At 40.1% G+C, this 144,179-nt stretch overlaps 3 protein-coding genes and 2 long non-coding RNA genes across 7 annotated transcripts; 3 read left to right on the plus strand and 2 right to left on the minus strand.

The window, feature by feature from the left end:
* Nucleotides 1-52,175: 52,175 nt before the first annotated feature.
* On the plus strand, nt 52,176-56,402 carry LOC115371768 (heart- and neural crest derivatives-expressed protein 1-like). The gene is made up of 2 exons (XM_030069280.1): nt 52,176-52,953; nt 54,538-56,402. The coding sequence occupies exons 1-2, from the start codon at nt 52,471-52,473 to the stop codon at nt 54,631-54,633; spliced, it is 579 nt and encodes a 192-aa protein (XP_029925140.1). The 5' UTR covers nt 52,176-52,470; the 3' UTR covers nt 54,634-56,402.
* Nucleotides 56,403-57,643: 1,241 nt separating this feature from the next.
* sap30l (sap30-like) lies at nt 57,644-71,249 on the minus strand. Of its 2 annotated transcripts, none has more exons than XM_030069281.1 (5): nt 71,065-71,249; nt 70,454-70,678; nt 64,547-64,669; nt 62,845-62,943; nt 57,644-60,474 (listed from the first exon to the last, which is right to left on the minus strand). In XM_030069281.1, exons 2-5 carry the CDS (start codon nt 70,637-70,639, stop codon nt 60,346-60,348), a joined length of 537 nt encoding a protein of 178 aa, XP_029925141.1. In that variant the 5' UTR covers nt 70,640-70,678; nt 71,065-71,249; the 3' UTR covers nt 57,644-60,345. The 2 variants fall into 2 exon arrangements, with proteins under 2 accessions (XP_029925141.1, XP_029925142.1); XM_030069282.1 differs by having other exon boundaries at nt 71,085-71,247.
* An 11,411-nt stretch (nt 71,250-82,660) lies between these two features.
* LOC115372097 (uncharacterized) lies at nt 82,661-84,817 on the minus strand. The gene is made up of 2 exons (XM_030069822.1): nt 82,890-84,817; nt 82,661-82,763 (listed from the first exon to the last, which is right to left on the minus strand). The coding sequence occupies exons 1-2, from the start codon at nt 84,809-84,811 to the stop codon at nt 82,661-82,663; spliced, it is 2,025 nt and encodes a 674-aa protein (XP_029925682.1). The 5' UTR covers nt 84,812-84,817.
* An 8,493-nt stretch (nt 84,818-93,310) lies between these two features.
* Nucleotides 93,311-94,556, plus strand: LOC115371716 (uncharacterized). Of its 2 annotated transcripts, XR_003929383.1 has the most exons (4): nt 93,311-93,404; nt 93,480-93,556; nt 93,637-93,697; nt 93,790-94,556. It is a non-coding gene; the product is annotated as an uncharacterized LOC115371716 (long non-coding RNA). The 2 variants fall into 2 exon arrangements; XR_003929382.1 differs by having other exon boundaries at nt 93,637-94,556.
* Nucleotides 94,557-133,342: 38,786 nt separating this feature from the next.
* LOC115372054 (uncharacterized) lies at nt 133,343-133,770 on the plus strand. Its single transcript, XR_003929413.1, has 3 exons — nt 133,343-133,450; nt 133,545-133,653; nt 133,746-133,770. It is a non-coding gene; the product is annotated as an uncharacterized LOC115372054 (long non-coding RNA).
* Nucleotides 133,771-144,179: the final 10,409 nt, after the last annotated feature.

Below are 144,179 nucleotides of genomic sequence, written 5' to 3' on the forward strand. Positions count from 1 at the left end.
TTCTTTTTATTGTTATTATTTGTAGTAGTAGTAGTAATAGTAGTAATGGTTGTAGATCAGTGGTTTTCAAAGCGGGACCCTCAGCAAAACAAAAAATTTTACCATAATTTAAATTGCTAGAAATTGTTACAGTCCAACAAAATGAATGAGCAATGATCATGTCTTAATCACGCCACTCTGAATCTGTTTCTGTTCATATATGAAATCTAAACAGTTTAGTACTGAACACAACCTAAAATAACGTTTCATATCAGCATCCTTGAAATCACTGCAGAAGGAGGTTAGAGGAGGTTTCTCTCTTTTGTGTGAAAGTCAGCCCCTGTCTGACAGGGAGCTCATCCCTGATCCAAACTCGAAAACTCCTCTCCTGACTGAAATGTCAGAAATGGCAATGAGGGCTGATTTTATATGCACATGAACAATGTTCACTTTATTATGTCGAATGAATGAATGAATGAATATGTTTATTTTTCGATCACAGCAGCACAACAAATTAAACATAATTAAAGAATTAAAGAGAATGAATATGGCTGGTCGAATGTCGATGTCCTTCTGTACAATCTAATACAATCCAATGCAACTGCTCTGCCATCAAGCCTCCCTTTCTGCTGCCTATAATAATCAGCTTGTCTTGTTGTCACAGTAACAGAGGTGTTCATTCACTTCTATGTTTGGCACTGAGCTCATAGTTAGTGGCATGGGACTGCATTATATTGAGAGCTGTTTCTAATATTCTGTCCCCCTCATGTATATATAAATAGGGAGGACAAAAAATCAGAAACATCTCTCAATTTAATGTAGTCCAGTACAAGACCTACAACCTCAATAATAAACAGAGAATTAAAGTGACACATTCTCCACAATGTCAACAAAAACTGAACATTATAAACTTTGTTAAAAGGTAGAATTTATGGCAGAGCTGCTGCACTGGACTGCATTAGACTGTACAGGTGGAGCTGATCAAGTGGACACAGTTTATTTTCTGAAATCTCTGTTATGGCCTGCTTCATTCTAATTGTTTCGAACACTTCCTGCCACTAGGTGGCAGCACTGAGAGTCACCCTCCTGTCAGGGGAGCCCCAGTGTTGTTAGCCTTGATATACGGCTGCTGCAAACAACCTCTAAGTGCATCTCAAGGTTCATTGAAGGGGTGAATAAGATCTATAACTCTTGTGTGGATGTCTCCTGGTGTACTGGGCACCTGCCTAGCAAATTTGTTTCTATCTTTTGTTTTTTATATGATATTTAAATGCAAGTGACTTGCTATCAGAGTTTAAATATTTGTCTGTTTTATATACCCTGTGCTTAATGTGCACAGGGAATGGTACCCCTAACGCCAACAGTGCTAGTGCCTTGCTCATTGATTTATGCAAGGCTGCAGCTTTTATGTCTCAAAATAATCTAAATAATTGTGTGATTGTAGCCAAATATGGGACTGTTTAGGTTTGTAAGGCTGTCAGCGGTCAAAAGTTATTGGGAAATATTCAAGGAAATACACTTCTGACACTCAGTTGGCCCACTTCTGAAAGGAGCTAAACACTTGCACTGGTCATTATTTCCATATTTTTTTCACATTTCTGTTATTCCGACAATGCAAATAACTAACTAACTAAATAAAGAATAATAATAACAATAAAATACATAAATAAATATATAAATAAATAAAGAAAAGAAAAAAGAAAAGGTATCTGGATGTGGACGAACACGTGTATCTTAATTCACTGGTAAATGGTGGCTAATCATCTGAGATACTATTTGGAAGAGCTTCATCTACACATGTTGCGTGTCTTTTGTGGTTCAGGTCCCCAGGACCATTTTCATGTTTACTCTCTACGCGATGCAAATGTTTGATGCAATTCAGGGACAGCCTAATCAAGCAAAAGCTGAGCTTTTGTACGTCCCAAGTGATTACTTGAATGCGTTCAGCGTAATACATCCCACATTGTCTCAAACATTTGCAGAAAGCTGAGTGAGCGTGAGTATAGCCTCGGTGTGTCAAGAATTACCTTTCAAAGTCAGCAGGGCTTTAAACTATCCAGAGCTGCCTCTTGTGTGTGTGTGTGTGTGTGTGTGTGTGTGTGTGTGTGTGTGTGTGTGTGTGTGTGTGTGTGTGTGTGTGTGTGTGTTTGGGGCGTGGGGCTGGCAGAGCCTTAAGGACTGGTGGCGCTGTGCGTTGACTGTGGTCCACGTTCATAACAGCCCGCACTGCATTAAACCAAAACTAAACTACATTTGCTACATTTAGTTCACATTTACTACATGTTGTCGCTGTAAACAGTGCAAGAAATCCATCTTAACAAATCATTTAGTCTCATATTATGTGTTAAAATTTTGTTTTTCATCAAACATGGTAAACCCGCCAGTGGGATTGAGATTGTGAGACTGATTGAAATTGAGTGCGACTGATTGAAATTGCACGTGCATTTTCTTGAATGAAGTGTAATTTTCTTCATCTTCTTGATCTTGATTCTACTGGGCTGATTTTTTTTTTTTTTTTTTTTTTTTTTTTTTGGGGTGGGCGTGTTTGTAGTGTAGTGCATGATCGAATATACAAATGTAATATACGTGTCTTGAGTCAGAAGAAAACAACAAATTTTAAATAACTTTATTAATTGATTTTCTATTAATTCAAGAAAGTCTGATGCATTAAGAAGTGACATTAACTCATCCCACAGGCAGAGAGCGTTTAAACCCAGTTAAGAGAGGCAAAACTTTACAGTATAGCTACACCAGGCAGATTCACACACCAGCAGCCCCATATGACAGCAAACTGTCATTCTTTTAAAAAATAAATACATAAATAAATAAATAAATACACTGAGCTTCAGTAATTACAAATCCTGTAACATGCCATCAGTAGTCTACACACAGCTCGATCGTGTTTACCAACCTGGCCAATTTGCAATGTTGAAGGCCAAAACAAACCAAAGATGCAAGAAAGGAAAAAAAGATTGAACACTGGTGAGCACAGATTTGTGTGCACAGAGCTGTTCACCGCTGTTTAGGAGACAGTTTTCATCTCACCCTTAAGTTTCAATTTGTCACTTCCTGTGGGCGGAGAAGTGAACAAACACTAGAGTCACATTTGGACAAATAGGGTCAATGCATGGCTCCTTAATTAGAGGAGATGAGACGCTCCTCTCTGCTGCACGTTGTGGTATCGGCTGGTCACACAGCTGCGTCTTTGCATTAAAATGTTGCCTGGTGCAGCTTTAAGTAATTTAATGCTCGACTAAATGACTTGTTAAGACGTTTGTGTAGCCCTCCCTGACCTGCACCGCCAACCCCCAACCCCCATATCCCACCTCGCCCCTCCCATCCCAGACTCTTTGTCACCACGGTGATTGGTAGACTAAACAGCGCGCAATATTCACCAGATCCACATCCCATTGGATCATTAAAAACATTAAGACGGTGCAAAGGGAAGAAAGCCCCTGACCCCACCCATGTGTCCACTGGCTTCCTTATGCTCTCTGTGTCAAGCGTACAACTCATATGGACATGCATACACACACACACACACACACACACACATACACATTGAAGCCCCTCTATATTCTTAACATTCTTTGGCCAGTAAACAAATGGGCCGGACAGATGCATCACCCGAAGCAGACAGACCTCTTCTGAGAGCTGGGAGTGTTTACATGGCGCTGTCATCTAAAGCCTAAAGGGGTTTCAGAGAGAGGAGAGAAACAGTGGGAAAGATTGTTAATCAAGTCATACGCAGTAATTGGCACAGCTCTTGATAAGCCTTCAAGGAAATGTATATAACTGTGACAACTGCGACACAGGAGTTTATTTTCATTTTTTTTTTTTACATATGAATTACTTGCAGTCTTTATTTTGAGTTGTAATGATGGGAGAGAGTCAGTGATGGTGTACTTTACATTAGAGTGCGGGCCACATATTTTGAGCCACATATTTTTGTCCGAACCTGACCGAAGGCGGGAGCATAGTAACCGAGCCCGACCAAAACCCAACAGGCCTTTTTTTTTCTGTGTCTGAACCTGACCCGAGCCCGAGACTGTGCTTGTCCTCCATCGCCAGGTTCCATTTACCACCTGACATAGCCTACGTGTTGCCTTCAGTGTCATTATGTAAACTCCAGCACAGCACAGAAAGTTGCCCAGAACAGACAGTCGGTCCATCATTTTTCACTAAAATAATGCCGACATGACTGAACCTGACCTGAACCTGAACATAATTTCTAAATTTTTGTCCAAGCCTGGCCTGACCCCCCGGGTTCCAAAGCTCTGGTTGGGTATCCGCACTCTATTTTACATCTCAAAATTCATTCATAGCCAGAGTAGATGAAAGTGCATTGCCTGGTCTCTCTGACAGTCTCTCCTCAAGCTAATGAGGCGTCGGAGCACAGAGAGGGCACTCTGAACTAGTCACAACACATTTTGAAATCAACATGGTGCTAAATTTAAAGGTTCTGACAAACCTGCATTAGATGTCATTTCTAGCACTCGGACAACTAACCAGTTGTTCCGGATAAAACCTGACATAGCTTTACACAGCAACGCAAAGCACAACATACGTGTCATTTATGTGGTCTTGCGTAGTAAAATATGTGGTCCTATGTGTGATATTGCTTTAATACAACATTTTTACAAATGCCACTTATCAGTTACCTATGAGAAGTGACAACAAATCATGACTTATTTATTTGATCAATTGTTGGCTACACTAACACAAATAATTCCATCAGAATTCATTGAACATAAATGATATCCCCACTGCAAGCTAGTTTGCCTGGAGGTTTCCACTACAATATCCACTCATGGTACTTTTATACCCAGAGAGATACTAACCCACATCTTAACCATAGCCATCGCCTCAACCACAGTCTGGGAGTCAGCACTGCCACAAAGGGGCAAAAAACACGCAGGCAGCAGCTGTATGCAGCTGCTGCCTCCTCCTGTACCCTCCTGCTGATATTCATAATTTAAAGCCAATGTTATTTTTAGAAACATGTCCATCTTTGTGCTGTCATGGTGCAACTTTAGTTCTAATGGAGATAATAGCAGTTAATGTAAATGACAGCTATTACAGAGCACTTGTAATGTGTAAAAACTCCACTCGTGCTGTTGCACTGAATATCAGCACACATGGAATGCTTCCAGTCCAACAAAATCATCTGATCTAACTGTTGTATTCACTGGATTATCATTTTCTTTTCAACTTTATTGTTTTGGCAGTGATTGAGAATGTACAACAGTAGACCTTCCTCTAAAATAGATTTTTTTTAAATGGCTTTTATAGGCAAAATTTGCATGGAGTACACTGGGGTGAGGACTATTTAGACACAACTGACAAAAAACATGGAATATGTGTTTATGCTGTGATTTATCAGTGAGTCCAAATCAACCATCAAAATTCACAGTTATTTTTTGTCAGTTGGGTCTGAATCAGAGGTCAGCAACCTTCACTATCGAAAAAAACATTTTATCCACCAAATAAAATTTGTCTGGGGCCACAAAACGTATGTATTAACAGCTTATTAAGTTTTAAATAAAGTTACACTATATATGCAAAAACTATAGTTTGTTGCATTTATGAAATTATAGAACGACAATAGAGAAAACTGTTGACCTGTTATTGCTTTTTTATCTGTTATAAGAAGGAATACATCAAACTCTTATTAAGAGAGGAAAAAATACATTGGTTTGAAATAAATCAATCACAGAACTATGCAGGCCTATTTGAGTCCTCCCCATATTTGTGGAAAATTAATAAAATAAAAAGTAGCACATTTTGAAACAAATAAACATATAGCTGGAAAGAGTAAATATAAAAAAAACAAGACAGGTTGTGTTTAATTATGATGACACATATCAAACATACGGGTGAGCAGCATCATTGGCAGTGAAAGCAAACGAATCTGACCCAGAAACTCAAAATTAGCCACATGTGGGGAAAGGTGCTGGGCCGTAGACATAGTAGGATGTGACACTTATTTTCATAGACGACACTTTAATTTTTTTTTTTTTTTTTTTTTTTTTTCAGTGGTACAGTATCACCTCAAATTCCAAGATAAGAAAATTGCAGAGGGGCTTAAGAGCCACTCTCTCTGCAGTGCATGTATGCAGCTCCAGAGCCACGGGTTGCCAAGCCCCAGTGGTCTTAAATGTTGGGTGGATTAAATCATCACATTTTCCATGTTTGTTTGTCAGTTCAGTCTAAATGATGCTCACTTCATCACACCTTAGGCAATTTTTGACGGTACAACTTTAAATGCACCACCTAGCCCATTAGTGTCTCTGCTGTCCCCTGTGGATAAGCAATTTATGCATGAGGTTGCAGATTTTATGTACCTCTTATTTTAACTTTAATGGATACTGGACATACTGTATGTAGCCTCATGTGTGAGTTACTGTATATTTGCTTGTTATGCCATGCATGTTGATTCACATTCAAGCTTGCTGTACTATGTGAATAAGATTGCTATTGCTGTCTAATATGAGGGACGAAAAATGACAAAACAATAAATAAATGAATAAATAAATAAATACGCATATAAATATATAAATGCATAAATAATTAAATTAATAAATATTTCTACATTTATTTATTTATGTTTTTATTCATGCATTTATTTATTTATTTGTGTATTTATACATTTATGCATGTATTTATTTATTTATTTTTACATTTATTTATTTATTTATTTATTCATTTCTACATTTATTTATTCATTTATTTATTTATATATTTATTTTTACATTTATTTATTTATACTTTTATTTATTTCTACATTTATTCATTTATTTATTCCTTCTTTTATTTCTACATTTATTTATTTATTTCTACATTTATTTATTTATTCCTACATTTATTTCTGTATTTCTACATTTCCACATTTATTTATTTCTGTATTTCTGTGTCGTATGTTAATAAGGTGGGCGGTTCTTACATTAGTCTTAAGCACGATTGGTTTGTGGGTGTGATCCGACCGACCGGGCGACCGGGCGAGGTGAGGAGGCTGCAGTGGAGCGCCAACCGTGTGTGTAGTCGGACTACTGGAAGTAGTCGGTGGGTGCATGATTTACCACATCATTCGCCAGTGACCTTAAATCACTGACGATGGCTCTCAAAACGCTTTCCATTGCGTTTTACACAGTAGCTAGTAGGGCATTAATGTAAACATCGACCCGTCGAAAGTCGAAGAAACACCCACACACACACGGTCGGCGCTCCACTACAGCCTCCTCACCCCCCCCAGTCGCCCGGTCGGCGCTCCACTACAACCCCTCCCTCCCTCCGGTTAGAGCCCCGCTAGCCCCCCAAAAATCTCCCGGTGTTGACGGGTCGACGTAACGTCGACGACGTGGAAAAGTCTGCCGTTGTTAATGCCCTAGTAGCTAGCTAGTCCACTGCTATCCACTGCTACTGCCAGTCCAGGCCATATGTCTATGGTCCAGGTAGTAGCAGTGGATAGGATCACACCCACAAACCAATCGTGCTTAAGACTAATGTAAGAACCGCCCACCTTATTAACATACGACACAGAAATACAGAAATAAATAAATGTGGAAATGTAGAAATACAGAAATAAATGTAGGAATAAATAAATAAATGTAGGAATAAATAAATAAATGTAGAAATAAATAAATAAATGTAGAAATAAATAAATAAATGTAGAAGTAAAAGAAGGAATAAATAAATGAATAAATGTAGAAATAAATAAAAGTATAAATAAATAAATGTAAAAATAAATATATAATAAATAAATGAATAAATAAATGTAGAAATGAATAAATAAATAAATAAATAAATGTAAAAATAAATAAATAAATACATGCATAAATGTATAAATACACAAATAAATAAATAAATGCATGAATAAAAACATAAATAAATAAATAAATAAATGTAGAAATATTTATTAATTTAATTATTTATGCATTTATATATTTATATGCGTATTTATTTATTTATTCATTTATTTATTGTTTTGTCATTTTTCGTCCCTCATAGTCTAAAGGCAACATTGAGGAAATAATTATTAATAATAATAATAATAATAAAAGTGGCATTTAGATGTAATGTTAGAACGAGTTTTTGGGTGGATTTGACCAGTACAGCCTAATCTTAAGTTTAAATTTTCATCACTGAAATCTGAAGGCGCTGACAGATCATACGACTACAGTTAAGGAGTAAATTTTGATTTGTTCCAGTTAGGCTTTAGCTGGTGTTGGTGAGGTTCAGGTCAGGTTCACATTTTCTGGGCCACATTCATGGTCGTGTTCAAAGTATCAGGCCCGAGTCAAGCTCCACCAAAGAGTTTACGTTTGTTGCAAACTTGCATTACCTCATGCGTGCCCTTCATTGCATTTTGCATCGGGCCCGAGAGTGTTAGTTTTGTGCATAAAATGTAGATGTAAGCGTCAGGACCGAGCTAATCCTGAGGTGAGATTTTGAGACTTTTACAGCGTGCAGATGAGTCATGAGACTGAATGAGAAGCAGCCAGCAGACATTTTGGAGTCCCAGACGGACTGCGATGTGAGTGAGCTGACCACATTCTACCGTGACTCAACATCAGTCAAAAAGATATACGCCGCTTCCTCCACACACACACACACACACACACACATCATACTAGGGGAACACACAGAGGAAAAAAAAAAAAAAAAACTCCTTCCCTGTCCCCATCAGTCAGGCCCTGTGGCCGATGAACTTCCATCGTCTCCAGCATTGATAACAAGGCTCTTAAGCTTGGCGGCTAATCAAGCTCAAGGGAGTGAGGGAGGGAAAGAGAGAGAGAGAGAGAGAGATAGTGGAGGAGAACAAGATGTCTGCCTGTGGATGCTGAGGTCTCTCTCTCTTGCTCTCTTTCTCTCTCTCTCTCTTCATTTTCAATTTTCTCTTATCTGGCCCTCTCCACAGGGGGGAGCAGGGGGGGACTAATAGCCTGTGAGGGGGGCTGTGGACTCTCTAGAGTTTCCCTACATACCAGTCATTTACTTTAACTGAAAAAAAGAAAGAAATGTCTTGATAAATCACCCGGGGTCACACAGCTTCTATGTTCCCCAAGTTAGCCGAGATAGAGAGCAAAGAAACGGAAAGAGGGGGAAAAAAGAGAAAACCAACAACAATCTGTCTCAGACAAGCGTCTCCTCTTTGATGTCCGTCCCATCAGACAAACAAGATGGAACTGAAATAAACAGAAACAAGTGGCTGTTCATCTCTGCGGTTTGCACTCTGGTTCAACTCCTTTTTATGAACAGGCTTGCTTACCCAAAATGCACCATGGGACGTTCTCTAATGAGCTCTGCTTTGCAGCCCAACTTGGCACAGACCGAGTATCCGCTACTGTGCTTATCTGGTCGTGGTCATCGGATTTCATGGTGGAGTAAGGATAAAGGTTATTTCACAATCTAAATTTCTGAGGAGCACAGTGTGTAAAATCAGCTTGCTGGAGGTTACATGGCTGTGTGGAAGGGTCATGAACAATACTCATTGTCAGAGATGGGAAGTTCACTTAAGTCCAGTTTTGACATTCTGATGCTTTACTTAAGTATTTCTATTAATGAGACTTTGCGCTTCACTGCACTACATTTCAGAGGGAAATCTTGACCTTTTTAACTGCAATGAGCCAAGCTAGTTCGTTCAGGAGAGTCTCCCGGTAGCACCAGCTGTTTGGTTCCTAACTGGAGCGCCCTCCCAAGCTAACCGAACATCATCTCACTCCATACATTCAAAGCCTTTTCAGATCAGTTTCCTACACTTACAATAAGAAATAAGAGTTGCATTTTCTGCCATATTATCATTTGGTTGAGGCAGATATCAGATATTAGATACAAGTACGATGCATAATTTTGTGCATCAGCAGAACACTTTGCAAATACATTCCCATCTCTGTAAAAACTTTTCATAGTGAATATCTTTAATATTTTAAGCAACCTATATTTTCAGAAGTTGTGCTTCTAGAGTTGCTTTTCTACACGTCTTAATGCTGTGATGCATTCGTGCAAATCTACATTTACATTTTTTCATGCAGTTCTACTTAACATTTCGTCCCCACTTGTTCTCTTCTAGCTTATACTTTGTTTTTCATTGTTGTCTCCTATTATAGTTGCTGTTCCAACAGCTGGGTTTCCCTACAGGCACTGTGAAGCTTCATCTTACCCTGATTGCTAGAGTCCTTTTTAAGAAATACTGTGGTTTGTAGAGATTATATTTTACTGGTTTTGGCTGTTCTACAGAGAAGGTTATGGAATGGGCGGGATATGTGATGATATTTAGTGTTTCATTTAGAGGAAACAATATAAATTTAGTGAGACAGAGATTCTAGAAAATGAAGGAAGAAAGCTGTGAAAGTGACAGAATGATGAGAAGGAACAGGAAGGACAAGATAAACAACAAGATAGACGAGATTCTTGGCAGTTACATTAGCAACATTCATATTTTGGAGCAAAATTATCAGTCAGACAAAAATGATTGCATCTAATGATTGTACTTCAACAGATTGAATTAGGCAATGGCTGAAGAAAATGGGTAGTGGTGGAAAAGGTCCTCAAATCCTTTGCTTAAGTAAAGCATCAATAAAGCATCAATACCACGATAAAGATATACTCCATTACTGTAATAGCATTCAAAATGTTCCTTCAGTAAGTGTTACAAATGTAGTTTTAAGTCTGAAAAGTAAAAGCAGTCACGGTGAAGAATGGGTCCTTTCAGAGTGTTAAATTATCGATGCATTAAAGTTTGTGTAGGTGCAGAATGGGTGGGACTTCACTGAAAATTTGAAATCAAACAGCACCCACTGGAGTTTCAGCCTCTCCTCCAAGCTCCTTCCACCCACATGCACACTCATGACTGTGGTTTCAGTGCCGCCGCAATGGGGAGGGGGGAGTATGAACTGACAAGCCGGGCCCCCTCCCTGCCATTCCGTAAGCCAAGCTAAGATAAAGCACTGTAGGAGGCTGAGTTTGCTTGGGGAAGCAAGCCTGCAAGGCAGCGGTGCACTTTCCATCTGTACACCAATCACATGGTGCGGTGGTAGTGATGCTTCCTTGAGGTGACTGTGGTAGCGGCAGGGCAGTTAGACAAGCAGCCTGTCAAGGTAAGCTGATGTGACATTTAAGGTAAGCCTAAGCCTGTGTAAGATAATATGACCCCTGTTGTAGCATTATTGTCATCTTTTAAATTACAGAATTTTTATAGCACGTTGTACCCATCTTTGCTGTGATTTGTTTTCATTCTTTCTTTTGACTTGATTTTTTTTTTTATTAAAATAGATGTTAAAGGTGAACTATGCAAGACCGCACACTCAGTTGAGTCTAAATGGTCCTCACTTCAATCGACCCTTTGCAGATTTTTTATAGTGTGTGCACTTTGGAACCTATTTTCAGAAACGTGCTAATAAATAAAGTTATCATTATTACTGTTGACATTTTTACTGTCCCACAATTCTATTGTGAAATTGTAACTATTATTTGTGGAAATGACTGGCCACCGTAGCTCAGAGGCATCGGAGGGGCGGGACAAGCCCGTGTTGTTGCTTCAGTTCCTCCGGGGGGCCTACAGAGGTCGCTAGAGGTGGTTAATTTCACTACTTACCGTCTGTCTCTCGCACTCCTTCTAATCACCTTTAGCCTTCCTGTATCACTCTCTCATCCCTTTCCCACGACTCTCTTACCTCATCTCGTCTCCTTTCTTCATCTTCCACCGCCCCCCTCTTCCCTTTTCTCTCCACCCCTTGTCATCTCTCTATCTAAAATCACCTCCTCCAAACCTCCTCTAACCCCTCATCCCATGCGGCGTCTCCACTCAGCTCCCATCGTTACTCAAAGCCTCTCTCTCTCTCTCCCAGTTTTCCTCTGCCCTGTCTTCACTGCAAATAGGTTGCCAATAGCAAGTTTTCAAAACTTAATTTGCTTCAGTGATTACATTTGTTACCAGTACTAATTAACCAGAATTTTATTGAATCAAGTGCCATTTTCTTGATACTAGTGAGCTGATCTTCCTTAATCTGCCTTGTTTCAAAATATTTATTCTTGTTCCCAGAAAAAAAAAAAAAAAATCCTGAATCAGAATCACAAAAACGTTACTGGAAATTGAAAATTGAAATTGAAAATTGGGTAAACAAGTGAAACTGCACTGGCAATAAGTGAGATTATCTCATCCCAGTGGCAGATGTTTTGCCTTATTTGAAGAAAAACAAGATATTAACACTGAAAATGATGCTGAATGATGAAGATGGAGATGGCGACTTCTTTGCAGTGTATATCACTCATTTCGCTTAGTCCTTACCAGTGGGAACCATGTGACCAAAACGAAGGTTAGGACAGAGAGACAGCAGCAGGGAGACTTCACATGGAGCATCTGTGGTTAAAAACAGAGCAACGAGGAAAGTGGAAAAGAACGCACCGCACAGAGGAAAATGCTGAAAATGTTGTTTTAGCTCCTGCATGAGGATGATCGTCTGCCAACTGAGATCCAAAGTCCACATTCTCAGTTTGGGCTTGGTCTCTGAGTTGCAACTGAGCCCCAAAATTGCACAGCTATACAAAACTTGTATTTAGTAAATAAGGACACAATAAGACAGTGACAGACTTTTTAGCTGCTGATATATAAAATCCTTGACTGAAAAGGGAACAAATGAAAATGTTGTATATGTTAAGGTGCTAAGGTACACTCAAATACTTTTGCCTCCTGAAATCCAGGTGAATAATGATAAATCATAAGAAGGATCACACTGTTAAGCTACAATAAATAATTGGGATAATTATTTTCACTATAATCATGTGTCCAAAGAACATTCTGTACTATGGCAGCAATCACAGCCGACATGTCAAAACATAGTTAGACTCACTCCACATATTACGTAGATGAGATACATGCTGCAGTCCGTGGTCTGCACACATGAACATAAACTCAATTTAATATCATTTTTCACAAAAATATGTGTGTCCTGCTGTGGTGAGGGACACCACTGCAAAGAAATCTCCATTTAACACTCTGGCATTCAGTTTTAAAATCTTGTTTTTTCCTGAAACAAGGCAGAATAAGGCAGATTGGGCCACTAGTACCAAGAAAGTGACCCTCTATTCAAGAAAATTCTGGAAACAAATTAATTAACTTTGTCACTCGTAGGAACACAAAATTCTGACAGATAATTATTTAGGATTTGTTCTCTTTTTCATTATGTTTCAGAACAAAGACTGCATTGCAGATGAGATTTATTAGCTATTTTGTGAGCTCTTCTTCCAAAACACCAACCTTTGAAGATGGAAAGATGAAAAGTTATGGAATGAAACCAGACCAAAAGGCCCCCTTTAGTTCATTTCCATTTTTGGCGTTGAGCTGACACTCTTATCCTGTGCAGTTTACAAAAAATGCCGCAGCCACATAAGCTACAGCATCTGAAACACTGACACTGCAAGTAACCAATAGAAAGAGGCACAGAGGTCAGAGGTCACTGTGTTCAGTGACTGTAGAGACTGCTAAGGAAAGGAATAAAAGGAAAGAAAAGCTTATGACAATGTGAAAAGTGTGTTGAAGGAAATAAAAATCAAAATGTCAACTGTCAGTGCATTAATAAACACCCCCTCTCCCCCAGCACACACACACACACACACACACACACACACACACACACACTCTCCAACAGTACAGATAAGGCCAAGGTGGGCTGTCAGCGATACCATCTCTGTCACTGTTCACACCTACAACCCCCCCACCACCACCACTAACACACACACACACACACACACACACACACACACACACACACACCAAAACCACAAAACCTAGATGGGGAAGGGGGTGATTTCGACCGATATCAGTTGTGCTGATACATGGAGCCATGTGGGCCTTCTGTTACATGTCTGATATCAGGCATTCATGTCAACCACAGCCACAGAGAATCAGTCTGAAAAAACCGACATGACATTTGATTATCAGTGTAAATATAATCATTCAGTGTTCCGTGTGTATTAATCGCTCGTTTAAAGAGAGCAATTCATCCCAGATTTCCCCTCCCATTCCATCACACTCTCTCTCCTCACAGCGTGGCCACCCCTCCGTGTCTCTTTAGCGTCTGATACTGATGCGTCAGGGTGACATGCATCAGGCTTTCTTACTTTTATCACACGTGGGTCTGTCATGTGGTCAGGTGAAGGCATGAAAAGCACTCGGCTCAGGGCTCAGGATAGGGAAAAGTTAGGTTAAGGCAACAAATGTGACCCTGGAGACGGTCTCAGTCGCACACATGACAGGTCTCCATGGAAACGGGAATTGAACACCAAAACTCGGTCTTGTGCACTTTCTTTCTCTAAACGACAGGACCTCTTACAAAAACGGTAAGAATCATATACCAACATGCTAACAAGCTAGCAGTGTGCCTAACAATCTGCTGCTCACTTTCACTTTAACAGCTGCTGCCGTTGCTTTAGCTCTGCTGTTGTGCCATTTAAGTAGCTTTTGATTGACAGATGGTTGATCCAATGACCTGCTATGTAGCGTATTTTTGGAAAAGGCCATTGCTGCCTCCTCTTTTCCAAATGTTTTTGTTTGTTTGTTTGTTTGTTTGTTTGTTTTGTTTTGTTTTTTGTTTCGCTTAGTGAGCAACATCAGGCTAGAACCACCAGTGATGCATCCCACACGTGTGTGTGCACACAAAAGGCCTGCAGGCACAGACACAGGTACTACATATACACACACAGTCCCACACACCAAAATACACAAACACACACACACAGACACACACACATTGAACACACACTCCCTTCCTCTGTTTCTGCCCAGGTCCTAAAATAGAGGCAGCATTATGCCATTAAGGCAGTCACTAATCATGCTCAGCCATTTGCCCTCCACTAGCCCTAATGTGTCTCAGCTAAATCCCACACACACACACACACACACACACACACACACACACACACACACACACACACACATCAAGTAAACCCACTTCTTTGGCCAAACAGTTCTTGAGACCCATTTAGGACATAACACTGAAAAAAAAAAAAATCTCTACATTAAAAAAATCATTCAGTGTCATATACAGTGTTAAAACAAGATTTAAAAAATGCCAGTATGAGATAATCACACTTTCCAATTGTACACAGTTTGTTTCCAAAATGTCCTTGAGTAACGTGTGATTTTCTGGACACTAGTTATTCTGCCTTGTTTCAAAACATGTACACTTGTTTCCAGGGAAAATCCTGAAGATAGATAGATAGATAGATAGATAGATAGATAGATAGATAGATAGATAGATAGATAGATAGATAGGTATACTTTATTGATCCCAAACTGGGAAATTCCCCCAAAAAACTGGGAAATTCCCAACAACAAGTGAAGCTTCATTGGAAACAAGAAGGGTTTTTATTTTGCAGATTTTTTTTTCCTTGTCTGAAGAAAAACATTAGTATTACAGTCCCTCTAGTTTTATATCTTGTGCATTTTGCCTTTATTGGACAGTGAGCCGTAGAGACAGACAGGAAAAAAAACACTGAAGAGAAGGACATGGCAGTTTGAAGTTCATTTAGCTGGCTTTTCTGTGAATGAAGACTTCTGGCACGATCTGAGCTCTGCTACTGTAAACCTCCCCGTCTGATGCGCCGACTGGCCTAAAACAAACACAGAGAATTAATTACAAGTACCATTTGACCCCGATCTGGCCCTAAATAGGACACCCCCACCCCCACCCCCTCTCTTTGTGCCCCAGGCCTAAATGGAGTCGAGGAGAGCCGGGGGTCCCGTCGTCCTGAAACAGACCGCCCCACTTAACTTCCAGAAGCCTCTCTGCACTTACTCTCTGAAATTGCAGCCTCTTAAAGAGCTCAAGGTGTTGCATATTATCAAGGCTTAACACAGGAGGTGAGCGAGAGGGAAAGAACGAGTGGAGGGGAGAGAAAGAGAGGAAGAAAGAGATGGAGAGACAGAGAGAGCGAGGGTGAGGAAAGGGAAGGGGGTGCATATTTAAAACAGACCAAGAAGAGATAAAGGTCCCCGAGGTGGACGAGCGCGAGTGAGGAATCTCTAAGGCGAACATAAAAAAGTGCTGAGAAATGTTCATTTATTTACTCTGCATCGCGGAGTGTAAACTGATAATAAGTCACCCAGCGGGGGCCTTTGGATCTCCTTCCAGCCGTTTTACAGTGAAGGATTATGGGTCATTAAAAAGAGGAACTGGATCAAAACAATGTGTTGCGTTGAGAAATGGAGACGACTCCTCAACTACAAGCAGAAATCAAACTGTAACGCCATGTACTTCCATGAGTGCCGGAATAAACCACACACACACACACACACACACACACAGCCAGTCCCGAACACATATCCCATGATGCCTTGGGTCGAATCAGAGATGAGTTGTCTAGTAAATGTCAGCAGGGAGACACACGAGCGTGGCGTTACAGCCTGCGGAGGTCAGCGCTGAGCCTCGCGGCGAGACGTCTTCCTTCTCGGCTTCACGTTGTGCTGGAAAGTAAATGTTTAAGCGAGCGGCGGTAAACACCTCTAAATCATCCGCGGCATCCACCGTGCACGCACCTTATGGGGGAATGGAGGAATTCTGGGAAATAAAAGTTGTCCCTTGGCTGGATCTCTATGTATCAGAAGTGTGACAGAGCGGAGGTGTGCGTGTGCGTGGTGGAGGATTTATATTTCACGTACGCACACATACACGTACACAGACACAGACACAAACACAAGTGCAGACAGGAACACTCACACACACACACACACACACACACACACACACACACACACACACACAAAGGGGAAGCTGCCGAACTGTTAACCGGTTTTGTTTAAGCTTGTGGCTGCCAGCGCTCCTGATTGTGCCAAGATACAGAAGCGGGGCAAGGAATCGTTTTATTCACCATTTTAATCCCTTTAATCCAGGAAGCACTAAAAAATGAGCAGAAATTTCCAAACATTTCCATGTAATTTAAAAAAAAAAAAAAATCGGAAGGAAACACTATCTTGCTCTTGTCAGCATCTGGGTCCTAACTCGGGTAATGAAAACAAATGCTTGCCTTTGCTTAGGATGTAAACACGGATTAGCCCTTTTTATTTAATAATGCATTTGTTCAAATTTGCCCTGTCTTTCTGAAACCCAAACAAATCATTAACGTAATCACAGCAGGACCGCGCGGCCGGGAGGAACGGCGATAGTGCAAAACCCGCCAGCCAAGAATGTCATCTGACAATCTCAGAATGGATTTGAGCAATTTGACTTGGTGCACTTGATAAACATAAAACATCACCGAATGATTAAAAAAGTAGTCAGTTAGAAAATACCTATTATATAAAAACTAAAAGAAACAGTTTTTTTTTATTTTTTTTATCTATACAGACTGCATGTTCTCTGGAAGTCAGTAACAGACTTTTAGAAATGATATAAAGTATGAATATCAAAATTTTTGTTTTTTGGATGGGGTGGAGAAATGCTAGTGTTTTCCTCAGAAAGTAACATAATGTATAAGGTTTCATCAAATTCATGAAACAAGCTGATTGCATTGAAACTGAAAGCTAAACTTACATTTTTCGCTTATCTTAAAATCTTCTGAACGTTATTCTGCCTTCAGGTCACAGTGAAGACCAACAGGACACTGCAGACTTATATTGAATTTAACAAAGAGAGAGAGAGGGGGAAACAGAAATGGCCAGATTCAGTGTGATAAAGTCACGTGGATATTTTTTGCAGCGTGGGGAGGAAGGGTGCTGGCGAGAAAAAAGTAATGATGGGAAGTCAGAGAAAGAGGAAACAGAAAGGCATACGAATTCAGAAAACATGACATATTACAGTCTGTTTTTAATAACAAGATGAAATCATAGCAACTTTGCTGGGATCATTTCTTTCATTTCAGTTCAACTTAATGGAGGAAATGTGCAAACCCTGTGCCTCCAGGTTTACCGAGTGTGTTGTTATCACTTTAAATTAAGAACCAAGTTTATCCTGCTATCCTTAGTCTCACTGGATGAAGTCAGAAATACAAATCAAGGCTGTTTTTTCACCATTTTTAGCTCTTGAAGCGATGACATTTTTGCAGATGTGAGGTTTAGAAACACATGGGCTCAAATGCCTCATTTATTTCTCTTTATGTATTACTCACGCATTGCAAATTGCATGTTTAGCAGACTTTTTTTGCAGTGTGGCGAGCAAGGGTGTTGGCAAGCACCCCCACCCCCAACGCGCATGCACACACACACACACACACACACACACACATACATCACCCCCCTCTAGCCCCAGTATCTCTCAGCTCCCAGGAAGCTGCTGGGCTTGACTGGAGCCAGAGTTCTGCCCCATCCATCATCCTTATCAGGAGGAGTCTGGCAAGAGAGGAGAGGAGAGGAGAGGAGAGGAGAGGAGAGGAGAGGAGAGGAGAGGAGAGGAGAGGAGAGGAGAAGGAAGGAGAGGAGAAGAGAAGAGAGGAGAGAGGAGATCAGATTTGACAGTAAAGGATAAATTCTGTATTCAGTTGTTTTTAAACTGCAAAAAAAAAGTGCCAAAGCATTGCCTAACACCCTGTTATGAATGGTGTGTGTGTGTGTGTGTGTGTGTGTGAGTGATAGAGGAGTGGGGCAGTAGGGTGGGGAGGTGGGGGGTGGAGAGGGGGGGTCATTGATAAGTCCTGATACAAACAATAACAACAGGCACCGTCCAGCCACATCAAAGCCCCCCATTTAGATTTGGGAGTCACGTTGTGTGTGCGTGCGTATGTGTGTGTGTGTGTGTGTGTGTGTGTGTGTTGGAAGGGAAGGCGGCGCAGGGGGGAGGGAGGGTTGCAATAGCAGTTGCTCATCAAAGCCTAAGGAGCAGTCTGACCCTGCATCAGGAGGTTTAGGACGTCTTTTTACAACTCACATTCAAATAAACAAAACACAGTAAAAACCACAAAGACACACAGAGGAATGTCCGAGGCGGCTGCCTCTGGCCTGATAGTGTGTTTACGGTCAGGACCAGAGGACCAAACAGATCAGTGCAGGGAATTTAAATATCTCTTCAGATGTCCACGCGACATTTAGGGAAACGGCTCAGACAGAAACACTTTCACTGTCAAATCACAGATGTCTTTCTTTTACCAGCCAAAGGATGAACAAGGAGGAGAAAACAGACTTCTGTCTTTAATATTCCACTGTGTAGGTTAACATTGCAAATGAGTGTTTTTGCACTGACTTGAGCCAGGGCTACAGTGTCGTTAACTTCAGTTTGCTGTTGAATCGCTTTGTGCAATGTCTTTGTTCTGCACATGATAGTCACAGCTTTGTAAAACAGCATTATGTTTTCACCCAGTGCTGTCTGTCTGTTTGTTTGTTTGTCTGTTCACTTGTAAGCAGGAGATCTCAAAAAAGTCACAAATCAAATGCATGAAACTTGGTAGAAAGGTTGATCATAGGCAAAGGAAGAACAGATTACTTTTTCACAGTGGCCACGGTCGGGCATGGCTTCACATGAAAATACATGCAACTTTCAAATGGATTCACACAACATCATGAAACTGTGGGAAGTTTGGTCATTTGGCAAGGAAACACAGGTTAACTTTTCACTCTGACTGGACACAGGGGGTGTGGTGGTAGGCATGATTAACTTTTGGAGAACATCCAACATGTGGAACTGGCATATCTTGACATTTGCATAGTGCTGGCAGAGGAGTACATTCTACTAGGTGCTTTTTTCTAGTTCCATGTCCTTTTGTCAGTTGAGTGTAAACGGTCCTAAATTGTGCACCTTTGAATAACAAATATAAGACTTTTTTTTTTTTTTTTTTTTTAAATATATATATATATATACATATAAGGCTCACAGAGTGGAAGAGAAAGGGCCTGTCCAAGAGCTCAGTTTAAACCAAAGGTCTCAGTGAGACAAAAAAAAAAGCCTTCCAAAACCACTGATGCAAAAGCAACAGAACTTACCAGCAGAACACACAAACACAGGTAAGTCAATCTCCTTGACACAAATAGGATAAATTAATTTTCGACCATCATTTTCTAACAAATAAAGAAGCCGATCTGTGTGTTCTCCAGAGTCTCTGCTTTAGCCGACATGCAGCCACCGTCTCCACAGAGCCACTGGAAACCATATACTCATTTATCTTGATGATCACAAAAAACAAGAGCAATCCATCTCTGTGGAGATGAATGGGCTTCTCTCAGGCTGGAAACGTAATAAAAGAGGCTCTCTAATGGTGTGTAGTTGTATTAAGGCCCGCTTATAAAAGCCATAAGGCCATTGTCGGACAGGCAGGGAAATATAGCATCATTACGGCACTGTACGGACGTACATCACTTTCTGATAACATTAAAGCAAAGCTTCCTTTGTGTGGCGGTGGTCTGCTATCCACCACTGTAATGCGCTGTGGCATGAGCCAGACGAGCAGCTGCTTTGAAGCTGCAGCGTGTCGCGCAGGCTGAAGCTCAGCTGATGCTAGGAGGCGTGGAGCTGACAGGGTGAGTGTGGACTGTTTCAATCAGAGGTGCAGCTCGCCATGTGATGCAATTAAAAGGTAGCAGAGTGGGGGAGTAATGACTTACATGTAATGGCATTACTAATTCAATTATGAAATAAATGTAACTGTAACCCATTACAGTTATGGAGAAGCATGCTCCATTCATTTGACTATATGGTTTTTATGTTTGAGTTTGCATCAGCGCTCACCTGCCAGTCTCCTGCCTCAAAAGGGGACGTGGGGTTGAATGAATGGCACTATCCCTTCCTTCTACGTTTGCCCTTGTGCAAGGCACTTAAACCCAAACTGCTCCAGTGAAGCAGCTCAGTCAGGTGTGCTGTGAAGTGAGACAGTAGTTGTAGTGGGCAGGTGTGAATGTGTGGAACTTTGTGAGTGTGCAGCAGGGCCTTGCTGAAAAACAGCATGTGTCCCCAGTTAAACTACCCTGGATAAATTAATGTAGAAAAAAAAAAAGAAAGGTAAGAAAGAAAGAAAGAAAGAAAGAAAGCATATTGTCTCTCAACCTGCCGTTCATCAGAGGTTGGTGTTTGCCAGGCTAACAAGGTGGTTGGCAGCTGACAGTGTCCTCGGCTCAGAAAACAGAACGCCTTTCTTTGACAGCGCAACAGGGTCACTGTAGGGAGAAAAAATCTGCAGCCCTGGGGGCGGGGGGTGGGGGGTGGGGCTACTATTCAGAGAAACATAAACTCAGAATCACAATATGGTTTTCCTCTGAATAGCCCCAAGTCATGGACTGTCTCCTCAAAGTCCACATGCTGATGAGAAAATTATGATTCTAGGCTCAAATCACCAGGATTTCCGTCTTATTAAATCCCATAGTAGAAGAAAAACAATTATTCTGATTTTTTTTTTTTTTTTTTTTTTAATTTTTGAGTTCTTGTTTTCATAAATTTGTTTCTCATAAATCTCATAAATGTATGACTATGATCTCAAAAGGTCTGAGTTTTTTTCTTGGAATATTACCAAGAAAAATATTCTAGCCTTACCTTTCACTGCTCAAAGTTCAGCTATATTTTCTTTTGTCAAATCAGAAAGGGCTGCAATATTACTTTGCTGAGCTGAGGAGACACTGGCACATGAGGGCTTTGGCAGAATCACAGATACATACGCAACTCCTGATGCCATATGATACAATTCACCTCCTAATCACCATGCTGTGCAATTGAACAGTTTGACTTAACACAATGTGACTCAATATGATTCATTGCAATATGACGATGCAAAGTGGTAATGATGCTATGCAATTCAATGAGTTTGATTATTTGTTTATCAAATAAAATGATGATCTTCCACAAACAGGCCGTGTTTCACAAGTCATGTACAAGTGTTCTCTGTCTTTTTCAAGTTGACAGTACAGTACACATTTATAGCATCTCTTATTGTCTTTGAATGAGTGGAGCTCTTAGTGAAGGGGCTAACAGCTCCGAAGTTAGCGAGAAAGTTGCAATACTTTGCTCACCGCTCTTGGGGCTGTTAGCCTGAGATGAATCTGAACACGAGGCGGGGGAGGCCGGGACTCTGGCAGACGTCTCCGTGTTCACACCATGTCGCCATTTCAAGTGTGTAATAAGGATAGTTGTGCTGCTTGTGTACTTTATAGCAGCACAGCACTTGATTGCATTTGATTTGTCAAGATGTGTGTCTGTCTTGTAAAATTTGCAGTGTTTCTACACTTTCGATTTGTAGTTTGCTGGAGTGTGTATTTGTTCCGCCTCAGTTTGTTGTGACGCCCCTAACCCGTGCTGCTCACCAGCAGTCGGCATCCGCTTCGTAACGTAAGGTGATGTAGTAAAAATAGTCCATAATATTAAATTATTAGATGGGTCATGTTTCTAAACAATCAAATCAATGCAAAGACGCAAAAAGTGATGCGTCTCAATTTCATCCCAGAATTGTATCTATTCACAGCTGCCCTACCGGTGCACTGGTACGTGCCAGCCCGTGTCTGTGTATCGATACAAACTGGTTAATCTTGCTATCCTTGGACTGGGCACAATGACAAAAGACCTGCAAGGCGTCCTGAGCACTCTGTGCAAAACCTAGTATTTTCAACTTTTCTGCCTGGAGCACACCTAAAATACACCGAATGAGTGAGCTGTTAAGTAGCCGAGTTCTCACTGAGATCAATGAAAAGCAGCATGCACATGCACAGTAAAGAAACAAACAAACAACTGTGTCATATTAAATCACATTGTTCCACCATCTGGTGCACTGATACATATTTACACTGTTTTATCATATAATATGGTGATTTTTAACATGTGTCTGAAAAGTAATGAAAAGTCCACAACTCTAATGTTACATCACTTTGATGAGGTCAATGAAACAGTTACATGACTTATCAAATTTTTAAAAAGAGTGAGTGGTATTTAATTGATTACATTTGTGGTAGGAAGTGTTCACTTTGACAGTTTGTGTTCCTCTGGCTAAGCAAAGTTCAATTAGTAGATCAATTTCTCCTCCAATGTATGATTTAAAACATTGAGTGAAGACATTGTTAAAATTTGATTTTGTTTTTGAAAGTCCAAGCTGTTGCAGACCGCAGTAAACAGATCCCAACTGGGACTTGTTCTTGGACTTACTCTCACCTCACCCTCCAGTACACACACACACACACACACACACACACACACACACACACACACACAAAGAGAGGGAGTACTGTAAGGACTTCATATTCATATTAATTTGATAAAAATGCTTTCAGTTAAACTCTATTTATTTGCAAAATATCATAAACAGCATTATGGTTATCCTGGGCCACAGTGAGTATAACTACCATAAATAAATGAATATGGAACACGTACTATTGGTGAATACTAACAGCTTTGTCCCAGTTCTGCACAATAGTGAGCCAAGACTCATTTGATTTTATGAAGATAAATTCTGGAGCCGCTTCATTATCTTTGAGCTGCAGCACCTTTCTGCATTTTTTTTTTTTCTTGCAGATTAAAGTAGGACCTGAATGCACTCATGTACCCACGACAGTGAACAGCACACAGTCATCTTCATTAAATTATAGTGCCTGAGGACACTGAAAAGTAATGAAATTTTGTGTTATTCCTCCTCCAAACCGAGGGGGGAGATGAAGCATTTCAAACAGAGCACAGTGAAATAAACAAATTATTTACAGCCTTAAGACATTTAACATTTTGGACAAACTGTAAACTACAACTTTATAAATCAAAACAAAACCACTGCTTCTTTTTTGATCGCAGCACATGTGGGATTTGCTCACTGACATACTCGGCATATTGTGGAATGAGTTGTGACGACACTGTTCCCCTGCTTAACACAAATAAATCAATAAAGAAAGAGTGAATGAAAGATTGGAAGGAAGAATCTGCTTTGTGCTTCCATTTTGGCACATTTGGATCTGCTGTCTGTTTCTAAGCAAACTGGGAGGTTAAAGGAGCAGCACTGCAAAAAAAAAAATCAATTTTAACAAGTCATTTAGTCTCATCTTCAGCGTTAAAATCTTCTTCAAACACGGTATAAAAAGAAAAAAAAAATCTGCCCACTGGTTGAAATAATCCCAGCTGTTTCTGATGCTGATGAATTTGTTTACAGATTTTTCAAGTGTCATTTTCATGATCCCAGTGGGCCATTCTGCCTTATTCTGCCTTGTTACAACATATGTATTCTTGTTCCCTGAAAAATGCCTGAACAAAGTGAAACTGCATTGGAAACCAGCAGGATTATGGTAGGTTTTATGTATGTATGTATGTATGTATGTATGTATGTATGTATGTATTTATTTATTTATTTATTTGACATTGAAGAAAAACAAGATTTCAGCACTGAATTGAGATGGCACCAGTTATTAGCAGTGAGGGAAATAAAAACACAATACAAACACACACACACACACACACACACACACACAAACACCGCTTTGTGTTTGTGCAGCACATCACTGATGGGCATGATCACAATCCATTTGACAGCGATGTGTTTCAGGTTAATGCTGATAGCACAAAGGGAAAGTCACCGGAAAAAAAATGAAAACAATTATGAAACTGTGGGAAGTTTGGTCATTTGGCAAGGAAACACAGGTTAACTTTTCACTCTGACTGGACACAGGGGGTGTGGTGGTAGGCATGATTAACTTTTGTGGAGCGTCCAACATGTGGAGCTGGCATATCTTGACATTTGCATAGTGCTGGCAGAGGAGTACATTCTACTAGGTGCTTTTTTCTAGTTCCATGTGCTTTTGTCAGTTGAGTCTAAACGGTCCTAAATTGTGCGCCTTTGAATAACAAATATAAGACTTTTTTTAAAATATCAAGCTTACAGAGTGGAAGAGAAAGGGCCTGTCCAAGAGCTCAGTTTAAACCAAACCAAAAAATTAACAAAGGTGGCAGTATGCTAATTCCCACACAGAAATGTGATATATGTACATATATGGAATTCCCATATATGACATATATGTTCATATGATCATATGTGTGCAAACTATATAAGAAACCTATTAGAAATTGGAACAATTTCATATATTGACATATATGTCTAGCCCATACAAATATTTCTATGTATAATACATTTTGTTTACATATATATCACACATATGGATATTTTTACATGTAACCCATATTATCAAATATATACATATGTACAAACTATATATGAAACCTATTAGAAATTGTTGAGATATGTTGTTTTAAACCTGCATTTATAAATTAAATATATATTGTTAATGTGTCGGGTGTCAACATATAATACCATATAAGAATTCAGCACAAAGGCATTTTTAATACATGTACATATAAATTTGACTATGGGTATTTATAAACCTATATCTTCATATATCCAGAGGATGTAGGTATGTGACAATAATCTATTGCTTTATATGTAACGTATCTGGCCAATCACTCTTGGTATTGGGCCATATATGTACTTCTATGACATTTCCGTATGGGAAACAATGAGTGTGCTGATGCAAAGGCTTGGCTGACTGAAACTCTTCACATAGACATGCTGGCTGCTCTTCCAGGTTTGCCTTTCCTCCTTGTTGCACTGGACTTATGTAAGCTGTATGTGAAAGGCACGTTGCAAACAGCCGTGTGGATCTGCAGAACCTTGCGTGCTCCTGCGCCGCGCGTTGTTTTCATAAAGGCCAAAGCTTCGGGCCCCCTGACAGATACAGAGATGTAATTGGAAGCGTCTGGCGTTGCGTGTTAGCCTGCGGCCTTAGTGCTTCTGTCTACACGTACAGAGAGACTCCGACCTGTACACACACTTAAAGTCCAGTCACAGTATATCATGACCCGACGTCAGGCTTTGCTTCTACACTGATCTATTGGCTGTGAGAGAGCGTGGGAGAAGGCAGCGGACGAGTGTCCTCATTTCGGTTACGCGCGGTTTCAAAAAACGGCAGTGCTGGCGACTCAGCCGCTTCACAAACCTAGGAGCACAAAGATCACTTTGTGTCTTTTTAGTTTGTAGATGACACACTACAAAAAAATCTCCACATTAACAAGGTTCTGTCGAGTCTCATCTTCAGTGTTAAAATCTTTTGTTTCTTCAAACAAAGTAAAAAAAAAAAAAAAATCTGCCATTGCGATCATATAATTGTTTCCAATGCTAATCAACTTGTTGACCGAATTTTCTTGAATCATTTTCTTTATCCTAGTGGGCTGATCTATGCCTTATTATGCCTTTCTTCAATATATTTATAGTTGTTCCCAAAAAATTAAAAGAAAAAAAAAAGCCTTGCCTTGTTTGAAGAGAAACAAGATTTTAACACTGAAGTAACTAAATGACTTGGTATTAATACACATTTTAGAATGTTGCCTGTTTTAATTTTTGATTTAAAAAAAAAAAAATGATTGAAAAAATCATTTTACTATATACTGTTATTACAGTATGTATGTACACCTCAAAAATCAAATTATACCATGTACTGTGCAAAAAAAAAAAAAAAAAAAAAAAGCCACAATAGTTATGTCTTCTTACTGAGAAAAGGAAACATAAACTAAACTTTCATGAACAAAGCTTTCATTTTGAGGCAGCCAAGCCATACCTGGAACCCGAGGTTTATTATTTATTTATTTATTTTATTTCTATAGCACTGTAAGTACAGGTATACTGTTATATTTTGTGGCTGGTTCCAGGGGAAACTGGAGCAAGGAGATTTCATAAATAAAAGACTTAATAGGCTTTTTTTTATGATACAACGAGTGTGATAGAAAATCTGAGCCATCAAACAGGACAGTGCCAACATGATGTTGTGAATGAGGAAGCCGGACTAAACAACATGTGACACGAGCAGAGCGGCCCATAAATCCCATCCGGGGCTCAGCGAGAATGAGGAACAATGAGCGGCTGGAGCGAACGGCCAGATGTGGAGTGGTGCTGCTGAGGAGGGAGACAGATTTATGGCCTCTTCTTTAATGAGGTAACATCCTTTTCACTCATAAGACTTTTAAGAACTTTTTTTTTTCTCCCACATGCAAGAAAGCAATTCCTCTGGAAGTGAAGCTCGGATGCAGAGGGGAGAGAGAGGAAGGGGCGAAAAAATAAGCAATGTCAAATTCAGCTTTTTCTTTTTTTCTTGTGTCAATGAAGCACTCAGTGGGGAACGGAATGGCCAGCAGTAATAGTCCTTCACTTTAACACAAAATATTATGGCAAAATATGTAATCTATAATGTCTCACTTGCAAATTTAGTTATATGCAATTGTAATGTTTTTCATTGGAAAAAAAAAAAAACTAATATATCTGTATACTGGTTTTGTTGACAAAGTTGCATCCTGCCTGTTACCTGGTACTTGGGCATTTTACCAGGGACTCTTTTTTTTCCCACACAACATGAAAATGAAAATCAAAGAACCACATCAGAGTGCTTTGGAAAACATTTTTTTTAAAATCTTTAAGAAGCAGTTTCATATAATGAGAGGACAGCAGCTCCCAAGACTGAACTGCACCAGTGTCTTCAACAGCGCTTTATTGACACGGATTAAAAGCAGGACATAGGCTTGACACACTTCAGCAGTCTTTGTCAACAGTCTGAATGTTCAGGTGGCTCTCAGCATTAAAACTACTGACAAAGACAAAATGTCAAAATGTGTCAGCTCTATGTCCTGCTTTTAGTGTTTGTCTGTTAAACAATAAAGAAAGAAACTGTTGCAGTTCATTCTTTGGAGCTGCACTCATATGAGATCTCTTCTTAATGTTTGGAATTTTTTTGACGAGCCCCCCTGTCCTAAAGAAAACGGGTTCAGCACACCACTTTGCATAATGGATTTTTTTTTTAATCTTTATTTTAAGACTACGCAAATTTCAGGGCTGCAAAAGTCTCAGTTGTGGTCCTCTTCAAAGCATTTTTTTTTTTTTGTTAACCTTTGTGATGCATCACCACACCAATTAGATAATTGTGCCTATTTTTCTCATAAAAACACAGAAGCTAATGTTAGGTTTCTGCTCAATACCGTTCAGATATTTCAGCTGGTGATGAAAGCCGAGGGCAAACACGGCCAATCAGAGCAGCCAGGCCAAACTGATATCATGGAATTGCATGTAAATCGCGCACTGGTTTTACTGGTCACTTTTAAGGTCATTTTTACTTTTGCATGTCATTTAAATGCTGTTTAGTCCCCATTCATTTCCATTGTAAACACATGGTTGTACTGCACATATGCTAACCTTAGTGCTTGCTTTAGCTAACAAAAGCTGGTTTTAGCTAAGAATAGCTAGCTGTAGCTAACAAAGTTCATGGTTTACAAGAAAATACATAAAAATCCATAATCAGGGCTCAGCCTTATACCAACAAGTGGCAGAAGCTTAACAGAAGGCTTCCAAAACATTTGTCTTCAGAAATAGTAATAATAGTTTATTTTAATAATGGTTTATTTTGAACCATAACTTGTTACACTACCCAATTACACAGATGCGTAATTATGGTATGGATAATTAAGATAATTAAGATAATAATAATAGAACTTATTAAGTTGTGTAACTTGTTACCCTCAACACTGGACACCCAGTTGTTTCCTCAAGCTGAATGGTTCATGACCTCACTGTCACCTCTTATCAAACCAAAAACTTTGTTATTAAGGAAATCCAAAGGCTAATTAGGGCCCCTCAGCAGATTGCATGGTATAAAAGCTGTAGGGCCTCAGCATGTTTTTGCCAAGGCGGTGGGCGGCCATTTATGAGCTGCTAACATGAACGAAACAAGGTTTTAAAACAGAGTAGGTAACAGAGGATTTGTGTGGTTGCACTCGAGTCCCGTCGCTGAACACAGGGTGAGATTGTGCTCAGGCCCTGAATGGCAGAATCATCACCCTGTAACTCCTCTGCCTCATTATACAGCCTCTCCACCCTCACTCAGCAGTGTTTGAACAGGGCTGAAGGACCTCACGAGAATGAGAAAATACACCAGTGGTTTCATGGGTGGGTATTGGTCCCCTCTCAGTGAGGAACATGAAAAAAAAAAAAAAAAAAAAACAGAAAAAACTAAGTAAATAGTCCCCATCCCAGCGCTGACCAAGTACAACATGACATGAAATTGAATTTCCGTGGAAGTGATGTAATCCGCCAGCCCGGGTCAGACGGAGATGTTATTATCTTGATTTGGGGTTCATTAATCGCCAGCGGAGAGGGCTGATGACAAGGTTTCCACCTTGTCCCAGCTGCACGGAGCTGCCAGCTGATTTAGGAGCGCTCCCTGCCTTGGTATGTAAACCATTTGCAGCAGGAATGTATAAGCAAGCCGTAAAAATAGGATTTGGCCTGAGACATACAAGACAGATCGCGCTGTAAAACAATGCAACCCATCTCCGCCACGGCCAGCTGGGGGTGGGGTGTGGGACGGGGGGCTCTCACCGGCGGAGGGAAGCCCGGAGGTTCAGAGTTTGGCCCTCAGCGACAGGCTGTAGATTTGAGGGGGGGTCATGTTTAAAACTGAGAATGGATTATAGGCTCCAGAACGATGTAATCCTCCTCACAAATAAACGATATATAATGTACGACTCTCACGAGGAAGGCTTAAGGAGAAGAAACTTTCACATGTAGGCAGGCACACATGAACGTGCACGTGCAAGTGCACATGCACCTATCTGTATCTCAGACGGCACTGAAGAGGAGTCCAGGGAAGGTGGTCTGGGCTTATGGCCTGCACAAAATCCATCAAGGTGCTTTTGGCTGGTGCAGCGATCATAATCCACAGTGAAATAAGACACAGCGTCTCGTGTGTCAGCATGAAGAGAAATATACACAGCGTGACGCGAGGCAGCAGCACAGCTTACTGCTCGCACATCCACTGGTGTTCTGAAATCACACTTAATCGCATTTTAAGGCACACATAAGCAAGTGAATTCATAGGCAGGCTGATTCGTGGATTCCTCAGAGTAGGTGAACAGAGACAACAGGCTTTAAAAGTTAACCGTAAGGGACATTCCTATTAATCTGCCTCCTCTTGATTTCCCAGCATTGCTCACAGTTAAAATCTTTCCATCGTCTTGTAGGCAACTTTACTGATCATTTGTCAATCCAATGATCCAGGAAAATAAACTTCTCTACTGTTTGTAAAGGCCAATTAGAAGTTACTCTGGATAGGAGTATTTGGTAAATACCTAAAATGAAAATTGTTTATTTTTTACTGTGGATTCCCATTAGTTTACAGACATGTGACAGACCAGTCTTCCTGGGGTCTGTTTAAAACGTTGTTAAAATAGAATACTGATGTAACACTGACATCAAACTCTTGCCAAAATATGGAATTACAGATCCAACTCTGTTTTTCTGCAGGGAAAAGACATTGGGCTTTCATATAATCATCCCTGTCACAGTCTGCGATTTAACCCGGTTTTGTTGCCTTTAGCCACCAGAACTGCTCGGTTAAGGTTAGGAAAACCAATATTTGCTAACTTTAGCTCAGAACGAACACCACTTTCACTCGACATGGAAATCAAACATATTTCCCGAGCAAAAGTCATTGTGATTGACCCGTCTACTTCCCCACTTTCCTCCCGGCATGGACTGAGACAGGGCTGGAGTGGAGACAATAGAGTGCAAACTCATTTTGACTGATTTTAGTCATCTTCCCTGCCTGGATGCTGCAGGGGAAGTGAGTTCCATGAAGAAAAGGCCCTGTATGATACAGTCTTGATCCATGCATTAGTTTTAGAGCTTGGTAATGAAAATAATCTTCTAGAAATTGTTATGGTTCTGTATAGATGAGCATGAGAACAATATTCAGCTTAAATGTGCACTCATCACATGGGAGCACATGCAGAAAAAAAAAAAAAAGCATTCTAGCAACCTGAAAAAACTATGCCAGTGTTTTTAAACTGCCTGAAAAGTGACTTCAGATTGTTTTCTGATTTTTTTTTTTTTTTCGTTTGTTTGATATAATTTTGTTTTAAATCACCAACATCACCAGTGTGATTTGAGGAGCCTACACTCTGAGATGAATGCACTCATCCAAACTGACACACCTCAGGATATCCATAGCTGCAGTTGTTTAATGAATAAATTTGATCCAAACAGTCAAGGCAGTTTCAAAGTTGACTCAAATTCAAAATGCTACATGCAGAGGACTTCACTGCCCTGATATGAAATAATGAAATGCACTGACACTTTTGTGCACATTAAGGATCTCTACAGAATATGAGCCAAGTTGTACTTAAAACATAGTAGGAGTTGTATATATCATGAAACAGATTGGAGAATTAACCTGGTCAATTTAGTGTTGTCATGTTGCAGACAGGGGCAGGTTCACCTCATCCAAGCACTTGAATCTGTTGTATATATTTTCCTTTTCTTTCTAAGTCAGGTGAGATGTTTGCTTGTTAATGGTTGCTTGCTGTAAAGTGCGTGGTTGTGCCGCTGTGTGGGAGTCAATATGGTGGCGTCAACAAAACACTGACATCATTGCAATTCATGAACAGAGACTTGAGATAGTCAACGGAGACTATAAGTTAACAAAAAGTTTCACTGTTCTAATAAGAAACTCCCTCACTTCCCAGCATCGGTCATAATTGAGCCTCCATTATTTAGATTGAGAATAACCACCAAAGTAATTCGTTCAGCTTGGTGGCAGGCAGCACAAATGCCTCTCATGCAAATGAGGTAAATGTATACACAAAATTACAGCATGTCATTCTGCATAAGTCAGTGGCAAGGTAGACAATTCACAGAAGCAATTACCCAGACAAGGGAGCAAGGCTGGAACAAGAAAAGAGCTGAGTGGAAATCTCTACAAGACAAAGATGATTTCTTACTCTCTAAGGTTACTGTTTGATTGGATTAAAGTATCTATGTGTTTTGCGGGGGATAAATCAAAATGCTGTTATCGCTGCTGAAAACTGGCAGTGACAAGGATTTGGAGAGCTGTATATCTCTCTGTGAGGTAAATCCACGTAACAGTATATGCACATTTAAAACCTCATAGTCGCATACTTTATCACACATTCTGGTTGTTTTATTTTGCTGTGTTTGATAGTCCACATGCAGTTTAATGCATGGCAGAGGTCATGTGTTACAGGACCTGCCATAAAAAAGCCCAAGGGGCAAGGGGAAAGAGAAGAAAGCTGGGAGGGGAGGAGGAGAAGGAGGGGGGGAGGAGGGGAAGGGTGGCGGTAGAGGAGGTGTCTGTTTTTCTTCAGAGGCGAGGCAGCAGAGCGAAGCCGACGTGGAAAAGCCAGGGAATGGGAAAGTGGTGCAGAGTGGGGCAGAACAAGGCCTGAGCTGGGCGTCTAAACCCAGAATACGGAGATCTACCACTCCCAGGTCTGCTGTGATCACTTCTGCCTGGATCAGTCCAGTTTAACTGAACTGTTATGTTCAGTACTGTTTGTCTCAGTTCTGTTATTACTCAGTACTGTTTGCTTCAGCTCTGTTATGTTCAGTACCTATTAGACTTAGTTCTGTCATACTCAGCTCTGTTATATTCAGTACCATTTGTATCAGTTCTGTTATTACTCAGTTCTGTTTCACTCAGCTCAGTTTGGTTCAGAGCTGTAATGCTCAGTACTGTTTGCTTCAGCTCTGTTATGTTCAGTACCTTTTAGGCTTAGTTCTGTCATGCTCAGCTCTGTTATATTCAGTACCATTTGTATCAGTTCTGTTACTACCTGGTTCTGTTTCACTCACTTCACTTTGGTTCAGATCTGTTCACTTCTGTAAGGCTCAGTACCATTTGTGTCAGTTCTGTTATGTTCAGTTCTATGTCACTCAGTTCCAATAGACTTTTTTTCACAGCAGCCATTTTGACATGAGATGGCAGGGTAAACACACGCGCTATTAGATGGATAGATAGATAGATAGATAGATAGATAGATAGATAGATAGATAGATAGATAGATAGATAGATACTTTATTCATCCCGCAGGAAATTCGCAGTTTTTCAGCAGTATCCACAGATTACAGATTAAATAAATCAATAAAAAAAAGATAAAAAATAAAGAATAAGATCTGAGTACAACAGAATAAGATCTGAGTACAACAGAATAAGATCTAATGACATTCTTTAAGGTTTCCTTCCACTTATTGCAGCTGATGAGCCAGCGTGAGCACCAGCCAGAACTTGTATTAATGTCATTGATAACACCTGTGTTTTCTTGTCAAAAAGGCTGGTGTGTTGGTTTAGCTCTATTATGTTTTGCTCAGTACCAGTTCAGTCAATTTGTTTATGTTCAGTTCTGTTTGGTTCAGATCAATTCAAGTTCAGTATGTTTGTGAAGCGTTTGTGAATGGTAAAGTTCTCCTTATATTTGGTGTTTTTATGCTCAGTTCCATTATGTTTAGTCCAGTTCTGTATTTCAGCTCATTTTGGTACAACTCAGCTCTGTTTTAGACTTAAGTGCAACACTCAAAACAGCACATTTTTCTACTGTGAAGGAATGCTAGTTGTGTGAATTTTTAAGTGCAGTTTTCAAGTGTATTAAACAGTTAGCTAATGGTTAAGGTTAGGCAAATAAACCATCGTTGGCAACATGAAAAATCCCCTTTGAATGCTTTCACACTCAGTTTGTGATGCTCGGTAGATTCCAGGAATTATTTGGTGAGAAAGGGAAGTAATTTACCTTGCACCTGCCCCATCAACATCTGCTTCTGTTAGTGATTTCCTACATTTCCCAGAATACTTTTGAGCAACACCAGAGAACCCGCCTTGACTTGGCACATGTCGGTGGAGAGAGCAATAACAACAGTGATAACAATAGTAACAGTATGAAATAGTAGGAGTTTTTCCAGTCCAGAAAAGGTGAGAGTTGTCAGAGCAGAACTTGCCGTGGCTGCTTTGTATTCTCGTTTCTCTGCTGCTCCTGTGATGTGAAATAAGTCTGCTCTCTGTCTTCTTCTATGGTGGATTTCTCCCTGTATGATTGTTGAAGATCGGTGCAAAGTGGCGGCTCTAGAAAGAAGCCCTTACTCTTGGATTGTAATCCTCAAACTACTGAAAAGTACTTCTTTTGGAAATTACTAGGCCATATAGACCAGATGGTCATGGTGATGATCTGCTGAAGAAAGTTAAAAAAAAAAAAAAAAAAAAAAAAGAACGTTAGTAAGAAGAATGACTTTAATCCAGATGATTTCATAAAATTAAGTTTTTATTTTCTCCTGAGAGAGAACTTCATAAATCATCAATCACTTTGGTTTTGTTTTGCTTTGTTTTGTTTAGTTTTGTCCTCTTTATCAGCCGTATGATGGCCAAAACACATTCTACTCATCTGCAGATGCTGTCTAGCTTTCTTAGAGCCTTTCAGTGTCAAGCATTCTTTTTTTTCTTCATTTTTGAAGTTGTCCTTCAAGAGAATGAATGTTCCAGCCCCCTGCCTGCCAGATAGGCTTGGTTTACTACATGTTACAAACCAAAGGGCTTCTCAAAAATTTTAACAGTCACAGTATTTGTGTGATGAGGTGACAGTTTACCTGCTGCTGTAAATCCCTCTCATCTGTCACACCCAGCCAGTTCAGACAAATACAAACCATTTTTTGCTGACACTATTTGACCTGGGTGTGACGTCAGGGCTTTGGCAGCCCATCTCGGGGTCTCTCAGAGGAACCAGGGGGTCGGCTGGCACCAGCAGGGCTTAGCCCAGATTGACCCTGAGACTCTCACCTCCCTGTTCACAGGAGGAGTGACCTGGCCAGCCACAAAGCACTCTGATCAGATTTATGTCTTGGCCGTGGAACAGCTCACTGCTCTTTAAATTCTGCACTCAGCTATCTCCTAGACTTAAAGCATTTTTGAAGTAATAATCCACAACACTTTCCTAAATATAAATCTTCATTTTGCTGCTCTGTCTCGCCAGTTGATTTGACACACTGACGATTGAACCTGTATCCAGTTCATAAAGGCTTTTCCATCTGCTGCTCGAAACACTCACACAGGTCTTTCACGCTGCACAGGGAATGATGCATTTGTTTGTTTGTTTGGGATAAACTTAAGAAGAAGAAGCACTGCATAGTGAGCATGACCATGGCTGAACTTCATAAACACAAAGTGCCACCAACACGGTTTGATTTACATTTGATATCTGTGAAGTGTAATGCAGAAACACCACAGCAATGGACCTTAGCAACAACTATGTCGGCAAAATAATTAAATTAAAAAAAAAAAAAAAAACAAGTACAAAAGCAAACCTGCAGATTTACACCTAAATATTACATATTCTGTTGTTGGAAAACCCATCATAACACAAAATACAGGTCTGTGTTCATATAAAGCTCATGCTTTGGTGACCAAAGCAGCTTTCTTTCACTTAAGGAATATTGCAAAGGTAAGGCCATTCCTATCCCAACAAGATGCCGAAAAACCAGTTCATGCTTTTATCTCTAGCTGACTGGACAACTATAATGTTCTTTTCACTGGTCAGCTGAAACAATCCACTGATAAACTCAGTTAATTGAGAACTCTGCTGCCAGCCCTTTAACTAGAACTAGAAAGAGAGAGCAATATCAGCCCAGTTTTAGCAAACCTGCATGGGCTGCCTGTATTTTTAAAGGCTGATTTGAAAGTCCTCCTGCTTGTTCATAAGGCTCTCAGTGGGTCAGGACCAGCCTACGTTGCTAATTCCCACAGTGAGGTCCTGCATCATCACCTCCCATGAAGGGAAAACCTTTTCAAGTCACAGCTTTGGACTACAATACCCACCGCAACCGACCAACACTGAAAACAGCTGATGGCAAAGATATGTAAGTTTCACACTGAATTATTAAAACAAGCGCACATTTGAAATATTCCCATTTACAAAAATGGAACGCATTTTTTTCAATCAGTGTTTTGTATTCAAGTTATTATTTATACACTGTATACAATTCTGTTTTGTCAAGGGTTATAATGATTAGCAGATAATGAATGTTTTTAATTTTGTTATATTTACAATTCCAGAGGGCTACACAAGAAAATTAATACCAGAAGATACAGTGTCTACACCCTGAAATATGAAGAAAAAAAATATGTCTACATGTCTGAGCTGTAATGAAGGATTGTGAACAGGAGAGTCACAATCCTTCATTACAATGAAGACTAATGAAGACAGAGTAAGCTGTCGAAATGACTGTCTGTTTGTTCACTAAAAGCTGCATGTCTGTTGTGTGCCAGCATATCTATTTTTATTGCTAAAATAAAAAAAAGTACCCTACAGTGTCTCTATAAATAAGTCATTTATTTTCCAAGTGTCAGCACTGACAGTGTTTTACACATTTTAGGTGTCAAAATTGTAAGGTACGCTTGTCCCTTATAATGAACATATACATTGCTATAATCTGAAGTGGCAGTAACAAAAATGATTGTAATGAAAAGATCACTGCAGGGAAGTGCTGCCATAATTATTGTTAAGTATATGAACACTTATTGTATATAAAGTATATGTTTACATGTATATAATTGCAATATATACAAGGATACAAGGATACAAGGAAGTTTATTTGTCATTATACAACAGGTTGAATAATGAAATTAAAGTGTGGTTCCCTCTTGATTGATTAATTGATTGTATAGAAAATAAAATTATTAAGCCTGGAGGAGTTCAGATGGTGCATTTAGTAGTCTCACAGTCTGAGGGAAGAAGCTGCTCTGTATTCTGGTGGTACGGCAGCGGATACTTCTGTATCTTTTGCCTGATGGCAGCAGGGTGAACAGGCTGTGGCTGGGGTGGCTGCTGTCTTTTAGGATCCTTTTGGCTCTGCGCAGGCACCTCACCTCCCCGATATACGGTACATCTGATGATTGTATTTTTTATTAGTTATGGCACTTTGAAAACGCTTCAGTGGAACAATACTAATACCCCTTTATGAACATGAATAAATAACTACAAAAATGTATAGCATGTATAGAAATACAGAAAATATTTAGAAAAAAGTATTATAAATTAAAAATATTAACAATTTAATAAAGTAAACAGAAATTAAATACCAAGCGGGATGACAACATTTCAGCAAGAGGCAAGAAGATGCACAGACTGGCCCTTTAATGTCCTTACAGAGGCAGTTTGCAGCAGATCGTAAGTTAGAGTCAGATAAACCAATCAGAGTGAAGTAAATACAACACATGCTTCATACAGTCAGGCAACCAATCACAATAAAATAAATACCAGCACAGGTCACAGTGAGGCAGTGCTGTGAGCTAGCCCTAATTTATACTGCACAGGCCCTAAAGCCCCCTCCCCCAAGACACACACACACACACACACACACACACACACACAGTCACACACAAACAGTAAGTAAGCTTAAGTGTTAACATGCATGAGTATCTTTTCTGTGGGACCAAAGAGATTTTGAGGAAAGCCAGAAAGAACCTGTGTGCGACCATCGTGTGAATTTACTATTTATCTTTAGAAGGGTTAGGAACACAGCTTTGTTGCTATGACACGCTGCTCAGAGCATATCTCTGTCTTCTCATCTGGGTGAATACAAGTTTTAGTAAAACTGACCGTAACATCTCCACAGCTTGCATGGATCTCTGAATCCACAAAGCGGCACACAGCTGAGCGCATATTGAGTTAAACATGAGGTCTTCATGATTTTGTGTGGCAATGTGAGCTCCTGTTTTTCTTACACAGGCTACATACAGTGCTGTGTCAGTTGCATTTCTCTCCACAAACAAATACCTACACATTTGCTCTACTTGGTGAATGAAGCGATTCTGTTGAAGTAGACAAGGTTGATTGTTTCCTCAAATGCCACTTAAAGCGAGCTAAGGTTTTACTTTGAAAGCTGTGCTTGTATATTATCCATTTTACCTAATTCAGGCTTGATGGACTTGTCTAACTCGTCTTTAATTGGTTGTAATTATTATGATTGCCCAAGTGTCTGAGAAGATCTTTTGAAAAGTCAAAAGTACTACACAAATGAAGAGTACTAGTTTTTGTTTCTTTTTTTTTTTTTTTCTTCTTGCATTTAACTCCTTCAGTATTACATCACCCAAGAGTCACTGGAGTCATTGCCCATAATGCAAAAGTCTGAGCTGAGAGTGGACCGTGACAGAATTATCCTCCCCTCCACTTCCTGTCAGACACACACGACCTCAAATTACTGGTGGCCAGACAGAATCACCGTTGCTCACATGAAAATAACATCACTTCATGGTGTGGTGCCTCTAAAACACGTCGTTGCCTTCGTGTTAGCCAAAGCTCCCAGTAGTACGCCCAGCCGCTTTATAGTTCCACTGCAGACACACACACACACACACGCACACATAAATACAAGCATGGACAGCCACTTATACACTTTTTTAGACTGAATTGACCATACAGGCCTTTATTTTCTTTTTTTTATTATTCATTTATTTTTTACATTTTCCCATAGACCGGAGTTTCACTGGAACTCCACTTTCATGTCTATCCTCTTTGGAGTAATAGTAGATCAGGTTTTCAGAGATCACAACTCTGGTTTGAGTAGTGTGATAAAAACAGTTATGTGTAGAAGCCTTATAAAAATTTAGCACTCAGGAGGTATACATGTGCTGTACAGGCCTTGTTGACGTCTTCCATGTCTGCCATGACATTGTTGAGCTCTGGGAGAAGCAATGAGTCAATCCTACATGCCTGAATCAGTGCTCCTATAACTGATAGAGGAAATCATGCTCTGGTTGCTCTGCCATTAACAAGACCTCTGTCCCCTGATGCCTGTCAAGTGCTTCAGAAGTAAGTTATCATTATTGTTTGAGTTTGAATATGCCATGTATTTATTTAGCTACAAATACAACTCATGTCAGTGTTAAACTGCAGTATTGCCTCTGTTTAAATACTCCTCTAATTTGTACAGAGCCATTGAGATCTTTAGTTTGTCAGTTAAGAATAGGTATATGAGGAAATACATGACACTAATTTCTTTGTTTTACATTTCTCTGTTTGTGTATTTAACACAAACTGCCTCTTGCTGTTATTAAAGGGGAAGTTCTTGTGGCAATAAAGCAACTTTATTGTGGAACCTCACTCTCCCTAATTCGGGTCTCTCACGTCCAATATCTGAGTCCCTACACTCCAGTCCTCTCACAAATTAGGTTATGCCTAACAGGCCACCAGTACCATGCCTGACAGAAGGCTTTCAGGTAGTTCCAGAGATGCGATCAAGTTACCCATGTGCAAGTCTCAAGTAAGTCTCAAGTCTTAACCTTCAAGTCTCAAGTAAGTCCCAAGTAATTTTTTCTTGGGCAAGTCAAGTCACAGGTTATGTCAAGTCAAGTCAAGTCCTGTAACAGATCAAGCCAAGTCCAAGTCACAATATTACAATCTTACCTGCAGAATCCGGTGTTAAGAGAAAATATAAGATATCAATACCTATCAAATAATATTATCGGCCAATTTAGTTAACCTGTTTAAAAAATATGACTTTGTAATTACTGATATATCGACGAACAGGGTAATAGGCTATTAGCTAATTTACAAGCACTTACTCGGCAGAATGGCTCTTTAAATGACGGACAATGTTTGATGTTGTAACATGGCTGTCCGAAATCTTTGTTGAGCAGGTCTTGCATTCGGCAGTTCGCCATTCCCTTCACATGTGTAGTTGCGAAAACCAAAAAGGATGACTCTCAGCACTCCTCCTGCTCCCGCCGGCATGATGATGACCGTCTGATATGAGGGGCGTGTTTCTCCAAAACGTAAGGTAGGTAGTAGAGAGGGCATGACTGACTGACAGGGTCGTCATCCAGTCATTGCAACACCATTCCCAGCGTGCGCTCGTGTACCGGGTAATATTACAGGCTAGAGATATTTATGTTATATTTTATATTCAAACTGAAAACATGAAATGAACAACAATCAAGTCATTCAAGTCATCGTGTCTCAAGTCGAGTCATGTCTCGAGTCTTAAACTAAGCCATGTTGGAAGTCATAAACTCTTAAGAAACAAACAAAAACTCTGAATTGATCATTTTATTGCTGATCCATCTGATTGACATTTTGCTTACATAATGTCAGCATGTCAGGTAGTATGCACAATCTGATTAGCTTTCAATGTACTGTTGTGAACGCACTGAATCTGAGCTTATCTAGTAGATGTTAGCCTGAGTTATGGCTGGTAGTTGTATGTCATTTGCTTTGCTAAATGACGCTGCTGCCTAGTTAGGCAGTTTGTTCGGGTAAACTGAAGTGTTTTGGAATAAAGACTAAATGGTGATTTATGCTTGCTGCAGTGTCCACAATATGATACGGCAGAATGATGCCAGCATGGACTGAATTCAAGGGGCTGAACAGTGGTCCAAATAGATCTGCGCAGCTGCGCCGTGCATCTCAGCATGCTGCAACAACACAGCATGGCACCATGGAGGCCATATTGGATATAAAGATGATGATTGTTTAAGTGACAGCCAGGAAGGGGTGGGAATTTTCTGACACATCTCCTCCTTGACAAACAAATGGACGGGACGTGATGCATTCCGTTTGTTCAAGCCATTTCAACCACATGAGCCATGAATGGACTACCATTTGCAGACACTGCTATGAGCAATATGAACATGAAATGGAGAATGAATCAGCCTTAAGGCTAAAGACAATCACAGTATTTTGGAAACAAAACTGCTTCACCAGCCTACCCACTTTCATATAAAACATTACTGACTTGACCTACATCTATGCCATGCAAAACCAGATGCTATGTGTAACAACCACATGTAATTTATTATTTCACATGTGATATTCATATTGACTTTTCCACATGTGATCTGCAACACATGATTATTTCACATATGAAGATTAACATGAAAATCACATTCCAAAATTTGAACCATGAAAATGAAAAATGAAAATCACCTGTGAAGTAAACCATGTGGTTGTGGAACACACAAATAACATGTAAAAACTGAAGATCACATGTGAAAAGCAAATCACATGTGAAAAAGTTCACATATGACATTATTTTCTTTTAACATGTGAAAATGTTGGGTCACATGTCAAAACGGTAAATTCACATGAGAAATTAAAATTTTCACATGTGAAAAGGCTTGGTTCACATGTGGAATTTTCATAAAGGTTGACCCAACAACCCCATTGTGCTGCTCAAACAGCAGCCCGGCCTCTTCTACCAGCTGGCAACAAGCTGAACTTGAGAGACTGGTTCATAACTAGCCCAGCGGTGTGAAAAAGATAATGAGGAGAATGTGAGGGAAGTCCAGTCGTGGGATCGCTGCCACCTCACGTCCTGTGGCTGACACTGTAAAGGTCACTCCACCGGTGCTGAGCACGATATGGTTATGATAAGCATCCAATCAGAGCTCGCATTGCTGTGATAAGCATCCAATCTGAGTCTGAGTTGCTTGTCACTGCATGCCAGAGGCTGATCTGACACTATCATGAGGCCTGATGCCAGTGAGGAGGCAGACCCGCGAAGCTATTTTAGGCTCTTTACAGATAGGAAGGAGTTTTAACATAGCTGAAACAGAGGGAAACTCAACTGCTTCAGCTGTGCAACACATACTTAAATGACTTTAAAAATGATCCAAAAAATGTCCTGCTTCTCCAAAACATATTAAAATAATTCAACTTATCCTTTTAGCCAAGAAAATTGTTGATTTTCTCAACTTTCACTTTGACTGAATACTCAAATATTTTACACACACAATACAAATGAGCCACAAAAATGTACATAATTTAGCTAATAATTTAGATATTATCCTGCCTATAGAAGTTAGTCTCAACTCTTTTCAGACTCTAATCATTGCTTTAAGTGATATTTCAATATCAATTATTAAATGGGCATTCAGCCATCTGTGACTTTTATCAAGCTTCATTAGCAACCAATAAGAATTCATCACCTTCTCCTGCATAAGTGTGGCACAGTCAAATGTGGCAACAGCATAAATTTGGCAGCCCATTATCATGCATTAATCATGAGAACAGTTTAGCAAGGGGTTAGATGCTTGGATCAGTGCAGCATAAGGGATAAATAAGAGACAAAAAAAACTGCATGAGTTGGGAAATGAATCGTTGTCTGAGCTCAAGGTGAATGTATGAGTTAATCTGACCCCTTAGCGTACTGACCACCATGCTATTTTGATGTGGCGCTACTTCCTGTTTCTTGTCATGTATCCTCCACTTAACCCTTTCATGACAAAGAATAAGATTTTTCTCTTTGTTTGTGGATGTGGCATGTTGTACTGCATTTTAAAACATCATGCTTTAAGGTAATAAAAATGCATGAGACCCAAGGGGTCTAGCAAGTTAGTGAGATATGTTGAGGCAACAGCCAGAGTTTGCCATGTCACAAAGGTGGCTGTCTGACCTGGCTTCATCGCTCCAGATCAGGTTATGTTCAGAGATTTGGCTTAAGATCTGCTTTTTTTTTCCTGTTTGCTTCAGGTAATACATCTATAAATCCTTTAAATTTTACACTGAATATCATCCCCGAAATACAAGAAAAATAAGCCAGAGCAACTACATACCACTTTGAATGATATTTTTATGCTTGGTCCTTATTTGCTGCCAAATTATTTGGATGCTGCTGGTATCATAAAACACCAAAATCTGTCAATCAATCTATTAAAGTTTATCAAAAATTGGCCTAATATTATATCAGTTAAATTTATTTAACTTGGTATTGACAAAAACTGCAGTGATGTACCCTTGGTTATAGGACTGTGTGAGTCCTAATGTGTAATGTTTAATTAATAGAAATGAGCTGGAAGATAATTTACGAATTTACACATTACACAATTTTCTGCCAACATTCTTCTCTGGCCTTATTTGCAGCCAAGTAATATTTTTTTGTACTCCTCACAGCTCTCCATAATGACAATTTGTTCCTTCTGAGTGAAATAGGCAGCAGGCGATCGGTCCATCTTGTGTAGAAGAAGAGTCACATGACACTCAGAGAAGAGAGCCGGGCTTCACAAAGCCAGTTGATAACCACCGTCATGATACCACTTATCTCTGACTGGGGTTTTAGGTTTAGTTGAGCCAGCTCACACAAAGAAAGCCTGGCTCTGTCAAACTTGCTTCGTAGTACAGCCATCAGGCTGGGAAATGTGATTTTGTGTCGGTGTCTCCCACTGAATCAAAACAGATATCTTATTATGGATGAAAATATGTTACTATACCAAAGTTCTTGCTAGCATGTAAAGTAGCCAAAGTCTCAAGCTGCTGTGGCAGTGCAGGTATGATGAATACAGCTGGGTGGCCACAACAGTGGCTTTGCTTCCTAAGTGAACCTCTCCCAAAGCTCCCACCAGGTAAGGCTAATGGGCGAGCCACATCTGTGACCCATTCATTGATTTTAATGAGCAAGAGAATTAGGTGGAGAGAGTTTAGTATGAATGGACAAGCATGGTCTTTAACTAGCTGCCTTTGCCATTAAGAGTCCATGGGGCAATTAGGTCAGCAAGCACAATGACCTCAACACCTCTAGATGTAAGATGCAATACACAGCAGAGTTTTACACACACCCATAGGATTTATCTCTCTTGAAAATGATGTGGTCCTTACAAAAAAAAAATAATAATAATAATAAAAACTAAAAAATAACATGTGAAATCACATGTGAACTAGAAACACATGTGGTTTAGGAACACATGTGATCTGCAACCACATGTGATTTAATAATTTCACATGATTTTCATGTTGGTTTTTCCATATGTGGTTTCAGAGCACATCACTGATTCTTGAGAATTTGGATAAATCACGTCCCACTAAGAAAAATGCTATTTCTGCTGGAAATTTACAACATTTTAATGAATAAAAAGAATCATGGGCATAATCAGGGGGTCCTTTGCACATTTGTAAGGTTCTTTTATAGGTTTATTTTTAATTTGTATTAATTTAATGATTATATGTTGGCCCATGGCCTACAAAACTAGTTGTCCTCGGATAGGAGATAATCATTTCAACTTGATTAAAACAACAAAAAGTAATAATTTCATTGAATAATATCTTTACCACATGAAAGAATACATCATAATATGTATTAAAAACTACAAACGATGAGTTTTGAACAATATTTACTATTATTTTGTGGTTGCTCAAAATGTGTCCCACATTCATCACCACCGTCAGATATTTATTTAAAAAATAATAATAAAAAAACTACAAGGTCAATTACATTCCTGAGGAGCCCTTTTCAAACCTTCAGCTCTACTGCATGCTTCAAGACCACTCAGGCTCCTGGAAGTTTTCTATTTTCTCTTAAATCTCTTCATATTTTTGGACACTGCTACTGTCACAACCATAACATGTCAACACCGTCACTTCTGTATAAAAAATATTAAATTAGATTATGGAATAAATGTATATTTTTTAAGAGGAGGTCTGATGCAGGTAGCAACAGGGGGGAAACAAGCTGGCTAATGTGAACAACTCATGCTTATCATGTGAAAGAGCAGGTTTTTGTCACCACCGTCAGACGTCACCACCGTCAGGTTTTCTGTGTGATGGTGATGACTGAAGTCTGAAAAATGCTTATAACAGTGCTCAGGATTGTTATTTTTTGTACCAAATAGTTAAATAAAGTTGTTAAGCAAGAAGCCATTGACTTGAGTGGTATAAATTTTGGAAATGTATGTTGTAATGAGGCGACTGTCACCACCGTCAGATTAGTGTCACCACCGTCAGAGGCAGTTATATTGGTTTTAAATGAATATGCTTACAATATGTTTCTTTGATGCTGTCGAGTTATTAAAGTAATAGTCTCTTTAATACAAAAATATGTTTTTCAAATAAAAAAAAAAAAAAACATTACAGTGACGGTGTTGACAAAAACAAAGTAGCCTAATAACTGGAAAAACCTATTTTATGAAAAAAATGCAAAATGAGGAGGTTGCACCGGTACATTGCTGAACAGCCAAGACCTTGGCCTATAATGATATACCTTCAGATTTTGTAATTTAACGAACTTTTTTTTTTTCAAAATTAAAACCTGTTTTATCCAAATTCCCAAGAATCAGTGACATGTGATTATTTCACACAGGGGTGCCGAAAAGAAATCTTATTGGGCCCTTGTATAGCCGACCTTTTTATTTCTGGCCTTTCGAGGGCCCCCTCCCCCATTGTGGCCCTGGGTAATCAGTCCTGCTTTTCTCCCCACTACGACGCCCCTGATTTCACATGTGAAAATTATTGTCCACATGAGAAGAATCCAGTCACATGTGAAAGTGTGGAATTCACATGTGAAGATGCAAATATCACATGGTTTACTGTTACATGTTTTCACATAAAATTATAGTCCATATAAGAAGAATCCAGTGACATGTGAAAGTGTGAACTTAATATGAAGATGTAAATCTCACATGTGCTTTCATGTAAAATGTATTGTTGTGAAAATCATAGTTCACATGTGAATAAACTTGTCACTCCTGATAATGTGGAATTTATATCCGAAGATACAAATCTGATGTGATTTCATGTTGTTTTCACATGTGGAAATTCTAGCTCAGAAGCCAATCACATGTGGAAATGTTAATTCCACATGACTTTGCATGACCAATTTTCTTTTCACATGTGGAAATTTTCAGTTATGTGAAAATGACAAATCACATGCGAAAAGTTAAAATTAACATGTGACAGACATTTTCTTTTCACATGTGAAAATGTTAAATTCACACATTCACTCATAAAAACACCAAAATAATAAAACAAAAAATAATCCATTCATTCATTAATTTTAAAAAAGCATCCTGATGTAATCATCTGTCACAACTGGCTACTTAAATATGGATCAATAAATCAGACATACACTATGTGCTGTATGCTACGGATGTAAATATGCATGTCTAATAGTAAATGATTAAATGTTATAAAGAAAAACATAAGGGATTCAGTATGAAATAGCAGAAGCATTATGGAGAAAAAAAACAATGAGGGGGATTGGCAAAGCTTGAATTGGAAGGATGTGAACTTACAACAACGTACATGGTGTGCAAATGTGCCTACAGGCTTATTTGAACATCATCAACTCATTTTCTCCTCACAAGTCTTCCCTTAGTCAAACCTATAAAAACCATCATGTTGGCTGCTGTTCTGACAAGTAACAATTCAGCTTTATACATTGTTTGCCCATCCTATAAAAATTTTTGGTGAAGCTCTGTGGCTTACTTAGTGTTTAAATGCTTTTAGGGAAAACCACCCCACCCTGCTTTAGATTTCCCAGGGTCAGGACTATATGCTGATGTTTTGAGTGTCAGTGTTTCTAAAACCCTCTGGGCCTGTCTGACACAGAGCAGCAGCCCTCTCTTAAATCGGCTGCTGTGAAATCATTAGTGCCAGGCTCGTTGGTGGTCCAATACAGAGGAACCAAGTGTGTGTGTGTGTGTGTGGGTGTGGGTGTGTGTGTGCTGGGGTTGGGGGTTACTAGCTTGAGTCGGGAGTTATGGCACGATGCTTCTGTCCAGATTGACGCTTGCTCTCTCCCATATCCTGGCCTGATTCTCATGTTTGTTTACAGCAGCAAATGAGAGTAGAGGAGCTGCTGGATGGTGTGTGAACCCTGAAGCCCTCTGCAGATTTACACCCTGTGTACAGAGGAGGCGGGGTAGAGTATATACTAATAAAGCATGGTATAAAGTAACCAACACTTTGGGTACTACATTGTAAGGTCTGCTAATAAAATGCATGGGATGTTTTTCTTGAAGAATTAGTGTAACAAATGTGATCAAGCTTTGACAAATAAAAAGTTGGCTAAATTAAGCAGGACACAGAAAAAGAGAGGATTTTTTTTCAGTGGTGTCATGTTAACGTTGCAATGTGAGTGATCTCCATAAAGTCAGCAAAAAACACTAGTAACAAACATCCACAAATGCCGGACTTTTATTGCTATCATTCAGCTCACGTCAGTCCACCTATTTATTTTCATCAAAGAGATTTTTTTTTTTTTTTTTTTTTAATCAAGTGTTGATGGGACTATGACAAGACCTTCTCTCATGAATTTTATGTTGGAGTTGGAGTTTCTGTAGGTGACTCTTCTTCTGTTTATTCCAAACAAAGCAGAAAGGTCAAATGTGAAAACTGTTTATGATCTGACTATATAACTTGAATCATGACTGTGTTCAGTGAAGTCAAAGACAGAGTCCTCCTCCCAGCACTCACCACTACAACTGTGCATTTTTCTAAAGAACATTCCATTTTCTTTAGCTGATTGTCTATCTCTGTTCGTACATTTTGTAACCTTTCAGTGTTATCACTGATTGTAGTAAAAGTGATTTCAGTCCTAGAATTTCTGACATCAGTCAGTGTCTCCTTTTTTTTTTTTTTTTTTTAAACCATATTAAGTTCATTAAGCAATCATCTGAGCACCAGCTGATAAAATACCCAATTATGGTTTCAAATGCCACCAGGGAGAAGTTATCTGGCTTCAAGAAATCAATCACTGTACATTAATCTATACAAAAATATCAGCGTTTTTTTTTTCCTTTTTTTTTTTTTTTTTTTTTATTAATTGCATCAGTATCTATGACCCTCATTTTTACTTGTAGTCAAACTCCAGTTCATAAAATAGAAACATGTGGGAAACTGTATAATGTACAAAACAAGTACTAGTATTTGTTATCACTAGCACTTTCAAATACAAGCACTTCATTGCAAAACATTGTCACTGGCATAGACTCACTCCCCACATTTTTCATTGTGTTTTAATGCAATCTGTACTTCACAAATTAACCAAAGCAGTTCCACAGAGCTGTGGTGGGTTTACCACATCCCTTCAGCACCGTCACTGCCACCTTCCTACAGCACATTCCAACCGTCCTGCTCTTATCTTTATTGGCTGAGGACGGAGGAAAGAACAGAGGCAGATGATGGTTTCTGGAGCTTTGGTGAGACGAAGATGAGAGATGAGCGACCAGTGAGCAGCCATCCATGGAGATGTCTGCCTGAGATACAGCTGCTCTATGAGTCCTCGTCAGTGGTGCCAGATGGGAATTATTAAACTATCATGGCAGAGGCTTAAAATTAGCACATTTTGAGGAAATTTATTATACAAAACCAAATGAAAAGAAACCATATAGGCAAAAATGTGTGATTTCTGAAGAAAAATACATATATTTATATATTTATATATATATATATATATATATATATATATATATATATATATATATATGCTCAAAAGAAAACCTGATCCTGAATCACACATAATACACACATAATTTCACACATGCAATCAATCATTGCATGTGTGAAATTGCAGAATTATTGTACCTCTGGTCACTTTTTGGAATTCTTGATCATACATCACACAGAAGGCAAAATTACTGTACAAAAACAATAATAATTGTACATCTGGCAACTTTGGTCCTGGCTACAATAGAATAAAATAGAATAGAAGCTTTATTCTTGCATCACAAATCTCCCAGCAACAAATCATTTACTTTACTTTGCCTGTCTAGTGGCTTCAGTGTCTGTGGCACCAATTCAGATTTGGAATACTGTCACTATGATGTAATGTTTTTTTCTTCTTATATATTCCAAACAATAGTTTTTCCTCGATGTATTCGTTAGTGTATTAACTCGATGTGTTAATATTGTGGCCGTCAGCTGGGCAGACATTATGGTTAGCTTGCCAACAAGCTGACATCATCTAAATCCAAAATCAATCAGATGGATCAGTGATGAAGTGATCAGTGCCTAGTCGAAGACTGGACAGAAATTAAGCATGTCAGTACATTTCTTCTACAGAAATCTAAACACAACCGTCTGTTCACAGAGCTTAAGACCCCCAACGTGGCCACCAGAGGAGGGTTATGCCACGTTCACATCATGTGGTATTTACCATAAGTATCATCTTGTGATTTGTTTTATGCAACTCTGCACGTCATAAACTAAATATATTTTGTTAAATTATCGGTTAAGTACTATTACCTTTTGATATAGACTTGAAGAATTGTACTGTTGTTAACACATTTTTCTTTCCAACTGATGTGAACCCTTGCAACTCATATATCTTCACCTTCATCTACCATCTTCCTTCCCATATGTAGTGAACGTGGCTTTACATCATCTGAAAGCTCTCTGTAGGATAGAACAGAATAGGTATCAGGTTTGACTTTAAAGGGAAGGTTGGTCATTTTTGGTAGCCCATCCTGCCGGTCACTAGGCAGCCCCCTCTGCAGGACACTCAGATATTTTTCTATGTTTTAAGCTCCAGCAGCAGGAAGTGAGGGAGGGAGCCCCACATGACCCAGTTTATCCATATTCCCCAGCATGAGGAGCCATTGTGTCTAATTGTATGTGCTGGGTTTAATCAGCTATAGCTTGCGTGTCGGCGTGGTTACATGCCAGAGGTGGATATTTTCTGTAAGTGGCCCTGTACGGTAAACACTGGCCGAGGGAGAGCACGCTGCAGAGCATTTTCCATGCTGAGCGCTCTCAGCTTTGAATCAGTGGATATTTGTTTGGAAATGTAGAGTTGAGGGTAAGCACTCTGAAGAGGGGGGAAGCGGCGTCTATTGAAAAATCTACATGATGACACAAACAATTATGAGGAGAATTCATAACATGGCCAAGATGGCTCCTTATGACCTATTTTGGATGTTTCTCCTGGCACAGAGAGAGTGAGAGAGAGAGAGAGAGAGAGAGAGATGGCTAGAGTCTATTGAGGTGGAAGTCAAAAAGTGAAGAGACCATTACTAATGCCCGGGTCTTTCAGCACCCCCAGCGATAGCACACTGCAAGTAAAAAGAAAACAGAGGGAGAAAGAGAGAGATCAAAAAGAGGGAAAAGCTTGGCTGAAGGAGAGAAAGAGAGAGAGAGAGAGAGAGAGAGAGAGAGAGAGAGAGAGAGAGAGAGAGAGAGAGAGAGTCCAAGAAAAAAAAGACAGGACGATGCAAGCAATCGATGGGAAAGAGAGACGGAGAAGCAGAAAGAGGAGAAAGAGAGTGAAGGAGAAAAGTGGGGAGACAGACAGACGTATAGAGAGGGGGGTGACTTGGTGAAAATATGAGCGGTATTGTATTTCATCTCTGTGTAGTGGACGTCTTAATCAACAGTGTCAGGTTTTCTTTCTGGGCTGCATGGCGTTTTTCATGCTGACAGCAGAGGTCTACGTGACAGAGAGGAAGACACTCTGCTGATGTCCTGTGATTATAATCATAATGACCATCTAATATTATTGTTTTCAGTATAAAATATGCAGTAAAAGCAGTGGTTTCAAGCTTTGTGAAGACACGTTTTTGAGTCAGCAAAACTGACAACGCGGAAACAAAATCACAGAATCACATGAAACAAGTAAGAAATAGCCAAAATAGCATTGATCGATCTATTTAGGAATTCAGTAGGCCTAATCATTACTGGAGAGCAACATCTAATGGTCATTTCAGAACGATTTTAAAACAGTTCTATAGGAGTCATATAGCCTACAGTAGAAATATGGCAGTGACATCATAGGAAAGACTTGGTAAAATAACAGCAAGTATTACACTAAGCTCACTAAAATTAAGCACTGAGTATAACAAACACTGTAAATCCTTGTGGAAATACAGAATTTGTAGACGAAGAATACCAAATAGCCAAAAAAAAAAAAAAAAAAAAAAAAAAAAAAAGATTACCAGCCAATTTACAAGTCCCTATATGACTATTATAGGACTTTGACAGTGATAGCATAAGCGATTAAAAAAAAAAAAGAAAGAAAATCCATAAAGTAGGCTGTAATAAAGTGACTGACAGCAAGTTCTGCACTAGTCCCTACAGGAATATATTACAGGAATTTACAGCAATACCATAGGAGATAAGAGCTTACCACATGGCCTCTAAAAGTAAATACTGAGTATCACACACGCATTAAAAATGAAAATGATAGGAATATGATACCATAAGAATTGGGGGGAAAAAACAAAAAACATATAGCAGGCTAGGTAAACTGAAAGTAAATAGGCTACTGAGCAGCTACCTGAGACACACAGTGCGAGACTGTTGTGCATCCATGCAAACATAAGGGACATACGGTTGTGACAGATTATTTTTTATTCGGCTACAACACGGTGGAAGGTAAAATATGCTGCAAGCTGCCCTGGTGTAAACAGTGACCAGGCCAGGAGAGCTTTTATGGAATATGTGTGCCCGGCTGGGACGTGACACCTCCTGATTTATGGCTGTATTTAGATAAGACGCGGCAGTAAATGGTTTCTAAATAGCGTCAAGGTCATGTAATGTAATGGGATAATGTTTTTAGTCGATAGAGATAAGATGGCGTGTTTGTGTGTGAGGAGCTGTGGGGAATTAACAAGACAGATAAAGCCGCTGCGGGCCTTTTCCCAGCAGGCCCGGACTCTCTGTCTCTCACAAAACTTTGTAGCTGAGTTACTAAATAATTCACTAAACTACTCGTTTGTATTTTTCGGTGTGTTGTGAAAAATTCAGTGTTATTCTTATAAAAGTTTGGATTAATTATCCCCAGGCCTTCTCGGTGTGACAAATGGACTTATTATCTTCTTTGGAAATTCAATGCACAAAACTCCAAGTGAGAAATTACAAGTAGGTATACTACATTAAAAAAAAAAAAAAAAAAAAAAAAAAGGAAAAGGAAAAGAAGGGACAGTGTGAAAAACGCAAATGCCATCATAAACCCCCGTGTAAATCTATAGTGCAGAAATGCAGTGAAGGTGCTAATAATTAAATCCATTTTTTTTCTTTTTTCAAAAAAAATTGAAACAAATAAATTCCACCTATTAGGCGTTTAATTGAGAATTTTAAACGCAATAATGTATTATATTACATTAATGTATTACAACTTAAATTCATTAGGCCTGCATCTATTGAAAACTTTCAGGTTTAAAGACGTGGAGATTTCAGATCAGTATCGTTTGTCGTCCAAAAAAAAAAAAAAAAAAAAAAAAAAAAAAAAAAAATCTTAGCGTTTTTATTTGCTAGGATGTTTTCCGCTCTTCGGGTGTGGCTGTTCAAAAACAATCAGGGTCCACATATTGAATGTTAAATCCCTGTTGCGTCCATTCAGGTTCACATCTCACATAGACTGACCTCAAACTGATCAATTAATGAGGGTATTATTTCCAACATTCAGTTACAGTAAGCACCCCTCAGGGAGTATAACTATGGCCTAAACAAAATGTGCATAATTTACACGCGTAAAACCTCTCCAAACTGAAAACAAAACAAAACAAAAGCTCAATTCTATTCATTTTAATCGTAGCATCAGCAGTGTCAGAGCAGCAGATATTTGCTCCTTGTGGTGAGCCGTCAGATTGCGGCACCATGGCGCATGTTATTGTAAACCTCTGCAGACTCTCCTCCCATCCCGTGCTCCGTCCTCTATTGGCTGCCTCCTTTCCCTGCCGATTTCCAAATCATATAAACCTTGGGGCCTCACACCTTCATCAGCGTCAACTTTCTTGGGGAAATGTGAGCTGCCACTCTGGGCCCAGCAGCTCGGCGAGATTTGTCTTTTGGAATTATAACTTTGTCTTTTTTTCTCGCAACTGCACCCGGTGTCAGAATGACGACGAAGCCACAGCGAATGTAACATTTCCTGGCGAGAAGTTTGGTTAAACACAGGTTAATCCGAAGGAGTAGCCTACATGGTTTAAACTTGAATGATCTCTGTTGGTTGTGGATCCCCAAGTAACGACCTTTTTGGGGGGAGAGAGAGGGACCAAAGTCAAGGGAAAACACGGCGACGATCAGCGTTTTCACTCCGTCAAACATGAACCTCATCGGGGGCTACCAGCATCACCACCACCACCTGATGCATGAAACCTTTCCGTTCGTCCAGCGCTGCCACCAGGACGCGCCTTATTTCCAGAGCTGGGTGGTAAACCACGGAGAAGTACCAGCCGAATTCCAGATCCAGCCGCCCTACCCCGCCGCGGAGCTCGGAGCGCCGGGAGCGACGCACGACGTACGTCTGGAGGGGCTCCAGGCCGGCATGGGGAAGAGGAGAGCGTCGGGGCCGAAGAAGGAGCGCCGGAGAACGGAGAGCATCAACACCGCGTTCGCCGAGCTAAGGGAGTGCATCCCCAATGTGCCGGCGGACACAAAACTGTCTAAAATTAAAACTTTACGCCTGGCGACCAGTTACATAGCCTACCTGATGGACGTGCTGGCCAAAGACTCTGGCGAGACGGAGGGTTTTAAGGCCGAAATTAAGAAATATGACAACCGAGATCTGAAGAGAAAACGTGAGCTGGTGAGTTCAGTTCAGCAGCCTGAATATTCTGTAAGCTTATAGCAAGGACACGGCTGTCAAAAAAAAAAACAAAAAAAAAAAACGTTTGTGTATGGGTCAGAGGGAAATACATTAATTTACTTGCAATTGGCTATAGCCTAAATTTAGCTTTTCAGGCCTGCATGAAAACTGCTGGAAGGTAGGCGAACTACAAAGACGACACTGAGGAGTAATTTGGTGAGGTTAGCGGAGGCCAGCAATCCCAGATAAAACTACTTTATATTCTAAATATAATTTTAATTTCAACTTACAGCAACATTTCCTTTTTAGTTTGAATAACAGATCTGTTCCTCGCGAAAACCTGCCTTGTTAGGGAAATCAAATTGTGACATATGATTTTAACTATTTAGACTTGTGTGTGTGTGTGTGTGTGTGTGTGTGTGTGTGTGTGTGTGTGTGTGTGTGTGTGTTTGACAACAATGTTCATATCGTTTTGGTGTGAGAGGCCTAAGCCTATAGACCGAGTTCTTTTGAGAAAATATTTCTTCTCACTGATTCAAAAAAAATATATATCAGCCTGATATTTATGAAGCTAAACGCAGAATATTTTATCATGTTATGTGCTGTGGTGTTTTGACCGGTCGGAGCTATTTTTTCCACCTCAATTGCTTATTGACATTAACCTATATACAAGCAAAATAGCACGAAAATATAGCATATGCATTGTGTGCATGTGTGTGTGTGTGTGTGTGTGTGTGTGTGTGTGTGTGTGTGTGTGTGTGTAGATAGATAGATAGATAGATAGATAGATAGATAGATACAAAATCTGGGTAAAATATTTCCAGTTGCTGACCATCATGAGGAAAAATAAACCAGTTAAACGTTTATAAATATGAGCCTACACAAATATATAGATTAATCTCTTAAAAGACTCCTTAACTTAAACAACATTGTGATTTACTGAGGTTTCAAATATTTTATTCCGTAAAGCACGGACCTAATAAATTCTATAATAGGCCTATAAAAAATATTCTGGATAAAGTCCAGAGTCGTTCTTTTAGTTTTGGTTTATTTGGACATTTTAAAAAAAGAAAACATGATCATTGATAGCATGTTTGTAAATAAAAATTGTCAAGGATAAACAAAAAAGTCAGACTTATTCCTACTTCGGTCCTTGGTAGTGACGCAATGAAGTATTATTATTATTATTATTATTATTATTATTATTGTTATTGTTATTATTATCATCATCATTATTATTTCGTTATTATTATTAGTATTACTATTATTATTGCTGTTGTTGTTGTTGTTTTAACAATAATAATAATTAAAAAAAAAAAAAAAAGTTTACTGTCTAACAAAGTCACTACAAACACTGTATAACTGGATGAATTTGGTTTTAAAAAGATCATAAACTCCAGCATGGTCACTACAAACAGACATGTGACAGGCTCTGAGCCTCTCTTTGTTGTGGTGATTTTTAGTCAGTGGAGAAGGGCAGCGAACTGAGCCGGAGGTTGCGTTCCAACCCCACTTCCTCCCGGCTCTTAACTCTTGCCAGTCCTCCGCTGTGATGCCGACCCCTGTCGCTGTTTCTGTCCGCAGACTGAAGGCCTGCAGGAGCCCTTCGGAGCCGAGAAGAAGCTGAAGGGCCGGACCGGCTGGCCGCAGCAGGTCTGGGCTCTGGAGCTCAACCAGTGACCTGCGGCTCTCCAGACAGACTCAGGAATACACACCCAGAAAACCACTGCCTGAACGACACAGCTGCAAGTGCAATGATGCGCAAAAGAAACCAAAATTGAAACAAGACGGACTGGGAAGGACGCTGCTGTGGTTTCTGAACTGACACGTAAACTGACTGTAGATATTTGTGGCTGTTTGTGGCGTTTCTTTCTTCACAGGTCATTTCAGAGCTACACCCTCTGTCCCCCTCCTCCTCCTCTTCCCAATCCCATCTGCTGCCTGTACACCGGTGGTTCCCAAACTGAGGTCCGGGGAGCTGCGGTGCCATATCTTGTATCCCTTAGAAAGGTGTTTCCCTGGCCGCGTGTCCCCGCGTTTTCCTTGTTTGTGCGTTGCTGTTTTCCGCCGCAGAAAGACACGATGGTGGACAAATGGATAAACATAAGTGGCTTGAGATAATCCTGCTATTTTTTTACTGTCTTAACAGGCTAAATTGCAGGAATGACTTTCCAAAGGTTTTGAAATATTAAAAAAAAAATGAAAGTGATGAAAGTGATTTTGTTCAAAATGTGATTGAGGGAAAACGCTCCCTTTTCCTTCGATAACACATTTTGGCACACCTGTCAGGTTTAAAATCCGCTAAGAAACAAGCCGGGATTTTAGCAGTGCGTTTTCTTTTTATCTCCCACACAGGTCAGCCTATTTTAGACCAAACAGTAAATGCACCCTGTCTACTTCATATTTAAATAGTGGATGTAAATATCAACAACAGGCCATGCCTTAGAGAAGTCATAATAGACTATGGACAAGAGCATGACCAGAAGTCTGACTCAAAGACACAGATTTAGACATCTCCAGCAGAAAATTACTCTTTGGATGCGTTTCCCCGGTATTGATTAGGTCCGATCTTGAGATCCAGTCAAGGTGTCAAATAACGACTGCAGTCAAGCTGTGGGCAAAATTTCCATCGCTAACAATTGTTGAATTTTGTCAGAGACAAACTCAGAACTATCGATTTTTAACTGTGAATGCGCAATGTGTGTGTGTGTGTGTGTGTGTGTGTGTGTGTGTGTGTGTTTTGGGTCAATGAAATAATCAAGACGTTTAATAAACGATGAGTTTAATTGCAGTGATCGGGTTTCATCTGACAGCGGGGCTCAAAAGTCTTGACATCTCATCTAGCAAAACGGAATAACATCACACAAGCATAAAATAACACTACGATTTTTTTTTTATACATGAAAAAGAAAAGAACGGTCCAATAAGTTTACAGTTCCATGCTCACGAATAAAATTATAGCCGGACAACAGGATTTGGAGGCCAGAGAAATTGTTTAGAGGACTTTTATTCATTGCCTAGGCCTGCATAAATGATTGATTCATTTTATTTATTTATTTGTTTCCTGGTGGAGGCGAGGGGAAATCTGTTTCTTTGGGGGAAACAATGTTTGGCACAGCAGGTCTATTTTTCCCCTCACATTTTCTTTCCATTTCCACATGTAGTGAGATGGAGTTCTTTGACATGGGAGAGGGTTTGGGAACCTTTGCTCTAAACTATTCATTGTTTTTGTCTCTTGTCGGAAACGATCGACTATTGCTCAGTCTACCTCAAAATTAATGTTACTGTCCGTTTGAAATGAGAAATAAATTTTAGATGGGAACTCTGTTCAAGAAGACGGGGTGGAAATTGTGAAAATTGTACAGCTTTTTCTCCGAAATGTAACACAACGCAACTAAAGAAGAAAAAAAGAAAAGGCCTTTAACTCTGCGAAATGTTGACGCAAATGTTGATTTGATGTGAAGTCATATAGTTCCGTAAATAAATGAATTATTTTAACACATTGCAGCTGTATGTCCTGCAGGTTTTATTTTGGTAGTGTAAAGCGAGCCTTCTATACAGAGCCTGGTTTATTTTAACCGACCTTCACCAGACTGTGTTCAATGACACTGAAATGGTATTTTATTTGATCCCAGCAAAAAAGTTAAAAAAAAAAAAAAAAAAAAAAAAAACATTCCGCTATATCAATATAGCCTATTTCAGAAATAGGATATGATAACCCACTATTTAATCGTTCTTCACTGCACTGCATGGTTCCAGTGCTTATATGCAAGCCGCCACTTTGCACACTAAGCACATCAGCATATCAAGCTGTTCAGTATTACATTTATACTTAACTGAGTGATTGGATACGCTGAGTTCTCGTGGATCTCAAATTGTAACAACAACAACAATAATTATTATCATAATTATTATAATGATAATAATGAATCCCATTCTGTATTTGTATATTGGCTAAGTCTAGAAATTGTGCTTCATCACTGTATAATTTTAACAAAAACTAGTAATAGAGCTTGGAGAAAGTTATTGACTCCAAACAGAAATGTATGAAATGCTGACTTCAGCCATTTGTTGAAGAAAAGAAACACTTTCACAGACTAGATCCTGTGGGCTTTGAAAAGTGCAGGTATAGTGTTTTTTCGTTTGTTTTGTAACTTTTTTTTTTTTTTTTTAAATCCACCGCGCCATGTTCACCTCTATTCCAGAAGACCTGTGGCGACATCTAGTGGCCGCTGTGTTCTAGTGCAGACACAGTGGCAGAAGGAACCTGATTGTTGTACACTGGTGTGCATTATAGATCAGTGATCTTGTACTGGCTGTGAGGGAAGGTAAAGCCATGATGCCTAACGTCATGTTCCTTTTCAAAGGGCTTGAAAATGGTACTTTAATCTTGGTACCGTCATTTTATTTATTTATTTATTTATTTTTGTTTTGTTTTTTCCACATCACATCAATCCCTTGTGAAGTCAACGTCAGTCTAAATCAGCCTCTGCAACTCAGCTTATCTGCCATCGGTGGGTCCATCATTGCAAATGCATCTTGGTTTGTGTGATGTAACTTTAATGAAGAGTTGCAATCAGTAGATAAAGAATATGAATGTGAAAGTCAAAGCTGATGGTGCTACTCACAAGTACCCGGTGTTAAAAACTAAACATTTGTGAAAACAGTGAAGACAAGACATTGCCTCTTCCTGTACAATATGTTTATTATTAGGAGCAATAAGCAGCTATATTTAAATATGTATTTTCTAATACAACAGTTAGGTTAGTGCAGCATGGCCTATGTGTTAACAGAGATGGGCGGTATCTACATGGCACTAATAAAATCTACAAGCGAAACTCAAAATATACCAGACGCTAAAAAACCCTGTCATGTCATGACTAACGCAGTGTGGTGGACAAAGAAAATTTTACAACATAAATAATTGGAGTGACAGGAAAAAACAAAAAGAAAAACCTATACTGTGTTCACAATCCAGATAAAACACACAAATGTATAGATGTGAGGAAAAGAAAGCCAATTTGTGATTTATATTCATTCCAACAAAAAAAAAAAAAAAAAAATTAGTGTGATGGCAGAGGAGCCCTGAATGATCATTGGCTGCCTGCCAGAGGGACTGGTGGTCATTTCCCACCATGCTGTGTGCTCTGTGAGTGTTATTGTGTGTGTGTGTGTGTCCAGCCTGATGTCCATGCTGAGTAAACCTATAGGACAATAAAAAAAAAAAAAAGTTACTGAACACATGAAACCTGATTCTAAGCTTATCACACGAACACCATAAAAAATTTAAATCCAGAGTGAAGGCCTGATGTACAAAAAAACAACAATAATAATAAAAAAAAAAGGAAATAAAAACGATTAAAAGTGTAGTATGCAAAATTGCTGGCGGGGTCAACTGACATGAGCATTGGATGGTTGGATCCACATGGTTTACATTGTCAACTCAGTAATAAATTACATGGTTATTCCTTTCCCTGTCAGTTGAGTCTGAAAGGTCCTCACTTCACCTCTGCAACTTTGTGTAGTGCACCTTTAATATCACTGCAGTGGTATGACGGCAGAGTCAATATCAAGCAGAGTGAGACGGTTTCATCGGGGAGAAGGCCACAATGTTGTTTTTGTATTTCTTTTGACTTCTTTAATAAGGCGGCCTGTCTCTGACTACTGGTAATCTCCAAACAGTTCCCGTTTTGCTAATACCTTTATAACCTTTCCCCCTCTTTTTCAGAATACAACCAATCATAGATACGCTAAGCAAATTTTGAAGGAGAGAATTACCTTTTGTTCTGTTAATACTGATTCTTCTACAATTCAAAACTCCCCTTTCTTGAATGTTCACACTCAAATGTACACTGTTGAAAGATTCAATACACCTTTAATACTCACCATTAGGCAGGTGATGAACTAAAATGTGTGCATGTAACGGTTTAAAAAAAAAAAAAAAAAAAAAAATCCACTATCAAAGCCAACAAATCCAGCCATGGTGAGTACTCAGATTCTGGGTTGGACCTTCAAGTCATACTGGGGTGGACTTAAAAAAGCAGGTTTGTTTAAATTTTGTGTAAAAATGTACATATTGAAATAAAATTTTAAGACTTGATCTTAACACCATTGGCCAACTTCCACTACTGATCATTTTGTGAGATCATCTATTGATAAGAAACAAATTTTCAAGTTTTATTTGACAAATCAGGCTACTCAAAAGGTGAATAATTTCACCTCTTTCTTTTTTTCTTTGCAGCCATCTGGCTAATCGGGTAGTGCAGCTTCTTGAAATGCACCCAAATATGACCGGCGTCAATGCACGAGTCAAGGCAGTTACTGCACATTGTGACTTTATCCAATAAGACAGACCATATACACTGCTCTTAAATAATATTAAAATTATGCTAATAATTAGTCTTCAACCCCTCACACACACACACACACATACACACACACACGCACACACCATTTCAATTGAAGAAAAAAAAATCAGACAAAATCAAAATCATATTTTCAGACAGACACATCTTGACACAATTCTTAAAATTAGGCTGAACTAAGGAAGAGGACAGTGATCAAATTTCACTAAAAAGGTAGAAAACTGGTTAAGAAAGAGTATCAAACACAAAATAGCTACCGACACCTGCGATGCATGGACAAATAAATCTGTATGTGCTGTGTTTGTGTATACCAGCTAGGAGGGAGGAAAGTCTGCTTCAGAGCCAAATGCTACATCATTCAATATCAGTCTGAACATGCAACACTTGAGCCGGAGAGGGGGGACAGGACATTAACAGTTGACTCGGCAAAGAAAAGAAAATACCAGAACTTGTATTGTTTGTTAAGGCAGCTATCGTACATTGCATTCAACCAATTACGAAAGACTGGACGCTGTGGTGTCATGAACCCTGCAAGCAGAGTTCAGCTTCTCAGCAGTCTTCAGGACCTGGGTTCTTTTGTGGAAGGGAGACCTTTTTTTTTTAAACAAGAAAAAAAAGGAAGAATCACGAGGTCAGACTGTCATCATGACCCGCAGAGCCACTGTCTCACTCTACATTCAATCACTTTCCACATGGGGCAGGCGAAACGAGCCGCAGAGCTCGCACTGCGCCTTGAGTTCTCGCCTCCTCTGACGTCCTCACAATACTCGCTGCGTCATATTTCCTCTGAGGATGAGGGTTTGTGTCCTGCACTGACAGAAGAGATGGACGATGATGGTGCACGAATCTGGACTTTTTATAAAAAAAATTATTATTGTGGGAGAAGGTCAGCATTGCTGCTGTTGTTGGCGGCGATATCGGGATTTTGTGGATGGTTGCTGTTGTAGATGGTAGCCGGTGGTCTGAAGTTGTTGCAGATTGATGTTATGGATGACAAAATGTTGCTGTGGACTACTGTTGGGGTGTTCTAGTCTAGCTGTTTGCTGCCATCTGCTTTCTGGTCCAGGCGGCTCTTGCTGCTCTTCACCATATAAATGAAATAGGTCAGCGTCTCCTTCTCGTTCACCTGAATATTCCTGAAGTGACGACTCACCGTCTGGAGAGAGGGGGGAAGATAAAGACAGAGGTTAAACAAAAACCTCACTGACACACTTTCACATTAGTAACTAGGGATGAGATGATATACCGAAATTCAAAATACTGCAATAAAAAAAATGTGACAACAGGTACTGTAGGGGCAGAAAACCTATTTGTGACATGACATTTTATTTTGTCGGTGTATCAGAAAAAAATCATTTCAGCATCGCAAGACCGCAATTCTTTTTGTCACAACAATGAAAAGTAGAAGTAAAAGCTGGAGTCCTGCAATCACAAAAAAAAAAGAAAAAAGAAAAAAAAAAACAGTGCCACTTAGGAAAATCATGTTCATAATTTCATAAACAGGATGCCCTACTTACACTGTGAAGGAATGAAACCAAAACATTTTCTTATATCAAAATGTATCATATCAAATAAAAATAAAGATGAGGCATGTCAACTTGTTAAAAAAAAATCATCCATGCCATCACCATCCCTATTACAGTGAGAATCAGGCCACATATTTTTGTCTGAACCTGATCCAAGACAGAAGCGTAGTAGCCCAGGCCAACCTGAACAGGCATTCATTTTTCTGTGTCTGAACACGATCGGAGCCAAAGATTTTGCTTGTCCTCCATGGCTAGGTCACATTTACTGCCTGAAATAGCCTACGTGTTGCCTTCAGTGTCATTACGTAAACTACAGCACTATGCAGGAAGTTGCCCAGAACAGAAAGTGCGCCCATCATTTTTCACTAAAATAAAGCCGATGTGACTGAACTCGAACACAATTTCTAACTTTTGCCCACACTCTAATTCCTATACAAAGAGAAAAGCTAAATCCACAGAGGACATGTACAACACAAGAATATTTTCCCAAGGGGGACACTTAAGTCAATCCTAAACTAATCTCTAACCTCTTTACAACAGTTTGGATTTAAGAAAAAACAGGCATAAAGAGAGGGAAACAAGTATCCTCAGTAGAAACTCTCACACTACTTCTCCTGAATGTCCCGGGTGCAGGGACAGCTGTAACTGGTTGTGAGCTGTTGACTGGCGCTTTATTAATGATGTGTAAGGCTCATTAATAGGGGGCCCAAACCTCTCCAAAAGCCTGGGGAAACATTCAACTTACAGTCCCGGTTTCATTTATTCCCACTGCTGAGCGGGGCGGCCGGCACTGCCAGCGCCCTGCCACAGGGCCCGATGGCGTGCAGCACACAGAGGGACTATTTGTTAGGATAAGACCTGAGGCAGCTGCAAGATTACACGGAGTCCACCTGTCCATGTGGTGAATTAGTGTAACAATCTTCCTATGACCAATTACTGTGGAATCGGGACTGCCACACTACATTTGTCACAGTAAATGAGTAATGCGGGGCTGAAGCTTGGCAGCCCAATGAACGATCCTTACAGGACTTTTGAAGAGCCAGGAAGCAGGGCTGGGCGATAAAACAATAATTAACCACAATATCATTTTCCTCAAGATTCACATAAAAACATGATCAACAAAATACATTTCACAATTCATGTGCAAATCATCAACGTCAGAAACATGTAAATATTTTTGTTTTTTAGAGTCAGACGCTGCGTGGAGTAATGTACAATGCCAGCTATATTTCAGATTTTTTTTTATTTTTTTTTTTTAAATTGGAGTTTTTTTAATCCCACTGTTAAAACCATTTTTTAAATATTCTAATGCTGCCCTATGCGGTTTAGCAAGTATGCACACCTAGACAGTCTTAAATAAAGAGTGTAGAGACTATTTTGAATTATAATTAAGCTTTTAGTTCCTCCAGCTCTCACTCAAAGACAGAAAGTAGCCTCTAAATGTAAGTACATGGTATATCTTGAAACAGTTATCAATATCCACTGAAATGATCAATTTTATCATGATATCAATTTGGCCATGCACCCAGCTCTACTAGGAAGATGAGTTAGGTTAATTATTGCAAAGAAATTTAAATGTTGTAAATTTTGTGATTGTGTAGAATCTCTCGCATAAGAAGAAATGCTCATTTTTTATGACGGTCAGCCATGCTTCTCTGAAATCTTCCACAGTTTAATGTGTATGGGGGACACGAGGGGCCACAAAAACCATGTGGGACAATGGTCTTTGTAAACTTTCAATTACAAGTAAAATTTAAAGATGAAAGGGAGAGAAAAAAATTACCAGCGAATCACGCGGTGAGGTGAACTGTGTAGACTCAAACCATCAAAAATGTGCTTATTCCACATATTTCATCAATTGAGTTGAAACAGTTTTACTTAAATTAACCACTGACAAATCTGCACAGGAACTGTCTTTGTGGCGTGTTACGAGTTCACACACAGCGTGCGGCAGACTACACAAATCACCAGTGCACGTGTAGCTCTCCGTGTGGCGTTACCTCGGCCAGCTGGGCCTTGTTGAGGCCGGGCCTGGTCTGCAGCTTGTAGTGTCGCTTGTAGCGTCTCAACGTGTTCACCTGCAGCTGGAACAGATCCACCTGCAAGCAAGCCACCACAAAAACAGGAAATGTCCCATTAGACATACACATGAGCTGAACATCAAATTCTATCATTATCAAACTTATGATAAAGATGTCAGAACAATTGAGGATCAAGTCATCTCCTATCAAACTGGTCACTGGTTAAAAACACCAGTCACATTAAATGAGTTCACCCTAGATTTTAGACAGCATTTTCAGAGGGGTGTGTTTTTTTTTTGTTTGTTTTTTTTAATTTTCAAAAATAAATAAACTCTCCAGATGCTTACTGAATTAAAGTCCCTCCCCAATATTAAAGAAAGAAAGAAAGAAAGAAAGAAAGGAAAAGAAAAGAAAAGAAAAAAGAACATTTTAAAACATCAAAAACTTAAAAATACACACACTGAAAAATTCAAAAACATAATTCTTTTGGGAAATGCATTTAGCATAGAGCTTGAGGAATACAGTGCATATTGTTGTATATTTCAACAGATGAATTGTGAACATGATCAAACACATTTAAGGCCCACATTTACTAAAACCATTACTGAGCACTAAAATGATTCCAGTGCTGAAAGTCAGCATTAAGACTCCTGCATACATTAAAGGATTAAGTAGTGAGTATTCCCTACCATACTTTTTTCAGGTTATGATGATTTTTACAGCTATTATGACTCTGCTAAAAAGAAGACAACATTATGTATTTCTGTGAGATACACAAATTATAATTATACTGGTCACTTTGTTGTCATGATGATTTAGGGTTTTTTTTGCAGCTACCATGTACATTTCTCACCCTGCCTTCAGCTTGGATATTTTTAATTATTTTAATTAGGGCTTCTATTTCAGCCATTATATAAGATGAAACTTTAATGATTGCTAGTGGTAGGCAATTGCAGCAGCAAATACTGAACGGCTGCAGGAAAGAAATAGTACAACATCAATATAAATAATTAGCTGGAACACAGCAGAGAAAAAAAATGAGGTCTCCTCATCTCCTCATCTTCATTCCTGTATCCTGACCAATACACCATCCTGTTTACTGCCAAAACCTGGTTGAGCTAGCCTTTACCTATTACCTGTGTAACAGTTACAGTGCCATAAATGTGCTACTACAGAGTACTGGACAAAGGAGGTTTCATTGAGGAAAAAGCAAAGTGAGCAGGGTAAAACTGAATAAAAACATTAAAATAAGGTTGAGAATTAACTAGAATTAAAATGATTGAATAAGAAATATTAGGCTAGAAATAGGCTACTGTCCAGTGTCATTCTCAGGGAAACACTGGTTACTGGGATTAATTTTCATAGCAACTTTAATATTATTACTGCAAATTACACTGAAATATTGTGATATTATTTTAAGGTTGTATCACCCACCCTTAATGGCTGCACTGAGAATAAATAATGATAATAATAATAATAAAAATAAATAAATAAAAAAACAGTTTCAACATCTGTGGGTCTTCATCAGGGTTTGAGGTGAGAGCCTATGCCTCACCTGCAGCCTGTGTGTCCTGAGCAGGAGGTGTGTCTCATTTGTTCATAGAGAATGAGACAAGTGAAAACAGGCAGGAATCTGAAAAAGCCTTGGCTGGAAACCTTTCAAATTATCTATCCAGATTACCTCAGGCACCTCCACGTCATGATCTGGGGACTCCCCTCCATCATCGCTGGTCTTCCTCTTCCTCTTGTTGCGGACACTCTGGATGAAGTTCTTGTGGAAGTCGCAGATGTAGAGGTGTCGCACCTGCAGTGACAGTGTGAGCAGGAAAAATCTGTCAATAGATGCTCTTCGCAGTATTGTAACACACTCGTTACTCTTTCCCCCCTTCTGGCTGGGACTAATGTGGTTTCAAGAAAGATGACCTCAATATCCACAACAAGTGTCACATCCCAAAAACTGAATTTGCACACTTGAGACTGCTGCTTACTTGATCTTGTTTCTAAAGAGCCCAGATGCACTCAAACCATTTTTCTAACATTAAATCAAAACATGACTGTTTCTTGTACAGCCTGATGTGTGATGGCCCGCCACACCGGATTCCCCACATTGCGAAAATAACTTTAAACAGACCACAATGTTTTGCATTAATGTTAGCCAGCCAGTGTCGTGGTATCTTCTGACCACAGCTTTAAAAAAAAATTGCTTTTTCAGCCTGCCAAGAAGAAAAGTTTGGAGGACAGTACTAAATATTTGTAATTTTTGGCATGAGTTAAGAAAAAAAAAATCAGAATACTGAAATCACACCACAAAACACTGGCTATCAGCAGCATAAAAAAAAATACCTAGGTCAGGATTACAGTCTGAACAATACTGGATTTTTGAGACCAATACACGTAAGATGTGTGAGTAAAAAAAAAACAAAAAACAATATAATATAATGACACCATGCTGAACTTCCCAACAGTCCACAGCAGCATCTGCTCAGCTGTGATTTGCTGCAATACAGATTATTGTAAACAATTTAATGAGAGCGCTGTTTTAAATCAAGGTTTTTGTTTTTGTTTTTTTCTGAAATGTGTGCTGTCTTCTTTGAATATCGGCCAACATGTAGGCTGAGGCTGATATATGGAATGAGCTGCTATCAGCTGATAATATTAGCCGGCTGGTGTGTCGGTCAGGTTCTACTCAGTATAAGCTTTCCCGAGTCCATATCACTGGAACCCTACTTCAAATTTACACCCTGCATTCTACCACCTAACTTTGTGTCCCTTGCCGACCTGGCCTGCCACCGCCACAAATAACCTGTGAGCCTGTGGGAAACACTACTGCACTATTAAACATGACTGCAGTCACTGCTGATATGCAGAGGGTGAATTAACACCAGCCACCGACTGAATGCTCCTGAGCTGCCGGGTGGGGCCGCTCAAATTCCCTACACCACTCGTCACTTTCAGTAACCTTTAAAGTAAATGTTCCAGTCACTGCAAACAATAGATGAATGTTTATTTTCATTCAACTGGTCAGGCGGTGGCAATTAAAAATAGCAACAGTTTCACTTCTTTACTGTCATGTCACCTCCTCCTCTTCAGATAGAAAAAAGATGGCAACGAGCCCATGGAAGTTAGTGCACCAAACGAATGTAACTGCTGCAATCAGGCAGCAGTTGGGGTTTGTACCTAATGAAAGGGAGAGCCAGCAAATCTGAATGAAGCTATGAGCAAGATTTGCATGAGGGAAAGTTACAGCCAGAGATGTAAATGCTTCAAATCTATGTGCTGACATATGAATCGACCACCCACTAACCGCTGTGAGAGCTGATGTGTAGTTGAGTTAAACGCCTTCACTAGCCAGAGACAGAGACAGGAAACAGGTAAGAGAACATAACATTCCATTCATTAACATGTTCTGTTAATAAGACTTTTTTTTTTTTTTTCCAAACTTGGACGGTAATACTGTATACCTACCTCAATAAAAAGTGAGAAGGTTTTAACACTAACAAAATTTGTACATGGCCCAGTCCTGTCCTCTGTCTCAGTGGGTGACAAGACAGACTAATGAGAGAGGTACAGCCAGTCCTGCTGCAGTGTCATGGGCTGGCATGCTGCAGCTTCATGCACTGTGTGTCACAGCTGCAACTAACTTTGATGGTCGACTAGTCATCGATTATTGAAATGATTAGTCGACTAATGGGATATTTAATTGCAGAATTACAGAATAGCTCTTGTTTAGCTATCAAGCTTTTAAAATTACTTGGCGGTTCTTTTAAGCATGTGCTAATTAGTAATAAAGATAATATACACTCAGTTTCCACTTTATTAGGTCCACCTGTATAAGCTAATATAATCTAATGCAATTGCTCTGCCATTAAGTTTCCTTTTCTGCTGCTTTTCTTTTTGTTACAATAATAGAGGTGTTCATGACTGCATTTTAATGAGAGCTGTTTCCAATATTCTGTCCCTCTCATGTACATAAATAGGGAGGACAAAAAATTAGAAACCCCTCTCCGTATACTGCAATCCAGTACCAGACCTCTGCAAACTACAACCTCAATAAGAAACAGAGAATTAAAGTGACACATTCTCCACAATGTAAACACAAACTGAACATCATAAACTTTGTTATGGCCGAGCTGCTGACCTGAACTGCATTCAATTGTACAGGTGGAGCTGAGAAAGTGGACACTGAATGTATATAACTTCTTTATTCAAAAATGTCTTTTATTAAACTACGAATGATTAACCCACTACTGATACAAAAGATTAAAAAAAAAAAAAAAAAAAAAATCAATATCAAGTTTTTGTCCATTTAAAATTAATAGCTAAAGGTACTTGTTAATTGCCTGATTCTTAATTGGAAACAGGTTGAGTGTTAACCTGACTACAGTAATGTCTGGCTGTACACACAGTTTCATTTTTATTTAAGCAAAATTAACATACGAACCTGAGTCGATATAAGTGCATTTTTCTAAATGTTTTCTTGGGTGTGTCGAGCTTTGACACAGAGCGACAGCCAGTCCGGATGGCAAGTCCCAGGTGGAAGACACTAAAAGCAAATACAGCTCCATCTAGAGATAGTTGACGTTAGCTAGCTGAGAGGCGAATTATTTTACCTGGACAAGTCTGCATCATCCACAAGTCTGACGTGCCATCCTTTCAAATGTTCATGACCGACATGCTCCCATGATATGAAAGGTCCGCTTTACAAATCTTGGAGCCAATCCTCATCTTTGCAAGGTTTAGGATGAAATACTCCCAGACTTTTATCTATCTATCTATCTATCTACCTACCTACCTATCTATATATATAGAGAGAGAGAGGTGACAAACCTGCAAGTGTAACCTCTCTTGCCATGGGACAATGTAGCTCTCAGCACACATCAATTCTCAGTAAACTTGTGCTTCTCTCACACGTAGATCATCACATGAGCTCCTACAGCTAATGGGTCTGGAAAACATCATGACTCTGAGAAGCGGCAACAGCAAAACACACACTAAAGGCGACTGAGCCGATTCCTCAGACTCAACTCCTTATGTAACATGCCACTCAACACAGTGTATTAGTGATTTTAGAGCAGATAAGAGGCACTGTGCAGGATTTCAAGCCAGTAACGCAGATCACTGAGTGCTGTATACACCCCAGTGTTTAAAAATACCACCGCGGTTTCTTTATTTTTTTTTTCTTCACTCTGTGCTAATGGTCTATGTTCCGTTACTTTCTATTCTTACTACTGATGTGTGTACACAGTCTGTGTAGCTGAAGATATCGGGGCTTGTTTTTCTCCTTCAGAGACAGACACCTGCTCTCATTTAATCTTGATCACTACAAAAAACAACTTATACAAAGTGACCTGATTAATCACAGTTAATATAAAGCCAGGGCTGAATTTAACTTGGGCCAAGTTTCTGTTTGATGGAAAGTTGAATGTTTTTACATCAGCAGTCAACTGACAGCCACAGGAAGAAACTGAATTCCCATTCAGGAAAAAAAAAAAAATTCACCTTGTATGAACTTCACTGGCACACTCATGTCTTCTCGTGGGGCGAGGCTTCTGTTAGCTAGGGCAACAGGCCACTTTGAGCTACGTGCCACAACTTCACCCTTGTATTTTAAGAATAATGACAAAATGAGTGGCTAACTGTTAATACAATCTAATAATATGTAGTATACACTGCCAAATGAGTGGGGGAAATGTAAAGCAGATGCAGAGAGAGGCAAAATTGGTTTGAAATCAGTGTTCACTTTCTTTAAAACAAACAAACAAAGAAAAAAAAGGAGAGCGAGAATTCGGATTTTTCCATTTTAATCAATGATTAGCTAATATTACAACAAGCAATGTAGCTGCAGCATCTGTATCAGGGTGATTTGGGGCAAGCGTGTTAATATTTATAGTAACTTATACGGTCTTGGGTGGGGGTTTACCAAATGGCTTCCAGAGTAATTCAGCATCAGAACAAAGTGCTGAGTTGTAAATCCTGCTAGCAAAATGTCTCAAATCCTTAAGTGAAAGTGGCAAACGGAAAAATACTCCAATAAATTACAAGTCCCGTATTCAAAATACGACCGCAGTAAAGGTAGTGTACAGTAAAATGCAGTTCATTATCAAAACTAAAAGCAGACGTTGTGAAGTGTAGTAGAATGCGTTTCAGTGTTCAATTTTCATGCATTAACTGGAGCTCTAACTGCTACATACACTGTTTGGTATTTTATACTCAAACAATGCATCAGGTTTTTTATGGTGACACTCTGGTATACAGGGTCAGGACCTAAACACCAAACCCCCCTGTTAACTTCAACTTACATTGTTTTATTAACTGGGGTTAATCTGATCCCAGTAACATAAAACTCAAGAAAATGGTTATAATAAAAACTGTTACCTGAGTTTATGTATCAGATACTTTTTAAGTCTTGTTGACCCAAATAGCTCTTTAAATAAAACATAATCTCCCCCACTCAGCCCTCCTTATACATCAAAGTTTTTTTGTGGGAATCGTTTTGCCCTCCCAAATATCACATGAACTATCAGCGGTTCTTGCACTACTACAGGTGTGCTTATGTTTAGTTAGGGCGCTAAAGCAGATGGAAGCGTTTTGAAGATTAGAAATGACATGTTATAGTTCCTCAGTGTCCAAAACAACAAAGCAAATGTGAGTAAAATGTTGATATTTTTATGTTTTATACAGCTATAACTGCCTGGGGTCAACCTGAGCCCAAAGGAACACTGATGCGTACAAAACGTGTCCAGGACCGGATAGGTGCCATTAGCTAACACTGCTGAATGAAACACATGTACATCGCATTAAAGACAAGAACAAGGACTTAATTTATGTTTTCCCAATTGTCCTCATTAAATTTGGAGAAGTCATGAAATGTGAAGGAAAAGACGACGTTATGTATTTAGAGACGGTAAACGTTGCATGGGGTCGAATTGACCTCATAAAGACAACAAGAGGGTTAAGCACGGCAACTGTTCCTTGAGGAAATGCAGTTTAGTGTCCACCTCTACAAGCTTCACTGTGCGGTGTTTTCTGTGCCCAGGCTTCTCCACTGATACTGCTACCGGATTGTAAGCTACATTTCTTTTTCTCACTGCCGAGCTCACACTGTTAGCTTCCCTGGCAACAGCCATTTCATGGAGCCAAGTGGAGGCGTGGAAAAAACTGCTGCATTGAGAGAAAAGCTACGACGAAAGTTGGTGGGGGGAGGACGCTGCTCTGCTGTCCTGCCCGGTGTTCAGTTCCCGTTAGCTAACACAGCTGAGTGAAACACAACAAACACATCGCACCAAAGACAAGACCATCGTTTAGGGGCCGCGACAACACCACCATTGCCAAAGTGCAAAAGTGAGGAAAGTGAGTTTTAGTGCTGGTACAACCAGCGGTTGTGTCGTCAGCTAATATGAGCTAAGGCTAGCGTTAACTACTCACGTCAACTTACGCTAGCTAACATTAGCTGACAGTTGAACGCGTCAGCCTGTAAACAAGTTGTGAAGCTGCGCTGCCCGTGAGGCGGCCCACTTCAGTGGCTGATTCACTGAGTTTGGTTGTCCGATCAGGATAACGTGATTGTAAAAAAACAAAATGCACTTACACTTTTGTCAATGTCCAACTTGAGCTTTTTCTGCGATATGCTCTTCTGTATCCGCTTGCTGAAGGAGGCGTTTCCAGCTGATCGGCCGCAGCGCTCTCCGTCCTCAATCAAACAGCAGCTCTGGCCGTAAAACGGGGGAGCCGGGGGTCCGTCGTGGCTGTCTTCTTCAGTGCTGAACCCATTCATTCTGCACTGTTATCTAGCTATATGGTTTATATCTCGGATCTCGCAAGCAAAAATCAGAAAAAGCCAAACGTTAACAGTTCGTTACCGCGTCTGCTGTTCACGCGGTGCCCTTTTGTGAAAGACAATTCAGAAACGTTAGCTAGCTAGCTTGGCTAAGTTAACAAGCTCACATTAACTAATCCTGTAGTTCTTTCGTGAGTTGTACTGCTTAACAACCCGAAGCGTGTCGGTCTGGTATTAAACACACATTTCTACCCCTAATCGTTAGATCCACACAATCGGAGCAGGCTAACGTTACAAGCTACAGTGCTAATAGGACCGCAAGGTGGGTGAGCTGCTGCTAACGAACAAATTCCTATGGTGACAACGACACTAATTTTGTTTCTACAACATCAGCCCGACTGTCGATGTAGCTTGTAACTTACATGTGACAGCGACCACTTACGATTCGAAGTTAGAACACGATAACAGCATCTAACCGATGAAGGAAACTTTGATGAAATCGCGCAGTTAACAGATTGCACCTCAACAATCGCGGCACTCTTTCAGAACAGCTTGTACAATGGACGTGCTCCGTTTCTGTAGCGGAAGTTCCGTTCGCGGGCCATGATTGGCCAATTTCGTGCAAAGGCGGAATTAAAGCGCGTGTATTGTCCCCCGATTGGTTTAAGGGGAACATCGATCTTCTACATGTTACTTCCTGGATCACGCTTCGTCGTATTTGTTTTTTTTTTTTTTTTTTTTACTATGAATAGGACAGAACCGTAGCGTCACCGCCAGTTGCAGCAGATTATAATGCTTCAATAAACAGCAAAGAGTCGCGACCACCGATTACCACTAGCCACGTTAATGAATGATCACATATGTAATTGCATCTGATGTTTTAATGTAAATACGCATGATGGACAGGAAGTGCACGTGGATGAGAATGTGCCTGAAACGCTGCATATCACCACTGTAAACAAAATGCGGTTGCTGTTTCTTCAGCCAGCTCTCATTGCTCCTGCACTGCACCGTACGCGCTTTGCCTTGATTCCCCTGCTGAACACTGGCTGATAGGACTGAGCACGGCCGACAGAAAGCTCCCACAGCGTGACATTACCACGGTTTGATTCCGTCTGCAGCCACGCAGTGGAGACAAAGTCTCACAAATGAATTTAGCTCAGAGGAAGCTACGGCCAACATCAAAATACCTTCACACAGGCTTCACGTTGGTTGTCTGGTCGGCTATGTGATGTTTAATCACATTTCCACTATATGCGTCATTTTTTTTTTTCATTTCATTTATCCTTTATTTAACCAGATAAGACTCATTGAGATAAAATGCAATCTCTTTTCCAAGAGTGACCTGGCCAAGACGGCAGCACATTAAACACATGACCAAACAAGTTCCATGACATGGGAAAACAAAACAAACAAAAAACAATTACAAGGCTTCGATGTAGTTGGCAGCAAATGAGTTCAAGGACAGGAGCATTTCCCACAAAGTTCACACTCCAGATCCTGAAGGGTGTCCTTAAAGGCACTGAAAGAAACTAAGTGTGGAAGCTTCAGAGTAGTTTGGAGGGTGTTCCAATCTGCAGTCAACATCCCAACAGCAAATACTGAGGGGGCACATGGCACCAGGAAAAACTTTAGTCAGTAGGGGAGAGTGGGGTAAGTAGTGCAAATTTTTACTTAAAGTGCCTTTAAAGCGAGGGGATTACAGTAATGCCTCCAACTAAAATATGCACATATAGTTTAAGATGTTGTGCATCCCTGGGAACAATCACTTTGGATCTTATATAAACTGTTTGAGAAATATAGCTTTCGAAAAAAAAGTGGTTTTGTGGCACAACTTGCCCCCAGTGCGGGGTAAACTGTGCCATTAGAGAGAATACACTGGGGTAAATTGTGCCATTGATAATTGAAGTAAAACAGATCATTTTAATCTAACAAATGACAATGCTATATAAAAGCAAAACAAATTCAATACAAAATGATTTATTTAGCATTTATTCATTATTTTAACAAGATCACAGGCCACTTTTCTATAACAAGGCCTAGCGCCACATGAACACATACCCAGAACAAAATAAAAATTCCAAAATGAGCACCTGCAAATCATTCTTCATCTGAATCTGAATAGTTTTAGTGATCAAAGGTAAGAAGACAATATACAATGACAATAAAATACAATAAAGTAATATATAGTATATAATCACAAGTTGTGCCACTGGCACAACTTACCCCAGGCCCTTTGGCACAAATTAGCCCAAGCCCACCATTTTGAAAAAAATGCATCCCCCAGCTGTTGTGAGTTAACATCATGCTAACTGTATAGACTCATGGTGTAGGTTACTAAAGTACTAAAACCTGTGTGAACTGTTTTCAAAGTTTTCTATAATTATTCACAGCAATCAAAAAACCTTGATCATAGAAATTTTACTTTGGAGGGCAAAAAAATGTTTTTTGAACTTAAATGTGCTTACCTCTCAAGCCATGTGTCTCCCTTCTTTGCAGGATGAGTGAAATGGATGCCTCTTCAAAAATATGTGGTCACATGACCAACTTCTTCTATGGTTTTCTAGATAACAGGGGTGGCACTACTTGCCCCTTGGCACAAATTACCCCACTCTCCCCTATATAAGATAAAAATAATATAACATGTAATGCATAACTATTAATGAGCACTCTGACCACTTTTTCTCCACTTTTTTTCTCTACATTTTTAATAGCAAATAGGAAAAAAAAAAAAAAAAAACACATCAACAAAATAATAATTTATAAAGGGGCCTACTGGTGAATTGGGGATCCTATGAGCAACAAACGCCACCATGTTAATGACTGTGGGTAGTGAGGGACTTCGGTCAGCCCATAGAAACCCATAGAAAACCATGTCATCTTTCAACTGCACTGGAAATATGAAAATCACCAACTTTTGACCTCTGAGTTTTTCACCTGACAACAGCAATATATTGGTTCTGAGAGTAGTTGGTAGACTTCACTTCATTGGCAGGCTTTGTTTGTGCTCAAGATGTGTTTTTGACCTGGGTCAAATAGTTTTTACCAGTCATTCACCAATCATAGTGTTTGTTTTAACCTTATAGCATAGCATTAACACAGAACTAAAATATTGTCCCTACTGTTGGCTTAATGTGTCAGTATGACCATACTGACTGACTGAACTGTATTTATTTATTACATATGACTTATTTGTTCATTTATTTGTTTATATGCATTACTATTATAACCCACTGATACCATCTACTGGTACCATCTTTCTTATCATTGATTTGTTTTTTCTTTTTTTTTTTTTTTTTTGTTTGTTTGGTTTTTTCACCACAGTGAAAAAAAAGAGCAACTGATATTTCAGTTATTTCAAATCGTGTCATATTTTGTTTTGCAGCAGAGGTTTGAAGGGCCCACTCCTGCCCCCAAACCTCCTTTATTATCTGTTTACTTGATTGATTGATAATAATTTATCGTCAGCCAGGAGTTGATTTTTTTGTGCATCAACAGCAGCTCCATTTGTAAAAGCACATCACAAAAAAGAAATTCAGGAAGGAAATGCAATATGCCTCCATTTACATAACATTACAATCACTGACGACAAAACTTGGTGCAGATATCAGGACGCATCAGTGGACATTCAATCTGGGATTGTAATTTAACTTTAGGATTGACTGATACACATGTCAGGGACCAATCAAAAACAGAGGAAGTCACAGGTGGAGTGGGGAATTAAGGGTTTTATTTACCCCAAAAAATGTTTAAGAGGAGAAAATCAGAATCGAGTGAACATATTTACAATAAACACTGGCACAGGGCACTCTCACATGGATGTATTATTCTGCACTACACACGCCATCTTTGCAACATTAGTGCTCAGATTTTTATCTCTTTTCTAGTATTTTAAGATTTTAACTTAGTTGTTGGTTAATATTATCTGTTTGTCATTTGTTGCATGTGTATTTATTAATGTGTGAATGTATGTATGGCTGTGAGCTGTGAGATACCTGAATTTCCCAGTAGGATCAATTAAGTATCTATCTATCTATCTATCTATCTATCTATCCATCTATCTATCTAAATGAGGCCAGCAAAACAGACAACACAAGTCTGAACATAACAAACAGAAGGATTATTGATGAGATTCATTTTGGAGGAACTTGAGCTGCCGTAGTCACCCCAGAACTTCCACCAGTGACTACATTGTATGTTCAAAAACTTTGAATACAACCACATACAATGATGTCTCTTCCTCCTTATTTTACTGATTCATGCATTCAACATTACAGTTATTTGTGTCTCATCATTCATTTTGGTAATATAGAGTGGCTTGCAAGGTGAGTTTCAAGAGAAAAGGCACTGGCCCATGTCCATGACCTATCTGCCACAGCCATGAAAAACAACACACCTCAACACTGGCACAAGTGAGCATGACGCCATGTGGCAGCCCCTGATGCCCAGGACTAGGTGGCAGGAGCTGTCAGGCGTGGCTCAGCCCCATGGAATCACCTCATCATCTTAGTCTTTGTGCACTGCAACAAATCGGACCCCTATGTCCTGTCAGATGAGCTCCATGTATTGTCAGTTGCTATGGGGTTGTTTGTGTGGTGAGGGTTCTGTGTGGATTACAAAACACTGGTTAAGGTTATGGTCAGATTAAGTTGAGAATGTGTAATTTTAATTTGGGCCTAGTTTAACAATTTACAGTTAAGGTAGGTTGAAGTTGGTGCCAGGTTAAGGTTAAGGTCTAATGCATCATTTTCATCCCATTTTTCATCCTTCTTTGAGATGATAATGGCAGGATGAGCAGGATTTCCCCTGTTTTGTGCTTAGAATCATAGAATCAGGTTTCATGTGTTCAGTAACTTTTTTTTTTTTTTTTTTTTTTTTATTGTCTTATAGGTTTCCTCAGCATGGACATCAGGCTGGACACACACACACACACACACACACACACACACACACACACACACACACACACACACACACACACACACACACACACACACACAAAGGACGGTTGAGCTGCACCCCCTTCTCCGGGTGCAGCTCCGGCTCCGGCTCCGGCTCCGCCTCCCATGATGGGCGGCGGTCCCACTCGTCCTTCTCCAGGGTGCAGCTCGGGCTCCGGCTCCGGCTTCCACGATGGGCGGGGGTCCCACGAATCCTTCTCCGGGGTGCAGCTCTGGCTCTGGCTCCGGCTCTCCATCTGAAAAAGAAAGCACAAAGAGTGAGTTTGGTCCCACACTGATCCAACAAGCTGCGATGCCAGTAGGGCGCCAGCCCGTCGGCTCAGCCCGGACAGTGAAGCCCGTCGGCTGAGCCCGGACAATGCGCCCAACAAGCCCGCAGGTTTGTTGGTTCAGTGTGGAACCAAATTCTACACAACTCGAGGTCTATTTATGACCTCTGCTAATGTCGTGGTGTGACGTCAAAGAGAGAACAACGTATAATTCAATTCAATTTTCATTTACAAATTGCCAGAAAATGTGATGTTTGGTTGATGACGTCACAATGGCTTGAGAGGCTGTGATGTCACAAAGAGAAAGAGAGACAAACAGAGAGACAGATGGTAATGATGCTGATGATGATGATGATGATGATGCTGATGATGATGATGATGAATGATGGAGAAGGGACCCCGTCCATCGTGGGAGCCGAGCTGCTCCCCAGAGAAGGGAGTGCAGCTCAGTCTTCTTTGTGTGTGTGTGTGTGTGTGTGTGTGTGTGTGTGTGCGCGCGCGCGTACGTGCGTGCGTGCGTGCGTGCGTGTGTGCGTGCGTGTGTGTGTGTGCATGTGTGTGTGCATGATTTTGGAACACATGTTTTTCATTTTGTTTTTTCACATGTGAAATAATTAAAACACATGTAGTTGTAGATCACATGTGTTCCAAAACCACATGTGATTTATTTCACTTGTGATTTCACATGTTATTTTATATAGTTTTTTTAGTATTTTATAGCCTATAGCTATTTTATATATTATAAAGGGAAATGTAGATAGATGAGATTTAAAATGTCATGATTTCCAGGTATTGCATATTACTACATTTTGCATACCTGTTCTTGATATGTGCAAATAAAAGTTAATAATAAAAAAAAAACCTTGATTGAACAAACAAATAAACAAACAAATGATGTTTTAGACCAATGAAGATTCTTCCATGGAAGAGTGAAAGTTCAAAGGCCTGCAGGTATCTCTCCTCTGTGGATGTGCCCACTGATTGACTTTTAAAATGGCAGATGATGTAGTGCTGAAACATTAACACATTTTTCATGTCACTATTCAGGCTTTAAATCATGAGGCAAATGTCTCTGAGAGGCAATAACATGCAAAGTGGTCTCTCACTCGGTGTATCCAAAGTTCTCTCAGAGCTGCTGGTGGGACAAGCTGAGCGTTATATGACGTCTCAGGAGACTTGGGGAAATGGGCCAAGCTGAAGAGCAATATTGCTTCAGCTGTGAATAAATCACTGCTGGCTAAAAGCTATTTGAGCTCGCAAGATGTCAGATGAAATGATTATGGGATTAACATTAAGGGAAAGTGTGTTTTAGCGCCATCGGTCAGGGAGATGATTAAAGTAATAGTAATAATAATAATAAACTACAACAAAAAGTGACAGGGGAGAGAAATCTAAAAGCTCTGGGCAGCAATCATTCCCAGAGGATTTATTTTGAGGAGACGATCTTGGCCAGACTGAACAACATCTGCTTGAGAAGAGACACAGACAGAGAGGCGAGAGAGAGTCACAGTGACAAAAAGACTAGTTAACATCAACAACATGACAAGAGCATGCAGATGACACAGCAGTATTAAGAAGAGAAAGCTATGAGTCACGTGTTTCTGTGTATAATAAACTCTTTGTATAGCACTTTTCAAAACACAGTTACAGAGCACTTCACATTAACAGAGTGAAGAGGAAAGACTAAGGCAACAGCAATAAAACAATGAAGGAAAGATCCCCACCAGCCATCCCGAAAAAAAATTCTAAAACAGTACAGCTCTGTTCACATTAGAGCTAAATCTGGTTGTCACTCCACATTTTAGTGTTCATTAAGCAATATTACAGACATTGCAAGCCTGTTATTGCCTGCCTTGAGCTTTCTAATTTCTGTAGCACCTGAGAATAAGTTCCTCCTCTGCCCTCCTCTTCACCCCATCGCTGTTTTAACCACATTCAAAGCATCTCTGAAACTGCATGTTCTGCAGGTAAAAATATTCACATTTCAGATCACTCCTGCAGTGACTGCAGCGACAGAAGTCCATTCAAAGCACTTTACCTGGTAGCTGAAAGTATGCTTCATTTTCAGATTGGAGGTCAGAGACAAAATAATCCAGTTAATCCAACAAGAGCTTTGTTAGAGTATCCCTGCTGCTCCAAGTCCTGGTGGTTGCTTGACTTTTTTTTTCTTTAGTTTTTTGTTTGTTTGTTTGTTTGTTTTGTTTTGTTTTGTTTTTTGGTCATTACTGCTTTATTTCACAGTCACAGTAGAGAGAGACAGGAAAGGCAGGGGAGAGCGAGGGCATGACATGCAGAAAAGGCCCTGAGGTCGGATTCAAACCCAGGACGCTGCCATCAGGGCTCAGCCTTAACAAGTGGTATGCACTCTTATCCGGTGGGCTACCAGGGTGCCCCTCGCTTGAGTTTTTCAAAAACTCAGAACAAAAAAATCAAAAAATCAACCAACTTCAAAATGGCTTATTAGTGACAATAATAATAATTAGACAATATTGGTGTAACTAAGAGATTCGATTAAAATAAAAATGAGATGGATAGATTATCGAATAAAATACAAGTTACTAGCTGATGTGTGGGCAGGCAGGGAGGTGGGCAGAGACAACTTGTATATTCATATTCCTGTGAATACTGAATGAAGGAAAAGTGTGACATTATATTTAAGTCATTTTAAGTTTTTTTTTTTTCATGGAAAAAAAATGGAATTAATAATATTTTTGAAGATACATGATTTTTAGGGCTTTAATCAATAATTGGAGGGGGACTTTAACTTAGGTTTTGTACAAGCAATCTACTGGGAATCAAGATGCACCACTGACTCTTAGCTCTCAACATCCTCTAGTGGTCAGAAATAAATTGGTGTAGCTTTAATCTGGGCCAGTTCATACTCATTACAATGAGAGCAACACCCTGTCCTGTTGGAAACAGACAGCAACAACAAGAGTGACTCCAGCCACTGTGGAGTTGATCAGTTTATACAGCTGAATTGTGCATCACAGTTTCCCAAAATCACTGTATCATCACCATGTGATTCTGGAAGATGACAGTTATGTCCCCTCCAACTTTCAAGCCAAACCAACATTCTTACATATTAGTGCATAGGCTACTGGATTAGAGATTGTATGTGAGGCAAGCTGCGTAACTTAGCAATAATTTTTAAAACATCAGATTATCCAAACACATTGAGTTCCCCATATATAATCTCAATCTGTCTCTTCTCCAGCAGACGTGGGGAGGTGCGACATGAAAATCAGAGCCTGCCAGAGCAGCTGAGCCTCTGCGCTGAGGAGAGGGAGTGTGATTGAAAGCCAATTATCCAGCCTGACACAGAGGGAATGGAGAATTTCCACCGCAGCCTTGTTTTCTGACACTTTGCACAAAGTTTAAGGGCAAACAAATCCCCCCTGAGTCGGGGTCTGATGAGCTAGACTTTCACAGAAAGACTGCAAAACAATTCAGATTATATGTGACCTTAAGTTTTCTGAGTTTGACGGACAGTCAGAAGGTCTCGGCAGATAGTTTGTAAATGCTGTTTTCCCCTGCTTCAGCATGGGGTTAGGGTTTGGTCTGGATAGTCTTGCATAGATAACTGATGTGATGGGATGTATTTGCAGTCTAATATCAAACCAACTCATACTTTACTCAAATAACCAAGTATCTGAAAAGATTTCAACACTGGTTGATGTTGTTTAACTTGCTAACTTATTTTAAGTAGACACAATATATGAGCCTACTCAAACTGCTCCCAAATAAATCTTTACAATTGATGTCAGTCTTAGCGTAGTGTGTATATATAGATAGATAGATAGATAGATAGATAGATAGATACAATGTTTTTTTTTTTATTTGTTTGTTTGTTTGTTTGTTTTACCATTTCTGTATAAAGCAATGGTATTCTCTCCACAGGCAAAGGACCAAGGTTGTTTGTCACATATAAACAAGGAACACAAATTGGTGTTGGATCTTTTCTGCAATGGAGTGTGGATTTGGTCTGATCTTGAAAATCAATCATATTTTGCCTGCAGTCAGTCTGCAAGCCACATACAAGCTGTGCAGGGGTCAGTGCGGTTGATTTTTCTAATCTGCAAATTAGCTACTCTTTGCAAACATGGTTTCTTAACTGCAAAAATGTAATCTTAAGTTAATTAGTTACATATTAAATTACCTTGTCCTTCTTCAAAAAGGTAAAAAATGAAACAGTGGGACAAGATTATCCCACTTGTTTCCAGTATAGTTTAACTTGTTTTTTTGTTTGTTTGTTTTGTTTTGTTTTGTTTTGTTTTTCTTTCTTTCTTTCTTTCTTTTTTTTCCAGGAACAAGTACAAATCTGTTGGAACCAGGCAGAATAAGGCAGAACAGCCACTAGGATCAGGAAAATGACACTTGAGTCAAGACAATTCTGGAAACAAATTGATTAGCATTGGAAAAAAATGGAATTTCCTCATCACAATGGCAGGGTTTATTTATTTATTTATTTCACCTTGTTGGAAGAACAAGATTGTAACACTAAATATGAGACTAATTTAGTCTAATACTGATTTGATTTTTTTTTTCAGTGTCAACATAATTGTTCCGATGTGCTATGGCATGCAAAAATGAGATATATTAATATTTCTTAATTTATAATTCCAAATAAATTCAGATTGTATCCCAGAGTTTACGAAAATAATGGCATTTTTATCCAGAATGACTTTCAGTTATACTACTATATATAACAAGCATTCAATATATAAAAAGGTACAAGGGGCATAATCTTCATTTTTATTATAATACTTTATTATTATTATTATTATTGTTGTTGTTGTTGTTGTTGTTGTTGTTGTTGTTGTTAGTTTTCTTTATTTGTATTTGTATTATTTGAATTTTATCTGCGACTAGTGTGTTGTGTTTAAACTGTTTCAGAGTAAATGCACAATGATTTTTGGTTTAGATATTTTGCAAACTATTATCTATATTCATGGCTGAAATATTTCTTCTGCATTTCAGAAGTTTGCTATTATTAGTGAACCAACAATTACTGCACTGTATTACTGGAAACATAGTATGAGGCCAGAGGCCTCGATATGTCTGAATGTTGGAGAGGACCTTCAACATTACAGAAATTACAAGAAAATGTGAACAATGCAGAGACTCTAACTGGACCTCAGATGCATTTTCTTTAATGCTGAAATAGATGACATTGTTTATTATGAAAGAGTCCAAAATATGACCCCAAAGGATGTTTTTACAAGCTATTATTATTACAAGCGACCTCTAGTGGTTCGGTAAATAATGCCAGTCTGGTGTGTCTGTAAGTCAGGTGACGTACCATAGAGAGCGAAAAAGCCTAACTTTAGCCACTCTGTTATAAGGCGACCTTATATGTTGGAGGGTATTTGTGCAGCGTGACTGTTCGTGTCTATACTTTTGGTGCAGCTCCATTCGTTATTCATGTAGTTATATAACATCTCGATTTAAGCTGCTTTAAAGTAAAATACTGGCTGGCTAGGCCAGCTGAAACACTGGCATTCCTCTCAAATAAGCCCAAATTGCAAAGATCATGGGAAATAACAAAAGCTGATATGTCTGGAGGGGTAACATCACAAACCCATTAAACGTTATTTGCCGAATATGGATTTGGATTCAGGTGCATCCCTAGTAGGAACAAACTTCTTATGTGGGTTGGTGGACTTGCTGAGTATTATCATGCTTAAACAAGCCACACTTGTCATAGGTGAAAAGAAAAATAGGCTACAACTAGGCCAAGGGAAGTAGCAGTATTGTGATGTTTTGTTTTCGCAAACACAGAAATGCAATGTCTCATACAAAAAAAAAAAAAAAACAAAATAAAACCTTGCACTGAACTGTTAGGACCCGATTCTTTTGTTGAATGCCCAAGGACAGACCGGAGTCAATCTTCAGCTCTCAGATATAATATTTATTTGGTCACATGTAAAGCAAGGCAGCGCTGGTCTCAGTGTGACAGAGCTCTCGCAGGATCTCAGTCAGAATGAGTGTCGATATCAGGAAATGATACATATTTATGTTCTTGGGCTTGGGCCTGCCCCGTACATAGGTTGGACTTTAAACGCAACCGAGAGTAATTGGCCAGTTACTGGACATGGACAGGCCAACCACTGTCCATGCCTTGATCTCGGAATGTGTGATGCTATGTGTATGTATGTTGATTGGGCGTGTATCTAATGCAATAGACCTAACAAATAAGATAGAGAAAATATGTCTGGTTCCAGCTTTGTTTACCTTCTGCTAATAGCCAAGCTGTTCTGAATAATACAAGAAGCATTGAACTTTAACATGCATTGAATACTGCAAGAGACATGAACTATAAGGCCAATTATAACAATCCCCCTTTTGACATAATTTTATTATGTCAATCAAACTAGGTAAAAATGTTATTCTGTACTGTGGTACCGCTTTAGGCGGAAAACCAACCAGTCAGCCCCCCAAACTGCCAGTGATTCCCAGCCTAAATAAGCAACACAATCAACACAATTGAGGGTTTTAATGCCCCCTTTTGGTATATTCTTATCTCATCAACAAAAAAAAACCCATAATATAAATCTTAAGCAGAAGCATATGTATCTACCTTCCTAGCAACCTATATGTCAGCGGATATGTGTAAGCTGGCTATGTGTAAGTATGATTAGCATCTATCAGCAGTAATTCATCTTGCACAGTTTATGGAAAACACTAAACATTTCTATGAAAACCTATGAGTCTCACGCCCCTATATGTATGCGAGTAAATATATGGTTATGTATTAGCAGTAGCAGAATCATGTGACTATATGGGGTTCAGGGATACAAAAAACGCTCTTCTTGGGTGTCGTAGTCGTCTTTTTCCAGGTCCACTTCAGTCTCGTCCTCCCCGGGCTCAGGGAGGGAGACCACCGGAATCGTGTCGCCATGGTATTGAATTAATTGATAAGGAGGTGGTACAGGAAATTTATCATTAATTGCCATAGTGATGCATTTCAGACAGAGCTGTCTGATGCATGGTATGCAACAGCATCCGCATAGCGCGAGTACTGTAACGGTAAAGATCAAAGACGTCAATACAGAAACTATCACAGTTTTCCATCTTCCAAATGAATGATCAAGCCAATCAGTTAAAGGATTTGTTATCCCTGAGTGTGCTACCAATTCGTCTGCCATGGTCTTTAAGCCAGAAAGAGCCCGAGTTACAGAGCCGTCTGGTGCTGTATTGTTTGGAATGAAGATGCAACAGTCATGAGAGAACATAGCGCACACACCTCCTTTTTCAGCTAAGAGAAAATCAAGGGCCAATCGGTTTTGGTAAGTCATTAATGAAGTAGCAGCCAATTGTTCATGCAGACCAAAGATAGCATCTCGTGTCATATTGCTCAGCCGTTGCACATTGAAATGTATGAAATTTATCCTGTCAACATTCTTATTTATAGTGACCCACCAGAATAACGAGGATTCAAAGCCTGCTGCAACCTGGTCCACTAATTTATATTCATCAGGCACACCCCGTGGGATCCCAATTGCGTCAATGTATATGGGAGAATTGTGGTAAAGGTCGAATGCAGCTCTTTTGTGCAGGTGTGATTTGGCGACAGGCTGGAAATCATAGTGAAATTTGTCATAATGAGAAACAAGTTCAGCTGCTGCAATTTTTATCAATGTAATGGGTGCAATCAAGGATAGTATGGTGCATGTTCCTGTCCAGCTAGAAGGAAGTGTATTCCTTAGGCGATTCCCACCACAATACCAATAAACATCTGAACGAGAGTAAGTCAGTGTGGTTGCATTTGGCCAGTCGGTAACATTAATGGTAGTTGTGCACCAATCCTCTGGTATGTCGCCTACATTCAGACCAGATATGTCGAATTTAGTGAGACAGGTGTGATTGTTTCTGACAGGTGTAAATATTGGTGGGATCGCCTTTGGTGGGGACAACGGGTACGTTGTCTCCAGATGTTTGCATGCTTCTGTGGGATTTTCAGTGGTGTGTAAGTGCATCATGCAGAAGGTCTCATTTTCAGAAAATGGTGATGGAACAGTTAACAAAGTTGGTCTAGGAGTTGAGCACACTACACAGTCTTCTCTAGTGGCCATTCTGGCTGCGTTCTCTACCCAGTCCAGCCAATAATTTTTCTCAGTGAAACCCGTTTCAATCTCCAATACATCTGTTACAGAGAGGTTAGCAACATCTTTGGCCATGATGCCGTCAGCAACCAATTTAGTAGTATTGCTCATTTCAGGAGGTTGTTGTGCTGTCACAGTTATCATAAAATAGCCTAAGGGATCAGTTCCAGTTTCGTAAGCCCCAAGGACGTAGTGGTTTGTGTCTGACAGTTGTGGTTTTTTCAGTGTGAGGATCAATGGGTTGCAAGATTTGTCATTACAGGGGTATCGTGGGGTACCCTTAATCAGTGCCAATCGTGATTTTAATGGGTTGTCCAGTTGGTAGCCCCAGTCTAGCGGGCCAGTATTCACCACAACAAGATCCCAACCAACACCACAGTAGGGGCGACCCAGATAATATTCACCATCGTGATGGCCCTGGTTCCTGGTACCATCACTGCATATGTATTTTTCAGACCACCCATGTGCTTGTTCATTAGGGCCACACGTGATGACAGCACACAAATCAAAAGTTATGACCCCATCTTGGTTTTCAACAAATTGCAGGTTAATCAGGTGGCTTCTACCGCTTACAGATCTTTTTGTCAGGTGGCGTGGTGTGGTGGTAGGATAGATCAATTCAGGGTCAGTGTGGTTTTGCTTAGCTGTGTGGGACTTGGAAGTTAGGATTTCCCACACCAAAACAGGCAGAACTATCATCAACGTTAGTGTCACCAAAATAGCTACAGCTACCCTGGTGCCACAACCCAGTCTCCAGAGAGGAGTTCTCCTGGATAACTCCCTTGACATGTGCCTGTCCACTCGATGGTATGGTCTCATTTCCAGTGTAGTCATTGTCAGTGCCTTACTATCTAAGTGTGCCCCAGTCAGGGTCACGGGTCAGTGTCAGTCGGCAAGGTTAGTAAGTCAGTCCGAACCTCAGTCAGTGTTCTGTCATTCGGGTCTTTTGTCAGTGCACAATGGGTCTTGTGGATCCAGTTACTCAGTCTGTCGTCTGTCAGCCAGACCTTCACACAGTGTGATGTGACCTCAGCCACCTTATACGGTCCCTTCCATCTCGGAGAGGACCAGTTCAGCTTGTTGACCTTTCTGAGCACCCAGTCTCCAACCTCCACTGGTGAGGTTTCCTGGTCCTGTTCCTTGGAGAGTATTGCGGTCACCTGTTGAGAGATACTCATCACCGTATTGTTCAGCTGTTTCACATATTCACCCAGATTCTCATATTGTAACAGCACAGGCGGTGTGTCGGTTGGTGCAGTGGTGAACGGACAGGGCATCTTTCTTCCTGTCAAAATCTCATGCGGGCTGACATTCATGGTCGCATTTGGAGTCGACCTCAAGCTGAATAGCACAATGGGTAGGGCCTCAACCCATGTTAATTTGGTGTCTGCGCAGACTTTAGCCAATCCTTCTTTAATAGTTCTGTTTGCCCTTTCCACCAGCCCTTGAGAGGCCGCATGATAAACTGCACCAAACTTGTGTTTAATCCCAAACCGCCTTTCCACTTCTCTCAACTCTTCACCAGTGAAACAAGGACCATTATCAGACCTGATCAGCTCAGGTACTCCAAATCTGGGTATTATTTCTCTCGTCAACCATTTAATCACTTCCTTCCCCTTCTCAGTCCTGGTGGGTGTGGCCTCAACCCACCTAGAGAAAGGATCAACACAGACAAGAAGATATCTCTTGCCCTCGGTCCTGTGCTCCGCTCCCATATCAGTAAAATCAATCACTATCTCTTTCCAGGGAGCATCAGGCACAGGAAAGGTCCCCAGACCTGCTTTCAGTGAAACCTTTGGATTGAAGTGATTGCATATCTCACATGACTGTACAAAATATTTGGCAATGTCCTTCAAGTGAGGATGCCACCAATGTTGCGAGATGAGGGCTGTTACTCTAGAACTAGCGCAGTGCGCTCTGCTGTGTGCCTCTTGGCATAACAAGTTCAGTAGTCCCGCTGGAGCTACTATTTTGCCCTCATGGTTTCTCCAGAGCCCTGTACAGTCTTTTGTGGCTCCCTTTTCCAGCCATGCTTGCTTTTCAGCTGGAGCAGCTGCCTTTTGCAGCTCCTTGATATTCTGTACACATAGGTCCCTATGTGGTTTATCATCAGTTTTCTTTTGAGACATCTGTTTATGCACATTGTACCCAGCTACATCTTTTGCTGCCATGTCTGCCGCATTGTTGCCTCTAGCCACTTTGCCATCCCCCTTTTGGTGTCCTCTGCACTTAACTATGGCAACCTGATTTGGTTCTAGCAGAGCATAATAAAGATCCATGAGCTGATTCAAATGTTTAACAGGGGTGCCGTCTGAAGTCACAAAACCTTTCCTTCTCCAATGACACATGTCCACGTGTACTGCTTGAACTGCATAGGCCGAATCAGTGTAAATAGTGGCAGTTTTCCCTTGTGCTAATTTACATGCTTCTGTTAGCGCAACCAATTCTGCCATTTGAGCTGATGCTGGTTGCGGAATTAAATGTGCCTGTCTCGTCTCTAAACCAGCTGCTGTTTCCTCCACAACAGCATACGACGTCACTAACCCGCCAGTGGGAGAGTGATGACTGTGACCGTCGCAGTACAGTGTCATCTGAGCATCTTTAAGTGGTTCTTTGTGTAGGGTGGGATGTAACTGCATTTCCTTATCAGTCTCTGCCGCACAATCGTGATCTTGCTCAGTGTCCATATGTGTTGCCATATTAGCCCCTTCGCTGGTGAAGTGGATGTGAGGTTTGTTAAGAAGATGTTGCAAGCCGTGGATCCTGTGTGCTGACACAACCTGATCTCACAGAAATCCGTGAAATGAGCACGACCTCTTAACAACGCATTGCGTGCTCCTGGCACATAACCTGTTATAATTATGTGTGGCCACCACAGAAACAGCGTCCACTGAAAGTCAATTAGGATCCGTATCGTATGGCCACCACGCAAACGCTGTCCACTGAAAGTCAATTTCACGTGGGTGGTAGTTCATAGATCCCGGAAGTGCAAATATAATCAAAATAAAATAATAAAATAAAAAATAAAAAATCGCCAGTTTTCTAGACTAGGCCTACCATATTGACCCGCATAAAAGACGACCCTGATTTTAAGATGACCCCTCTTTTTCAAGACCATTTTTTGGAAAATAGGCTACTTTTTATATGGACAAAATCTTGTTTGAATAAAAAAGCCACCGGCCTGCATCAGGCGGGTCGGCCGCGGCACCGGCTGGTACCGCGCCCACCCGGTCAGGTCTGCGGGATCTGACAGGTGAGCGGTCAGTGCCGCGGTCGGCCCGCCTGGTGCCATGGCCGGTAGGAGTAGGCTAGTATCTAACATGGAAGGGCGCAAGCCAGTAATTTCGCCTAGGGCGGCACATAGGCAGAACCGCCACTGTATAGTTTATAATGTCATCATTTTCATATTTTTCTAGTCCACAAAAATCACATTTTAAGCCATTTTGAAATCAATGAACGAAATTTTATTTTAATCTGAAAAACACCGGCGTTACCAAGGCAACGCGCTTCATGCTACCTGGTGACTCCCGGCTTCTCGGCTTCAAAGACGTCACGCCGTGGGTGGTGGTTCATAGATCCCGGAAGTGCAAATTTAATCGGTATTCTGAAAAAAGGTCTGATTATTAGCCATAACGTTGTAACCACCCAAGGCAGACTTACCACGAGCTATGAGGATGTGTAACGATGGCATGTGTCCACAAGTCCCGTATAATATCAACTTTATTTTAAGAAAACACGTTTTATTTGCGATGTCATATCACGGAGAAGCACTACATTACCCATAATCCTAGTGTTTATCAGCGACGTGTCTGAATTGACAGCTTTCATCAATAAAGTCAATAAAATCTAATAAAGTGCATGAAAGTTGATAATGTGCTGATATGTTACGCCATTGAACACAACCCTTTCAGTCAGCGAAACAGAGCGGGTGGAAAAACCGTGGAAACACGTCAAAAATAGCACTAAAGATTTATATAGTCTATATATATATATATATATATTTTCATAACACATCTTTACTCGTGGTATAAACATAGGCTACATGTTAAGGTTATGCTTTTGCTGTTGAAAAACTACCGTATGTATGGTTTTTAAACCTAAATTCACAATGTTTATCCTAACCCGGAAGAGGGGTACCAGAACTACAATTCGTGCAGAGTTGCAACACACAGAGCTGTCCTGCGCCATAGCTTTTGTAGTTCTAACATGTTATGTCTATTATATGAAGTGGTGATCACTAATTTTGCAATCTTAATCAAAGTTTTTGGGTGTGGGAAGAACGCCTGAATGGTCAGATTTTAATTTTTTTTTTCTTAAGATAGTGAAATCATGTTTTTTCCATGTTTTGACACTAGTCGGTGGCGCCCCCCTATTGGTTTGCCATCGGACATGATAGTAGAGGTCAAGAGCTTTCCAAAAATGTTGACCCCATGTCTGTGCCATTTTTTGTTGCTGCACTGTAAGCCTTTAAAAGTGTCTCAGGTGGCCATATTAAGTTAATGGGAAAATCTGAAATATGAAACATTTAGTATTTTATGGGGAAAAAAAGCTTTGAAATGGTCCAAATTGAAAAGTATGACTGTGTATATGACTAACATCAATATTCTAAATAAATTTGGCCATTACATACCCCCTTAAAGAAGTTTGACTGATTTTATCACCAGCCGGTGCCGCGGCCGACCCGCCTGATGCAGGCCGGTGGCTTTTTTATTCAAACAAGATTTTGTCCATATAAAAAGTAGCCTATTTTCCAAAAAATGGTCTTGAAAAAGAGGGGTCATCTTAAAATCAGGGTCGTCTTTTATGCGGGTCAATATGGTAGGCCTAGTCTAGAAAACTGGCGATTTTTTATTTTTTATTTTATTATTTTATTTTGATTAAATTTGCACTTCCGGGATCTATGAACTACCACCCACGTGAAATTGACTTTCAGTGGACAGCGTTTGCGTGGTGGCCATACGACACGGATCCTAATTGACTTTCAGTGGACGCTGTTTCTGTGGTGGCCACACATAATTATAACAGGTTATGTGCCAGGAGCACGCAATGCGTTGTTAAGAGGTCGTGCTCATTTCACGGATTTCTGTGAGATCAGGTTGGCTGACAATGTGAATGCATTGGAGTCAAGAAATGCTTTCACTCCATGTGCTGTGTGCACAATGGTGTGGTTGCTCATTGTGATGTGGGATGTTTTTTTGCACTGCTTTGCCTATGGCGGCGACATGTCTGACGCAAGTGGGGTGTCCAATTTCAACATTGTCTAACTTTGAGCTATAGTACATCAGTATTTTTCTGTCTGTTGTACTCCTACTCTCCCCCTTTTGATAAAGAACGGCATTGACAAACCCGTTCTTTTCATCAACATCCAAGTGAAATGGCTCAGAGTAATTAGGAGCATGGAGAGCACATGCCGATGACAGTGCTGTTTTGACATCAACAAAAGCTTTTTCAGCAGCGGCAGTCCACTGCAACGGGGAGTTGTAGTTTTTGTATCCTGCTTGAGTCATCAATGCTCTGAGTGGTGCCACCAGGTTGGAAAAGTCAGGGATGAAATTTTTGCTGTATGTCACTAGGCCTAGAAACTGCATCATTGATTTGACCGTATCAGGTTTGGAGTGGTTTAGGATGTCAGTTTTGTGTGCAGTGGTGATGTGTAGGCCAGAGGAGCAGACCACACGGCCTAAAAAGGTCACTTTAGGTCTCCCAATTTGGAGTTTGTGTTTGGAGACCTTGAAGCCGCATTTTGCAAGATGCTGAAGCAGCATCTCTGTGGCAGTCATTATGGAATCTGAATCAGGAGCTGCCAAAAGAATGTCATCCACATATTGTAGTAGCACTACCCCTTGTGGTAAAGCCAAAGACTGCAGTTGCTGTCTTAGCACATGATTGAAAATAGATGGTGAGTCTATAAACCCTTGAGGAAGGCGAGAGTAGGTGTACTGTTTGCCTTCATATGTGAATGCAAATAGGTGTTGTGAGTTTGCATGGAGCGGCACACAAAAGAAAGCATTAGCCAAATCAATGCATGACAGTGTTGCTCTATTTCTCTCAACATTCCCAAGGACGTGCAAGTTGTAAACACACGTCTGAAATCACCCAGAGCAGGGACTATGCCTGCGCATGCCTCCAAAAATGCCTTTATCCAAGGGGCACCCCCTTTGTTGATGTCAGGCAGCTTGGCCTTGATCAGTGTTGTGTCTTGTAAAGAAAAGGGCGAATAAGAGGTGGAGGCACGGCCTCCAGTGGTGGTTGATGACACTAAAGGCATTTGATTTTGACGACGACGGGTGTCTGCACAATTGTGAATGTTGCCATGATTTCTACTGTTAGGGCGACGGAATGAATCAGCAGATACTCTCCCATCACGGGGGCCCCTTCGCCCACCAGCATAAGGTGCTCCACGTGCAGCAGTGTCTCCACCTTCAGTTCCAGGGTTGTTCATATATTCATGTTCAGATGTTGGAGTGTCTGATTGAAACTGGTCAGGGTCAGCGGAATCAGACGAAACGTCTGAAGTAGGTGGCTCTACTCGAGTGCTAGTAGACATGGGATCAGTGCACCTCTGAGCAGTATCATTCAGATAGTCCTCTACTTGTTTTTGGGATGCTCTATCCCCTGAGTGTGGAGCTAATTGCAACAAACCGTTTTTGACAACAACTAATGGGGACACATCAACAGTGGTAGTGTGAAGTGTGCAAGGTTTCTTAGAGCTAGTGGCATCACTCAGAGGCATCTGATGTTGGACAGCTTCCAACATGCTCCTTGCCTCGGCATAGGGAGAGGGGGAGGTCACGGGTGCTGGAGCAGTCTCAGTTACCATGGGTGACAATGTTTTGTTTTCGATCACGGCCTGTTGTGCCTGAATTGTTTTCGCTTGGGACGTGTTATCTGTAAACTCGGCAGCTTCCGACTGAATTGTTTTTGTTATGAATGTCTTATCGGTACTCTCGGCACAGTGTGTCTCTGGAGAAGGCAAGGGTTTAGCTGGCACCTGTTGTTGTGGTTGTGCAGAGGACTTCTGAATGGAGAGCTTAACCTCTCCCAAAAAACAGTGGCAGTTCGCAAGAAATGTTTCTGTGTGTTTTACCTCTTTTCCTGCTCTTCCTTTCCCTACTCTCCCTAACCCTCTCTGCCACACACCTGTTTCCTGCAACTTTTCTTTTGCCTGGGTCACACTTCTTGCTGCCTGTTGCCAAATGTAGGTAAATGCACTCAGTTCAGGTGGAGCGCTTTCGCACCCCCCAAACATTCCCCTCTCCTGCATTTCCCTCACCCAATACACAAACCTATCCATGGCTTTCTTTTCTTCCTCCTTTGGAACCTTTTTCTGCCATCTTGTCAAGGTTTCTAACAGCACCGAGCCCAGGGACCCGGGTTTGCAATCCTTCCATTTATCAACAACCTTTTGCGACATCTTTAAATGTAGACACGTGTCAACAGAGAGGGCAAATGGCTCAGCGCCCGAGTGGGGACCCGATTAAGAAGCTTCTACACGGAGCCTAGTGCTCTGTGCGCTTAATCGCTGGGGGTTCTCCCAGTCTATCCACTCGTTTTAATTCACCACCTCTGCAACACCTTAAGCTAGAAAATCCCCGTTCTAACCTGTTCCAATGCCCCCCTTGCAGAACTACTTGAGATCTGTATCAGGGCAGGAATTCTCGACCAGTCTCAACTGTTCGATACACTGCCACAGGCACAGTAAAATATCAATCAAGTAGGAAACCACCCCGCATTGGTATGAAAAACAACAGACCTTTCCCTGTGTCCTTATAGAGCTTTAGGCCTATTCTCTATAGCAATTGTTGGAGAAAAAAAATTCCCACTTCCAGTGGCCTCAGACGCAGCCTGGCAACGCCCCCAATGGTGTCGCACTCAGCAGCATCAAAATGTCTCCTGACACCAGACTATTTGGCAGTAATCCGGCCTCAGTTTATGTGGGAGCTCTAGCGTCCTATAAAACTTCTCTTTTCTCTTTTAGATTTACCAGTTTAAACTAGACTAGGACACTTATTCACTTTCCCTCACGTGAGTCTATGTGATTGATACTTTACATGTGACCATTCAGTTGATAAACACATACAGTTATGTATTTCCCCCCAAATTTATCACAATTTTTCGATCAGAGAGTAGCATTAATCAGACAATCTAATTTAGTATGACCAATGTGCAGAAATTTTTGATAGAAAAGGGTTTTCTGCTCACCTTTGTTTTAGGCGCCTGGAATTGTCTGAGAAAGGTTCTCCTCCAACCGTCTCCGGCGGTCCTCGATGGGACACGGCCTCAGAGTCAGTCAATCCGGGTCACCAGCACCAATTGTTAGGACCCGATTCTTTTGTTGAATGCCCAAGGACAGACCGGAGTCAATCTTCAGCTCTCAGATATAATATTTATTTGGTCACATGTAAAGCAAAGCAGCGCTGGTCTCAGTGTGACAGAGCTCTCGCAGGATCTCAGTCAGAATGAGTGTCGATATCAGGAAATGATACATATTTATGTTCTTGGGCTTGGGCCTGCCCCGTACATAGGTTGGACTTTAAACGCAACCGAGAGTAATTGGCCAGTTACCGGACATGGACAGGCCAACCACTGTCCATGCCTTGATCTCGGAATGTGTGATGCTATGTGTATGTATGTTGATTGGGCGTGTATCTAATGCAATAGACCTAACAAATAAGATAGAGAAAATATGTCTGGTTCCAGCTTTGTTTACCTTCTGCTAATAGCCAAGCTGTTCTGAATAATACAAGAAGCATTGAACTTTAACATGCATTGAATACTGCAAGAGACATGAACTATAAGGCCAATTATAACAGAACAATGAATATCGTTTGAGCTTGACTGTTTGCTGTCTGCTGTGCATGTTGTGACAAGCAGCTTCCAGCCCTGCAAACACACTGAAAGTGCAGCAGCAACTGGCTGGAGAGCAGGGGGGAAAACTCCCAGCAATTCAGAGAAAGTGACCAATTTTGGCTGTCCAAGTCTAACCCATTACCTCAGTTATTCCACCAATAATGGACACCAATATTCTCTAAAGGAGAGTGAGAGATTGAGAGAGAGAGAGAGAGAGAGAGAGAGAGAGAGAGAGAGAGAGAGAGAGAGAGAGAGAGAGCACAAATCTATTTTGAAGAAAAAGTAACAGAGGGACAACAGAGATAGAGCAGATGCAGTAAAGGCCACGCTGTGTTTGCTGCTGAAGCCGATTTCATCAGTTTCATACTGTGGCAAGTGGTTCGGTCCCTCCTGGCCACTGTGTGGCACTGTGCCAGGTTGTGCCATCTTGAGCCTTAGGCGGAGCTTATATAAGCCAGGTGCGCCCATGCCTGGGTCTTCCTCCTTCCCGAAGCATTTTCCGGGTTAGCTGCAGCATCGTGGGCAGCTGGTGCCTTTGTTTGGCGTGGCGATCGACGAGGGTCATATTACCACTCAGGTAAGGCCTCGTGCTGTTTTATCTACTGTTGAACGCGCAGCAGGCATCTCGGTGACGGTCTCCACCTGTTTGTAGCGTGGCTGACCACTGGTCCAGGGGCGGACGGACTGCTCTGCTGGAGGCCCGCTGTCGCGTGGTTGTCTGTCGACTTGGTGAGTCGTCTTGTCTGTCTCGTGCTGCTACCATTAAGCTCCTTGTTGGCAAGTATTTATGGTGTGTTTTCCTGCTGCAGCTTTCGCCCGTTTATTACTCCCGTCCTCCACAGTGAGGTCGCACTGTGGCACAGCTTGAGGGTATGTACCATGCTAAATTCGCTATACAACTATTATTTAGCGTTTCATGGACAATTTTTATTTGTTTGTGCTAATTTTGTTATTGTTTTCAGCTACCGATCCAAGATCGGCTGCTGCTTTGGCTCGGCTCTGTTTCGTGTGTGTGTTTGCTCCCTCTCACGGGGTTACGTCGTTGGCCAGCCGCCGGAGCTGCGAGCCGCTAACCCGCGGCGATAAGGACCGGCTCTGTCCCCGCAGGCAGTGCGTGGCCGGACCCCACACCCCGGAGGCCGGCCCTATAATAAAGAAGCGCCGCATAGTGGGACTCTGTTTTTAAGTTGTCTAATCATCAGAGTTGCCTTGAGTTATTCTTTTGTTTTGTTTTGAGTGAATTGTTATTGGTTTGTTGTCTTTTAAGTTAAATGTTTTTTTATATTGATTATTGTGGGGTTTCTTTTGTTTATTTTTCTCTTCTCTGTTGAACAAATTATTTGTTTGTTTGTGGTTTTTGTTTCCTTTTTTTCAATTATATTGTTTATTTAGAGAGATGCACCAGGGGTCAAGTGGCTGGTAGTTTTAACCTTTCCCCTCTCTCTCTGGACAGGTGCTGAGGCCCCCGGCAGCAGCCCGGTTTCCTGGTGGTGGTGTTACCTTCACGTTCCCTTCTTGGTTGGTGTGCAGTGACACGGGTGCATAGTTTGAGGACTTTTGTTTTTCCCTTTTTTTTTACTCCCCTGCTGCCACGGTAAGCCCCAGCCCTGTCCGACTGTTGCCCCTCTACCAGCCCTTTTTAAAAACAGTGATGTGACTTTGCCCTGGTGCTCTATTTGTTGTTATTTCTTTTTTTGTTAATAAACATTTCTTTATTATGAACCGTCTCTGCCTGTGATACTGCGAACCTGAGTGGCCCCCTGTGCATTAGCCCTCTAATTAATAATTTCCTGGGGTGAAATTCCCCAGGTGGCGTTGTCGCTACCATACTTATGTACTAGCCTCCCTCACGCTACAATACCAACAAAAGAACACATTTGCAGACAAAATGAAGCACTGTGTGAACAGACGTGCTGCTTGAGGTTTTTTTTTGTTTGTTTTTTTTTTTGCACAGCAGCAACCACTCTATGATGCCCTGTAATCTGTCTGAAATAGTGCGAGGCAAGTGTAACAGAGGACCCATCAGTCACAGAAGGTTGTTTATTCAGTACGTTACATATAAAAGAGGAGGTATGTTCCCATGCAAATATGTGACAATATTTATAGTGGGGCAGAAAAATCAGTTGTGGTATTAGCTACATTTTTATTCTGCTGCAGTAAAAATAAATGAGATGGTTTGCTAAGCACTACTTCACAAGCTGTCCACTGAAATTATTGGTTGGTCTTGCTTAAAAAAAAAACAAAAAAAAAAAAAAACATGCTGCACAGTTGTACTTGCCTGATAAATTGCATGTGACAGACAGATGGACTGAAGAACGAATATCTAATTATTATGTATAATGAGGAGGAGGAGGCAGAGACGGGAAAGACAGCAGCGCTTATAGAGAGCTTTCTGGTGACATAACACGTACTGGCAGCCATATTGGAGGGCCGGTGATTCTGGGTAACAAATATCTAATTGTATTTCTACCTGTACAAACTGACCACCTCAGTAGAACTGAATGGCCTGCATGACCTATCATGATTTTTTTTTTTTTTTAAAACCAAATTAACCAATTAACATCTAATTTAACCTGTGTGCCAGGCTTAAACATGCAGGTTTTATATATTTTAATTTAAGGTAAATTTGAAATGTCTTTGTACTGCACTGTAATTGATTGGAGCGGTAATGCCTGGTAGAGTGAGGTTCACGGCAGCTGGCCCACAATTCAACTCAAGCACTCCTCTCTCTCACTTGAACCAATTTCCAATTCTCTGCCGCAAGGAGACAGGATTAGTGTCTAGTGTTTAAGTCCCCGTGAAATGACCTCACGTGACCTCTAGTTCCTGTAAAACGGATTATCTTATATATTATGACATCACCCTGCACCATGACTGTAAATTAAAATTTCAACCAATAAAAACTTCACAGATCTTTAAACATGCTCTCACATCCACCTTACCCCTTCAAATAAACTTGTGTTTCTCTCCAAGACTGAGATCCTGTTGGTTTGTACTTGTTAATGATCCATCCCTGCACTCTGTCCCGCCCAAACTTCCTGTTTCAACAGGAAATACATCAAATCAAGAAAGTAAGAGTCCATTTCATGGGGTCTTTAAGTTGAAACTTTAGCATCAACCAGTTCAGGTCAGTAATCCTTATTGTCCTGAATGAAAAAAAAAAAAAAACACTGGCTACAATCTCACAGAAACCAAACAGAGCAACAACAGCACGAGGAAACCATCAGTTAAAGTGCAGAGTTACATGTGTATACCTGAACCCGGCCTCATTAATAACTAAGCTAAGTAAAGTAAATAAGTTTGGAAAGTGTGACATTTAGAAGTAGGTTAAGTGTTTGTCACTGAAATACTAGCAATAGCTGATGAGCTGCTAGCTGAAGTTGAGCAGAGGTGGCAAAAGTACTGACATTCTGTACTTCAGTAGAAGTAAAGATACTTGTGTGAGAAAAGACTCTGGTAAAAGTAGAAGTACCACTTCAACTTCTTTACTCAAGTAAAAGTAAGAAAGTACAGGCTCTGAAATGTACTTAAGTACAAAAGTAAAAAGTAAAATGATTTTTTTACCATTAATGATACATATACCTTTTTGATAACTTTTTGACAAAAAAAGTTCAGGGCACACAAAACAGGAACTTTTCCTCTTTTATTAACAACCTGCAAAGTGCTGGTACAGTTTTGCTGCAAGCCCACTTTCACACAATAATCAAGACTGAACTGCCCAGAGGTCTTGAATGAGTACCTTGATAATAGCTTTGGTACTCTCAACACTATACCTAACATATATGACTTTTAAGAGATTTTTTCTTGCTTCTCCGACTCTGTTTGTTTGTCGACTAACGTTATCTTCCCTGGCAACTGTCTTCCTCCATGTCTCCAGATTTCTCTTTATGGTTTTCTTTTTCTTAACTGCTCTCACGCCCCGCGCCCTCTCTCCCTTTCCCTCTCTGTGCAGGATTTCCTCCAGGATTTTTGGAAACTGTGGGGGAGGGCTTCAGCGTTAATGTTAATAATTTTTACCACGGATCTTTTGTAGCACAGAGGAGATATGCTGCCCAAACACTCAGTATGTAGTGTTGGTGTATGTTTATGAGTTGTAGAACATAATAAATTATCTTGAAGGAGTAGATGTTTACCAGTAAGCTTGACTCCAATAATTTAATATATGTTAAATTATTATTTGTTTTAAAAATGTAAATTACTTATCAAACAGACCTAACAATTCAACTACCAGTGAATGAGCAGTAGTATGCATGTGATAACATAGAATGAAAAATAAGCTGAAGTGATACCTCTTCTATGAATAGACAAGCTAAGCCAGTGTGCTGCTGTTAGCCAGTGAAAATAGAGCGGCGAGTGGCGACTCTTCACTTTGTTACACAATCTATGTCAGTGCGCTGCTGTAGCTGGAGAGTTTCTCTGCCTTTTGTTCTCGTACGGTGCCGGTGCAGGTGTTGGAATGTTTTTCTTGGTGGTAAGGAGCCCGCCCGCCCCCACCAAAAAGAGAGAGAGAGGGAGAGAGAAGTAACGAGCCTGTTTTGACAATGTAAGGAGTAAAAAGTACAGATATTTGTGTTCAAATGTAGGGAGTAAAAGTAAAAAGTCGGCAGAAAATTAAATACTCAAGTAAAGTACAGATACCTGAAAAATCTACTTAAGTACGGTAACGAAGTATTTGTACTTCGTTACTTCCCACCTCTGAAGTTGAGTGAATGAAAACATGAACAAATGCGGTCAGCCAGCTTACCTCAACACTCTATGTATCCGTAGCGTGCTGATCCATGGACCTCTGAGCTCTGAGCTGTTGATGACTGCTTGGCCAATACATGAATATATCATTTACAATATATAGTTCACAGAACATACAGCACAGGGCAATTTTTTACAAATTCATTGCACTCAAATGCTTGTAGCCTATGTATGGATTTCCAGGCCTGCAGTTTGAGCTGTAATGAGTCAACAGGAAGCAGTGATTCCTCCTCCTCCTCCTCCTCCTCCTGGGCTTCATCACTCAAGGAGAAACAGTGGCTCCGTATTGATTTCATACATATAAAAAAACAAAACAAAACAAGGAGCATCAATATTTGTCTGGAAACACCAGATTGTCGCTGACCCTTCACAGCGTTAAGTGCTGTACATTAAAACGCCGAGGTGCACAGGAGCAAGACGCCTGGGCTCTTAAATCAAAGCGCTCGGCTGCTGACAAGAAGCACCAGTGACTCAGTGATTAATTTTAGATCAATTCCTGTTATGTCTCCTGCTTACTGTTCTCTACTCTCCACGGCACTCCTGCATAAGAAAGTGTGTGAAATATCTGAGTCTTGCCAAGCACGGCAGCACTTTGACTTATTACTTTGTGACCTTTCGTGGCATTTGGAAAGGGCACTTCTGCAGGCAGATGATGCATACACATATGCAAACTGATAATGTTAGGCATGGCCAGTGGTGGGCACTATCAGTGATTCATGTGATTTGCTCTCTGCTTTGATAATGCGTCTCGCTAACAGCTGTGCCACAGAGATGTGAGTTATGGTGTCATTTTCATTCATTAAAACATGTACTTTGCAGTTTTGGGATTTGGCAAAATATTCTCATACTCTCGATCTTATCAGTTCATTTGGTCTCATTTTCAGTGTTAAAATCTCGTTTCTTTTCAAACAATAAAAAAAAAAAAAAAAATCTGACAGTGGGCAGAGATAATCCCATTTGTTTCAAATGCTAATCAAGTTGTTTTCAAATGATCTTGAATCAGGCATCATTTTCTTGATACTAGTGGGCTGATCTGCCTTATTCTGCTTTATTGTTACTTTATTTATTCTTGTTCCCAGGAAAAATCCTGAAACAATTAGAAACAAGCAAGAATAGCTCATCCCACTGGTAGATTTCTTTACCCTTTTAAAGAAGAACATTATTTTAACTCCATTCCAGACTTAATGACTTAAGATGGATTTTTTTTTAATAGTGCAAATAATGCAAACTAGTGGTGTGTGGTCTGGCTCAGCTGCAGGGGAGAGTTTGGTAGGAGTGGCTCGTGGGAGCAGTGCCATAAGAGCCTAATTGGCACAGGTTTTACCTGTTGTGTAATTATGCTTTCTCCTTTTATACAGTAGTGTGCTGGACCTGGGGCATCTCTCTCTCTCCCTCTCTCTCTCTCTCACACACACACACACACACACACACTGGAGCCAGAGGAGGACGGCTGTTCTCCTCACTGTTCGATTTTGTTTCCAGTTAACGTTTGAGAAACAGAACTTTGCGCCCTCCAGGGAAACCAGGCATGTAAGAGGAGGTGAAGACAAGCAAGCTGTGTATTTATGTTTGAAAAGCCTCTGTGTGTGGAAAATAAAAAGGACGATTACAAGCTACCAGTTGTGCTTGTGGCTGTGTGTGTGTGCTGAGCAGAACTGGGGTTAACAATGACTCTTGCTTTAGTCTTGGAATTTGAATCTGTCCTTGAAGGGAAGAAGTCTGCTTCTTTCTGCTTCTCCAGTCATTGAATCATTTGAGGTTAATCCAGGACATGGTTTCCCACTCTGACACTCCGTCTCCACTAATACTTCTACACAACAGACAGACATATAATGGGTGAGTGTGTTTAATTGAATGGACATAACAATGTGGTATAATATTGATCCCGGTAAGGAATAATATTAATATGAATAAACATTAATTAAAGTCCCCATGAAGTGACCTCACAGGACTTGTACTTCCTGTAAAACAGAGGCTGTGACTGTGTCCCAGCTCAGGGGCTGCAGCCTTCTGGGGCCCCAGTCTTCATAGTCCACAAAGGCTGTGTCCTCTGTGGGCCTTGAAGGCCAAACCAAGCGCTCTCTGAAACGGGACGGTCCGGTCTCCAGAGGACTTCCTGTTTACGTCAGCAGCTGTTCCCGCCCTGCCCTCTGCCTGTGCTGTGTCTATATTATTGTTATATGTTGTCATTCATCACTGAATCAGAATTTGTCATTCAATCAGTTTCTAGGTAAAATAATTAATTTTCATTCATTCTGTCAGTGTATTTTCTAAAGTCAGTAACTTTCTAAGCTACATTAATCAAGTTGTCATGTTATTAATTAATCAGTTTCTAATTTCATTTTCATTCAGTCATTCATAGTTAATTTCATAAATCAAATAATCATTTCCCATGGTGCTAATATTTATCAAATTAAATTCAAGACTTTCACATTTTCTTCTTTTATTTAGACTAAACGGAACTATACAATGTATAACAGCTGTAATACATATACACATCCATCCATACATGCATACATACGTACATGAACATACATGTTCAACATAAGTACTGCATGTAAAATCAAACCAAATTAGTTCAGGAGCTGTTCACATGAAATACTTTACCCAAAGGAAATAAAGGCCAAATAATATTAAGTTAGAAGTCAGTATCCAATGTATTTTATATTGTCAGATCTCCCATTTATTTATACCTGATAAATAAATCTAGATAAATATTACTATCTGAAAGTAGAGGACAGAGTAAGATTTTCATTTAGCCATAGCAGCTGCTGTCTGGCCTCTTCTGATTTTTGGGAGGGACTAACACTGACACCATAAATAGTTTATTATTAAAAAATGAGAGATTAGAAATGAATGAATTTAAGAAATGTTGCATTTAAGACTTTAAGGCACTTCAGACATCCGCAAACCCGTCTTCTTTAATTCTATTGGAAATGCTTGTAAACATCACTGTCAATAATAAAATTGTGGATAGAGACAATTTGAGCAAGATGATGGAGAATTGTTTAAGTAAACTAGTTTCCACTGGCCTACACATGCAAGACATGAAAACCTGCCAGGTTTTAGACTGCAGGGCACATTTATAATATTCTGAAAAAAAAAAAAAAAAACCTCTCACTCTCTCAGACTGCTGATATAAACATTACTTTGTTACACCTTCTCTCTCTCTCTCTCTCTCTCTCTCTCTCTCTCTCTCTCTCTCTCTCTCTCTCTCTCTCTCTCTCACACACACACACACACACACACACACACACACACAGGTTGTGGTGCGGACAGTCAGTCATTAGGTCGACTGTACTGACAAACAAGTCAAATAAAATCGGACTCAGAAACAGCAGCGATCTCCACCAGATAGAAATCCTAAACATGGCCCTCACCTTTCAAACCAGTTGGGGCTCCACAGACGAGCTGCTGGGAAATAAAAGCCTCTTGTCTCTTGTCTCTGGGATATGCTTGGCCGTGAAGGGTACACCAGCTATGTCCTCCAAATTCAGCTGAAAGAAGGCCGCATTTCTTGGCTGAGTTTGGAGGAGCCTTCGAAATATTTTCAAATGGGCCAGCCTAGTCACGCCACTGTAATGCAATCATCCTTCAAATGCAGCCTTGGAGGGCTGCAGCCCTTGAGCACAGACGCAGCCAGGGGATCTTAAACAGTGACATCATTCTGCACTAGTAGGTGTAAATTAAAATTTCAGCCAATAAAAACTTAACAAATATTCTCCCATCCACTTGCCCCTTCAAATAAAATTGTGTTTCCTTCCCAAAGTGATATACTATTGGTTTGCACCAGTGAGTGATCCTTCCCTGCACCATGTCCTGTCCCATCATCTGTCCCTTGGCCACTGGGAGGTCAGAGGTCAGGGTTTGTTGCATAACAAGTTGCTGAAGTAAATTTGAGCTGATCAAACAATTCATGGCGCACATGCTGCATTCATGAGAACTGTGATTTGGGGAATTTCTAACTTCTGAAGAGAAAAATCCACAAGGATGTCCCTTGAACTCGCCAGAAACTCTCAGGCTTCCAGTGCATCTGAAATATAGTTCTGTAATATCATATTTCCAAAACATGGTGCCATTTTTTGTGAATGGTAAGAACAAGAAATTTGTTAAGCTTTCAAAACAGACCATCAAAACTGAAAGCTTAAATTACTCTAATGTTAAAAGTGTACAGTTGCCCTTTAGTGATGACATCATGTCTATATCTCAAGTAAAGTCATCCATTCATGGCTTTCATTTGGCCATCCGTATTGTTCCCACCTCAACCACTTCAGTGCTCTGATGTGGGAAGCAAGAAATTCCGAGAGGGAAGTTTCTCAGTTCACAGTTTGTGACGGATTTCTTATTGGAGGAAGATTTTGATAATTTATTTCTGAGTGAGGGTGGTTATTGGGGTGCTAGTCAGGTAGCAAGCCTGACAATTTGCTTGTACTATCTTGTTGGTTAGTCACAGTCAGAAAATAAAAAGAAACCTTCACTCCAAAAACCCAACACAAAGGATGTTTCAGTATAAAACTCAACAACCCAACAAGGAATACACTGGTAAGAGGGAATCAAGGCAACCAACACATTTTGTTCCAAACAGAGAAATGAATATATTTACAAAATACAACAAAAAATGCAACTCAAGGTGTTTTTTTTTTTCACAAGAAATTATAAGGCTTTTCAGTCCTTTCTTTTTGATTTGAAATTGTTTTTAGTCCTTTTCACAAAAAAAAATAATTCAGTCCACAAAAAAATTTGGTTCAGTCCTTTTTTTTCACAAAATAAACAAAGGTTTTGTCAGTCCACTTTCTGTTCAACCAAGAATTCCTTCAACAAAAATATTTCACCAAAAAAAAACACCAAAATAAAAAAAAAACCACAACAAAAAAAACTCTCTTCCTGGAGGTCTACCTGTGCCGTTCCAAGCATTCAGTGCGGGAGAAAGGAGAGGGACAGCTGGCTCGCTGTGCGGCTCATGGACGGGGGCTTAGACTTCCTCGTCGGCTTGGCCTTGGCGTGCTGTGTGGAGTGTTCCTCTCTGTGGCAAGCAAGGATCTCCTTCTGAGGAGGTTTAGAGCACGAGGCTGCTGAATGTTACAAGTTGTCTTAAATGCAACATAACACCAGTGATTCAAGAGATTTGGTGTCTTGAGATGTGTCCCATTCAGGCTCGGACTGGCAATCTGGCAATTCTGGAATATGGCAGATGGGCCGGCCCATAAGTGGGCCTCAATGGCAGCAATGTGGGGACAAAAAAAAAAAATTCAACCTGCTGGCCATCGCCCACTTTATGTTGGAACAGCCCATCTAACAGAGGGTAACACGGTCCATATTGTCAATCGTCTACATCAGGAGGGTTGAACCATGTGCCATGGAGGGCCAAGAGAATGCAGGTTTTCATTCCAACCAAAAACGCCACCAGCCCCTTGGCCCTCCATGGCACATGGCTCGACACATGTGGTCTACATACTGTAAGGCAGGTGCAGGAAGTGTTGCCTTCATCCTCCCCCAACCCCTTCAAGTGGAAGCGTCCATCCCAGTAATGACAGAGGTCAAGCAGGAAATAATCAAATGGAATCTAATAGAAAAGGTCTAAGGGCTGATGCTGCAAAATGTTTAATGCTAACATCGAAAGTGCAAAACATCACAAGTGCATCTTGAGGCATCCATGCTTCTGGCTACAGAAAAAAAAACATTCTTACGGCTTTGGACACTGATGCAATAATCGCCAGGAGGGAAGAAAAGAGTGAACTGATGAGACGTCTTCTTAGCATCTAACGTAGGACATGCTATTCTATTCTATTGTTCCTTAAGGCCACACTGCTGTTGTTTTTTCAAATGATGTCAAGGTGAGAGAGTTACTATGGCTCAGCTGATCAGTCACTCTGGGGCGCTCCGGCAAGGTGCAGCTTGGAGCTTGTGACAGCCTGACAACAGCAGTGATGAACCTGTCTGAACAGCGTCAGTACCATGAGATCCTGACTGATGAGCCTGATGTCTGACTGACTGAATAGAGCACTGTTAATTAATGTTCCGAAATATTTCCAGATGATCATTAGGCCAGACCTGCATTAAGGAAAGCTTATATAAGGAAAAGACTATATTCATGACATACGTTTTTGTAATATGTGATTTGTTTAAGTTACAGATTGTAGCATAAGTGTGGAGAGAATTGGGTTGCAAATTGTCAAATGAATAAGTGCGCCTTTGGGGTACCTCCAGGCTGTTTCTTGGTAATTTATTTATTATAATATTTTATGAATCCTAGTAAGCATATCTGTTATTAGGGTGCAAACTTGATCTCTGTTGCTTTGTGTATATGTTATAAATAACCTGATTTTGCTTCATGCAGCTCATAAGTGTGCACGTTGGGGAAAAGGAGGGCCTGTACAGATGAAAATTGACAGGGCTGGATTTTGCTCGTAGCCTGACCCTGGTCCCAAATTAGGGGCTGCTTCATTTGAAGGAGACGGCCTATGAAGGTTTGGCCCTCAGAGGACTGAAGGTGAGACCTTGTAGCAGGCTAACGGCCGCTACATGGTCAACTTAACCCCTTCTTACATTATCAGGGGTCCGGACCCCAACACAGCCTGACACGATCAAACAACTCTACAACAAAGTACATTGATGTTCAAAAATGGATCTAACTGAAATTTAATTGTTATAATAGTTACTTTACTTAACATTTTATTATGCAAGGTTTAAGTGCTAATGATATGAGATGAAGTTGCAATTAATATTATTATTTTTTTAAATGTAGCACTCATTTTAAATTGACATTTTATACAACCACTTACACTTACATATGCATTAGCTACATTTGTGTGTATTTTTCACTTTCCTTTTCACTTGTTGCCACTGTAGCTTTCCAAAATGACAGCTGTGTGAAATGCATCTTGGGATATGGAAAATGAAAAAAGATTGAATAGTTGTGCCAGCAGGCGGCTGCATATCTGGGCTGCATTTGGAGGAGACTTTGGGTTGAGACGGCCATGTCAAGTGACTATGGCATTTGATCTTTGACCTTTGCAGGAGGCAACCCTGGAACTGGGACACAGCTTTGGCAAATCCAATTTTATCTGATCAGACATTTGCCCCAGTAGAGGCTAGAACCTTGCAATCCAGACTGCCCACTAACTCTGCCATCCTGCTGCCCAAATGTGAACTCCTAAAATCTCATTCTCCTTCCTACACACACTGTTTCTGTTCAGGAGTTCAGAAGTGTGCAGCTCATTCCTCTCTCGTTCTCTCCATTTGTAACAGCCTGCCTTGTGACAATTCAATCTGTTCAGTGTCTTCCTGCATGAATTATGGATGAACCCTACAACCTCTGAATGTGGCGGAGGATTTAGGTTGATCGAACGGCCCCTTTGCTTTATACCCTGTTCTGTTCATGTCACAGGCTCAATGTGGATTCAAAGTAGACCAGGAGAGTCAAGGTAATTTGCAGAAACATCAAAGCGGAGGAAATGGTAGCACTGACAGATCCAGAGTCCAGCTTTTCAAAACTTTCTTTTTAGCTGGATCATAAATATGTAATCTGATTATGGTCGTTCTTATCCAAATAGAGCAAAATCAAGATTATGGAAACCAGTGATGGGGCTACTACCTCATACAGGTGGCACCATTTGTTTGGTTCAGTCTTATAGTTTGGGCTATCAGAAAGAATTAAGATTTATGTTGCAAAATAGGATTTAATTTACATTAAATCCACCTTGGGGTACCATCCTTCAAAAAGGGAAATATACTAAACTACCAATCTGGAACAAAATTCACTCTGATACAACATTAAACTGACTAGCAGGTAGATTCAAAAGCATTTATTGAGAAATGACAAACTAAAAATGCAATACGTAATCTAACTAAAGACTCTGTACAGATGTGTGTATGCATGTGTGTTTAGGTGTGAGTGCGTGTTTGTTCCTGCGGGGAAACGGGTGTGAAAGATGGCTGAACCAAAAACGGCCGCATCAAGATGGCTTCCAAGGCACATCACATTTTGGGAAACAAAGGGAGAAGACAAGGGAACATGGTGGGCTGGGTGGGAAAGGCCCAAGCCTGGAGTGAGGCTTGAGGCCAGATATTTGGACCATCTAGTATCAACTATGTGCATGGGCAGCAAAGAGATCAAGTTGCCAGCCAGTTCAGTCTATTTAACAACTTCAATGCAAGTCAGTGCATTTACTTCAAAGTTAACAGACTTTCTTGACCATGTAGCAGTACTCTTAAGTTGATTAATTTGTTTCTTGTTTCTAGCTAATTTTCACTTATTTCAAGTGAATTTTCACTTTTTCCATTGGCAAATTTTGCCAATGAAACAAGCAAATTTTCCACTTGTTTCAAGTGAATTTTCACTTGAAACAAGAGACAATTGTCTAAAAACAAGTTACTTCTGAGGTGATCATGTCTTATTTTAAGTGTAATGAGATATTTTGACTAGAAATAAGACATTTTTGACTTGAAATAAGACAAATAATCTTGGTAAGATTTTGCGTTTTTGCAGTGTAGTGTGCTGCTTCTTTCAGATGATGATTCTGTTAGTGGGAGATGAGCCAGGCAGGGAAAAGTTGTGGTTGCCTGCCGATTGGTGAAGTCTTTTATTTGTTGTCCAGACTTGAGTGAGACGTTGCTTGGCTCGAGTTCCTTGCTGTTAGCAGCTCAGTGCTAACTTGCTTGATGGCTCCCGTTACTTGGTCTTTAGGCAGGCTCTCACGTCTCTGCCGTAAGAAGTAGAAGTTCTCGGTGTGTCTGCTCTGAGCAGGACATTGTGAACAAAGTAGAGCAGAGCTGCAGCTGCGGGCCACAGCTAGGAGAGCAGGGGGAGGGCAGTGGCTCCTGCCCAAGAGGTGTGAAGAGCTGGTGCTGCTTCTGGCACCCAGACAGAGGGGAGACTAACCTGGGAGAGAGAGGGGAACTTTGTTGACCTGATGACATCACTGGTCACATGTCACAGTGACCAGTGGTAGCTGAAAGGTGGGTCTATGGGCAGAGGTAATGTCCAACACGGAGGACTGTGAGAAACTGAGTTCATTCATGGACATGAGGCCCAACACCAGATTTGCAATTTTTAAATAAGGATTCACATTCTTTGTTAATCAAAAGTAAAAACAAATATCAGAATCTCATTCATCCGTTTCAAGAACAATACTGAAAAAATACTGAAATCCTTTCATTTAAGATAAAAAAAAAAAAACCCACTGATGACTGACCAATGATTGACTCATGTGCTGAAAGCCATTAACAGCAGTCACTCTGGCACTGACTGCTCTTTGATAAGCATCATTCTCCCTCAGCTAGTAGTGGTTTCATATTGACCCTTTGCTCAAATAAACAGTCCTCCACTTATTGGAAGTTGTTTTCATGTTTAATTCAGCTAAACTCTAGCACATGGTCAATGTAAAATGGAGTAAGCATTGGTGGAAAAACACTGACTTTTCCCATTGCAAATCTCCTCAAAACACTTCATTTGTATCATCATGGTGTCTTTTATTCGTCTTACTTAAACCAGAAAAAGCTGCAAGTGGGGACAAATTGGATTTAAAAATTCGAAGTTCTTTCGTTTTGTTTTTGGCATTGAATCTGGTCTCTGCTGCAGTGTGTGTGTTTTTGAGAGAAAAGAAACTACTTTCACCATCAGCCGATGTTGTGATACATCCTTTACCAAGGCACAGCCAGCATGCTCCTGCTGAATCCCACCCAGCTCCTCACTCAGCCAATCACGAGTCAGCAGATCAAGGTTATTATAGTAAACTAAAACTGAACTAAAAACTAAAATAGGTGTGGAAAAAAATTTTAGTAAACAGATTTAAAAATAAAAACTAGACTTTAGAAAAACACCCGAAAACGAACCGAAATTATATTAAATTATATTGCGTACTTTCAAAACTAACTAAAATAAAATAAGTCTTCATCAATTTGGTGAAATTCATCAGCACAGCCAGTATGAGGAGGTACTGGTGCTGATGTTTTATGAGACTGGGACATCGACATGCCTGGCAGTAAGCTGCCTTCACAGAGTGTTGGCTTGAGATTGGCAGACCTGCTCTGAACTTCTTACATCTTGCCCGTGACAAATACCCCCCATATTATTCTTATTCTTATCATTAAAAGAAATAAAACTAATATGAACATTTATAAAAAGTAAACTGAAACACAACGGATGCAGACGCAAAGTTGTGGGTTTGTTACGTCCCCTCTCTTCCATTTTTCTTCTGTCTCTTTCCTCTGTGAACCGTCTATTCAAGCAGGAACTCCGTCATGAACAGCAGAGAGAAACTGTGCATGCTCCACAGGGTTCAGGGGTTTCACTGCTTTCATCATCTGAGTTACCAGTATCAAGGTGACTGTTATGACCTTAATCATCCCCTTTACAAGATGAAAGGGATGATGTTGTGTATATTAGTGTAATTACCATTCATAAAATATTAGCTTTGAATCCCAGAATTTGACTAAACAGACATTAAAAGGCACTGAAACCACCGGAAGCTCAGTCATTTTTAAAATGCAGGTTTTGTCAAGTCTCAGGGCCACGCTTTGTTCCCGTCTTTACTCTCTCTTTGTCTTGTTGATATTATAATAAACAATAAGGTTCAGTAAGAGTTCATCCTCTGGTTCTGAGAAAATCTCATTTTGTTTGGCTGACATTTATATGGGGGAGAGAGAATAATGGCTAAAGTTTTATGAATACCCTACTTTTTGATTTCAGACCCTCAGTGAGCTTGAGGGTGAATATTCAGGAAACTGAAATTGACTGGTCAAGTGACAGAGCACTCTGCCTAACTCCCTGCTCTCATTTTGCTCCCATGATGTTTTTGTGGGAGAGAAAGAATATGAGCTTAGGTTAATTGAATATCTTACTTTTTGATTTCAAACTTTTGCCAAGCCCAAGGGCAAATATGCAGGAAATCAAAAAAAAAAAAAAAAAAAAAAAAAAAAAAAAAAAAACTGAAACAAAGTTGTAATTGGATGCATAACAGCTACAGCTGTAATAAGTATGGTACATTGCACTACACATACACATGAGGGTTAAAGAAGATTTTTTTTTTTTTTTTTTTTTTCCCCTGAGAGTAGGAGTTTCATGCTGTAATGGAATTCCACATGTTATGCTGAACAAACCAGAGGAATTGTTAATGCTTTGGCTGTAACGTAACAACATCTAAACTTCTTACTGTGCTACTGTGTTGGAAAAACTGTGCATAGCTACCAGCCTGGTGGTTTTAATATTTAAATAATTAATTTCTACAACAGCAGTTTTTTTGACACAGCAAGGATGTAGAAATGTTTAGAAAGAACATATTTTCTCAGCTCTGTTAAAAGAAGACCAAAGATGTATGTGTGTGTGTGTGTGTGTGTGTGTGTGTGTGTGTGTGTGTGTTTGTGTGGGCTTGTGTGTGCATCTTTACCACATCCATAGAATGGAAAATTAAATTTTAATCTTTTGGAAGATTAGTAGATCGGACTGTTAAAATGTGCTACAACATGAAGCTGAGTCACTAATTTAAGAAGCAAATATTTCGCTTCATCGCTTCTCCGTCTTAACAATTTAATCTTCAAACAAGGTAAAAAAAGGAAGGAAAGAAAGAAAGAAAGAAAGAAAGAAAGAAAGAAAGAAAGAAAGAAAAACACCAAACTCCCACTTATTTCTAATGGGAGAGTCACTGTCCCTCTGTCCTTTATGGCTCTTAGCACAAAGTGAATGAGAAGTATATTATTATAAGTGCACAGTGACAGTAGTTCCTTTGAGCAGATTCTATTCTGTGAAGATCAGGAGCCAAACTGTGAACCTCCAGGACACACTGCTCTGAAGTGTCTGAGGAGTGGAGGGAGAGGCAAAGGAAAGAGGAAGATGGGAAAGACATTCTTTCTTGTATATTTCACAGTTTAACAATTTAGTTGATGCTTTTATCAAGAGCAGATTCCAGTATGGCTGTAGAATGATATTGATTTCCCAGACCACCAACATTACAGACAGCAGGGGGCTGGCCTGACCTAAGTCTTCAAATATTTCATTTATGCCATTCATGAACAAATTCCCAAATATTTACTGCTGTTTAAAGAAAAACCAGTGAGTGTTGACCTTGTATCAATAATGTGGCCTGCAGTGCATTGTTCCTCTTTCTGATACTTACAGATCACATGATTTATCAAGCTTGTCAAGCCCACACTGGCAACACACTTGGAAAAGAACCTTGTTCTTATTGTTCATCCTTTTAAAAGACTCCAGCACAACTGATTTCTCTGACATTGGTGTCTTTGGCTCCAGCACCGATGTGTTCCAATAAGCAAAGAGTCTGTATAGACTAAGAGGAACTACTTTTTATGGAGGCATTTACACAAATAATATATAGTGCTAAATGCATAGTCTGTTTGGTGAAATGGTGTGCTATGGGCATTTTGTGGAGATGCACTTGTGATGATGTAGAATTTATGCGTTTAAGCAGAAACTGCTCCACACTTAAAAATTTGTATATGCTATGCTGATAAAGTTTATTTCACAGGTGGGGGCATTCAAAACCTAAATATAGGCATGAATATGAAATGTCTAAATTATCAAAGAGCTAGTACAGCCAATAGTAAGAAGGTCAAGGATACTTCATGATCATGTAAGAGAAAAATACAGAGAAATAAAGGGAGGGAGTTAGAGGAGACTGTTGCTTAAGGCCTATTTATAGTAGACAAAAAGTATGCAGACACATGTCTGCAGGCTCTGAACATACAGAAATAATGTCACAGCAAACCATTCTTTGAGTCCGTGCAGACTTGTCCTTGCCAGCAAGCCTGTATCACATCAAATATGGCATGATTGCCAGGTTCACACACTGAACGGCATTTTATGTTACTACTGTTGTTGTTCAGCTGCTTGACAGGAAATGTGATGTGATGTGATTTTTGATGGGGTCTGTACCAAACATCTTCTTACATCTGGAGATTACAATCTGTTGGCAAATTGGATATTACAGTTAATCATAGCACAGTTAAAATATTATGATATTATTATAATTGTTCAGTCCTTGTTCAAATACCTTCAAAATTTGTCTTTGACTAGTGTTACTAATGGGAGTAGATAGGTTAGTGGCGCCTCTTCATTTATTTTTGATGTTCCTTAATGAGTGAAGACATTTTTTTAATTGTTCAATTTGCGCACAAAAATGTTGTCTAGAAATGGGGTTGGTAAATTTAGAATAAATGTGAACTATGAAAGGCAAGCTGCTAGTGCGCGTACAAGTCCTCTCCAGTCACTAAACTAGCTGTACCTGAACTTCAAGACAAGAGCATAGAAGTGTGACTGGTGCTAGAAGAAATAGGAAGGGGTATTTGATTCAGAGAGGAGAGGCTGTGCAGCCCATGACAGAAGGTGAAAAACTCTGCTGTCCTGAGTTGGACATTCATCCCACCAAAGGAAAGATGGGTAATTGTATCTCTGGGGGTCAGGGTGGATGTGTCTGTGATCCGAGCACGGGGAAGAAAGGAAGAGAAAAGGAAAGTTTCATCTTCTCACAGACACTGTCAGGTCTCACTGGGCAGTAAGGAAACGAAAAAAGAACAGTATTGACCCAAGGTGCTATGAGAAAGCATGCCATGAAAGCATTGGCATGAAAGCATGGCACTTATCAAACACACCAGCCACTGCTGGTAATACCATGTCTACCTCCACAGTAATCCACTAACACTCCTGTTCCTCTCTCTCTGCTCTCTGTCTCTTTGGCTGTGGTGAGGGACTGCCTCTCTGAGGATCAGCTGAAACCGGAGGAAGGGAAGGCTGGCTTGTCCTTCGTATTCTGTTTTTTGATTTGTGTTGTGTTGTTGTGGGGAGCAGAATGGAGCAGATATAATTTCATCAAAAAAAATTTACTCGATGATGGTGTAATCATTTTATATTAGTTTTTACCTATTTTTTCGGGCCCCTGTCAGGCGAGGGCCCTTGGAATTGTCCTAACTTTTCCCCCATATACGGCGCCCCTGATTTCATCTGAGCAAGGATCGCTTTTTTATAAAATCCTGCTCCACTCTACCCAGAAGGTCTTGCTGCTCCACGCCCCATGGAATTTGCAGTATGCTAAAGACCCCACTACACTTGATAAGAAGGAGAACTGTTGAGAATCAATTCCCACATAAAAATGCTGATACAATGAATTTTCTTTAACCAGTCATTTTAATGTGTTTTTTTGGATGAAGTTGAATCTGTATCTGATCTGTATCTCTTTGCGTCCTGTCCCCCCACTCTTCATACACACACAGGCACGCCCATGACACACACAACACATCAGAGTATCATTTGGAGTTATTTCACTCCAAACTCTTCTTGTGGCAATGTGACAATCCTAATGAAAAACATGACAATCTACCATGTCAAGGAGCATGAGGAGTTAGTAAGAGCAGAGGAGGCAATCAGGGGGAAGCAACCAAAACATGGATTGTGCACAAAGGGCTGCAATTTAACAAAGAGCTCATAATACGTTGTGGACTGAGTTCACAGCAGTGTGAGAGAATCCAAGGGTTTCTCCTCTACAGTAAGTCTCACCTCTCTTATAACCTGCTCCTTGTTAACATGAGGCAAATCATTCAAAAGGAAAGGCAGCTGAGAGAGGAATGATGCAAGAAACACACTACATTGCATCCTCAGGACCAATTCTGCCTCTGAATGAAACACCAGTTGACTTAAAGACCAACCGGTCCAAGGACTTTAAAGAGGAATGTAGGTGTGTGTGTGTGTACGCCCAAGTGCGCGTGTTTACAGAATATTACACCTGACTTCAAGGCAAACACAGGGGAGATGATGTAAAGAGAGATAGAGAGCAAGCAAACAGGGTAAAACACACACACACACACACACATTAACTTACGTCACTTACACAGACTTTGGCTCTGTTCCCATCTTGTCTTTGGTGATTTGAACACAAATGGACAGCTGTCTGTCTGTCCATACACACCTGGCATTAACATGTGTCTCCAAATGTGTCTCACCTGCCCACTTGTGAGCGGATCTCACTTTCCCGCTCTATATGCAGATAAACACGTATCATTTCAGAGAAAGAGAGAGAGCGAGAGTGAGACTTTGTTAGTCCTGCTTCCACACAAAAAAAATAAGAATAAAATGGCATTTAACAGGCAGCAGGTGTTTTACAAAATGACACATCTTTGCACACTCCAGGCTCATTATAATGCACTGTCAATTTTTGCACTGTCAAAATTTAAGAAAGGCTGCCACCTCTGAATTTTATATGGAACAAAAAACTTATATATTGTGCATATTGTCAACACATATTTTAGAGACCCCCAAATCATGTTTTTAGGGGAGCTCATGGCTTATTAAGGGGAGTTTTTGTTCATTAACCTGCTGCTTATAGCCAACCTGCACTTCAGTTTGCATTTGATCCACCAGCTAACAGTTCAGCTGTGCTGCGCAGTCAAGTTAGATATTTTTTCTACTGGAAAAGTGGCCAGTGTTAGGGGTGTTGGGCTGGACAAGACATAGGACCTCAGGTTAGTAGGCGGTCCTTCAATCCGCCCTGGGACGCATGTCTGTTTACACCTCTCATGCAATGTGAACACAAGTGTCCCAGGCCACCTCTGAATGCGTCCTGAGATCCCATCACTCAGGACGCATTGAGGATGCATTGCTGCCACCTGTACACCTGTACTTAGAGTTTCAGCTCGTTTTTGGATTTCTCAGGACAGATGTTAATACCAGGTGGGAACAGGCACTTACATTCACTTTCTGGAGACCTACCCTAACCCCAACCATAACGACTACGTACCTAACCCTAACCCTAACCTTGTGTTTAAATGGCCAAAACACGCTGTGATTTCGTGGTGACACTGATGATGAAATGGCCCTTGCTCAAAACTTAATATATAAAACAGGAACAAAATCAAAGAACAGATAAAGACAGTAACAGAAAATTGGCTTACCAATCAAAACCAAAAGTATACATGCAAAGGTACTTTTAAAACCATCTCTAATTCTCTTAGTTAACCCATCAATTTATGACAGGCAAAATCAATCCAAATCCTATTCCAAAACCAATCCAAAGTAATATCACAATTCTATATTGGATCTTAATGGAACCTGCCAATAACCCAAAATAGAAATTAGATCTTTCATTATTTTTTAACTAGGCCAAAACCCTCCATAACCCTAACAGAGTTTAGGGATCTATACAAAACCCTAACCAAAGGCTCTATCTCCGTAACCACCCCATGGTAAATACTGACAGTACGTGGAGCTTTTCTGAGAGCACTGAAGCCCCAGTTTGGTGCAACAGGTAAAGACTACGGGAATGAGGTGACTCCATAAGGCTGGGCCAACTCTGACAGTTCCCACCACCCAGTCCTGGGGCTGTCACATGGTTCCATGTTAACTTAGAGCCGTTAATATGTCGAGGTGTGTTGTTCTTCAGGGTTGTGGCAGATAAGTCACGATGTAGGCCGGTGCCTTTTCTCTTGAAAACTCACTTCACAAGCCACACGCACTACTGAAATTGGAGATGGGGGAGGTGTGAGATATCAAGAGTATTGTTCCCAACACCTAACTTTAACATAACCCTAAAGCTATCTTACCTTTAAATTAAGGGCTCTAGTTTCCCGGCGCAGCGCGGGGTGGCGCAGTGAGGCGAACCCCGCGCAGAGCTAGTTTCGACCGGCGAAACGGGAGAGGCGGACAGTGTCCAAGTTTCGCAGACGGACTTGCACCGAGATGGGAGTGGCGGCGCAGCGGGGGGAGGTGTCAACAGATTCAACTTGCCGCAGTGACAGTTTCGTGCCAAAAGGCTTCGCCGAGGTGCGCCAAAAGCTCGCCATCTGAAACCACATCTACTTTCAGCGCAAGGCGGAGCGGAGCTGACGCAGTGGAAGTTTGGCTGCCTGGCGCACATCACCAAAACCTCACAATCAGCACAGACGGTGCCAATCTCCTTTGATCTGACATCAGCTGTGACGGGACAGTTGATATGGAGATATATGTATGTGCTGATTGTGATCGTAGCATTGAATAGTGTTTTTTTCGGTATTTATTGCATCGTTCATGTGTCTAACATCCCGGAAGCCTGCCTGTGAGGTTTTGGTGACGTGTCCGCACTGCTCGCCGGTCTCCGCTCCGCGCCTGTCTCCTGAGCTCCGCTCCGCCTGCGGCAATAGACCTCCATGTCAGCTGTGTAAACTTTCATTACGCCTTCACGCAGCGCATTTTAAAGGCAAGGACAGGGGCTCATTTGATTGGTTAAATGTGAATCGGCTGTGTCAAACCCACTCCACACCTTCTCTCCTCCTCTCCGCCGGTAGGAGGGACGGCGGAGTACTTGCGCCACCGAGAACGGCGTGCCAAACTTGGAAAATCCGCCTGGCCACACCCAGTTGGCGAAGCGCATCTGCGCTACGCCCCCGCCTCGCCTGGTCTGCGAAACTAGAGCCCTAAGTCTTCACCCTAAACTTAAAGATTTTTGCTAAGGGGACTTGCTTTTTGTCCCCATAAGGGAGGCGAGTCAGAACAACATGACTGTGTAAACAGATTCACGTCTGATCAACATTTGTAAGACACAGTTTTGCAACCATCAGCCATCACTTGGATAAACTATTAAAAGGGAGCATTCAAGTTAATTGAGGATAATGCAGCCAGGTGAAGTGCTCTCTCTCTTCCCTCCTTCTCTCTCTCTGTCCCTCTCTTTGCTTTTAGCTGAATGCCTTGCTTCATTAAAGATGCATTTCCACCGTAGCCTGTCACTTACGAGATGTTGCGGAGCTTGTCAGTTAACAACTGCTCGGTTGACGGAGACAAAATGGGCTTTGTGGCTCATTGCAGAGTTCCTCTGATGCCCTATTAGTGTGTTTGTGCTGCCTCTTGCATATTAATGGGGCGGAAAAGTGCCCAGAGTGGAATGAGTTTGTGGCAGCATTAAGCGTCGGCCTTGTGATGATGGTGATTAGCAAAGTGGAGGCAGACGATACAGTGCAGCAGGGAAATGAATGCAGATGGCCATGCTTGCTGATTTTATTTAACAAAGTGTGAAAGGTTCCCGCATGTCAACTTTTACAACACGGATGTGTGTATGCTGGATTTAAAAAAAAAAAAAAAAAAAAAAAAAGTGTCCTGAGGATGTTATATATATATATATATATATATATATATATATATATATATATATATATATATATATATATATATATATATATATATTTTTTTTTTTTTTTTTTTTTTTTATTGGCATACAGTTGTTACCATCACTTGTTTCTTGTCTTAAAATTACAGGTGGCATCTAGTGACGATTAGTGCTGAAGCCAATGCCAAAGTATCCTAAAGTCACTACAATGAAACAGCCTTTTGAGGGCGTCTTGCTCCTTTAATTTGATGCATTTCTTGCTGAAACAGGTGTGGGTAAAACTAATCTCAAAATTAAACCAATGGGAAATCAGTTAAGGAAGAGAGAGGAACTTTTATTTGATGAGAGGTGTATGATTTTTCAAAAATAGAACAACAACAACAACAACAACAACAATAGATAAGTCATGGTTATACACAGAGGATATAATCCAAAACTAAATGCACTGAGAGAATAATCTGGCATTTCAGGCTGCTCGTGGAGCCCTCATTTTGTTGAAATCCATTCATAGTGAATCAAACAACCAAATCAAGGAAGGAAGCATCAAGGAAGCATCTCTACCTAGGTAGGTATCTGAGTCTGAGGTTTTCCAGGATGTAGAAGTTATGGGTTTTTAATATAATATAAAAATGTAAAACTATAAAAATGTTGTTATTTTTTTATGTATTTATTTATTTATTTGGCATTTATAGGTGAAATATTCTGGAATTACTTTCAAAGAAGTTCAAAGAAATTTGTTTCACTGTTACTTAAAAGTCCAACTCTCCCTAGCTGCAGAAAGAATCTAAATGTATTGAAGCTGAGAATAAAGGTTCCACTCAGAGTACGTTAATAAAATACATATGTATACAGTGGTGCCTGACAATTTGTCAATCCTTTAGAGTTTTCTCTTTTTTCTGCATAAATATAACCTATAACGTGATCAGTCCTAAAACTAGGTAAATAACACCGAATTAAAGAAAATGACATAAAAACATCATTAAATTAAATTTGAATTTATTTATTGAGGAAAATTATCCAATGATAAATATTTGTGAGGCAAGAGTATGTGAACCTCTGTACTTCTGACTTCTCGAAATGCTGATGGAGTCAGTTGCTTTTGTTAAGGTGATGAAAATGGAAGTGTGGGCTGTTGAGGTTTCCTGCCAGCACACTAAGTCTGACCAACTCAAGGCATAGTTCACACAGCTTAGAAGAAGCTTTATAGAGAGGTGCAAAGCTGGAAAAGGCTACAAAATCCTTTCTAAAGACCTGGGAGTTTAACAGTTCACAATAAGACAAACTGTCTACAAATGGGGAAAATTCAGGACTGTTGCTACTGTCCTTAGCAGTGGGCATCCTGCAAAGATTACACTGACGACTACGTTTAGCTGTTCCCTGTTCCCGTTTGGGTCTGTAACCCCGCCCACCAATGACGTGGTGGGTCGCGTCATCGGTTCTTTCTCTGGCCCCTGTTCAGCCCCTGCTCGAAGTTGGTGCTTGCCTGGAACCGGTTTGGAACCAGTTTGGCCGGTGCTTGGCCGGTGGAAAAACAAAGAACTGGTGCTAAGTCAGGCACTGGCTCCAAACCAGCCCTGGAGCCGCTTTGGTGGAAAAGGGCTACAAGAGCACAACGTCCAGTCCTGACAGAGGTGTTGAACAGCTGAACTTGTTTGACTGTGCGAAAACAGTGTCCCTCTCTCTTTCATTCAGCCACCTTATTGAAAAGGTTGGTGTTGTGATATTTGCTCATATCCAAAAACCTGTAGATAACAAAGTCATTCACAGTGTTTAAGGGTAGGTGTGTTTATCCTGCCATCCAGAAATGTGGGCTTGTCTTTTGTCGGGGCATCTCTAACCCAGCCTTGCAAACTGTTGGCTAGTTGGTTTGTTTTTTAGAATGCATAGATCTGACTGTAAACATGCAGCTGTGTGATGCAAAAGCCACAAATGAGATGCATATATAGTCCAAATGTGCTGTGCATATGTTCAAAGGATCCTCCTGCAATACAAATAATATCGGCATATCCTACACTGTAATTGGAAAATGCTACATTTTGAAAAAGGCCTTATTAGGAATATCCAAACGGAATATGCTGTTTACATGGCCTATCAAATTTGGAATATTGTTATATTTGGGATAATAGTGGAAAAAGAGTGCACATGTATACAGGCTGAATGATGTTGGAAAGCAATATTATTCTTCTTCTTTGGAAGAGGTGCACTGCATAGTTGGATAGTTCAAAGGCTGTATCTTTGCTGGTTGTTGCCTGACCATTAGGACTAATGTAGTAAACTGACAGAGAGGAAGTGAACGTTCCACTGGAATGCTGAGTTAATGTAGTGTCCAGTTTCATTTCCTGGTTGTTAGTGTTGAATGATTACGACAGCTTTTCAGGGAGTTAAATTCCCCTGGCTGTTTGTTCTGTGCTTTGTGGAAGATCCTTGACGTCTAGAGAAAGAGAGAGAGAGAGAGGGAGGGGAGCATGAGATGAGTTTTCTATTTTACTATGTATCACTATAGATTCCTTCCTCTTTTTTTTTTTTTTTTTTTTTTTTTTTTTTTACATCTTTCCCTTTCTCTGTGTGTTTAGAAAACACACCAGGTGTGTTTGGCTGTGAAAATTAAGGTAAGGTCTACATGTACATTTATAAATCCAGTATCGCTCAAATTTCATGTTAAATAATCTTGTTGTGGGAAAATGACTCTAAAACACTCTGGAAAAAAAGGTTATTGATATTTTACCTTTATTGCTGTGTCCATTTTCTTGGGGGTGGGGGAGTGAGTAGTGGGGTTGGGGGTGGGAGTGGGGGGGTGGGGGCATTCTTGTAGCTAACTGGTCATTTGTAGGCAAGGTGATGTCATGTTCATAGACTACATAGGCAAAAGTATCAGGCCACATGTCTTAATCACTGAATTCAAGTGTTTCATTCAGTCCCATTGCCACAGGTGTATAAAATCCAGCAGCTAGCCATGCAGTCTGCCTTTACAAACATTAGTGAAAGAATGGCTCATTCTTAAGAGCTCACTGAATTCCAGCGTGGTGCTGTAATAGTAATGTAACAGGAAGCCACCGCTGCAACAAGTCAGCTGGTGAAGTTTCTTCCCTCCTAGATATTCCACCATCAGCTGGAAGTGGGATTATTGCAAAGTGGAAGTGTTTAGGAATCACAGCAGCTCAGCCACCAGGGGGCAGCACCACATAAAGTTACAGAGCGGGGTCGCCGAGCTCTGAGGCTCATAGTGCGTAAAAGTGGCCAACGCTCTGCTGACTCAGTAACTGCAGAGCTGCAAACCTCCTCTGGCATCAACATCAGCACAGAAACTGTGAGCCAGGAGCTTCATGGTATGGGTTTCCACGGCCGAGCAGCCTCATGCAAGCCTCACATCACCAAGCACAACGCCAAGTGTCTGATGGAGCGGTGTAAAGCACACCGCCACTGGACTCTGGAGCGCTGGAAACATGCTCTGTGGAGCGACCAATCATGCTTCTCTATCTGGTGGTCTGATGGACGGGTCTGGGTTTGGTGAACGCCAGGAGGACGTTCCCTGCCTAACTGCATTGTGCCGAATGTAAAGTTTGGTGGAGGAGGGATAACGGTGTGAGCTTGTTTTTCTGGGGTCGGCCTCGGCCCCTTAGTTCCAGTGAGGACAATTTTGGACAATTCTTTGCTTCCAGCTTTGTGGGACCAGTTTGGTGAAGGCCCTTTTCTGTCCCAGCATGACTGAGCCCCAGTGCACAAAGCAGCTCCATAAAGGATTAGAGCACAGCCCTGACCTCAACCCCATCCAACACCACTGGGATGAACTGGAACGGAGATTGTGAACCAGGCCCTCTGGTCCAACATCAGTGTAATTGCAGACACTGACCATTTGGTGACGCTTATGTTGTTTTCTAGGTTGGGTTGAAGCTTCTGGGATTTGTTATTTTAAAAAAAAAAAAAAAAAATTTATTTATTTTTTGGCCCTATGCGTCATTGCTGGAGGAAGCCTAGCAAAAATGGTAAAGCATAAAAATTGTAACTGTGGCTCTACGCTTACAATTTGTGTAAGAGTTCATGATCAATGTAGAATATTGTGAGGATAACCTTGCCAGGAGTCTTCAAGTCGAACCCCCTCATTGGTCAGCAAGCAGGCAAAGTGGTTTGTATTGTTTTATTTTTGTGGTTGAATTGAAGTCACATTTTGTTTCCAAAACAATATGATGTAAACAAACATTTTATTTTATTTTTGTTTATAATGTCTGTCTGTCTGTCTGTCTGTCTGTCTGTCTGTATTTTTTAGTTCTAGTTTAGTTTGTTTCAAAGATCTGCATGAAATTAAACATCAGTAAAAGGAACCAAAGTCTCACATGTGATCAATTTGTAGATTTGTAGATTTATTTATTTTTAAAAGAAATGGGACAATACATGTTAATGCACATATATACATGTAAACATGTGAGATTATAGCCGTATGGCTAATTTCAATCTCTAGTCCCATTGGCAGGTTGGGAGGCATAATCAGTGTCTGACCTCAAAAATGCTCTTCTGGATGAACGGGCAAAAATTCCCACAGACACACTCTAAAATCTGGTAGAAAGCCTCCCAGAAGAGTGGAAGCTGTTGTAGCTGCAAAGGGAGACCAACTCCATATTAATGCCAATGGATTTAGAATGGGAGGTCATAAAAGCTCTTGTAGGTGTACTGTGTAGACGTACAGATACTTGTACAGAAAAGTGTATTTCCAGCAGCTATTGTAGAGTTTGATAGCAGAAACTTTTTCAGCAATCTAAAACATCAACAGTAAACATCAGGTTTTGGTGTCAGTCACTGAAGAACATAGAAAGGATGCCATGCTGCAACACGATAGGTTGTGTTTGGAGAAAGGGCCATGTTCTCAGTGCCCCCCAGTTTCTATCAACTAATTGCCTGGCTAGTTTTAATTATATACCCATTCAGCCACCTTTGATTGAAAACAAGCTCATGTCTTTTCTCTGTAGAAATGCATTCTGGGAAATGTAGAAATTACTGGCTGAGTAGAGGTAAATGAGGCAGCCACACACACCCATGCGTTAAGGCACAAATATACTCCCCCCTTTGTGTATACACACAGACACACACACACACACACACACACACACAGTATTTAGTAATTGCAAATCTTAGGTGATTCTAACAGCTTTCAGTAACACTAACACAAACACAAACACAGTCATACACACTCCATATGCTTTGGTTCGTGTGATTTTGTTGAGTCAACTAGCAGTCTGATTAATAATTCATGGTTTATGCAGTCAGTCATGTCATTTGTATTTAAAAGTGTTTCACTAATTGCCTCCTCCCATAGAGCTAATTATTTCTCCATTGTGCTGTGATCCTGTAATTCAAGATGTCGAGTCGCTGAAAGTCAGTGACTGTGCAGAATGACTGAGTGGGACAAGAAACAGGCAGCTCTCCTCTGCTGAGCACAAAAGAAATGTGGCTGTGTGTGTGTGTGTGTGTGTGTGTGTGTGTGTGTGTGTGTGCATGCGTGCGTGCGTGCGTGCGTGCGTGCGTGTGTGTGTGTGTCCGTGTGTGTGCGTGTGTATGCATACATACAGGTGCATATATGTGAGAGAGTGTGTATGTGTCTGTAATTTGAGTCACTGAGAGTTGTTTGAACAGACAAAATTCGCAGTGCAGCAGACATGAAAAAGAAGCAAATGTGTCACAGAAGGTGTGTGTGTAAGGAGATGTTCATGTATGTGTGTGTGTGTGTGTGTGTGTGTGAAAGAGAGATACCCTTTATATACGGCAAGTTGTTGTAGCCTAAAATGCCATCAACTTTATAAGTCACACTTATTCACTGGTAAAAACTCAAATTGAAGATATGAGCAATGACATTTTTATTAAAAAAAAAAAAAAAAAATCTGATCAAAATCAGATTGTCTGCAATTCATTTTTTACTCTTCATAATATTGGTTCTGCATATCCACACAGGGATTTAGACTAGTTTCATTAATTCCACATGTCAATAGTCATATTCTGACTAGTTGTTATTCTACTTCTAAGTAGAATCAAAGTATGAACTCATTTTGCTTTTGATTGCAAGTAACACATGTTTACTTTTATGGAAAAGTTCCATACTGTAGCTTTAAGAGAATAAACTTGACTATAAGTCCGTGTAAATGCACAGTATGTCTAAACCAGCTTTAGGGCATCAAGCTGAGGATGTGTGTTTTAACTTTCTGTGCCAGGAGAGCAGTTTGACCCAGGTCTCAACGTTCATCAGTCTCAGGTTTGTTCTGCACCATCGACCCACCCTGGTTGCCAGGCTGAGGTGAAAGGGTAAAAAGGATGTGTCTATAACCTGCCATGGCAGTGAAATTCTCCTCACAGGGCTGCTGAGCACGAAACACAAGAGAGCAGATTTTCCTTGTGTAGTGTAAACTTGCAGCTCTCAGCAGCACTTTTAACTTTTCATGCTGGAAGTTTTCCTGAGAGCTTGCCTGAAAAATAGCAGAAAATAGTTTGAATTGAATCTTAAATCCATCCTATTCTTTCATAAAGAGCTTTGAAGAAAACATGGAGGGGGGGCGCTCATAAGCTCTGTGTGCTTATGAGCGCCCCACCTCGGACAGATGGCTGCAGACTCCAGCGGTCATCTGCTGAGATGTTGTGACACATGGAGCCAAAACTCAATCACTCGGACTGACTGCACTGCGGCCGGGACACACAGCCTCAAACAGAGTGACACAGCCTGTTCTGCTGAGGTGAAAGTAGAAACAGGCAGATATGGTCTGGTATTATCAGATTATTATCAGATATTAGCTCTTCACAGATATATTAATACTGATGCATATGTTGGCCGATATGCAAAAAGAGACAAAATATTGCAGAAAAAAAAAATGTAATAACTGAAAAGTTTGACCACCAGACTCCACTGTTAATAATACTTTTTACAGCAGGGCAGCAAATGGCAGCTGAGCAGCTGGTGCTGCAGATTGTATTAAGACGTTAACAAGATTAATACTGAAATGTAAATGATCAGGCCTCCAATATATATCTTTATTATAACTATCCAATTATTAAATTTGAGGATTGAGTGCTACTAATGTGTGTCTTTTAGTCCGAAATATCAGTTATGGTACTGCCCCAAATCACCAGGTTTTTCTAGGCTCTACAAAAAGTAAGCAGAAGACCAGATGCTTTCCTCAGGCACGACACGTCACACAGATTACAGACACAGATTGCAGATTGCAAAATGGAGGGGAAAAAAAAGTAAATCAGATGAAGTTTTAATATCTTGTGTGGGGAAACTGGGCCACTGCAACAGCAAAGACCAATAGGATTCAGAAAAAAAAAATCTATCTATCTATCTATAGATATAGATAGATATATAGATATCTAGATCTAGATCTAGATATATAGATATAAATATATGTAGAATATAAAGAGGAATATGGGAGATGAGAGACATATAGTCCTGCAGGAAGATGGGCTTCCTCCTACTGCCACTCTTTTAAATGCCTGCAATATAAAAGGGTAGCTCATGTTGTGGTTGGTAGGCAGACATCTTGACACTCTCCCATGTTTGCCCTGTGCTGTCTTTCTGTTTGAGGTCAGCCCGACAACCAAAGTGTGTAACAGGCCCACTGGTCCAATGGTCTGAGTCCAGTGAGCACCAAAACAAGTCCCCCCCCCGACACTATTTTGCAAGATACCGTTGCATCGTGTGCTTAGTGCTGCCCATGACAACTGTGATAGGTTTAATGATATACAAACAAGCCAGTTTTTTTTTTCTTTTTTTTTTTTTTCTTTTTTTTCGCTATAGCAGCATGATCATTGGCTCAGCCAGACTTCTTTCCAGCGCAGTGCTAAGATTAGTCTGGCTATGCGAGAGCAGAGGTAAGCTGAAATGCAGCAGTATACATTTAGTTCTGAATAGATTTTCCTGTGACCTATTCTCTTTCTATCTCTGTTTCTCTGGTAGAGTGTCCTGGTTTTGAGCTCATTTCAGGTGCCAGGCTGAGTGAGTGCTGGGTTGCGCACCTTTGAGCTGGGTTACTGCTTTGGGTGCTAATACCTGAATCAGCTCTTGGAAAGTAGGGTGCTTTGAAGCACCTGAGGTATCATTTCACTTTATGGAAATGCGTGTTTAGGATGGTTTTGGCAATGTCTGTCAGGTCCTTGCCACTGCTCTTTTGCCTTTTGTCTGTCTGTTTTGCTATTTTAGTGCATTACCTTGATTTGTTAGTGTGTTTATCCATGTAGAGTCTGTAATAAATCCCTGACTGGTGTGTTTTAAGCCACTTCCTCTGTACACAGTGAGTGTATGCACTGAACACTTTTGAAATATTTTTGTGGTATTACTTGATATATAATAAACCAGCGTACAGAATGTGCAAAAATTAGTGTCCTATTCACACAAAAAGGTTGACAGAGGGCCATACATTTGCACACATTGCACTTTATCAAATCTATCGACATTACAGATGTAATTTTTGCAGCCACAAAATTCAGCTTTGGATGTGTGTATGCTGTCCACCTTATCAAAAACTCCAGATGGAGGCACCGTCTGTCCAGAAAAGTGACTGCAGAATGAGCTTCTACAACCACAGATATCCAGTGGAACAAGCATGGCACAAGGGCTAAAATCTGGTTTTACCTTTTATTTACAGAGGTCCTGCAGTGGCACTAGAAATCTGTGCAGCCACATCTGCTCCATCAAGGAGGCCTGGTGTGAGCTGGCTATGCACAAAGAAAGTCTAAATATAAAACAACCAGGCAAGGAAAAAATGCACATACATGCATACATTTTAATAGTCTGACGTGGTAGATTTTGTTTCCAAATGGTGTATTTATTTATTTATTTATTTTTAGCTCTTGTTCTTTTGTTCTATGCTCTGATGCACCGCAGCTCTGATTTTTTTTAATTGCCTTTGATATGGAGCAATTAAAAATTCCATAGGCCTGAAGAGCAACAGCGCACATCAAATAGGCCTATTAGCTGTGCCATACTTCCAATTATATGATAACCTTTTAATAATTTGCATATTATATGCACTTACATCAATGCACTGCTTGTTAATTTGTTTTATTTAATTTGATTTTAATATCAAGTCCTTTAATTTGGAAATGGCTTGAGGTCTTAAGAGGTTGCCTATGTTGAATCAGGCTTAATAAAAATGAAGCTGCAGTAATAGATTCACACCTCATCAAAAACATAATATACCTTACAATTCAGAAATGTTGGGGAAACCCTCTTCACGGGGAACCTCAGCCTCACACATGAAGCTGCTTCAGAAACGTCAAACAAGATCTCTGGTGCATATTGTAGCCGAATAAGCACACATAACCAGATCTGTGTGTAAAACTGTAAAGGCCATAACAGACAACAAGCAGAGTGGACGACGTTCCACGTGGATGACAGTGCGGGTGGCTCGTGGATGTGAAGCTTTCCCACCGCGAATCTATTTTTTCCTCCATCTACTGCAGAAAGCCACCAAAAAACACAACAAAGCACATCAACACTGCAGATTGTGCAGCTTTTTAATATAGTTTACCCTACTAAACTTTTGAGTTAACTCTACTGTGTACACGCATAGCCAGATTAATAGGAGTAGTTTACATGGTTAATTATGAAAAATAAATAAATAAATAAACCTATCAATAAAGTTAATACCTATATACCAATAATGTCAAGTTATTACATACAGTCCAACTTTTAATAAATGTTATCTACAGTACAGCCTATGGCATTTAAACAGTCCAAAAACTGACATTTCTGGGGAACAGCTAGTCCACTCAAAACTGTTACAAGTACTGCTGGTATGAATACACGTTGACAGCACAAGCATGACCATCACTGTTCTGCTGCCTGTGTTTTCATATCAAAAAACACTGGATTATGAAACCTTGGAGATCCACAGGCAACCATTTGATTGGCCTGGACTTTGAAGGCACATGCCCCAGAAATAGCACCTCTGCTTTGTTATTTTGTCCAAGCAGACATTGCTGACAATAAAAATAAAAAATAAAATTGTATGTATATACATATGTATGAAAAATTTGGTTTGCCTTATTTTTGTCAGAAATTTGCTTTTGACATGAAATTGACTCAGTGAAGCCTACAGCTTCTTAGCTTGAAGACTTTTCTCCAAAAAAGGGATGTAATGGCCGTGTCTGTTGACACTTCTGGTGTTAGCATTTACTTTACTATGTTGTTTTACTTATGTTACTGTTATTATTTGGGCAATCTCTGGAACAAGAATTTCCAGTAACACCTCACAATACTGGTGCACTAATATGCATTCATTAACTACTGCAGAGATCATCATGAGTTATTATGACCCACGAAGACAAAGCCATACATTAATGTTTCCTGTGTCAGCAACTAATAAAGAATCTATTTGATTAACAGTCTGAGTCATATATGACTTGCTATCGATTAAGTCTTCATGGCCATCATGGATTAAATCTAGCATTAATTAATACTGTGAATTTATTTGTCAATTATTATTGTTTGCTCGGCCTATAACATCTATCAAGACAACAAACAACGGTTTGGTCTGGTCAGGGTCCTCTATAGGTCAACACAATTTCAACACAATGTTAGGCACCATCAGTTACTGTGCAGTCCAGGGGAAAACAATTGCTAAGTTATTTTTGCAATGACTTATCTCTTCAAACTGTGGTGTAGCAATGCCTCTTAGAGCCATCATCAAAGCTGACCACAATCAGATGTGATTCTGATAATAGATATTGGATGGTTCCCGTGGTTTCATTTTTTTTTTCTCTCTCTCTTTTGGCCAATTGTGATACAAAAAATACACCAAAAAAAAAAAAAAAATCTGTGGCTGCTTTTTAATAGTATTAAAGTTAAGTTAAAGGTTTTTTTTTTTTTTTTTTTTTTTTTTTTTTCTGAGGAAAAGGCCTCCAAGACACTTGAAGTGAATAACAAATGCAAATATGTTTAAATTCACTGATAAAATGAAAGAAAGAAAAGAAAGTGTTCTCTAAATGTAATCCTCCTTTGAAAAGGCCATGTGTCACATTTGCCATTTTTAAGACTTTCCTATTCAATGTAACATGAATAAACTGTATCTGTTTGGGCTGTTGGGTCATATGGGCTTGGCTTAATATATGAGTTTTTAATGGGCCTCTTGTATTGCTTGAAAAATTGGGCATTTTTTTCTCATTCGTACATATAAAGAACAGTAATTCATTTCTGGCAGTCATTCTACTGCCAGCATGCAGGGGCAGGCAATCTGTGTCTGCCTGTCTGCAGCCTTTTCATCCTATTTCTTTAACATTTTTTCAAGGCCACTGTGGTGGTGTACAAGGGCAAAATTATAAATATTGTGTCACTATCCAAATACTTATGGACCTAACTGTAAAATCCAGCAGCTAGCCATGCAGTCTGTCTTTACAAACATTAATGAAAGAATGTCTCGTTCTAAAGAGCTCACTGAATTCCAGCATGGTGCTGTAATAGTAATGGAATAGGATGCCACTGCTGCAACAAGTCAGCTGGTGAAGTTTCTTCTCTCCTAGATATTCCACCATCAGCTGGAAGTGGGATTATTGCAAAGTGGAAGTGTTTCAAAACTAGACCTGTGTTGAAAAGATCAACCCTCCGATTTTGAATCGATCTTCATTTAAATTCCGATGGATCGATCTGTACGCCCAAAGATCGATCTTTTAATCTATCTATCTATCTATGTATATATATATATATATATATATATATATATATATATATATATATATGTATATACTATGCTGTTTTTGTGTGGAATATGAACCTATGTCTGGGGAAAATTACATGGAGGGAAGCAAATCTGGGTGGCACAACCCCTCCAGTCGTTTCACCTGCACCTGCACCACCAAAAAAAACATTACAACACCTGCACCAGCACCGTACGAGTCCAAAAGGCAAAGAAACTTTCCAGCTACAGCAGTGCACTGACATAGATTGTGTAACAAAGCAAGAGTTGCCACTCCGCTCTATTTTCACTGGCTAACAGCAGCACACTGGCTTAGCTTGTCTATTGAGAGAAGTGGTATCACTTTTTTTTTGTTTTTTTTTTGACTTATCTATGTTATCACATGCATACCCCTGCTCATTCATTGGTAGTTGAATAGTTAGGTCTGTTTGATAAGTAATTTACATTTTTAAAACAAATAATAATTTAACATACTGTTAAATTATTTAACAAAGTCCAAGTGGAATAGCAAATATTTCAAATAATTTTAGACATGGCAGTGCAGGATAAAAAAAAGCAAACCCAGGGTTAAAAGACTGTGAAAAACCTACAAAACCTGTAAAAGCTTGTAAAAAGGACCATAAAATTGTAAATAAATAAATAAATAAATAAAAAATGATAAACGAATAAAATAATGTCACATATATGTTGCTGCTAGAACACCACAAAAATAATCTTAAAATGCAAGTGCTGGGACTCAGACAGCTCTTTTATTTAGAATATACATCTGGCACTCAGGAAGAAACTGCTGCTAAAACGGCTCATAGAACATTTAATTGTCAAGCATTTCATTACTTCAGAGACTACGAAGCAGAAGGTCCTCATGCACACCTGAATAGTGGGTGCTCGGAGAATGGCAGAAATTTACAAATAAAGGTAACACTCCTGCACACCATCAGCACTATAAGATTTTATTGATGCAATGTTTTGGCACACTGGCTTTCCTCAGGCATAAGGAAGCTCAATGCACTGAAATGTTGCCTTCTGTGACTGCAATGCTGTATAGAAAAACCCTGTATACTTATATACTTCCCTCCAAGTACAGGACAAAGCACACTATTATTTTAAGATGTTGCACTGGTCAGCCTCACAAAACAAACTTGGATCTAGCACTAATTTTTATACTTTTTTTTTTTTTTTGGCCTCTTGCAGTGGTTTCAATTCTGTAGGACAAATGCAGAAATCTTCTTTTTCCTCAATGTGGTGAGTGTTGGATGAAAAAAACACTTGTAAAATTAAAATGTGAGTGATCCTCTGTAGTTCAAGGGGTAGAACATGATGGTGCTAACTAGGGTTGAACCGGATACTCGGCTGAAACAAGTATCCGTTACAGATAAAGCACTTTTGACGAATACGAGTATGATCCGAGTAATATGAGTCAATATCCGTGCTCGTGATGAATGAAAATTCTCACTGGGTAGCTGACTGTGTCCACGCTCTGTGATAGGCCAGTCACACACAGCGCCCCTCCCCTACACACACACAGTTCACTGCAGCTGAGCCGCTCACACACACACACGCACACACACACACACACACACACACACACACACAGTGACCTTTCTGAGTGATAACTCTCCCTGACAAGAACATCAGGTAGTAAAAAAAAAAAAAAAAAAAAAACAGTAAAACTCTTCTTCATTGCATTTTACTTAGTACTTCATAATTGCCTACTGCATGCATTCATTGATGCACTTAAGAATATTCATGTTCTGTGTTTATGAAAAACTTGTTTACTATTGTGATCAAAAACATTGATCTGAAGCTCAATTCTGAGGCTGTTCTGTAAATAGTTTTCCAATAAACATTAAATATAGCAACTTCTGATAAACCCGTATCAATTTCAGGCTTAAAATAACATACCGGTTAAGCCCCACCCGTTTCCACCCAAACTCCACCCACTTCCGTTTTAAGCACCACCCATTTCCAGTTCAGGCCCCACCCGCTGTGAGTACAGATACGGATACAGATAATGTAGATGGTTGAACAGATACACATACAGATACACATACAGATACAGATAGTGTTGGACTTGCTCAGCCCTAGTGCTAACACCATCAGGACTGGAAATTTGCTCAATCCCACTGATTAACCTTAAGGGAGAAATAGCGAAGGAACAAAGTGGTTACCCTCTGAGAAAAAAAAGGCAGGATTTCACGCGCGCCTTAAGAGACTTCCACTCATAACAGTTCCTCTTGTTTTGTTGAAACTGACAGCTAAAAATGACATTTCAAGCACTGTGAAACACAATGCACTTAGATTTGAAACAGGCTCTCTGCTACACGTTAAGAGATACCCCATTTTTAGAAGCACAACAACAGGGCTAGACGTTCAGCAGTAGGTTTTACCAGCGTCCAACATCCTCCCAGCGGCCTCAGTGAACTTGGCAGACAGGGTAATGCTTAGCATCACCTGCCAAAAAAGCCCAGACCCAGTTTTGGTACCCACAGTGGGCCTCATTAAGCTATCTTTTCCTCGCATTGTCTGCAGCGTGAACTCTGAGGCGGTTATACAAAGATTATCAAAAATAAGGAGCACGCATGCCAGACCTTTGTAAAATTCTACAATGGAGCTGAAATGCTGAATGCTTTCCAAGAATGCTTTTGAATTTTCTAGCTACATGTCTAGCTACATGAGGGATATTTAGTTGATGCTGAGTTTTGTTTACAGCCAGTTCTAGCTCACGGCTGAATTATTGACATGGATCCTGCCTCCTGCTAAATAGATATAGCTGCTCTAGCTCTGTGAGCACTGGTGATTTGAATGGACCTCAACTAACATAAAGAACTAAAGTGGTCCTTGATGGGACAGTACTGAATCTGGTCTGGAACTGGCCTGGGCCATAATTTAGGCATCGATGGGCTAGATTTCCTAGGCTTGGAGTGGATTTGAACCATAGACTGTTTAAAATAAATGGACATGGTTGTTGTGACATCACCCATTAATTTACAAGCTGCCTTTCTGTTTATGACTGTCGCCATCTTGTAATATCTTGGAGCCGGTGTCCTGACAAATAGAGCTACCTCTCAGAATGACCTACCAACACGATGTGCGCATGTGCAGAGCGAAAAAAATGTAAAAAAAAATTTCAGAGGACACGCCCATAATTTTGAGCTACCCGTCGTGATCTTCATCTATGGTGACGGTTGGAAGTGCGGTCTTTGACAGGTAGGGGAGAGTGGGGTAAATAGTGCCAATTTTTACTTAAAGTGCCTTTAAAGCGAGGGGATTACAGTAATGCCTCCAACTAAAATATGCACATATAGTTTAAGATGTTGTGCATCCCTGGGAACAATCACTTTGGATCTTATATAAACTGTTTGAGAAATATAGCTTTTGAAAAAAAAGTGGTTTTGTGGCACAACTTGCCCCCAGTGCGGGGTAAATTGTGCCATTAGAGAGAATAGACTGGGGTAAATTGTGCCATTGATAATTGAAGTAAAACAGATCATTTTAATCTCACAAATGATAATGCTATATAAAAACAAAACAAATTCAATACAAAATTATTTATTTAACATTTATTTATTATTTTAACAAGATCACAGGCCACTTTTCTATAACAAGGCCTAGCGCCACATGAACACATACCCAGAACAAAATAAAAATTCCAAAATGAGCACCTGAAAATCATCTTCATCTGAATCTGATTAGTTTTAGTGATCATATGTAAGAAGACAATGTATAATAACAGTATAATACAATAAAGTAATATATAGTATATAATCACAAGTTGTGTCACTGGCACAATTTACCCCAAGGCCCTTTGGCACAAATTACCCCAAGCCCACCATTTTGAAAAAAAAACCGTCCCCCAGCTGTTTTGAGCTAACATCATGCTAACTGTATAGACTCATGGTGTAGCTTACTAAAGTACTAAAACCTGTGTGAACTGTTTTCAAAGTTTTCTATAATTGTTCAGACACAGCAATCAAAAAACCTTGATCATAGAAATTTTACTTTGGAGGACAAAAAAATGTTTTTTGAACTGAAATGTGGTTACCTCTCAAGCCATGTGTCTCCCTTCTTTGCAGGATGAGTGAAATGGATGCCTCTTCAAAAATATGTGGTCACATGACCAACTTCTTCTATGGTTTTCTAGATAACAGGGGTGGCACTACTTGCCCCTTGGCACAAATTACCCCACTCTCCCCTAAATGAAATTAAATTAGTGTAGATTATGTTATCTCTAAAATTAGCAAGATAAAAAAAATCGAAAATATCTTATTTTTCAGGTGTATCAAATAGTTTATGACAAGTAAACTAACTGTTTGGGTGCATGGAAATAACATATTATAAGCATGTTTTAGCTGGTGCAGATGGAGCTAACGTTAATTAGAAATACTTTATATGCAGTTAACTATATATATATATTTTTTTTGCTATGAAGATATCACTCTCATACAGTTCCTTACGTTAGGCTTTCTTACCGAGTTTTGCTAGTATCTTGCACTCTTTGATTACAAGAAAGCTGCACAGTTCGGATAGAGTTAGCCTAATATGCTCCACGAGGACATTGCTAAAATGCTAACGTTAGCTAGGTAAGGGGCTAATTCACAAATAACGATGATAGCAGCACGAATTTAACAAACACCTGCACATTAATAAAAATCTGCATTTTGTATTTATACTGTTCGCTGAGTACTGCTTTGAGGCAGAGAAACCATTTCTACTGGCAGAATACATTTATTTTATCGACTTTTTTTTAGTCTGTCTTTATTGATTTATTCATTTTGATTGTGAATTCATTATTTGATAACCCGCAATATGATTATAGTGTCTTAGAGTGTTTTAACACAATTGGATCTCTGGATTTTTCAGTCTCATATGTGATAAATGTGATAAACAATGTAAAATATAAATGTATTTGAAGTATATCTTGCTAACAGACAGACTCCCTCACTTTAATTTTATCCAATAAATGAAGAAAGTTGTTAATGAAAACAAATAAAATATAAATCTTGGGGAGTGATACACTTGAGTTGAAGTGTGTGTGTGTACACACACACACACACACACACACACACAGCTGAGGGGCGTTGTAAAATCACTGTAACCCACGGCTTCAAGGGGCTTATTGCTCGGGGCTGCCATAAAAAATAGAAAACACATGGCTACTGCAGTTAATGCAGAACAACTTCTGTTTAGACAGTAACTTTAAACTTCGTTCGTTTTTCTTCTTGTTTTGCGTCGTCTTCTTCGTCTTCTTCTCTCACACAAAAAACACCTGTGCATCTGCAATAATAGTCCCCGGTAACTGACTTCCGTTTTGGCTTTTTTGTTTGCATCTTTGCTTTTTTATTTCCAATGCAGCGTTTTTCTATATCTATGTGTATCTATGTGTATATCTATCTTTCTATCTATCTATCTATCTATAGATAGATATTTAGATAGATAGAAGACACACACACACACACACACGTACTTCAGTCGTATCATATGCCATATTAACCTTTAGTTAGAACTTCGTGTCATGTAATATGGTAGCTAGATTTAGTGTGTATGTCCATACAATTTTTCTGACATCACTACTCCATTGTTTTAATCATACTCATATTCCAGTACAGGCAAACATGGAGGAGAAGTATGACAACGTGAGAAATATTCTCACGTCTGGTCAGTATCCCTCTGGATACACCAAAACACAGAGGCAAACATTAAGGAGATATGCCTCCAAATTCAGAGTTTCTGGTCAGTAATAAAAAGTTGGAAATATTTTTTTCCATATAAATACATAAAAACAAGAAGTAACATAGCTTTATTTTTTTTCTTGATGCAGATGGGGAACTTTTTTATGGACGGAGGAAGGCTGTGAAGTTAAAAGCAGACTGCAAAGTGCTGTTCTCTGAATTTCACAGCAGCCCTATTGGTGGGCATAGTGGGATTTTTAAAACCAGAAATGGCCTGTTTAATTATGTCATCTAATCGTTTCATTTTTCTCACTTTTTATACCAATTATAATGTTAAATATTTTTAGGAACTTCTTAAGGATGAGACAGCACCAACTGAGCAGCGCACAATGGCCAACAGAAACACTGGGGCATGAGCTGCAGGTGGATGGGAGCAGTTGCGGTGTCCTTATTTTAAATGTAAGACTGACAATTTAGAAACAATTATTATGTTAGGTGTATGATAATGGTATTTACAGTTTTTAGTAAGTCTGGAGTGGTGCATTTTTTTCAGGTTCTGGATGAATACCTGAAGTCGGGTTCGATTATGGAAGTAAAGACTGATCCTGCATCTGTGCAAGCTGCCAGACGACATATTGCCTGCAAGCTCATTGAAAATGGTGGTAGGTCTTCAACCTTACAGGATATATCAACACTATTTATGTTTTTTCATTTTCTCTATTGAGAAATGTCTGACCCCTGTTATTCTCCTCAGGTGCAGTGTGACATATGGGCACATCAACAACTTGCAAACATGCAAAAAATAAATTAAAAAAAAAAAAAAATGAGAAAATTGGTGTGCTTGTGATAAAGCAAATAATAATGAAAAGAGTAAAGTTGAGTAAAGTAAAGTTGATAAATGTGTAAAGTTGATAAATGTGCTGGTTGCTCATTATAAAATAGTCTACTTTGAACATGATTATAGTACCCTGACAGAATGTGCTACTCTACTTATAACCACATTTACAGGGTTGCCAACTCTCACGCATTGGCCGTGACAGTCACGCATTCAGCCTCAATCTCACGCTCTCACACCAAATCTGACTTGTTCTCTATTGTAAATTTTTCCACTCCATCCGGTCAGGTGTGCTGGATCTGGTTGATTATTATTATTAGTTGATTATTGATTGTGCAATGCCACGACTCGCAGTTAATCGCGCTGCGCGCATTAAACTATTTTGCGGAAGCAGGAGGACGGCATGATTTATGTTGTATCCACGTTCGCACGCTGCGTGCATGACTGTGCATGTGCTCGTGCATGAGCGCCCGTACCATGAGCGCCCGTACCGTACTGGAGCACACCCCCTCCAACCGTGGTTAAGTTGATTTAATTAAACAGTCAAACGTTACTTTGGTGGTCCATAGATTAATTTTTAGCATGTGGATTGAAGTTTGCCTAGCCCATATAAATGCTCGGGAAATCGGGAAAAATAAGAGGTGTAGGCCAGTGTTTCCCAACCGGGGGTATGCGTACCCCTAGGGGTACGCAAGCACATTGCAGGGGGTACGTGAAAACATAGGCGGAAATCCCGGGGGTGTCGGGGGGGCCAAGACCCCTCCATCCATAAATTTTGAATAATATAGTAATATTCAATGAAAGTGCAATGCAAGCGGTGCTAATTATAAATGTAAAATAGTGGGTTTTTAAGTGTTAAAAAGTTATGACCCCCCCCATGCCTCACAGTGGTTTGGTCCGCATCCTGCTGCCGGCAGAGCGGCAACTCGGTAACTTTCAGTCCGTCAGCCTGAGAGGCAGCAGCCTGATGAGAACTAGCAAGAAAACCTCCTCAAGTGAAAGCCAGTGAGTCATTTATCACACCACTTGTTCACCAAGCACATGGTTGTAATATGAAAAGCGATATTTTCCCCCTGCTTGGTCCAAAACCTGCCTCTTTCAGCTCTCTGTTTAAGCTAACAGCTAATGATTGTTTCCAAGCTGAAGCGAGTGCAGGACAGTGAGGGAGAGAGAGGACAGACCACAGGACGAGCAAATACTGAGCTTTTTATTCTTTCAAAAAGTCTGTCAGGATATTAATGTTAGAAATAGTTCATATTTTCCTGATATTTTCAGTTTGTCTCTAGATAGATATCTATTTTTTGCATTTTAAACTGCATTATTTTGTGGCATAGTTTCATTTCATTTTCTTATTTGATCTAAAAGGGACAGTGTACAGCTCAAACATATACTGTATGTCACTATTTGATGCCATATCTTGCTTTGTTTTTTGTTGACACTACAATAAATTTTTTTGAAGAATAGTTTGATGTAGTTGGATTATTCAAGGTATTTCCTGTCGTTTTAGAGCTTATTTTGAGTTTCTAGTTCTTGTAAAGCTACTTTGATGGACTGTAGTGGAAATAGAACCGTGAGTAAAGAAATTAGGATTATTGCTTTTAATAGCATTATTTAAAACCTATGAACATGCTGAGGGCTCAGCACTTAATGGTAAATTTCAAAGGAGCATAAGAGAGTTCAGAGAGAGATGTACAATCGTGCCAGACAGCAATTACTCTCTGAAATTTTGCTGTTTAGATATAGATAGATATAGATAGATATTTGCTACCTGACAGAATGTGCTACTCCACTCATAGCCACATTTATAGAGGCTGTATGTCTGCTTCTCACACATATCTGACCTGAATCCTTACTAAACAATGTTTTTTGCTAGGGTAGGTAATTTCCAGTAAGAAGCTTAGTTAATCAGACTAGTCTGATAGGATGAGCTACTGGTAGCTCATCCTGAGAGAGTAGCGCAAATTTTCAGAACACCGGAAAACACAGCCCTTGGGAGGGAGCTAAGGAGTAGCAAGTGTAGCAAATGCTAATGTTAGCTGTCAAGCAAGGTATAGTCTTAATTAGCATTAGCGTTGGGATATATCATGTTAACTGGGAACAGCTGAGAATGAAGTTTTTTTTTTTTTCTTATGGAGGTTCTGTTTGTGCAGCTGAATGCATAGAAGAAGCATAGAATGTAGAAGTGTTCTGAAAATCTTTCGTTGAAAAAGGTTTGCTGTAAATGACTGACAGAGGCCGCACAGTCTGAAAGTCAAACTAGCTTCACCACCATAACCTCCTGAGGAAAATATATTAGTGAGGAAAGAAAACAAGAATGAGGTAGGCTACCGTGATTTCCCGACTGATCTTAATAGATTTTGACTTTTATTTTCCCCAGTCAATATAGATGCCAGTATGGTGGCCATTAGGAAGAATTGTATTTTAAGACATTTGCACATTGGCACAGTGGTCACTGCTTAATTGTAACAGACTAGATTCCTCTGCTTGCTGTTGGCTCTGTTGGACTGGACTGGACTAGACCACACCACATGTACTGAAACACAACCGGAGAGCTCATGTATTATACTGACACTGCTTCCGGCTGTGCAGTTCACTGTTGGGTGGAGCACTAAATGGAAGAGCAAAATATCTCTTCGTCATAGTTTACTTTAGAAAAATATGCACAGCAAATACACACCAGCTGCCGTTTCAGGCGCACAGTCTGATTTGTAGAAGATGTATTAAAGCCATGCTGGTAACTACCACCTGTGTTTTTAGCAGTGCCAACTCTTGTAGTAACAAGAGAGCTAGTTAAATATTTGTCATGTTTCTCCTTCTTGCATTCACACTGATTTATGCTGCTTTCAAACAGCACGCATGTAGGCCGATTGAAAGTCATTATTTGAAGGCCATAATACCACTGAGGACACTCTTGGCTGTGATGATGGTGTGTTTTGTACCCTCTGCTTCAGTGCTTAACAGCTTAACAGCAAAAAAACAATATTTAACAGGTTTTCTGTTTTTGTCTAACACAGCAATCCGTCTGTTGGATGTGGGCATTCACCTTCCCTGTAGCTCCTTTTGCTTTTTCTCTCACTGTCCTTCTCTCGGCTCTCTTTACTTATTCTCCACCCCGCCTGGCCTAGTTACCTGCCTTTCCCCCCCCTTGCCTCCTGCCTCCTAGCCTTTGGCAATTGTCCCTTGTCCTCTGTTTGCTCCGTCCCTCCTGACCTTGGTTACCTTCCTCTCTCCTTCACCCCTCCTCACTTAAACTGTCTCTCTCCTCCTCCCCTTTGGGTCTCATCTTTCCCTTCCCATTTGTCTTCCTTGCTTGCCAGAGCTGTCTGTGTCACTCCCTCTTTGCAAATACAATACCATACGATACATGCAGTCATATTTGAAAAGCAGACAGTGACTTGTATGAGGATCTGCCATCATCAAACTCGTCATGTACCCATGAGCCCTTGGGTTTTATGGCAATTTCCTATAATTGGTTTAGAGACTGTTCTTGTGTTGGGTTCATGTGAAGTGGTAACTGGAAAGTTTCCAACTGGAATTTCCTGCTTGCCACCTCAGAGCGTTCAGCTGGTTGACCTTGTAACAAAACGGATGCCTAAGGAAAAGCTTTTGCTGCTTTCACAACAGCAACACCTTAACCCTAGCCCTAACCCTAATTCTCAAGACAAGAAACAAGAAATCACAACAGCCATCTTCATTTTGCTTGTATTGGTTATCACTGAACTACATTTTGGATAAATCAGACCACAGTTTACAGTTTAGAGTTGGAGAGCTGTTCATGTGGATTTTTTTCTCCTAGGAGGTCAGAAACTTCCCAGCTGCAGGTTGTCGGAAACATACTATTCGGAATATTTATGATTAAGTTAAATCAAAATTACAAGTAAAATTGGTGATATGCAAGGTTCTGAGTTGTGAGAGTATCAAAATTCTATTTTTTGTTGTTCATTATATTAAACAATGTAATCGTCCATCGGCACAATACCTGACATCAAAATGATGAATGATTAAATTGTATTGATGTTGCACCTGTGTAGTCTTCTCATGGGTACAAGGTCAGAATGTAATGTCTCTGCTCTCTATTCTGTTGTAGAAGGCAAGTTTTTGTAGAAAGCAAAGCACAAAGCAACTTTTGTTCTTTGTTGTTTACTTTGGATATAAATTCATATTCACTATGTTGGAAGTTTGAGTTTCTGACACACACTTGAGGACACATAAAGATTCAGCCTTTCAGGCATCTCGATGAGGTTATGTGCTGCCACGGGAGAGTGTATTCTTTGGTTCCCATCTGGCCAACATGCTTTAGACACTCCTGGTATGTGCTAACCTTCCTCTCTACAGATTTACCCTTCTCTTGCTGCCTTCCCTCCTTATTCTTGTCCTGTCACACACTATCTCCTCGCCTTTGATGCCTTTCTCTCTCTCTGTCTCTGTCTCTCTTTGTCTCTCCCTTTCTCTCTTTCTGTCTTTCTTTCTCTCTGTCTCTCTCCCTTGCCGCCTGAAAGCAGCCCATTTATATTCAAAAGGGCCAAGAGGACTCTCAGCTCCACTGTGTGGGGCTCTCTGCTGCCCTGACCTGGATAAGATGTGGCTCTTTTAATAAGGAGTAATGAAGCTTACCACCTTGCCACTTAACCATGATCTCTCCCTCCGTCTCCATCTCACTTTCTCTTTTTCTTTATCTGCCCTATTTAATTGTTCTTGCTGACTTCATTCATTTTAATTCTTTATCTATTTCAATTTCTTTCTTTCTCTCAGTCTGTCTCTGTCTCTATCTCTCTGAAGAGTCGGAGGATTCTATAGAGACTGAAATTATCTCTCTTACTCGTCCATCAGTCAGTGAGCGGTGAAGGTGAGTAACAATGGATGCAGACTGTTGGGAGGTCTGATGATGTGACATAGTGACGCCTGGCTGTCACACACCCGTCACTGTCTCCTCTCACTATGACTAATCAGACAGAAACACCAGCCAATGCGTGGCCCCGACTGCCCTGTGCAGAGCATCTGCCTGCTGGTGATTGGCATGCCTGGAGGCACCGGGGCCCAGATCCAGTCCTGTCACTTTTAATTTCTAATATTGCGTTGCTTTGTTTTTTTGTTCAAGGTAAATGTGTTCAGGAAAAAAAAAATCAAAGGCATGATTGTAGACTGTTGATGATTGTTGCAGTATTGCCGTGTGTATTGTAGTGTAGCTTGGTACCTTCTCCAATGGGTGTCCTTAAAATTAATAGTAACTTGTAGCTTCTTTCAAATTAGCTTCTGCAGCACTCCTAGACAAATGAAGTTTGAGTAAAGAGTGGCTCCCCATCTGCATGTGTAATCTCTGATTTGTTAAATGGCATTCTGGGAAATGCAGAAAAACACCAACTGAAGCAGAATGCCATGAGGCAGGTTGAGGGAAAGAGGAAACATCAATTAAAGTAATTACAACTCATTACCAACAAACTACTGAAAAGCATTACAGGTGCATCACAGATTGATGAGGACAGTGTAAAACGATCTGAGCTTAGAGTTTTCCTTTAACTTGCAAACTCTCCAACTCCAAACTTTTCAACCTTGTGGATCGTCCTGCAGCTCTACTGTACTGTAAGGAAATTGTTGAGTTCATGCACCAGAGAGTCTGTTTGCCAGTGGGCTGTGGGAGAGTGTTATCCACCAACTTGCTTAAGCCTATTTCTCCAGCTGACATCCAGACAAGGAGTTATTGAATGATGTGCAGTACAAGGGCCAGGGGTTTGTAATGTAAGTCAGTGCTCTCTTAGTCTCCGTCTCTCTCTGTCTTTCCCCCTCTCTCCACATGGCCACACGGGTATCAAGAAGCATATCCAGGCCAGTCAGTGAGACATCACACACATTGTTTGTGTATTTTTTTCACAGCTCAGTACTGCGGCTTACCACAAATAATTCAGATTCAGATTCAGATTTCTTTATTGTCATTTTAAAAACACGCAATGAAATTCAGGAGCACACAAGGACTGGACTGAAAAATAAGTAATAAATAGTAAAACAAATAAATAGTAAAACAAAATATAAATAAATAAATGCCTCCATCCCACTCACATTCGACATAATTGTAGATACACTTCATACACTCATTGCCAATATATGCAATTAAAATGGGATTTAAAAAAGTGCTCCTACATATTATTGCACATAAAGTAAGTTATTGCACTTAAGAAAAGAACTGTAATGTGTTTTAGCGGGGTCGTTTCAGTTCAGTATGGTAATGGATTTGTGGAAGACAGAGGTATTAATGAATCTTGTGGTGTGTGTTTTGATGAACCTGTAGTGTTTTTTGGAGGGTAACAGGTGATGAGCCAGATGGAATGAGTCTTTTAGGAAGTCAAATAAAGCTGTCAAAAAACTAGTTGTACTTTCAATTAGGTCTGGGGCAATATGGACAAAATTCAATATCACAGTATTTTTGACGAAATACCTCAATACTGCTACTGTGATAACATTATGGACATGATTACAGGTGTTTTCATACGACATTTATGAACAAGAGATTTATGATAAACATCATAAGTAATGTGACTATGGTGACCAAGCAAGAGGAAGATAGTAACACAGCTACAAGTCTAATAAGTTCAGAAAATTGCATCCTTTTACTCAACACTTATACCATATCACCATATTATGATATCTAAAATCTCACAAAATATCTAGTTTTATGCCACAATTTCAATATAATATCCATTATAAAACCAGTATACTGCCCAGCTGTACTTTCAAAGCACCAAAATTGTTCACATGAAAACCATCAGTATTGACACATTTCGCATTTTTTCAAACTGTCTCATGCCACTTTCGCACAACCAGTAGTTTGACTGTTCTACAGCATTGTTATCTGGGCAGGCTCAATTGAATTACCAGCATCATACAATTATTATTACATTCTTTATTGTGAAACAACACTGAGCACAACTGTAGCACAGGATGTCAGTCCCAGAAGCACAAACTCTGAATTGTCACAGTAACTTTTATGTAATCTTCAACATAATGTCAAAGATAGATAGCTGGCATTTTTGTGGCATTTTATCCACTGCCTTGGAATTTCCAGGTGTCAACACGATGCTGATGAATTACCTCTGATGTTCCACCACATCACGGGTATTCAGTGGCGTTCCAAGATGTGTTAATACTTAATATTAATTGGGCGTGGGCTCTATTGACTTTATGAGCTTTGACCATTTTCGCCAATGTCTGTTGTATTTTCGGTTGCTGGACTTCACAGCAAAGATATTAGCTGGTGTAGATAAGTCCCAACCAAACAAGCAATGCATATATACACTATGGACAAAACTGGGTTGCTAGTTCATTATCAATTGCAGTAAATGGAAATACAAAAGCAGCACGATGGGGGCATAAGTGTTTCCTAGAAATGTGAATAGAAGTGCTATTTTAATAAGAATACAAGAGCAACAGTGTTACTATCAGAATAGTTTTATTCAGTTTCTAAAGGTTTATTCCTTTCATAAAGCATAACTATTAAACCACTGATCAGATTTTAATTAAAGCTGGAGCAATAAAGTATCTCGTTGCTGACTGGCCTGCATCATTCATGGGGAGTGGAACATTTATTATTTCTTATATTGGAAGACTAAACATCTCACTTGAAGCTTTATCAAATTCATTTCCTTCCTCATGTGCTGCCCCTCCCATCAGGCAACAAGTTTCCTCCTCTTTCTTTCTCTTTTCATATCATAAACCATCTTTCATAAGTCCTGCTTCCTTCCTGCTCTCTCGCCCTTGTTTTTTCCCTCAATCATTCCTTGCCCCATTCTTTCCAATACTTATTTGTGCAATAATATGAGATTTAAGAGGAGGAGAGAATAAGAGATTCATCATAAAATGTGTTTTAGACCCCCTGTGTGATGCATAATTTCCTGTTCACATCTCCATTTCCAGAGGTATTAATAATGCAAGATTACTGTATGGAGCGAGGGACCAGAGAATATGAAAGTCTATCTTTGCAGGAGTGTGTAGGTGAAAATGTGCACTCGCGTGTGTGTGTGTGTCTGTGTCTTTTGACTACCTTCAGAGACATACACCAGACTTACAATCCGATAAGTGAGGATGGCTTGCCCAGTTGCTGTGTCTCCATTTGGAAAAAGCTGCTTTTTTTGGAGTCAGTGGTTAAGGTTAGGATTAGATTAAGGTTGTAGTTAGCCTAAGATTAGGTATTAGGAATGATACTTGATATCTCACACAGTCCACATCTCCAATTTTGGAAGTACATGTGGCACGCAAGGTGAGTTTTCCCTTCTGTGCTGCATCAGGATCTGTTAGATAAGCTACCTGTATTGCCAGTGGTTACAATGGGGTTGTTAGGGAGGTAGGGCCCTTGGTGGGGGCTCTGTGTAGATCCCACCATCCAGTGGCTCCACCCTGTTCCCCCAGTGCTATTCCAACGGTTGGTAACAGTTGGTTTTTAATAATTAGATGGTAATGAGGAGATGAATAAGAAAGAGGTATTCTCCTCCATGCTAACCGTGCATTGTAATGTTATGTGAGGGTTTGGGTGAGGGTTGGGGTTGAGAAGTTAAGGTGAGAGAGGGGCTTAGGGTTAGGGCTAGGGTGAGTGTTAGGGGGAGGGGGAGGGTTAAGGCTAGGAGTTAGAGTTGGAAGGGTTTTTTTTTTAGGGTGAGGTGTTTGGGTGAAGGTTAGGGTTAGGGTTATGTATTCTCCAATTTCATAAGTGTGAGTAATTTGTAATGGTTATATTTTGCGAGAACCGGCAGTTCCATACATCTGTTATTAAAACCATTTGGCAACTCCTGATGCCCAGGACTGGGAGGCAGGAGCTGTCAGAGTTGGTTTAGTTTTATGGGATCCCAAAATCCAAAAGGGGAGAAAAACAAAACTTATTGTGCCTGGCTGATGTCTACCTACCATTCTCCTCCTTCTACTGGAGGCTGTTGAGTTGACTCTGTTACTGGTTACATTGTATTTGTAATACAGGAATTTAAGTTTATAATTAAAAACAAGCAATGATGTTCCTGATTCTATGTCTTAATCTGCATGTCCCATATTTTCTTCAGAGGTGTTACCTTATCACTGCTCTGCAGAAATGGACAGTGTTTTAATTAATTCAGATTAGTTTTGTTTACTTTATTGTTAGCAGTGAAAGAAAGAATTCAGATATGCAAACAACACAATATAAAAAGAAAATGCACAGGAGAGGCTGAAGAAATCCTGCTGTGCTTGAACTCTCCAAAATAAATGAATAAATAAATAAATAATGCAATAACTGAACTAAGCATGTTTAGAGTTATATTCAATCACTTTTGTGTATCTTTTATTTTGTATTTGGTTTGACTGAAAAATAGATATGATTTGCATTCAGCTATTTTTTTTATTTTGTATTTTATATGGAACTCTTCTTGTTCTCTGTTGCTCATCACTGTCTGTTTCAGAACAAGTGACCAATCACAAAAGAGAGATATTAATAAACAGTCTAAACAGTCTAAAATGTAAAAGGAGAGCTTGATCATTGGTGTGTCTCATCATTGGCAACTTCATGGTTTGAAATGCTACCACAGTCTAGCAGGGAAAAAAAAAAAGCTAGACTGTGGTAGCATTTCAAACTTACAGCTATGTGGAGTAATTATAGGCTACCTACTGCTGGTAAGTAGCTAGCCGTGATGTCATGTGCTGTCATAGCAACGGTGAAGTGTGTCCTTTCTTTATGAGAGTCAATATCAATATAGGGTACCATTTGGTGTCCCAGGCAGAAATCACTCACTTTTCATGAAAAATTTGCAAAATAACAAAACTCTGATGGTTTATTATAAATGGCCAAACATTTAAACACACATTGGTACAGAGATACATCTTTAAAAGGGTGTTTTTCATATTTAAAAAAAATGTTCTATGATTAGATGCATGTGATTTTGCCATGTCCCAAACTCCTCTCTACTAACTTCACTGAGTGAAATAAGTAGATAAATGATATACAATGTACAAACCTTTTACATGCTCTTGTTGCTCTCATCAAGTACTTGAATAAAATGAGTCAATTGGATCATTTATGGTCTAATTTCATAATAATAATAAACGTTTTGCATGTGTCCCTAGATTTGCTGTCCACCCCGTCATTAGGTGGTTACTGCCACTAAAAGAAACCACCTGCTGTAATCAGTGACATCACTACCACTGCTTTGTCTTTTACAAATGGAGTGAAGAATAGCTCCTGCAGAGAGAGTACATATCAACATTTATATTTTGACATTTTCATCATTTTATGATTGAACTTGAATGTGTTCAATCTTAATGTGTCCACCCTGTCATTGCAAAATATGAATCTATATAAATGCTTTTCAGAAATTCAAAATATGTTTGTTAAAGTATACACAG

This window comes from Myripristis murdjan, chromosome 14, assembly GCF_902150065.1.
Source record: "Myripristis murdjan chromosome 14, fMyrMur1.1, whole genome shotgun sequence".
NCBI lineage: Eukaryota > Metazoa > Chordata > Actinopteri > Holocentriformes > Holocentridae > Myripristis > Myripristis murdjan.

Coding starts and splice junctions, on each gene's coding strand:
- LOC115371768 (XM_030069280.1), top strand. CDS start 52,471: ATGAACCTCATCGGGGGCTACCAGCATCACCACCACCACCTGATGCAT. Junction 52,954..54,537: donor TGAAGAGAAAACGTGAGCTG/GTGAGTTCAGTT, acceptor TTCTGTCCGCAG/ACTGAAGGCCTGCAGGAGCC.
- sap30l (XM_030069281.1), bottom strand. CDS start 70,639: ATGAATGGGTTCAGCACTGAAGAAGACAGCCACGACGGACCCCCGGCT. Junction 64,670..70,453: donor AGTTGGACATTGACAAAAGT/GTAAGTGCATTT, acceptor CTGTCACTGCAG/GTGCGACACCTCTACATCTG. Junction 62,944..64,546: donor ATGACGTGGAGGTGCCTGAG/GTAATCTGGATA, acceptor GCTTGCTTGCAG/GTGGATCTGTTCCAGCTGCA.
- LOC115372097 (XM_030069822.1), bottom strand. CDS start 84,811: ATGACTACACTGGAAATGAGACCATACCATCGAGTGGACAGGCACATG. Junction 82,764..82,889: donor ATCTTTACCGTTACAGTACT/CGCGCTATGCGG, acceptor CCATGGCGACAC/GATTCCGGTGGTCTCCCTCC.